Raw genomic sequence first — 144,179 nt, 5'->3', positions numbered from 1 at the left:
GTTTCCAAGGGTGACTCTCATGCGTGGCCTACTAAAATCTCAACACAGTTCATGGCAATACTTCTCTGAGGTCAGTTCCAGAACTCAGTCTCCAAGGGGAATCACACCAGAGTTCACGCCAAGGTGGACCCAGTCATCTCTTCCAACCGCCACACAAAGGACCACAATTCCAACCAAAACACTGCCACATGGCCCTCATCTTCTTCCATATACACACTCATCATAACCTCTGGCTGGAGGTTTCCATCAGGGGCGCAGCCCAAGACAGTGTCCACAATAAGCTCCCTTGCCCCTCATTTGCCTAATATCAGGGTGGCCTGGACAGCCTTCCTGTGCACCAGGAGTGATCAAATAGGCCTGCCTTTAATACTGCTCTGCTTCTCCAATTTGAGGCCTACTGACTGCGGGGTATAGATTCTTTGTGTGAATTGGAGTCAGGAGAAAACCCAAGCACCTATGGGTTAGCTTCTGCAGGGCTTTGAAGAACTCATTTGACCCAAAGCATCCCAATGCTCTCTTGATGGAGGTCAGGAACCTTACAGAGGAAGGCGAGAGACTTCATCCAAAATGACTGCTTTTTTGCCATTTTCGCTTTGGATGCACACATGGGATCTTTCTTCAATCCATCAGGTGTTGACAATCTAAGCCACAGCCTCACACAGGGCCAAGAGGCTGATTCAGACACATCCCTTTGCAAAGCAATGAAGCAAAGAGCCACAGGTGATGCCCATTCATTTCCATTTGAAAACTGTTTTCTTCAGGCTTCACAAAGGGGTGCCCTGAGGCAAAGGCCTTCCTGACATTCAGGGCAACAGAACAATAGGTAAGCAAAAGGCCCAAAGCAGGCTTTCTCCACTGAGACTTTATTGGTCCCACTGATATCTGAGTTTTCTGACATGCTCACCATTCCTTTCAGCTATCGAATACATGGCCATGTCACAGAGCTTGGAGGTGGTACATATCTTGGACACAAAACCATGAGCCTATTCTGGAGAGTGGCCAGAATGCAGGAAGAAAACAGGAACTTAGGAAGATAGTAGGTGTTGCCCATCCATAAGGCAAGCGGCAGTCCATTCATAAATTGGGCAGGATGAGGACTGGGAAGCTTTCTACTAGACAGGACACATCCATTGATGCATTCTCTTTTCTAATGTCTACAACCAGGGACACAGTGAGATACACAAACTTAGAAACACTCGCCTTGTCAAAAGACTTACTGGAAACAGTCCACTCCAAACAAACAAACCGCCTTTCCTACCTATTCTCAGAACATGAGACAAATCCACAAACTCACCCCCACACCCACAAAGGCACCTCCTTCCCCCAAGTAGGTCTGTGACTACCCGGAGTGTCATCTGACTGCTGGGCCATACTATGTTGCTCCGAAATGGCCTGTCCTGTCTCAGATCTGGCCTCCTTGGCCAACTCTGTGAAGTTGTCAGGAGCCAGCGGTGAGCCACTACCTGCTTTCTCAGGCCGGGCCCTCTTCAGTGCTTTCCTGGCATTTGGCCATCCTCAAATCAGTAGGGACCAAGGAAGACTGACTCTGTCCTTGGTAAATCCAAACAAGTGAGCCCACTGGGACTGGGACTGGGACTGCCTCTGGGTGCCTGGCTTCCTGGATCCCAAGTTCAGAGAGTTCCATCACCAAGGAAGTGAGGTGAGGTCACTTCCTTCAGGAACTGAATGATGTCACTGCCTGGCAACCACTGTGTCCTAACAGTTGCTTGCAAGGGTCCCAGGAGATGGAGGCTGCCCCTGCTTCCTGTGACACTTTCACAAGTTAGAATGGAATATCAACCATAGGCACCAAGGAACACTTCTCCACACAGGCCTGGTTTGGTCCATCTTGTCTACATTAAGAAGAGAGAGGCTCATTCAGACACATCCCTTCATCCTGACCAGGTTGATGGCCATGGAAGATGACTTTTGCTCTCTCAGGTCCTTCATAGCTGCCTACATCTTTTCCAGGGTTCATTTCTGCATGGACCTTTGAGGTTCTCAGCAGGTGGAAGATCCCCTCCATTCCTGCATTGTAAGACCAACTCTGTCCCTGCTCTTCTGTAAAGTTAGATTGAGGGAACAGTGTCTGGTTAGGGTTAAGAACATGTTCGATTTGGGTTAGGAATCATTCTGCTGGTTGTAGAATGGTATTGGGAACCTGCGATATTTATAATCATACATAGGTGAAATATACGTATGAAAACAGAAATCTAAGTAAGATTTGAAGGCCAGAAGGGCATTGGGCCCTTGATTGGGATACGTAGCTTTGAATTACATTCTGCACAGATGTCTCAGATAAATTGATATACAATGGCATAGGACCATGTACCTTGGATGATTGAATGTAGAAGAGAACATCCAGTCAAAAAGGGAGAGTAGGTAAGATTAGGAAGCTAGTCGGTAGGTTTAGGAAGAAGAGTGAGTGTAAAATTTGGACCAAAAGTTCTTTAGCAATTGGGTGTCGGTTAGAGAGTGAATGTAAATGTCAGCACATGTGAAGAGTCAGTCACAATGATGAACTGGGGAAAACTAGGTAGGACAGCAGATATCAATAGAGACATTAGGAAATCAGGCAAAGTATAAGGTGAGTGATAGGATTAGACATTTTCAACAGGGTTGAGGTTGAATATGTAATCTTAGGAAGAAACAAGTGTGTAGTCACCAATAGGATTGACATTGGAGAGCATTAGGCAACCTGGAGAAGGAAGTTTTTAGTAATCCATGCTCACTTTCCAATTAGGCTTTGCTACAATCATAAGTGTGACCTTTGCATTTTGTGTCCAGAATATGACAGTGATCAAATGTATATGTAGATCAGGTGACATGAGTATTTCTTCCACCATTGCTGGGAGCAATATGTTGAAGACGTATTAATTAGTATTTGGGGGTACAAATAGGTGTACCCTGGGTCTATGAATATAGAGATAATGCATGAATAGACCATACTGTGAATAAATCATATAACTGCTTCCAATTGAAATAATGGATTGAGTTGATATCTGAAAGTATATAGGAAATCTTATATTGATACACAATCATTCATTCCTACCAGTTATACACCTAATGGCAATATTAGGGTTATGGTTTACCCTGAAGGGTGTGTGAGTTTTGCTTCAAACGTGATTATGGAAATGGAAAATCATGTGTTTGGAAAGATGTCTCATGAAGGAACCAGTCAAGAAACATGGAGGAATACATGTGTTCTGAAGCAGGAGGGGATTGAAAGTGAACCAAATGCCTAGAAATTTTTAAACTTGAGGATGAAATATACATCCTATGATGTGCATCAGCTGAAGAAATAGTAAGGTACCAGTGTTGAATAAAAATGAACGTCAAAATACACATCATGTCCCATAGGAATCTACTTGCATTGATGTTAAACTGGGTCAGTTACTGTAGAAAGATTAGGATTTCTATGCACCATCCACTGAAGTTAGTTTTCAGTACTAGGAAAAAAATATGTATTTCAGGTGGATAAATATTTCTGAGAATAATCTTGTGAAAAGATGATTATAAATCCACATATATGAACATGAATGAATTTAGGGAATGTATCATAAGACACATATATTTCATATTTTGAAAAATCTGGAGAGAGTTTGTGTCTGTGTGTGTATATATATATCTATATATACTCACACACACACAAAACACACACACAGACATTAAAAATTCGAAATATATATGCCATTCGAAATTCATGATGAAATATATATCATCCACAGATCCAAAAATATTTATTTTACTGAACATGGATTTTTGTATCCTGTTGTTCAAGTAGGAAGCTCACCCATAGATTGAATTTTCAGTTCCAACAGCGTTTGGGAGGAGTGATCTCTTCTCACAATTTGTATCTGCCAAGTCAGCCACCTCACAAGAATATACGTGGGATACCAGGTAGGATTCTTTATGTGCATGTAAAAATACATGTGCTGAATAGGCTACAGAGAAAGGGAGACAGGAATTCACATATTTGTTAACTTTAAAAACACATGGAGAACTATTTCTATTCAATTGGACTCGATTTATAACACCTACCCTTTATAATGCAAAAGGCAAGTGCAACTATACACCATGCCTCCTCTGAACTGCTTGTATTTCTATTCTGTTTGGGTTCTTTTTCTCCATCATATTAGGATTCATAGTCAGAGTCTAGTAGGGTATGGGTTAGTGTCAGGGAATCAGTATTTCAAATGGAAAATAGGAAATGAATCCAATGTGTATGCAAATACGTGCTACACAAAAATCTTCCCACTCTCATCCAGAACAATGCCTTGACATGACCTTCGCCCCAAGGAAGAAGCAACTCGAGGGGAAGAGTTAGAAAATCTGTGGATACATATGTGGAATGCAAAATGCTCAGGAGTTCACAACCTTGGAGGTGGTAGAGGAGTTTCCATAAGTAAGGGACAGGGTAAACACTCCACAAACATGGAGCTCTGCTGGCCTAAAGACTTCGTGAGAAACTGCCTCTGAGGTTGGGCACTTGAAATCTATGTTGTTGTCAGGAGCTTTAGCTTCCTTTGGAGTGAGACCATCAAAGCTGGGTCTGCATCTATGTGACCTGGAGGACATGGTTTCTGATTTTCCAATGAACATGAGGCAGAAGTGCTGAATTCTCTCTTTGTATGTCCACAGTGGCCACTGGAGGCTAAGTGTCTCCCCGTGTGGACTGTGAAGCCATTTGGTCCTCCTCTACTTTTCCTGGTGTTTCTTGCTGCTGCACTGGGAGTTTGGTATTTGCTTCATGAAATACAAGGAGTTCAACTGGGACACAGTGCAGGAGGGAGTTCTGTCACGTGTGGTGGGTCAGGGTCCTAGGAGAATGCACCAACCAGTCTTCTATCCCACAGAGCTTGCCCCCTTGACCCTAGCAACCTGATTCTGAACATTGCCCTGAAACCTCTCCATATAACAAGATGCCTTTACCTATAAGTGTCTGCCGGCTGCACCATGTCAGTCACAAGCCATTTGGAAGCCAATGTCAGATCCACATGGCCCTACCACAGATGTTTTATCACACTCCTGCACACCACTTCTCTAGGCCCACTACTCAGCAGGCCCCAACTTACTGGCATCTCTGTTCTACACCATTTTCATGAAACCCAGTCAATCAAGGCACTGTCTGGTACACTCCTGATCAGCAACAGGACATCCAAAGGTTCTCCAGTACCACCTGGTCATGGGAACTTAAAAATTTCATGGTATTTATCGAGCCATTTTTCAAGGATGAAGTTGGAGGCACTGTGGGTTTCCATTCATTCAGGAACCATTAAATGGTGAGGAAGCTCATTTCAATGAAAGCTCTGGAGAAATCTCACAAACAAGGCTTCCCAAAGAGTGGCCAAAAGGTCGCATGAAGCCAGGCCCACTGAGGTCTACCATGTGAGGTCCATGTGTGTTTTGACTCTCAATGATGGCTGCCAGGTGTGTAAGAATAAAATCATGTGATATCCTGGCTGAGATTCCCAGTGCTCTGTGGAAAGCCAACCTGGGCCTAGATCTCAGTTTCCAAGGGTGACTCTCATGCGTGGCCTACTAAAATCTCAACACAGTTCATGGCAATACTTCTCTGAGGTCAGTTCCAGAACTCAGTCTCCAAGGGGAATCACACCAGAGTTCAAGCCAAGGTGGACCCAGTCATCTCTTCCAACCGCCACACAAAGGACCACAATTCCAACCAAAACACTGCCACATGGCCCTCATCTTCTTCCATATACACACTCATCATAACCTCTGGCTGGAGGTTTCCATCAGGGGCGCAGCCCAAGACAGTGTCCACAATAAGCTCCCTTGCCCCTCATTTGCCTAATATCAGGGTGGCCTGGACAGCCTTCCTGTGCACCAGGAGTGATCAAATAGGCCTGCCTTTAATACTGCTCTGCTTCTCCAATTTGAGGCCTACTGACTGCGGGGTATAGATTCTTTGTGTGAATTGGAGTCAGGAGAAAACCCAAGCACCTATGGGTTAGCTTCTGCAGGGCTTTGAAGAACTCATTTGACCCAAAGCATCCCAATGCTCTCTTGATGGAGGTCAGGAACCTTACAGAGGAAGGCGAGAGACTTCATCCAAAATGACTGCTTTTTTGCCATTTTCGCTTTGGATGCACACATGGGATCTTTCTTCAATCCATCAGGTGCTGACAATCTAAGCCACAGCCTCACACAGGGCCAAGAGGCTGATTCAGACACATCCCTTTGCAAAGCAATGAAGCAAAGAGCCACAGGTGATGCCCATTCATTTCCATTTGAAAACTGTTTTCTTCAGGCTTCACAAAGGGGTGCCCTGAGGCAAAGGCCTTCCTGACATTCAGGGCAACAGAACAATAGGTAAGCAAAAGGCCCAAAGCAGGCTTTCTCCACTGAGACTTTATTGGTCCCACTGATATCTGAGTTTTCTGACATGCTCACCATTCCTTTCAGCTATCCAATACATGGCCATGTCACAGAGCTTGGAGGTGGTACATATCTTGGACACAAAACCATGAGCCTATTCTGGAGAGTGGCCAGAATGCAGGAAGAAAACAGGAACTTAGGAAGATAGTAGGTGTTGCCCATCCATAAGGCAAGCCGCAGTCCATTCATAAATTGGGCAGGATGAAGACTGGGAAGCTTTCTACTAGACAGGACACATCCATTGATGCATTCTCTTTTCTAATGTCTACAACCAGGGACACAGTGAGATACACAAACTTAGAAACACTCGCCTTGTCAAAAGACTTACTGGAAACAGTCCACTCCAAACAAACAAACCGCCTTTCCTACCTATTCTCAGAACATGAGACAAATCCACAAACTCACCCCCACACCCACAAAGGCACCTCCTTCCCCCAAGTAGGTCTGTGACTACCCGGAGTGTCGTCTGACTGCTGGGCCATACTATGTTGCCCCGAAATGGCCTGTCCTGTCTCAGATCTGGCCTCCTTGGCCAACTCTGTGAAGTTGTCAGGAGCCAGCGGTGAGCCACTACCTGCTTTCTCAGGCCGGGCCCTCTTCAGTGCTTTCCTGGCATTTGGCCATCCTCAAATCAGTAGGGACCAAGGAAGACTGACTCTGTCCTTGGTAAATCCAAACAAGTGAGCCCACTGGGACTGGGACTGGGACTGCCTCTGGGTGCCTGGCTTCCTGGATCCCAAGTTCAGAGAGTTCCATCACCAAGGAAGTGAGGTGAGGTCACTTCCTTCAGGAACTGAATGAGGTCACTGCCTGGCAACCACTGTGTCCTAACAGTTGCTTGCAAGGGTTCCAGGAGATGGAGGCTGCCCCTGCTTCCTGTGACACTTTCACAAGTTAGAATGGAATATCAACCATAGGCACCAAGGAACACTTCTCCACACAGGCCTGGTTTGGTCCATCTTGTCTACATTAAGAAGAGAGAGGCTCATTCAGACACATCCCTTCATCCTGACCAGGTTGATGGCCATGGAAGATGACTTTTGCTCTCTCAGGTCCTTCATAGCTGCCTACATCTTTTCCAGGGTTCATTTCTGCATGGACCTTTGAGGTTCTCAGCAGGTGGAAGATCCCCTCCATTCCTGTATTGTAAGACCAACTCTGTCCCTGCTCTTCTGTAAAGTTAGATTGAGGGAACAGTGTCTGGTTAGGGTTAAGAACATGTTCGATTTGGGTTAGGAATCATTCTGCTGGTTGTAGAATGGTATTGGGAACCTGCGATATTTATAATCATACATAGGTGAAATATATGTATGAAAACAGAAATCTAAGTAAGATTTGAAGGCCAGAAGGGCATTGGGCCCTTGATTGGGATACGTAGCGTTGAATTACATTCTGCACAGATGTCTCAGATAAATTGATATACAATGGCATAGGACCATGTACCTTGGATGATTGAATGTAGAAGAGAACATCCAGTCAAAAAGGGAGAGTAGGTAAGATTAGGAAGCTAGTCGGTAGGTTTAGGAAGAAGAGTGAGTGTAAAATTTGGACCAAAAGTTCTTTAGCAATTGGGTGTCGGTTAGAGAGTGAATGTAAATGTCAGCACATGTGAAGAGTGAGTCACAATGATGAACTGGGGAAAAATAGGTAGGACAGCAGATATCAATAGAGACATTAGGAAATCAGGCAAAGTATAAGGTGAGTGATTGGATTAGACATTTTCAACAGGGTTGAGGTTGAATATGTAATCTTAGGAAGAAACAAGTGTGTAGTCACCAATAGGATTGACATTGGAGAGCATTAGGCAACCTGGAGAAGGAAGTTTTTAGTAATCCATGCTCACTTTCCAATTAGGCTTTGCTACAATCATAAGTGTGACCTTTGCATTTTGTGTCCAGAATATGACAGTGATCAAATGTATATGTAGATCAGGTGACATGAGTATTTCTTCCACCATTGCTGGGAGCAATATGTTGAAGACGTATTAATTAGTATTTGGGGGTACAAATAGGTGTACCCTGGGTCTATGAATATAGAGATAATGCATGAATAGACCATACTGTGAATAAATCATATAACTGCTTCCAATTGAAATAATGGATTGAGTTGATATCTGAAAGTATATAGGAAATCTTATATTGATACACAATCATTCATTCCTACCAGTTATACACCTAATGGCAATATTAGGGTTATGGTTTACCCTGAAGGGTGTGTGAGTTTTGCTTCAAAAGTGATTATGGAAATGGAAAATCATGTGTTTGGAAAGATGTCTCATGAAGGAACCAGTCAAGAAACATGGAGGAATACATGTGTTCTGAAGCAGGAGGGGATTGAAAGTGAACCAAATGCCTAGAAATTTTTAAACTTGAGGATGAAATATACATCCTATGATGTGCATCAGCTGAAGAAATAGTAAGGTACCAGTGTTGAATAAAAATGAACGTCAAAATACACATCATGTCCCATAGGAATCTACTTGCATTGATGTTAAACTGGGTCAGTTACTGTAGAAAGATTAGGATTTCTATGCACCATCCACTGAAGTTAGTTTTCAGTACTAGGAAAAAAATATGTATTTCAGGTGGATAAATATTTCTGAGAATAATCTTGTGAAAAGATGATTATAAATCCACATATATGAACATGAATGAATTTAGGGAATGTATCATAAGACACATATATTTTATATTTTGAAAAATCTGGAGAGAGTTTGTGTCTGTGTGTGTATATATATATCTATATATACTCACACACACACAAAACACACACACAGACATTAAAAATTCGAAATATATATGCCATTCGAAATTCATGATGAAATATATATCATCCACAGATCCAAAAATATTTATTTTACTGAACATGGATTTTTGTATCCTGTTGTTCAAGTAGGAAGCTCACCCATAGATTGAATTTTCAGTTCCAACAGCGTTTGGGAGGAGTGATCTCTTCTCACAATTTGTATCTGCCAAGTCAGCCACCTCACAAGAATATACGTGGGATACCAGGTAGGATTCTTTATGTGCATGTAAAAATACATGTGCTGAATAGGCTACAGAGAAAGGGAGACAGGAATTCACATATTTGTTAACTTTAAAAACACATGGAGAACTATTTCTATTCAATTGGACTAGATTTATAACACCTACCCTTTATAATGCAAAAGGCAAGTGCAACTATACACCATGCCTCCTCTGAACTGCTTGTATTTCTATTCTGTTTGGGTTCTTTTTCTCCATCATATTAGGATTCATAGTCAGAGTCTAGTAGGGTATGGGTTAGTGTCAGGGAATCAGTATTTCAAATGGAAAATAGGAAATGAATCCAATGTGTATGCAAATACGTGCTACACAAAAATCTTCTCACTCTCATCCAGAACAATGCCTTGACATGACCTTCGCCCCAAGGAAGAAGCAACTCGAGGGGAAGAGTTAGAAAATCTGTGGATACATATGTGGAATGCAAAATGCTCAGGAGTTCACAACCTTGGAGGTGGTAGAGGAGTTTCCATAAGTAAGGGACAGGGTAAACACTCCACAAACATGGAGCTCTGCTGGCCTAAAGACTTCGTGAGAAACTGCCTCTGAGGTTGGGCACTTGAAATCTATGTTGTTGTCAGGAGCTTTAGCTTCCTTTGGAGTGAGACCATCAAAGCTGGGTCTGCATCTATGTGACCTGGAGGACATGGTTTCTGATTTTCCAATGAACATGAGGCAGAAGTGCTGAATTCTCTCTTTGTATGTCCACAGTGGCCACTGGAGGCTAAGTGTCTCCCCGTGTGGACTGTGAAGCCATTTGGTCCTCCTCTACTTTTCCTGGTGTTTCTTGCTGCTGCACTGGGAGTTTGGTATTTGCTTCATGAAATACAAGGAGTTCAACTGGGACACAGTGCAGGAGGGAGTTCTGTCACGTGTGGTGGGTCAGGGTCCTAGGAGAATGCACCAACCAGTCTTCTATCCCACAGAGCTTGCCCCCTTGACCCTAGCAACCTGATTCTGAACATTGCCCTGAAACCTCTCCATATAACAAGATGCCTTTACATATAAGTGTCTGCCGGCTGCACCATGTCAGTCACAAGCCATTTGGAAGCCAATGTCAGATCCACATGGCCCTACCACAGATGTTTTATCACACTCCTGCACAACACTTCTCTAGGCCCACTACTCAGCAGGCCCCAACTTACTGGCATCTCTGTTGTACACCATTTTCATGAAACCCAGTCAATCAAGGCACTGTCTGGTACACTACTGATCAGCAACAGGACATCCAAAGGTTCTCCAGTGCCACCTGGTCATGGGAACTTAAAAATTTCATGGTATTTATCGAGCCATTTTTCAAGGATGAAGTTGGAGGCACTGTGGGTTTCCATTCATTCAGGAACCATTAAATGGTGAGGAAGCTCATTTCAATGAAAGCTCTGGAGAAATCTCACAAACAAGGCTTCCCAAAGAGTGGCCAAAAGGTCGCATGAAGCCAGGCCCACTGAGGTCTACCATGTGAGGTCCATGTGTGTTTTGACTCTCAATGATGGCTGCCAGGTCTGTAAGAATAAAATCATGTGATATCCTGGCTGAGATTCCCAGTGCTCTGAGGAAAGCCAACCTGGGCCTAGATCTCAGTTTCCAAGGGCGACTCTCATGCGTGGCCTACTAAAATCTCAACACAGTTCATCGCAATACTTCTCTGAGGTCAGTTCCAGAACTCAGTCTCCAAGGGGAATCACACCAGAGTTCACGCCAAGGTGGACCCAGTCATCTCTTCCAACCGCCACACAAAGGACCACAATTCCAACCAAAACACTGCCACATGGCCCTCATCTTCTTCCATATACACACTCATCATAACCTCTGGCTGGAGGTTTCCATCAGGGGCGCAGCCCATGACAGTGTCCACAATAAGCTCCCTTGCCCCTCATTTGCCTAATATCAGGGTGGCCTGGACAGCCTTCCTGTGCACCAGGAGTGATCAAATAGGCCTGCCTTTAATACTGCTCTGCTTCTCCAATTTGAGGCCTACTGACTGCGGGGTATAGATTCTTTGTGTGAATTGGAGTCAGGAGAAAACCCAAGCACCTATGGGCTAGCCTCTGCAGGGCTTTGAAGAACTCATTTGACCCAAAGCATCCCAATGCTCTCTTGATGGAGGTCAGGAACCTTACAGAAGAAGGCGAGAGACTTCATCCAAAATGACTGCTTTTTTGCCATTTTCGCTTTGGATGCACACATGGGATCTTTCTTCAATCCATCAGGTGCTGACAATCTAAGCCACAGCCTCACACAGGGCCAAGAGGCTGATTCAGACACATCCCTTTGCAAAGCAATGAAGCAAAGAGCCACAGGTGATGCCCATTCATTTCCATTTGAAAACTGTTTTCTTCAGGCTTCACAAAGGGGTGCCCTGAGGCAAAGGCCTTCCTGACATTCAGGGCAACAGAACAATAGGTAAGCAAAAGGCCCAAAGCAGGCTTTCTCCACTGAGACTTTATTGGTCCCACTGATATCTGAGTTTTCTGACATGCTCACCATTCCTTTCAGCTATCCAATACATGGCCATGTCACAGAGCTTGGAGGTGGTACATATCTTGGACACAAAACCATGAGCCTATTCTGGAGAGTGGCCAGAATGCAGGAAGAAAACAGGAACTTAGGAAGATAGTAGGTGTTGCCCATCCATAAGGCAAGCGGCAGTCCATTCATAAACTGGGCAGGATGAAGACTGGGAAGCTTTCTACTAGACAGGACACATCCATTGATGCATTCTCTTTTCTAATGTCTACAACCAGGGACACAGTGAGATACACAAACTTAGAAACACTCGCCTTGTCAAAAGACTTACTGGAAACAGTCCACTCCAAACAAACAAACCGCCTTTCCTACCTATTCTCAGAACATGAGACAAATCCACAAACTCACCCCCACACCCACAAAGGCACCTCCTTCCCCCAAGTAGGTCTGTGACTACCCGGAGTGTCGTCTGACTGCTGGGCCATACTATGTTGCCCCGAAATGGCCTGTCCTGTCTCAGATCTGGCCTCCTTGGCCAACTCTGTGAAGTTGTCAGGAGCCAGCGGTGAGCCACTACCTGCTTTCTCAGGCCGGGCCCTCTTCAGTGCTTTCCTGGCATTTGGCCATCCTCAAATCAGTAGGGACCAAGGAAGACTGACTCTGTCCTTGGTAAATCCAAACAAGTGAGCCCACTGGGACTGGGACTGGGACTGCCTCTGGGTGCCTGGCTTCCTGGATCCCAAGTTCAGAGAGTTCCATCACCAAGGAAGTGAGGTGAGGTCACTTCCTTCAGGAACTGAATGAGGTCACTGCCTGGCAACCACTGTGTCCTAACAGTTGCTTGCAAGGGTCCCAGGAGATGGAGGCTGCCCCTGCTTCCTGTGACACTTTCACAAGTTAGAATGGAATATCAACCATAGGCACCAAGGAACACTTCTCCACACAGGCCTGGTTTGGTCCATCTTGTCTACATTAAGAAGAGAGAGGCTCATTCAGACACATCCCTTCATCCTGACCAGGTTGATGGCCATGGAAGATGACTTTTGCTCTCTCAGGTCCTTCATAGCTGCCTACATCTTTTCCAGGGTTCATTTCTGCATGGACCTTTGAGGTTCTCAGCAGGTGGAAGATCCCCTCCATTCCTGTATTGTAAGACCAACTCTGTCCCTGCTCTTCTGTAAAGTTAGATTGAGGGAACAGTGTCTGGTTAGGGTTAAGAACATGTTCGATTTGGGTTAGGAATCATTCTGCTGGTTGTAGAATGGTATTGGGAACCTGCGATATTTATAATCATACATAGGTGAAATATATGTATGAAAACAGAAATCTAAGTAAGATTTGAAGGCCAGAAGGGCATTGGGCCCTTGATTGGGATACGTAGCGTTGAATTACATTCTGCACAGATGTCTCAGATAAATTGATATACAATGGCATAGGACCATGTACCTTGGATGATTGAATGTAGAAGAGAACATCCAGTCAAAAAGGGAGAGTAGGTAAGATTAGGAAGCTAGTCGGTAGGTTTAGGCAGAAGAGTGAGTGTAAAATTTGGACCAAAAGTTCTTTAGCAATTGGGTGTCGGTTAGAGAGTGAATGTAAATGTCAGCACATGTGAAGAGTGAGTCACAATGATGAACTGGGGAAAAATAGGTAGGACAGCAGATATCAATAGAGACATTAGGAAATCAGGCAAAGTATAAGGTGAGTGATTGGATTAGACATTTTCAACAGGGTTGAGGTTGAATATGTAATCTTAGGAAGAAACAAGTGTGTAGTCACCAATAGGATTGACATTGGAGAGCATTAGGCAACCTGGAGAAGGAAGTTTTTAGTAATCCATGCTCACTTTCCAATTAGGCTTTGCTACAATCATAAGTGTGACCTTTGCATTTTGTGTCCAGAATATGACAGTGATCAAATGTATATGTAGATCAGGTGACATGAGTATTTCTTCCACCATTGCTGGGAGCAATATGTTGAAGACGTATTAATTAGTATTTGGGGGTACAAATAGGTGTACCCTGGGTCTATGAATATAGAGATAATGCATGAATAGACCATACTGTGAATAAATCATATAACTGCTTCCAATTGAAATAATGGATTGAGTTGATATCTGAAAGTATATAGGAAATCTTATATTGATACACAATCATTCATTCCTACCAGTTATACACCTAATGGCAATATTAGGGTTATGGTTTACCCTGAAGGGTGTGTGAGTTTTGCTTCAAAAGTGATTATGGAAATGGAAAATCATGTGTTTGGAAAGATGTCTCATGAAGGAACCAGTCAAGAAACATGGAGGAATACATGTGTTCTGAAGCAGGAGGGGATTGAAAGTGAACCAAATGCCTAGAAATTTTTAAACTTGAGGATGAAATATACATCCTATGATGTGCATCAGCTGAAGAAATAGTAAGGTACCAGTGTTGAATAAAAATGAACGTCAAAATACACATCATGTCCCATAGGAATCTACTTGCATTGATGTTAAACTGGGTCAGTTACTGTAGAAAGATTAGGATTTCTATGCACCATCCACTGAAGTTAGTTTTCAGTACTAGGAAAAAAATATGTATTTCAGGTGGATAAATATTTCTGAGAATAATCTTGTGAAAAGATGATTATAAATCCACATATATGAACATGAATGAATTTAGGGAATGTATCATAAGACACATATATTTCATATTTTGAAAAATCTGGAGAGAGTTTGTGTCTGTGTGTGTATATATATATCTATATATACTCACACACACACAAAACACACACACAGACATTAAAAATTCGAAATATATATGCCATTCGAAATTCATGATGAAATATATATCATCCACAGATCCAAAAATATTTATTTTACTGAACATGGATTTTTGTATCCTGTTGTTCAAGTAGGAAGCTCACCCATAGATTGAATTTTCAGTTCCAACAGCGTTTGGGAGGAGTGATCTCTTCTCACAATTTGTATCTGCCAAGTCAGCCACCTCACAAGAATATACGTGGGATACCAGGTAGGATTCTTTATGTGCATGTAAAAATACATGTGCTGAATAGGCTACAGAGAAAGGGAGACAGGAATTCACATATTTGTTAACTTTAAAAACACATGGAGAACTATTTCTATTCAATTGGACTAGATTTATAACACCTACCCTTTATAATGCAAAAGGCAAGTGCAACTATACACCATGCCTCCTCTGAACTGCTTGTATTTCTATTCTGTTTGGGTTCTTTTTCTCCATCATATTAGGATTCATAGTCAGAGTCTAGTAGGGTATGGGTTAGTGTCAGGGAATCAGTATTTCAAATGGAAAATAGGAAATGAATCCAATGTGTATGCAAATACGTGCTACACAAAAATCTTCCCACTCTCATCCAGAACAATGCCTTGACATGACCTTCGCCCCAAGGAAGAAGCAACTCGAGGGGAAGAGTTAGAAAATCTGTGGATACATATGTGGAATGCAAAATGCTCAGGAGTTCACAACCTTGGAGGTGGTAGAGGAGTTTCCATAAGTAAGGGACAGGGTAAACACTCCACAAACATGGAGCTCTGCTGGCCTAAAGACTTCGTGAGAAACTGCCTCTGAGGTTGGGCACTTGAAATCTATGTTGTTGTCAGGAGCTTTAGCTTCCTTTGGAGTGAGACCATCAAAGCTGGGTCTGCATCTATGTGACCTGGAGGACATGGTTTCTGATTTTCCAATGAACATGAGGCAGAAGTGCTGAATTCTCTCTTTGTAGGTCCACAGTGGCCACTGGAGGCTAAGTGTCTCCCCGTGTGGACTGTGAAGCCATTTGGTCCTCCTCTACTTTTCCTGGTGTTTCTTGCTGCTGCACTGGGAGTTTGGTATTTGCTTCATGAAATACAAGGAGTTCAACTGGGACACAGTGCAGGAGGGAGTTCTGTCACGTGTGGTGGGTCAGGGTCCTAGGAGAATGCACCAACCAGTCTTCTATCCCACAGAGCTTGCCCCCTTGACCCTAGCAACCTGATTCTGAACATTGCCCTGAAACCTCTCCATATAACAAGATGCCTTTACCTATAAGTGTCTGCCGGCTACACCATGTCAGTCACAAGCCATTTGGAAGCCAATGTCAGATCCACATGGCCCTACCACAGATGTTTTATCACACTCCTGCACACCACTTCTCTAGGCCCACTACTCAGCAGGCCCCAACTTACTGGCATCTCTGTTGTACACCATTTTCATGAAACCCAGTCAATCAAGGCACTGTCTGGTACACTCCTGATCAGCAACAGGACATCCAAAGGTTCTCCAGTGCCACCTGGTCATGGGAACTTCAAAATTTCATGGTATTTATCGAGCCATTTTTCAAGGATGAAGTTGGAGGCACTGTGGGTTTCCATTCATTCAGGAACCATTAAATGGTGAGGAAGCTCATTTCAATGAAAGCTCTGGAGAAATCTCACAAACAAGGCTTCCCAAAGAGTGGCCAAAAGGTCGCATGAAGCCAGGCCCACTGAGGTCTACCATGTGAGGTCCATGTGTGTTTTGACTCTCAATGATGGCTGCCAGGTGTGTAAGAATAAAATCATGTGATATCCTGGCTGAGATTCCCAGTGCTCTGTGGAAAGCCAACCTGGGCCTAGATCTCAGTTTCCAAGGGTGACTCTCATGCGTGGCCTACTAAAATCTCAACACAGTTCATGGCAATACTTCTCTGAGGTCAGTTCCAGAACTCAGTCTCCAAGGGGAATCACACCAGAGTTCAAGCCAAGGTGGACCCAGTCATCTCTTCCAACCGCCACACAAAGGACCACAATTCCAACCAAAACACTGCCACATGGCCCTCATCTTCTTCCATATACACACTCATCATAACCTCTGGCTGGAGGTTTCCATCAGGGGCGCAGCCCATGACATTGTCCACAATAAGCTCCCTTGCCCCTCATTTGCCTAATATCATGGTGGCCTGGACAGCCTTCCTGTGCACCAGGAGTGATCAAATAGGCCTGCCTTTAATACTGCTCTGCTTCTCCAATTTGAGGCCTACTGACTGCGGGGTATAGATTCTTTGTGTGAATTGGAGTCAGGAGAAAACCCAAGCACCTATGGGCTAGCCTCTGCAGGGCTTTGAAGAACTCATTTGACCCAAAGCATCCCAATGCTCTCTTGATGGAGGTCAGGAACCTTACAGAGGAAGGCGAGAGACTTCATCCAAAATGACTGCTTTTTTGCCATTTTGGCTTTGGATGCACACATGGGATCTTTCTTCAATCCATCAGGTGCTGACAATCTAAGCCACAGCCTCACACAGGGCCAAGAGGCTGATTCAGACACATCCCTTTGCAAAGCAATGAAGCAAAGAGCCACAGGTGATGCCCATTCATTTCCATTTGAAAACTGTTTTCTTCAGGCTTCACAAAGGGGTGCCCTGAGGCAAAGGCCTTCCTGACATTCAGGGCAACAGAACAATAGGTAAGCAAAAGGCCCAAAGCAGGCTTTCTCCACTGAGACTTTATTGGTCCCACTGATATCTGAGTTTTCTGACATGCTCACCATTCCTTTCAGCTATCGAATACATGGCCATGTCACAGAGCTTGGAGGTGGTACATATCTTGGACACAAAACCATGAGCCTATTCTGGAGAGTGGCCAGAATGCAGGAAGAAAACAGGAACTTAGGAAGATAGTAGGTGTTGCCCATCCATAAGGCAAGCGGCAGTCCATTCATAAATTGGGCAGGATGAGGACTGGGAAGCTTTCTACTAGACAGGACACATCCATTGATGCATTCTCTTTTCTAATGTCTACAACCAGGGACACAGTGAGATACACAAACTTAGAAACACTCGCCTTGTCAAAAGACTTACTGGAAACAGTCCACTCCAAACAAACAAACTGCCTTTCCTACCTATTCTCAGAACATGAGACAAATCCACAAACTCACCCCCACACCCACAAAGGCACCTCCTTCCCCCAAGTAGGTCTGTGACTACCCGGAGTGTCGTCTGACTGCTGGGCCATACTATGTTGCTCTGAAATGGCCTGTCCTGTCTCAGATCTGGCCTCCTTGGCCAACTCTGTGAAGTTGTCAGGAGCCAGCGGTGAGCCACTACCTGCTTTCTCAGGCCGGGCCCTCTTCAGTGCTTTCCTGGCATTTGGCCATCCTCAAATCAGTAGGGACCAAGGAAGACTGACTCTGTCCTTGGTAAATCCAAACAAGTGAGCCCACTGGGACTGGGACTGGGACTGCCTCTGGGTGCCTGGCTTCCTGGATCCCAAGTTCAGAGAGTTCCATCACCAAGGAAGTGAGGTGAGGTCACTTCCTTCAGGAACTGAATGAGGTCACTGCCTGGCAACCACTGTGTCCTAACAGTTGCTTGCAAGGGTCCCAGGAGATGGAGGCTGCCCCTGCTTCCTGTGACACTTTCACAAGTTAGAATGGAATATCAACCATAGGCACCAAGGAACACTTCTCCACACAGGCCTGGTTTGGTCCATCTTGTCTACATTAAGAAGAGAGAGGCTCATTCAGACACATCCCTTCATCCTGACCAGGTTGATGGCCATGGAAGATGACTTTTGCTCTCTCAGGTCCTTCATAGCTGCCTACATCTTTTCCAGGGTTCATTTCTGCATGGACCTTTGAGGTTCTCAGCAGGTGGAAGATCCCCTACATTCCTGCATTGTAAGACCAACTCTGTCCCTGCTCTTCTGTAAAGTTAGATTGAGGGAACAGTGTCTGGTTAGGGTTAAGAACATGTTCGATTTGGGTTAGGAATCATTCTGCTGGTTGTAGAATGGTATTGGGAACCTGCGATATTTATAATCATACATAGGTGAAATATATGTATGAAAACAGAAATCTAAGTAAGATTTGAAGGCCAGAAGGGCATTGGGCCCTTGATTGGGATACGTAGCTTTGAATTACATTCTGCACAGATGTCTCAGATAAATTGATATACAATGGCATAGGACCATGTACCTTGGATGATTGAATGTAGAAGAGAACATCCAGTCAAAAAGGGAGAGTAGGTAAGATTAGGAAGCTAGTCGGTAGGTTTAGGAAGAAGAGTGAGTGTAAAATTTGGACCAAAAGTTCTTTAGCAATTGGGTGTCGGTTAGAGAGTGAATGTAAATGTCAGCACATGTGAAGAGTGAGTCACAATGATGAACTGGGGAAAAATAGGTAGGACAGCAGATATCAATAGAGACATTAGGAAATCAGGCAAAGTATAAGGTGAGTGATAGGATTAGACATTTTCAACAGGGTTGAGGTTGAATATGTAATCTTAGGAAGAAACAAGTGTGTAGTCACCAATAGGATTGACATTGGAGAGCATTAGGCAACCTGGAGAAGGAAGTTTTTAGTAATCCATGCTCACTTTCCAATTAGGCTTTGCTACAATCATAAGTGTGACCTTTGCATTTTGTGTCCAGAATATGACAGTGATCAAATGTATATGTAGATCAGGTGACATGAGTATTTCTTCCACCATTGCTGGGAGCAATATGTTGAAGACGTATTAATTAGTATTTGGGGGTACAAATAGGTGTACCCTGGGTCTATGAATATAGAGATAATGCATGAATAGACCATACTGTGAATAAATCATATAACTGCTTCCAATTGAAATAATGGATTGAGTTGATATCTGAAAGTATATAGGAAATCTTATATTGATACACAATCATTCATTCCTACCAGTTATACACCTAATGGCAATATTAGGGTTATGGTTTACCCTGAAGGGTGTGTGAGTTTTGCTTCAAAAGTGATTATGGAAATGGAAAATCATGTGTTTGGAAAGATGTCTCATGAAGGAACCAGTCAAGAAACATGGAGGAATACATGTGTTCTGAAGCAGGAGGGGATTGAAAGTGAACCAAATGCCTAGAAATTTTTAAACTTGAGGATGAAATATACATCCTATGATGTGCATCAGCTGAAGAAATAGTAAGGTACCAGTGTTGAATAAAAATGAACGTCAAAATACACATCATGTCCCATAGGAATCTACTTGCATTGATGTTAAACTGGGTCAGTTACTGTAGAAAGATTAGGATTTCTATGCACCATCCACTGAAGTTAGTTTTCAGTACTAGGAAAAAAATATGTATTTCAGGTGGATAAATATTTCTGAGAATAATCTTGTGAAAAGATGATTATAAATCCACATATATGAACATGAATGAATTTAGGGAATGTATCATAAGACACATATATTTCATATTTTGAAAAATCTGGAGAGAGTTTGTGTCTGTGTGTGTATATATATATCTATATATACTCACACACACACAAAACACACACACAGACATTAAAAATTCGAAATATATATGCCATTCGAAATTCATGATGAAATATATATCATCCACAGATCCAAAAATATTTATTTTACTGAACATGGATTTTTGTATCCTGTTGTTCAAGTAGGAAGCTCACCCATAGATTGAATTTTCAGTTCCAACAGCGTTTGGGAGGAGTGATCTCTTCTCACAATTTGTATCTGCCAAGTCAGCCACCTCACAAGAATATACGTGGGATACCAGGTAGGATTCTTTATGTGCATGTAAAAATACATGTGCTGAATAGGCTACAGAGAAAGGGAGACAGGAATTCACATATTTGTTAACTTTAAAAACACATGGAGAACTATTTCTATTCAATTGGACTAGATTTATAACACCTACCCTTTATAATGCAAAAGGCAAGTGCAACTATACACCATGCCTCCTCTGAACTGCTTGTATTTCTATTCTGTTTGGGTTCTTTTTCTCCATCATATTAGGATTCATAGTCAGAGTCTAGTAGGGTATGGGTTAGTGTCAGGGAATCAGTATTTCAAATGGAAAATAGGAAATGAATCCAATGTGTATGCAAATACATGCTACACAAAAATCTTCCCACTCTCATCCAGAACAATGCCTTGACATGACCTTCGCCCCAAGGAAGAAGCAACTCGAGGGGAAGAGTTAGAAAATCTGTGGATACATATGTGGAATGCAAAATGCTCAGGAGTTCACAACCTTGGAGGTGGTAGAGGAGTTTCCATAAGTAAGGGACAGGGTAAACACTCCACAAACATGGAGCTCTGCTGGCCTAAAGACTTCGTGAGAAACTGCCTCTGAGGTTGGGCACTTGAAATCTATGTTGTTGTCAGGAGCTTTAGCTTCCTTTGGAGTGAGACCATCAAAGCTGGGTCTGCATCTATGTGACCTGGAGGACATGGTTTCGATTTTCCAATGAACATGAGGCAGAAGTGCTGAATTCTCTCTTTGTATGTCCACAGTGCCACTGGAGGCTAAGTGTCTCCCCGTGTGGACTGTGAAGCCATTTGGTCCTCCTCTACTTTTCCTGGTGTTTCTTGCTGCTGCACTGGGAGTTTGGTATTTGCTTCATGAAATACAAGGAGTTCAACTGGGACACAGTGCAGGAGGGAGTTCTGTCACGTGTGGTGGGTCAGGGTCCTAGGAGAATGCACCAACCAGTCTTCTATCCCACAGAGCTTGCCCCCTTGACCCTAGCAACCTGATTCTGAACATTGCCCTGAAACCTCTCCATATAACAAGATGCCTTTACCTATAAGTGTCTGCCGGCTGCACCATGTCAGTCACAAGCCATTTGGAAGCCAATGTCAGATCCACATGGCCCTACCACAGATGTTTTATCACACTCCTGCACACCACTTCTCTAGGCCCACTACTCAGCAGGCCCCAACTTACTGGCATCTCTGTTCTACACCATTTTCATGAAACCCAGTCAATCAAGGCACTGTCTGGTACACTCCTGATCAGCAACAGGACATCCAAAGGTTCTCCAGTGCCACCTGGTCATGGGAACTTAAAAATTTCATGGTATTTATCGAGCCATTTTTCAAGGATGAAGTTGGAGGCACTGTGGGTTTCCATTCATTCAGGAACCATTAAGTGGTGAGGAAGCTCATTTCAATGAAAGCTCTGGAGAAATCTCACAAACAAGGCTTCCCCAAAGAGTGGCCAAAAGGTCGCATGAAGCCAGGCCCACTGAGGTCTACCATGTGAGGTCCATGTGTGTTTTGACTCTCAATGATGGCTGCCAGGTGTGTAAGAATAAAATCATGTGATATCCTGGCTGAGATTCCCAGTGCTCTGTGGAAAGCCAACCTGGGCCTAGATCTCAGTTTCCAAGGGCGACTCTCATGCGTGGCCTACTAAAATCTCAACACAGTTCAATGGCAATACTTCTCTGAGGTCAGTTCCAGAACTCAGTCTCCAAGGGGAATCACACCAGAGTTCACGCCAAGGTGGACCCAGTCATCTCTTCCAACCGCCACACAAAGGACCACAATTCCAACCAAAACACTGCCACATGGCCCTCATCTTCTTCCATATACACACTCATCATAACCTCTGGCTGGAGGTTTCCATCAGGGGCGCAGCCCAAGACAGTGTCCACAATAAGCTCCCTTGCCCCTCATTTGCCTAATATCAGGGTGGCCTGGACAGCCTTCCTGTGCACCAGGAGTGATCAAATAGGCCTGCCTTTAATACTGCTCTGCTTCTCCAATTTGAGGCCTACTGACTGCGGGGTATAGATTCTTTGTGTGAATTGGAGTCAGGAGAAAACCCAAGCACCTATGTGGTTAGCCTCTGCAGGGCTTTGAAGAACTCATTTGACCCAAAGCATCCCAATGCTCTCTTGATGGAGGTCAGGAACCTTACAGAGGAAGGCGAGAGACTTCATCCAAAATGACTGCTTTTTTGCCATTTTCGCTTTGGATGCACACATGGGATCTTTCTTCAATCCATCAGGTGCTGACAATCTAAGCCACAGCCTCACACAGGGCCAAGAGGCTGATTCAGACACATCCCTTTGCAAAGCAATGAAGCAAAGAGCCACAGGTGATGCCCATTCATTTCCATTTGAAAACTGTTTTCTTCAGGCTTCACAAAGGGGTGCCCTGAGGCAAAGGCCTTCCTGACATTCAGGGCAACAGAACAATAGGTAAGCAAAAGGCCCAAAGCAGGCTTTCTCCACTGAGACTTTCTTGGTCCCACTGATATCTGAGTTTTCTGACATGCTCACCATTCCTTTCAGCTATCCAATACATGGCCATGTCACAGAGCTTGGAGGTGGTACATATCTTGGACACAAAACCATGAGCCTATTCTGGAGAGTGGCCAGAATGCAGGAAGAAAACAGGAACTTAGGAAGATAGTAGGTGTTGCCCATCCATAAGGCAAGCCGCAGTCCATTCATAAATTGGGCAGGATGAAGACTGGGAAGCTTTCTACTAGACAGGACACATCCATTGATGCATTCTCTTTTCTAATGTCTACAACCAGGGACACAGTGAGATACACAAACTTAGAAACACTCGCCTTGTCAAAAGACTTACTGGAAACAGTCCACTCCAAACAAACAAACCGCCTTTCCTACCTATTCTCAGAACATGAGACAAATCCACAAACTCACCCCCACACCCACAAAGGCACCTCCTTCCCCCAAGTAGGTCTGTGACTACCCGGAGTGTCGTCTGACTGCTGGGCCATACTATGTTGCCCCGAAATGGCCTGTCCTGTCTCAGATCTGGCCTCCTTGGCCAACTCTGTGAAGTTGTCAGGAGCCAGCGGTGAGCCACTACCTGCTTTCTCAGGCCGGGCCCTCTTCAGTGCTTTCCTGGCATTTGGCCATCCTCAAATCAGTAGGGACCAAGGAAGACTGACTCTGTCCTTGGTAAATCCAAACAAGTGAGCCCACTGGGACTGGGACTGGGACTGCCTCTGGGTGCCTGGCTTCCTGGATCCCAAGTTCAGAGAGTTCCATCACCAAGGAAGTGAGGTGAGGTCACTTCCTTCAGGAACTGAATGAGGTCACTGCCTGGCAACCACTGTGTCCTAACAGTTGCTTGCAAGGGTCCCAGGAGATGGAGGCTGCCCCTGCTTCCTGTGACACTTTCACAAGTTAGAATGGAATATCAACCATAGGCACCAAGGAACACTTCTCCACACAGGCCTGGTTTGGTCCATCTTGTCTACATTAAGAAGAGAGAGGCTCATTCAGACACATCCCTTCATCCTGACCAGGTTGATGGCCATGGAAGATGACTTTTGCTCTCTCAGGTCCTTCATAGCTGCCTACATCTTTTCCAGGGTTCATTTCTGCATGGACCTTTGAGGTTCTCAGCAGGTGGAAGATCCCCTCCATTCCTGTATTGTAAGACCAACTCTGTCCCTGCTCTTCTGTAAAGTTCGATTGAGGGAACAGTGTCTGGTTAGGGTTAAGAACATGTTCGATTTGGGTTAGGAATCATTCTGCTGGTTGTAGAATGGTATTGGGAACCTGCGATATTTATAATCATACATAGGTGAAATATATGTATGAAAACAGAAATCTAAGTAAGATTTGAAGGCCAGAAGGGCATTGGGCCCTTGATTGGGATACGTAGCTTTGAATTACATTCTGCACAGATGTCTCAGATAAATTGATATACAATGGCATAGGACCATGTACCTTGGATGATTGAATGTAGAAGAGAACATCCAGTCCAAAAGGGAGAGTAGGTAAGATTAGGAAGCTAGTCGGTAGGTTTAGGAAGAAGAGTGAGTGTAAAATTTGGACCAAAAGTTCTTTAGCAATTGGGTGTCGGTTAGAGAGTGAATGTAAATGTCAGCACATGTGAAGAGTCAGTCACAATGATGAACTGGGGAAAAATAGGTAGGACAGCAGATATCAATAGAGACATTAGGAAATCAGGCAAAGTATAAGGTGAGTGATAGGATTAGACATTTTCAACAGGGTTGAGGTTGAATATGTAATCTTAGGAAGAAACAAGTGTGTAGTCACCAATAGGATTGACATTGGAGAGCATTAGGCAACCTGGAGAAGGAAGTTTTTAGTAATCCATGCTCACTTTCCAATTAGGCTTTGCTACAATCATAAGTGTGACCTTTGCATTTTGTGTCCAGAATATGACAGTGATCAAATGTATATGTAGATCAGGTGACATGAGTATTTCTTCCACCACTGCTGGGAGCAATATGTTGAAGACGTATTAATTAGTATTTGGGGGTACAAATAGGTGTACCCTGGGTCTATGAATATAGAGATAATGCATGAATAGACCATACTGTGAATAAATCATATAACTGCTTCCAATTGAAATAATGGATTGAGTTGATATCTGAAAGTATATAGGAAATCTTATATTGATACACAATCATTCATTCCTACCAGTTATACACCTAATGGCAATATTAGGGTTATGGTTTACCCTGAAGGGTGTGTGAGTTTTGCTTCAAAAGTGATTATGGAAATGGAAAATCATGTGTTTGGAAAGATGTCTCATGAAGGAACCAGTCAAGAAACATGGAGGAATACATGTGTTCTGAAGCAGGAGGGGATTGAAAGTGAACCAAATGCCTAGAAATTTTTAAACTTGAGGATGAAATATACATCCTATGATGTGCATCAGCTGAAGAAATAGTAAGGTACCAGTGTTGAATAAAAATGAACGTCAAAATACACATCATGTCCCATAGGAATCTACTTGCATTGATGTTAAACTGGGTCAGTTACTGTAGAAAGATTAGGATTTCTATGCACCATCCACTGAAGTTAGTTTTCAGTACTAGGAAAAAAATATGTATTTCAGGTGGATAAATATTTCTGAGAATAATCTTGTGAAAAGATGATTATAAATCCACATATATGAACATGAATGAATTTAGGGAATGTATCATAAGACACATATATTTCATATTTTGAAAAATCTGGAGAGAGTTTGTGTGTGTGTGAGTATATATAGATATATAAATACACACACACACACAAAACACACACACAGACATTAAAAATTCGAAATATATATGCCATTCGAAATTCATGATGAAATATATATCATCCACAGATCCAAAAATATTTATTTTACTGAACATGGATTTTTGTATCCTGTTGTTCAAGTAGGAAGCTCACCCATAGATTGAATTTTCAGTTCCAACAGCGTTTGGGAGGAGTGATCTCTTCTCACAATTTGTATCTGCCAAGTCAGCCACCTCACAAGAATATACGTGGGATACCAGGTAGGATTCTTTATGTGCATGTAAAAATATATGTGTTGAATAGGCTATAGAGAAAGGGAGACAGGAATTCACATATTTGTTAACTTTAAAAACACATGGAGAACTATTTCTATTCAATTGGACTAGATTTATAACACCTACCCTTTATAATGCAAAAGGCAAGTGCAACTATACACCATGCCTCCTCTGAACTGCTTGTATTTCTATTCTGTTTGGGTTCTTTTTCTCCATCATATTAGGATTCATAGTCAGAGTCTAGAAGGGTATGGGTTAGTGTCAGGGAATCAGTATTTCAAATGGAAAATAGGAAATGAATCCAATGTGTATGCAAATACGTGCTACACAAAAATCTTCCCACTCTCATCCAGAACAATGCCTTGACATGACCTTCGCCCCAAGGAAGAAGCAACTCGAGGGGAAGAGTTAGAAAATCTGTGGATACATATGTGGAATGCAAAATGCTCAGGAGTTCACAACCTTGGAGGTGGTAGAGGAGTTTCCATAAGTAAGGGACAGGGTAAACACTCCACAAACATGGAGCTCTGCTGGCCTAAAGACTTCGTGAGAAACTGCCTCTGAGGTTGGGCACTTGAAAACTATGTTGTTGTCAGGAGCTTTAGCTTCCTTTGGAGTGAGACCATCAAAGCTGGGTCTGCATCTATGTGACCTGGAGGACATGGTTTCTGATTTTCCAATGAACATGAGGCAGAAGTGCTGAATTCTCTCTTTGTATGTCCACAGTGGCCACTGGAGGCTAAGTGTCTCCCGGTGTGGACTGTGAAGCCATTTGGTCCTCCTCTACTTTTCGTGGTGTTTCTTGCTGCTGCACTGGGAGTTTGGTATTTGCTTCATGAAATACAAGGAGTTCAACTGGGACACAGTGCAGGAGGGAGTTCTGTCACGTGTGGTGGGTCAGGGTCCTAGGAGAATGCACCAACCAGTCTTCTATCCCACAGAGCTTGCCCCCTTGACCCTAGCAACCTGATTCTGAACATTGCCCTGAAACCTCTCCATATAACAAGATGCCTTTACATATAAGTGTCTGCCGGCTGCACCATGTCAGTCACAAGCCATTTGGAAGCCAATGTCAGATCCACATGGCCCTACCACAGATGTTTTATCACACTCCTGCACACCACTTCTCTAGGCCCACTACTCAGCAGGCCCCAACTTACTGGCATCTCTGTTCTACACCATTTTCATGAAACCCAGTCAATCAAGGCACTGTCTGGTACACTCCTGATCAGCAACAGGACATCCAAAGGTTCTCCAGTGCCACCTGGTCATGGGAACTTAAAAATTTCATGGTATTTATCGAGCCATTTTTCAAGGATGAAGTTGGAGGCACTGTGGGTTTCCATTCATTCAGGAACAATTAAGTGGTGAGGAAGCTCATTTCAATGAAAGCTCTGGAGAAATCTCACAAACAAGGCTTCCCAAAGAGTGGCCAAAAGGTCGCATGAAGCCAGGCCCACTGAGGTCTACCATGTGAGGTCCATGTGTGTTTTGACTCTCAATGATGGCTGCCAGGTGTGTAAGAATAAAATCATGTGATATCCTGGCTGAGATTCCCAGTGCTCTGTGGAAAGCCAACCTGGGCCTAGATCTCAGTTTCCAAGGGCGACTCTCATGCGTGGCCTACTAAAATCTCAACACAGTTCATGGCAATACTTCTCTGAGGTCAGTTCCAGAACTCAGTCTCCAAGGGGAATCACACCAGAGTTCACGCCAAGGTGGACCCAGTCATCTCTTCCAACCGCCACACAAAGGACCACAATTCCAACCAAAACACTGCCACATGGCCCTCATCTTCTTCCATATACACACTCATCATAACCTCTGGCTGGAGGTTTCCATCAGGGGCGCAGCCCAAGACAGTGTCCACAATAAGCTCCCTTGCCCCTCATTTGCCTAATATCAGGGTGGCCTGGACAGCCTTCCTGTGCACCAGGAGTGATCAAATAGGCCTGCCTTTAATACTGCTCTGCTTCTCCAATTTGAGGCCTACTGACTGCGGGGTATAGATTCTTTGTGTGAATTGGAGTCAGGAGAAAACCCAAGCACCTATGGGTTAGCCTCTGCAGGGCTTTGAAGAACTCATTTGACCCAAAGCATCCCAATGCTCTCTTGATGGAGGTCAGGAACCTTACAGAGGAAGGCGAGAGACTTCATCCAAAATGACTGCTTTTTTGCCATTTTCGCTTTGGATGCACACATGGGATCTTTCTTCAATCCATCAGGTGCTGACAATCTAAGCCACAGCCTCACACAGGGCCAAGAGGCTGATTCAGACACATCCCTTTGCAAAGCAATGAAGCAAAGAGCCACAGGTGATGCCCATTCATTTCCATTTGAAAACTGTTTTCTCCAGGCTTCACAAAGGGGTGCCCTGAGGCAAAGGCCTTCCTGACATTCAGGGCAACAGAACAATAGGTAAGCAAAAGGCCCAAAGCAGGCTTTCTCCACTGAGACTTTATTGGTCCCACTGATATCTGAGTTTTCTGACATGCTCACCATTCCTTTCAGCTATCCAATACATGGCCATGTCACAGAGCTTGGAGGTGGTACATATCTTGGACACAAAACCATGAGCCTATTCTGGAGAGTGGCCAGAATGCAGGAAGAAAACAGGAACTTAGGAAGATAGTAGGTGTTGCCCATCCATAAGGCAAGCCGCAGTCCATTCATAAATTGGGCAGGATGAAGACTGGGAAGCTTTCTACTAGCCAGGACACATCCATTGATGCATTCTCTTTTCTAATGTCTACAACCAGGGACACAGTGAGATACACAAACTTAGAAACACTCGCCTTGTCAAAAGACTTATGGAAACAGTCCACTCCAAACAAACAAACCGCCTTTCCTACCTATTCTCAGAACATGAGACAAATCCACAAACTCACCCCCACACCCACAAAGGCACCTCCTTCCCCCAAGTAGGTCTGTGACTACCCGGAGTGTCGTCTGACTGCTGGGCCATACTATGTTGCCCCGAAATGGCCTGTCCTGTCTCAGATCTGGCCTCCTTGGCCAACTCTGTGAAGTTGTCAGGAGCCAGCGGTGAGCCACTACCTGCTTTCTCAGGCCGGGCCCTCTTCAGTGCTTTCCTGGCATTTGGCCATCCTCAAATCAGTAGGGACCAAGGAAGACTGACTCTGTCCTTGGTAAATCCAAACAAGTGAGCCCACTGGGACTGGGACTGGGACTGCCTCTGGGTGCCTGGCTTCCTGGATCCCAAGTTCAGAGAGTTCCATCACCAAGGAAGTGAGGTGAGGTCACTTCCTTCAGGAACTGAATGAGGTCACTGCCTGGCAACCACTGTGTCCTAACAGTTGCTTGCAAGGGTCCCAGGAGATGGAGGCTGCCCCTGCTTCCTGTGACACTTTCACAAGTTAGAATGGAATATCAACCATAGGCACCAAGGAACACTTCTCCACACAGGCCTGGTTTGGTCCATCTTGTCTACATTAAGAAGAGAGAGGCTCATTCAGACACATCCCTTCATCCTGACCAGGTGGATGGCCATGGAAGATGACTTTTGCTCTCTCAGGTCCTTCATAGCTGCCTACATCTTTTCCAGGGTTCATTTCTGCATGGACCTTTGAGGTTCTCAGCAGGTGGAAGATCCCCTCCATTCCTGTATTGTAAGACCAACTCTGTCCCTGCTCTTCTGTAAAGTTCGATTGAGGGAACAGTGTCTGGTTAGGGTTAAGAACATGTTCGATTTGGGTTAGGAATCATTCTGCTGGTTGTAGAATGGTATTGGGAACCTGCGATATTTATAATCATACATAGGTGAAATATATGTATGAAAACAGAAATCTAAGTAAGATTTGAAGGCCAGAAGGGCATTGGGCCCTTGATTGGGATACGTAGCTTTGAATTACATTCTGCACAGATGTCTCAGATAAATTGATATACAATGGCATAGGACCATGTACCTTGGATGATTGAATGTAGAAGAGAACATCCAGTCAAAAAGGGAGAGTAGGTAAGATTAGGAAGCTAGTCGGTAGGTTTAGGAAGAAGAGTGAGTGTAAAATTTGGACCAAAAGTTCTTTAGCAATTGGGTGTCGGTTAGAGAGTGAATGTAAATGTCAGCACATGTGAAGAGTGAGTCACAATGATGAACTGGGGAAAAATAGGTAGGACAGCAGATATCAATAGAGACATTAGGAAATCAGGCAAAGTATAATGTGAGTGATAGGATTAGACATTTTCAACAGGGTTGAGGTTGAATATGTAATCTTAGGAAGAAACAAGTGTGTAGTCACCAATAGGATTGACATTGGAGAGCATTAGGCAACCTGGAGAAGGAAGTTTTTAGTAATCCATGCTCACTTTCCAATTAGGCTTTGCTACAATCATAAGTGTGACCTTTGCATTTTGTGTCCAGAATATGACAGTGATCAAATGTATATGTAGATCAGGTGACATGAGTATTTCTTCCACCATTGCTGGGAGCAATATGTTGAAGACGTATTAATTAGTATTTGGGGGTACAAATAGGTGTACCCTGGGTCTATGAATATAGAGATAATGCATGAATAGACCATACTGTGAATAAATCATATAACTGCTTCCAATTGAAATAATGGATTGAGTTGATATCTGAAAGTATATAGGAAATCTTATATTGATACACAATCATTCATTCCTACCAGTTATACACCTAATGGCAATATTAGGGTTATGGTTTACCCTGAAGGGTGTGTGAGTTTTGCTTCAAAAGTGATTATGGAAATGGAAAATCATGTGTTTGGAAAGATGTCTCATGAAGGAACCAGTCAAGAAACATGGAGGAATACATGTGTTCTGAAGCAGGAGGGGATTGAAAGTGAACCAAATGCCTAGAAATTTTTAAACTTGAGGATGAAATATACATCCTATGATGTGCATCAGCTGAAGAAATAGTAAGGTACCAGTGTTGAATAAAAATGAACGTCAAAATACACATCATGTCCCATAGGAATCTACTTGCATTGATGTTAAACTGGGTCAGTTACTGTAGAAAGATTAGGATTTCTATGCACCATCCACTGAAGTTAGTTTTCAGTACTAGGAAAAAAATATGTATTTCAGGTGGATAAATATTTCTGAGAATAATCTTGTGAAAAGATGATTATAAATCCACATATATGAACATGAATGAATTTAGGGAATGTATCATAAGACACATATATTTCATATTTTGAAAAATCTGGAGAGAGTTTGTGTCTGTGTGTGTATATATATATCTATATATACTCACACACACACAAAACACACACACAGACATTAAAAATTCGAAATATATATGCCATTCGAAATTCATGATGAAATATATATCATCCACAGATCCAAAAATATTTATTTTACTGAACATGGATTTTTGTATCCTGTTGTTCAAGTAGGAAGCTCACCCATAGATTGAATTTTCAGTTCCAACAGCGTTTGGGAGGAGTGATCTCTTCTCACAATTTGTATCTGCCAAGTCAGCCACCTCACAAGAATATACGTGGGATACCAGGTAGGATTCTTTATGTGCATGTAAAAATACATGTGCTGAATAGGCTACAGAGAAAGGGAGACAGGAATTCACATATTTGTTAACTTTAAAAACACATGGAGAACTATTTCTATTCAATTGGACTAGATTTATAACACCTACCCTTTATAATGCAAAAGGCAAGTGCAACTATACACCATGCCTCCTCTGAACTGCTTGTATTTCTATTCTGTTTGGGTTCTTTTTCTCCATCATATTAGGATTCATAGTCAGAGTCTAGTAGGGTATGGGTTAGTGTCAGGGAATCAGTATTTCAAATGGAAAATAGGAAATGAATCCAATGTGTATGAAAATACGTGCTACACAAAAATCTTCTCACTCTCATCCAGAACAATGCCTTGACATGACCTTCGCCCCAAGGAAGAAGCAACTCGAGGGGAAGAGTTAGAAAATCTGTGGATACATATGTGGAATGCAAAATGCTCAGGAGTTCACAACCTTGGAGGTGGTAGAGGAGTTTCCATAAGTAAGGGACAGGGTAAACACTCCACAAACATGGAGCTCTGCTGGCCTAAAGACTTCGTGAGAAACTGCCTCTGAGGTTGGGCACTTGAAATCTATGTTGTTGTCAGGAGCTTTAGCTTCCTTTGGAGTGAGACCATCAAAGCTGGGTCTGCATCTATGTGACCTGGAGGACATGGTTTCTGATTTTCCAATGAACATGAGGCAGAAGTGCTGAATTCTCTCTTTGTATGTCCACAGTGGCCACTGGAGGCTAAGTGTCTCCCCGTGTGGACTGTGAAGCCATTTGGTCCTCCTCTACTTTTCCTGGTGTTTCTTGCTGCTGCACTGGGAGTTTGGTATTTGCTTCATGAAATACAAGGAGTTCAACTGGGACACAGTGCAGGAGGGAGTTCTGTCACGTGTGGTGGGTCAGGGTCCTAGGAGAATGCACCAACCAGTCTTCTATCCCACAGAGCTTGCCCCCTTGACCCTAGCAACCTGATTCTGAACATTGCCCTGAAACCTCTCCATATAACAAGATGCCTTTACATATAAGTGTCTGCCGGCTGCACCATGTCAGTCACAAGCCATTTGGAAGCCAATGTCAGATCCACATGGCCCTACCACAGATGTTTTATCACACTCCTGCACAACACTTCTCTAGGCCCACTACTCAGCAGGCCCCAACTTACTGGCATCTCTGTTCTACACCATTTTCATGAAACCCAGTCAATCAAGGCACTGTCTGGTACACTCCTGATCAGCAACAGGACATCCAAAGGTTCTCCAGTGCCACCTGGTCATGGGAACTTAAAAATTTCATGGTATTTATCGAGCCATTTTTCAAGGATGAAGTTGGAGGCACTGTGGGTTTCCATTCATTCAGGAACCATTGAATGGTGAGGAAGCTCATTTCAATGAAAGCTCTGGAGAAATCTCACAAACAAGGCTTCCCAAAGAGTGGCCAAAAGGTCGCATGAAGCCAGGCCCACTGAGGTCTACCATGTGAGGTCCATGTGTGTTTTGACTCTCAATGATGGCTGCCAGGTCTGTAAGAATAAAATCATGTGATATCCTGGCTGAGATTCCCAGTGCTCTGTGGAAAGCCAACCTGGGCCTAGATCTCAGTTTTCAAGGGCGACTCTCATGCGTGGCCTACTAAAATCTCAACACAGTTCATCGCAATACTTCTCTGAGGTCAGTTCCAGAACTCAGTCTCCAAGGGGAATCACACCAGAGTTCACGCCAAGGTGGACCCAGTCATCTCTTCCAACCGCCACACAAAGGACCACAATTCCAACCAAAACACTGCCACATGGCCCTCATCTTCTTCCATATACACACTCATCATAACCTCTGGCTGGAGGTTTCCATCAGGGGCGCAGCCCATGACAGTGTCCACAATAAGCTCCCTTGCCCCTCATTTGCCTAATATCAGGGTGGCCTGGACAGCCTTCCTGTGCACCAGGAGTGATCAAATAGGCCTGCCTTTAATACTGCTCTGCTTCTCCAATTTGAGGCCTACTGACTGCGGGGTATAGATTCTTTGTGTGAATTGGAGTCAGGAGAAAACCCAAGCACCTATGGGCTAGCCTCTGCAGGGCTTTGAAGAACTCATTTGACCCAAAGCATCCCAATGCTCTCTTGATGGAGGTCAGGAACCTTACAGAGGAAGGCGAGAGACTTCATCCAAAATGACTGCTTTTTTGCCATTTTCGCTTTGGATGCACGCATGGGATCTTTCTTCAATCCATCAGGTGCTGACAATCTAAGCCACAGCCTCACACAGGGCCAAGAGGCTGATTCAGACACATCCCTTTGCAAAGCAATGAAGCAAAGAGCCACAGGTGATGCCCATTCATTTCCATTTGAAAACTGTTTTCTTCAGGCTTCACAAAGGGGTGCCCTGAGGCAAAGGCCTTCCTGACATTCAGGGCAACAGAACAATAGGTAAGCAAAAGGCCCAAAGCAGGCTTTCTCCACTGAGACTTTATTGGTCCCACTGATATCTGAGTTTTCTGACATGCTCACCATTCAATTCAGCTATCCAATACATGGCCATGTCACAGAGCTTGGAGGTGGTACATATCTTGGACACAAAACCATGAGCCTATTCTGGAGAGTGGCCAGAATGCAGGAAGAAAACAGGAACTTAGGAAGATAGTAGATGTTGCCCATCCATAAGGCAAGTGGCAGTCCATTCATAAATTGGGCAGGATGAAGACTGGGAAGCTTTCTACTAGACAGGACACATCCATTGATGCATTCTCTTTTCTAATGTCTACAACCAGGGACACAGTGAGATACACAAACTTAGAAACACTCGCCTTGTCAAAAGACTTACTGGAAACAGTCCACTCCAAACAAACAAAACCGCCTTTCCTACCTATTCTCAGAACATGAGACAAATCCACAAACTCACCCCCACACCCACAAAGGCACCTCCTTCCCCCAAGTAGGTCTGTGACTACCCGGAGTGTCATCTGACTGCTGGGCCATACTATGTTGCCCCGAAATGGCCTGTCCTGTCTCAGATCTGGCCTCCTTGGCCAACTCTGTGAAGTTGTCAGGAGCCAGCGGTGAGCCACTACCTGCTTTCTCAGGCCAGGCCCTCTTCAGTGCTTTCCTGGCATTTGGCCATCCTCAAATCAGTAGGGACCAAGGAAGACTGACTCTGTCATTGGTAAATCCAAACAAGTGAGCCCACTGGGACTGGGACTGGGACTGCCTCTGGGTGCCTGGCTTCCTGGATCCCAAGTTCAGAGAGTTCCATCACCAAGGAAGTGAGGTGAGGTCACTTCCTTCAGGAACTGAATGAGGTCACTGCCTGGCAACCACTGTGTCCTAACAGTTGCTTGCAAGGGTCCCAGGAGATGGAGGCTGCCCCTGCTTCCTGTGACACTTTCACAAGTTAGAATGGAATATCAACCATAGGCACCAAGGAACACTTCTCCACACAGGCCTGGTTTGGTCCATCTTGTCTACATTAAGAAGAGAGAGGCTCATTCAGACACATCCCTTCATCCTGACCAGGTGGATGGCCATGGAAGATGACTTTTGCTCTCTCAGGTCCTTCATAGCTGCCTACATCTTTTCCAGGGTTCATTTCTGCATGGACCTTTGAGGTTCTCAGCAGGTGGAAGATCCCCTCCATTCCTGTATTGTAAGACCAACTCTGTCCCTGCTCTTCTGTAAAGTTCGATTGAGGGAACAGTGTCTGGTTAGGGTTAAGAACATGTTCGATTTGGGTTAGGAATCATTCTGCTGGTTGTAGAATGGTATTGGGAACCTGCGATATTTATAATCATACATAGGTGAAATATATGTATGAAAACAGAAATCTAAGTAAGATTTGAAGGCCAGAAGGGCATTGGGCCCTTGATTGGGATACGTAGCTTTGAATTACATTCTGCACAGATGTCTCAGATAAATTGATATACAATGGCATAGGACCATGTACCTTGGATGATTGAATGTAGAAGAGAACATCCAGTCAAAAAGGGAGAGTAGGTAAGATTAGGAAGCTAGTCGGTAGGTTTAGGAAGAAGAGTGAGTGTAAAATTTGGACCAAAAGTTCTTTAGCAATTGGGTGTCGGTTAGAGAGTGAATGTAAATGTCAGCACATGTGAAGAGTCAGTCACAATGATGAACTGGGGAAAAATAGGTAGGACAGCAGATATCAATAGAGACATTAGGAAATCAGGCAAAGTATAAGGTGAGTGATAGGATTAGACATTTTCAACAGGGTTGAGGTTGAATATGTAATCTTAGGAAGAAACAAGTGTGTAGTCACCAATAGGATTGACATTGGAGAGCATTAGGCAACCTGGAGAAGGAAGTTTTTAGTAATCCATGCTCACTTTCCAATTAGGCTTTGCTACAATCATAAGTGTGACCTTTGCATTTTGTGTCCAGAATATGACAGTGATCAAATGTATATGTAGATCAGGTGACATGAGTATTTCTTCCACCATTGCTGGGAGCAATATGTTGAAGACGTATTAATTAGTATTTGGGGGTACAAATAGGTGTACCCTGGGTCTATGAATATAGAGATAATGCATGAATAGACCATACTGTGAATAAATCATATAACTGCTTCCAATTGAAATAATGGATTGAGTTGATATCTGAAAGTATATAGGAAATCTTATATTGATACACAATCATTCATTCCTACCAGTTATACACCTAATGGCAATATTAGGGTTATGGTTTACCCTGAAGGGTGTGTGAGTTTTGCTTCAAAAGTGATTATGGAAATGGAAAATCATGTGTTTGGAAAGATGTCTCATGAAGGAACCAGTCAAGAAACATGGAGGAATACATGTGTTCTGAAGCAGGAGGGGATTGAAAGTGAACCAAATGCCTAGAAATTTTTAAACTTGAGGATGAAATATACATCCTATGATGTGCATCAGCTGAAGAAATAGTAAGGTACCAGTGTTGAATAAAAATGAACGTCAAAATACACATCATGTCCCATAGGAATCTACTTGCATTGATGTTAAACTGGGTCAGTTACTGTAGAAAGATTAGGATTTCTATGCACCATCCACTGAAGTTAGTTTTCAGTACTAGGAAAAAAATATGTATTTCAGGTGGATAAATATTTCTGAGAATAATCTTGTGAAAAGATGATTATAAATCCACATATATGAACATGAATGAATTTAGGGAATGTATCATAAGACACATATACTTCATATTTTGAAAAATCTGGAGAGAGTTTGTGTCTGTGTGTGTATATATATATCTATATATACTCACACACACACAAAACACACACACAGACATTAAAAATTTGAAATATATATGCCATTCGAAATTCATGATGAAATATATATCATCCACAGATCCAAAAATATTTATTTTACTGAACATGGATTTTTGTATCCTGTTGTTCAAGTAGGAAGCTCACCCATAGATTGAATTTTCAGTTCCAACAGCGTTTGGGAGGAGTGATCTCTTCTCACAATTTGTATCTGCCAAGTCAGCCACCTCACAAGAATATACGTGGGATACCAGGTAGGATTCTTTATGTGCATGTAAAAATACATGTGCTGAATAGGCTACAGAGAAAGGGAGACAGGAATTCACATATTTGTTAACTTTAAAAACACATGGAGAACTATTTCTATTCAATTGGACTAGATTTATAACACCTACCCTTTATAATGCAAAAGGCAAGTGCAACTATACACCATGCCTCCTCTGAACTGCTTGTATTTCTATTCTGTTTGGGTTCTTTTTCTCCATCATATTAGGATTCATAGTCAGAGTCTAGTAGGGTATGGGTTAGTGTCAGGGAATCAGTATTTCAAATGGAAAATAGGAAATGAATCCAATGTGTATGCAAATACGTGCTACACAAAAATCTTCCCACTCTCATCCAGAACAATGCCTTGACATGACCTTCGCCCCAAGGAAGAAGCAACTCGAGGGGAAGAGTTAGAAAATCTGTGGATACATATGTGGAATGCAAAATGCTCAGGAGTTCACAACCTTGGAGGTGGTAGAGGAGTTTCCATAAGTAAGGGACAGGGTAAACACTCCACAAACATGGAGCTCTGCTGGCCTAAAGACTTTGTGAGAAACTGCCTCTGAGGTTGGGCACTTGAAATCTATGTTGTTGTCAGGAGCTTTAGCTTCCTTTGGAGTGAGACCATCAAAGCTGGGTCTGCATCTATGTGACCTGGAGGACATGGTTTCTGATTTTCCAATGAACATGAGGCAGAAGTGCTGAATTCTCTCTTTGTATGTCCACAGTGGCCACTGGAGGCTAAGTGTCTCCCCGTGTGGACTGTGAAGCCATTTGGTCCTCCTCTACTTTTCCTGGTGTTTCTTGCTGCTGCACTGGGAGTTTGGTATTTGCTTCATGAAATACAAGGAGTTCAACTGGGACACAGTGCAGGAGGGAGTTCTGTCACGTGTGGTGGGTCAGGGTCCTAGGAGAATGCACCAACCAGTCTTCTATCCCACAGAGCTTGCCCCCTTGACCCTAGCAACCTGATTCTGAACATTGCCCTGAAACCTCTCCATATAACAAGATGCCTTTACATATAAGTGTCTGCCGGCTGCACCATGTCAGTCACAAGCCATTTGGAAGCCAATGTCAGATCCACATGGCCCTACCACAGATGTTTTATCACACTCCTGCACAACACTTCTCTAGGCCCACTACTCAGCAGGCCCCAACTTACTGGCATCTCTGTTGTACACCATTTTCATGAAACCCAGTCAATCAAGGCACTGTCTGGTACACTCCTGATCAGCAACAGGACATCCAAAGGTTCTCCAGTGCCACCTGGTCATGGGAACATAAAAATTTCATGGTATTTATCGAGCCATTTTTCAAGGATGAAGTTGGAGGCACTGTGGGTTTCCATTCATTCAGGAACCATTGAATGGTGAGGAAGCTCATTTCAATGAAAGCTCTGGAGAAATCTCACAAACAAGGCTTCCCAAAGAGTGGCCAAAAGGTCGCATGAAGCCAGGCCCACTGAGGTCTACCATGTGAGGTCCATGTGTGTTTTGACTCTCAATGATGGCTGCCAGGTCTGTAAGAATAAAATCATGTGATATCCTGGCTGAGATTCCCAGTGCTCTGTGGAAAGCCAACCTGGGCCTAGATCTCAGTTTTCAAGGGCGACTCTCATGCATGGCCTACTAAAATCTCAACACAGTTCATGGCAATACTTCTCTGAGGTCAGTTCCAGAACTCAGTCTCCAAGGGGAATCACACCAGAGTTCACGCCAAGGTGGACCCAGTCATCTCTTCCAACCGCCACACAAAGGACCACAATTCCAACCAAAACACTGCCACATGGCCCTCATCTTCTTCCATATACACACTCATCATAACCTCTGGCTGGAGGTTTCCATCAGGGGCGCAGCCCAAGACAGTGTCCACAATAAGCTCCCTTGCCCCTCATTTGCCTAATATCAGGGTGGCCTGGACAGCCTTCCTGTGCACCAGGAGTGATCAAATAGGCCTGCCTTTAATACTGCTCTGCTTCTCCAATTTGAGGCCTACTGACTTCGGGGTATAGATTCTTTGTGTGAATTGGAGTCAGGAGAAAACCCAAGCACCTATGGGTTAGCCTCTGCAGGGCTTTGAAGAACTCATTTGACCCAAAGCATCCCAATGCTCTCTTGATGGAGGTCAGGAACCTTACAGAGGAAGGCGAGAGACTTCATCCAAAATGACTGCTTTTTTGCCATTTTCGCTTTGGATGCACACATGGGATCTTTCTTCAATCCATCAGGTGCTGACAATCTAAGCCACAGCCTCACACAGGGCCAAGAGGCTGATTCAGACACATCCCTTTGCAAAGCAATGAAGCAAAGAGCCACAGGTGATGCCCATTCATTTCCATTTGAAAACTGTTTTCTTCAGGCTTCACAAAGGGGTGCCCTGAGGCAAAGGCCTTCCTGACATTCAGGGCAACAGAACAATAGGTAAGCAAAAGGCCCAAAGCAGGCTTTCTCCACTGAGACTTTATTGGTCCCACTGATATCTGAGTTTTCTGACATGCTCACCATTCCTTTCAGCTATCCAATACATGGCCATGTCACAGAGCTTGGAGGTGGTACATATCTTGGACACAAAACCATGAGCCTATTCTGGAGAGTGGCCAGAATGCAGGAAGAAAACAGGAACTTAGGAAGATAGTAGGTGTTGCCCATCCATAAGGCAAGCCGCAGTCCATTCATAAATTGGGCAGGATGAAGACTGGGAAGCTTTCTACTAGACAGGACACATCCATTGATGCATTCTCTTTTCTAATGTCTACAACCAGGGACACAGTGAGATACACAAACTTAGAAACACTCGCCTTGTCAAAAGACTTACTGGAAACAGTCCACTCCAAACAAACAAACCGCCTTTCCTACCTATTCTCAGAACATGAGACAAATCCACAAACTCACCCCCACACCCACAAAGGCACCTCCTTCCCCCAAGTAGGTCTGTGACTACCCGGAGTGTCGTCTGACTGCTGGGCCATACTATGTTGCCCCGAAATGGCCTGTCCTGTCTCAGATCTGGCCTCCTTGGCCAACTCTGTGAAGTTGTCAGGAGCCAGCGGTGAGCCACTACCTGCTTTCTCAGGCCGGGCCCTCTTCAGTGCTTTCCTGGCATTTGGCCATCCTCAAATCAGTAGGGACCAAGGAAGACTGACTCTGTCCTTGGTAAATCCAAACAAGTGAGCCCACTGGGACTGGGACTGGGACTGCCTCTGGGTGCCTGGCTTCCTGGATCCCAAGTTCAGAGAGTTCCATCACCAAGGAAGTGAGGTGAGGTCACTTCCTTCAGGAACTGAATGAGGTCACTGCCTGGCAACCACTGTGTCCTAACAGTTGCTTGCAAGGGTTCCAGGAGATGGAGGCTGCCCCTGCTTCCTGTGACACTTTCACAAGTTAGAATGGAATATCAACCATAGGCACCAAGGAACACTTCTCCACACAGGCCTGGTTTGGTCCATCTTGTCTACATTAAGAAGAGAGAGGCTCATTCAGACACATCCCTTCATCCTGACCAGGTTGATGGCCATGGAAGATGACTTTTGCTCTCTCAGGTCCTTCATAGCTGCCTACATCTTTTCCAGGGTTCATTTCTGCATGGACCTTTGAGGTTCTCAGCAGGTGGAAGATCCCCTCCATTCCTGTATTGTAAGACCAACTCTGTCCCTGCTCTTCTGTAAAGTTAGATTGAGGGAACAGTGTCTGGTTAGGGTTAAGAACATGTTCGATTTGGGTTAGGAATCATTCTGCTGGTTGTAGAATGGTATTGGGAACCTGCGATATTTATAATCATACATAGGTGAAATATATGTATGAAAACAGAAATCTAAGTAAGATTTGAAGGCCAGAAGGGCATTGGGCCCTTGATTGGGATACGTAGCGTTGAATTACATTCTGCACAGATGTCTCAGATAAATTGATATACAATGGCATAGGACCATGTACCTTGGATGATTGAATGTAGAAGAGAACATCCAGTCAAAAAGGGAGAGTAGGTAAGATTAGGAAGCTAGTCGGTAGGTTTAGGCAGAAGAGTGAGTGTAAAATTTGGACCAAAAGTTCTTTAGCAATTGGGTGTCGGTTAGAGAGTGAATGTAAATGTCAGCACATGTGAAGAGTGAGTCACAATGATGAACTGGGGAAAAATAGGTAGGACAGCAGATATCAATAGAGACATTAGGAAATCAGGCAAAGTATAAGGTGAGTGATTGGATTAGACATTTTCAACAGGGTTGAGGTTGAATATGTAATCTTAGGAAGAAACAAGTGTGTAGTCACCAATAGGATTGACATTGGAGAGCATTAGGCAACCTGGAGAAGGAAGTTTTTAGTAATCCATGCTCACTTTCCAATTAGGCTTTGCTACAATCATAAGTGTGACCTTTGCATTTTGTGTCCAGAATATGACAGTGATCAAATGTATATGTAGATCAGGTGACATGAGTATTTCTTCCACCATTGCTGGGAGCAATATGTTGAAGACGTATTAATTAGTATTTGGGGGTACAAATAGGTGTACCCTGGGTCTATGAATATAGAGATAATGCATGAATAGACCATACTGTGAATAAATCATATAACTGCTTCCAATTGAAATAATGGATTGAGTTGATATCTGAAAGTATATAGGAAATCTTATATTGATACACAATCATTCATTCCTACCAGTTATACACCTAATGGCAATATTAGGGTTATGGTTTACCCTGAAGGGTGTGTGAGTTTTGCTTCAAAAGTGATTATGGAAATGGAAAATCATGTGTTTGGAAAGATGTCTCATGAAGGAACCAGTCAAGAAACATGGAGGAATACATGTGTTCTGAAGCAGGAGGGGATTGAAAGTGAACCAAATGCCTAGAAATTTTTAAACTTGAGGATGAAATATACATCCTATGATGTGCATCAGCTGAAGAAATAGTAAGGTACCAGTGTTGAATAAAAATGAACGTCAAAATACACATCATGTCCCATAGGAATCTACTTGCATTGATGTTAAACTGGGTCAGTTACTGTAGAAAGATTAGGATTTCTATGCACCATCCACTGAAGTTAGTTTTCAGTACTAGGAAAAAAATATGTATTTCAGGTGGATAAATATTTCTGAGAATAATCTTGTGAAAAGATGATTATAAATCCACATATATGAACATGAATGAATTTAGGGAATGTATCATAAGACACATATATTTCATATTTTGAAAAATCTGGAGAGAGTTTGTGTCTGTGTGTGTATATATATATCTATATATACTCACACACACACAAAACACACACACAGACATTAAAAATTCGAAATATATATGCCATTCGAAATTCATGATGAAATATATATCATCCACAGATCCAAAAATATTTATTTTACTGAACATGGATTTTTGTATCCTGTTGTTCAAGTAGGAAGCTCACCCATAGATTGAATTTTCAGTTCCAACAGCGTTTGGGAGGAGTGATCTCTTCTCACAATTTGTATCTGCCAAGTCAGCCACCTCACAAGAATATACGTGGGATACCAGGTAGGATTCTTTATGTGCATGTAAAAATACATGTGCTGAATAGGCTACAGAGAAAGGGAGACAGGAATTCACATATTTGTTAACTTTAAAAACACATGGAGAACTATTTCTATTCAATTGGACTAGATTTATAACACCTACCCTTTATAATGCAAAAGGCAAGTGCAACTATACACCATGCCTCCTCTGAACTGCTTGTATTTCTATTCTGTTTGGGTTCTTTTTCTCCATCATATTAGGATTCATAGTCAGAGTCTAGTAGGGTATGGGTTAGTGTCAGGGAATCAGTATTTCAAATGGAAAATAGGAAATGAATCCAATGTGTATGCAAATACGTGCTACACAAAAATCTTCCCACTCTCATCCAGAACAATGCCTTGACATGACCTTCGCCCCAAGGAAGAAGCAACTCGAGGGGAAGAGTTAGAAAATCTGTGGATACATATGTGGAATGCAAAATGCTCAGGAGTTCACAACCTTGGAGGTGGTAGAGGAGTTTCCATAAGTAAGGGACAGGGTAAACACTCCACAAACATGGAGCTCTGCTGGCCTAAAGACTTTGTGAGAAACTGCCTCTGAGGTTGGGCACTTGAAATCTATGTTGTTGTCAGGAGCTTTAGCTTCCTTTGGAGTGAGACCATCAAAGCTGGGTCTGCATCTATGTGACCTGGAGGACATGGTTTCTGATTTTCCAATGAACATGAGGCAGAAGTGCTGAATTCTCTCTTTGTATGTCCACAGTGGCCACTGGAGGCTAAGTGTCTCCCCGTGTGGACTGTGAAGCCATTTGGTCCTCCTCTACTTTTCCTGGTGTTTCTTGCTGCTGCACTGGGAGTTTGGTATTTGCTTCATGAAATACAAGGAGTTCAACTGGGACACAGTGCAGGAGGGAGTTCTGTCACGTGTGGTGGGTCAGGGTCCTAGGAGAATGCACCAACCAGTCTTCTATCCCACAGAGCTTGCCCCCTTGACCCTAGCAACCTGATTCTGAACATTGCCCTGAAACCTCTCCATATAACAAGATGCCTTTACATATAAGTGTCTGCCGGCTGCACCATGTCAGTCACAAGCCATTTGGAAGCCAATGTCAGATCCACATGGCCCTACCACAGATGTTTTATCACACTCCTGCACAACACTTCTCTAGGCCCACTACTCAGCAGGCCCCAACTTACTGGCATCTCTGTTGTACACCATTTTCATGAAACCCAGTCAATCAAGGCACTGTCTGGTACACTCCTGATCAGCAACAGGACATCCAAAGGTTCTCCAGTGCCACCTGGTCATGGGAACATAAAAATTTCATGGTATTTATCGAGCCATTTTTCAAGGATGAAGTTGGAGGCACTGTGGGTTTCCATTCATTCAGGAACCATTGAATGGTGAGGAAGCTCATTTCAATGAAAGCTCTGGAGAAATCTCACAAACAAGGCTTCCCAAAGAGTGGCCAAAAGGTCGCATGAAGCCAGGCCCACTGAGGTCTACCATGTGAGGTCCATGTGTGTTTTGACTCTCAATGATGGCTGCCAGGTCTGTAAGAATAAAATCATGTGATATCCTGGCTGAGATTCCCAGTGCTCTGTGGAAAGCCAACCTGGGCCTAGATCTCAGTTTTCAAGGGCGACTCTCATGCATGGCCTACTAAAATCTCAACACAGTTCATGGCAATACTTCTCTGAGGTCAGTTCCAGAACTCAGTCTCCAAGGGGAATCACACCAGAGTTCACGCCAAGGTGGACCCAGTCATCTCTTCCAACCGCCACACAAAGGACCACAATTCCAACCAAAACACTGCCACATGGCCCTCATCTTCTTCCATATACACACTCATCATAACCTCTGGCTGGAGGTTTCCATCAGGGGCGCAGCCCAAGACAGTGTCCACAATAAGCTCCCTTGCCCCTCATTTGCCTAATATCAGGGTGGCCTGGACAGCCTTCCTGTGCACCAGGAGTGATCAAATAGGCCTGCCTTTAATACTGCTCTGCTTCTCCAATTTGAGGCCTACTGACTTCGGGGTATAGATTCTTTGTGTGAATTGGAGTCAGGAGAAAACCCAAGCACCTATGGGTTAGCCTCTGCAGGGCTTTGAAGAACTCATTTGACCCAAAGCATCCCAATGCTCTCTTGATGGAGGTCAGGAACCTTACAGAGGAAGGCGAGAGACTTCATCCAAAATGACTGCTTTTTTGCCATTTTCGCTTTGGATGCACACATGGGATCTTTCTTCAATCCATCAGGTGCTGACAATCTAAGCCACAGCCTCACACAGGGCCAAGAGGCTGATTCAGACACATCCCTTTGCAAAGCAATGAAGCAAAGAGCCACAGGTGATGCCCATTCATTTCCATTTGAAAACTGTTTTCTTCAGGCTTCACAAAGGGGTGCCCTGAGGCAAAGGCCTTCCTGACATTCAGGGCAACAGAACAATAGGTAAGCAAAAGGCCCAAAGCAGGCTTTCTCCACTGAGACTTTATTGGTCCCACTGATATCTGAGTTTTCTGACATGCTCACCATTCCTTTCAGCTATCCAATACATGGCCATGTCACAGAGCTTGGAGGTGGTACATATCTTGGACACAAAACCATGAGCCTATTCTGGAGAGTGGCCAGAATGCAGGAAGAAAACAGGAACTTAGGAAGATAGTAGGTGTTGCCCATCCATAAGGCAAGCCGCAGTCCATTCATAAATTGGGCAGGATGAAGACTGGGAAGCTTTCTACTAGACAGGACACATCCATTGATGCATTCTCTTTTCTAATGTCTACAACCAGGGACACAGTGAGATACACAAACTTAGAAACACTCGCCTTGTCAAAAGACTTACTGGAAACAGTCCACTCCAAACAAACAAACCGCCTTTCCTACCTATTCTCAGAACATGAGACAAATCCACAAACTCACCCCCACACCCACAAAGGCACCTCCTTCCCCCAAGTAGGTCTGTGACTACCCGGAGTGTCGTCTGACTGCTGGGCCATACTATGTTGCCCCGAAATGGCCTGTCCTGTCTCAGATCTGGCCTCCTTGGCCAACTCTGTGAAGTTGTCAGGAGCCAGCGGTGAGCCACTACCTGCTTTCTCAGGCCGGGCCCTCTTCAGTGCTTTCCTGGCATTTGGCCATCCTCAAATCAGTAGGGACCAAGGAAGACTGACTCTGTCCTTGGTAAATCCAAACAAGTGAGCCCACTGGGACTGGGACTGGGACTGCCTCTGGGTGCCTGGCTTCCTGGATCCCAAGTTCAGAGAGTTCCATCACCAAGGAAGTGAGGTGAGGTCACTTCCTTCAGGAACTGAATGAGGTCACTGCCTGGCAACCACTGTGTCCTAACAGTTGCTTGCAAGGGTTCCAGGAGATGGAGGCTGCCCCTGCTTCCTGTGACACTTTCACAAGTTAGAATGGAATATCAACCATAGGCACCAAGGAACACTTCTCCACACAGGCCTGGTTTGGTCCATCTTGTCTACATTAAGAAGAGAGAGGCTCATTCAGACACATCCCTTCATCCTGACCAGGTTGATGGCCATGGAAGATGACTTTTGCTCTCTCAGGTCCTTCATAGCTGCCTACATCTTTTCCAGGGTTCATTTCTGCATGGACCTTTGAGGTTCTCAGCAGGTGGAAGATCCCCTCCATTCCTGTATTGTAAGACCAACTCTGTCCCTGCTCTTCTGTAAAGTTAGATTGAGGGAACAGTGTCTGGTTAGGGTTAAGAACATGTTCGATTTGGGTTAGGAATCATTCTGCTGGTTGTAGAATGGTATTGGGAACCTGCGATATTTATAATCATACATAGGTGAAATATATGTATGAAAACAGAAATCTAAGTAAGATTTGAAGGCCAGAAGGGCATTGGGCCCTTGATTGGGATACGTAGCGTTGAATTACATTCTGCACAGATGTCTCAGATAAATTGATATACAATGGCATAGGACCATGTACCTTGGATGATTGAATGTAGAAGAGAACATCCAGTCAAAAAGGGAGAGTAGGTAAGATTAGGAAGCTAGTCGGTAGGTTTAGGCAGAAGAGTGAGTGTAAAATTTGGACCAAAAGTTCTTTAGCAATTGGGTGTCGGTTAGAGAGTGAATGTAAATGTCAGCACATGTGAAGAGTGAGTCACAATGATGAACTGGGGAAAAATAGGTAGGACAGCAGATATCAATAGAGACATTAGGAAATCAGGCAAAGTATAAGGTGAGTGATTGGATTAGACATTTTCAACAGGGTTGAGGTTGAATATGTAATCTTAGGAAGAAACAAGTGTGTAGTCACCAATAGGATTGACATTGGAGAGCATTAGGCAACCTGGAGAAGGAAGTTTTTAGTAATCCATGCTCACTTTCCAATTAGGCTTTGCTACAATCATAAGTGTGACCTTTGCATTTTGTGTCCAGAATATGACAGTGATCAAATGTATATGTAGATCAGGTGACATGAGTATTTCTTCCACCATTGCTGGGAGCAATATGTTGAAGACGTATTAATTAGTATTTGGGGGTACAAATAGGTGTACCCTGGGTCTATGAATATAGAGATAATGCATGAATAGACCATACTGTGAATAAATCATATAACTGCTTCCAATTGAAATAATGGATTGAGTTGATATCTGAAAGTATATAGGAAATCTTATATTGATACACAATCATTCATTCCTACCAGTTATACACCTAATGGCAATATTAGGGTTATGGTTTACCCTGAAGGGTGTGTGAGTTTTGCTTCAAAAGTGATTATGGAAATGGAAAATCATGTGTTTGGAAAGATGTCTCATGAAGGAACCAGTCAAGAAACATGGAGGAATACATGTGTTCTGAAGCAGGAGGGGATTGAAAGTGAACCAAATGCCTAGAAATTTTTAAACTTGAGGATGAAATATACATCCTATGATGTGCATCAGCTGAAGAAATAGTAAGGTACCAGTGTTGAATAAAAATGAACGTCAAAATACACATCATGTCCCATAGGAATCTACTTGCATTGATGTTAAACTGGGTCAGTTACTGTAGAAAGATTAGGATTTCTATGCACCATCCACTGAAGTTAGTTTTCAGTACTAGGAAAAAAATATGTATTTCAGGTGGATAAATATTTCTGAGAATAATCTTGTGAAAAGATGATTATAAATCCACATATATGAACATGAATGAATTTAGGGAATGTATCATAAGACACATATACTTCATATTTTGAAAAATCTGGAGAGAGTTTGTGTCTGTGTGTGTATATATATATCTATATATACTCACACACACACAAAACACACACACAGACATTAAAAATTTGAAATATATATGCCATTCGAAATTCATGATGAAATATATATCATCCACAGATCCAAAAATATTTATTTTACTGAACATGGATTTTTGTATCCTGTTGTTCAAGTAGGAAGCTCACCCATAGATTGAATTTTCAGTTCCAACAGCGTTTGGGAGGAGTGATCTCTTCTCACAATTTGTATCTGCCAAGTCAGCCACCTCACAAGAATATACGTGGGATACCAGGTAGGATTCTTTATGTGCATGTAAAAATACATGTGCTGAATAGGCTACAGAGAAAGGGAGACAGGAATTCACATATTTGTTAACTTTAAAAACACATGGAGAACTATTTCTATTCAATTGGACTCGATTTATAACACCTACCCTTTATAATGCAAAAGGCAAGTGCAACTATACACCATGCCTCCTCTGAACTGCTTGTATTTCTATTCTGTTTGGGTTCTTTTTCTCCATCATATTAGGATTCATAGTCAGAGTCTAGTAGGGTATGGGTTAGTGTCAGGGAATCAGTATTTCAAATGGAAAATAGGAAATGAATCCAATGTGTATGCAAATACGTGCTACACAAAAATCTTCCCACTCTCATCCAGAACAATGCCTTGACATGACCTTCGCCCCAAGGAAGAAGGAACTCGAGGGGAAGAGTTAGAAAATCTGTGGATACATATGTGGAATGCAAAATGCTCAGGAGTTCACAACCTTGGAGGTGGTAGAGGAGTTTCCATAAGTAAGGGACAGGGTAAACACTCCACAAACATGGAGCTCTGCTGGCCTAAAGACTTCCTGAGAAACTGCCTCTGAGGTTGGGCACTTGAAATCTATGTTGTTGTCAGGAGCTTTAGCTTCCTTTGGAGTGAGACCATCAAAGCTGGGTCTGCATCTATGTGACCTGGAGGACATGGTTTCTGATTTTCCAATGAACATGAGGCAGAAGTGCTGAATTCTCTCTTTGTATGTCCACAGTGGCCACTGGAGGCTAAGTGTCTCCCCGTGTGGACTGTGAAGCCATTTGGTCCTCCTCTACTTTTCGTGGTGTTTCTTGCTGCTGCACTGGGAGTTTGGTATTTGCTTCATGAAATACAAGGAGTTCAACTGGGACACAGTGCAGGAGGGAGTTCTGTCACGTGTGGTGGGTCAGGGTCCTAGGAGAATGCACCAACCAGTCTTCTATCCCACAGAGCTTGCCCCCTTGACCCTAGCAACCTGATTGTGAACATTGCCCTGAAACCTCTCCATATAACAAGATGCCTTTACATATAAGTGTCTGCCGGCTGCACCATGTCAGTCACAAGCCATTTGGAAGCCAATGTCAGATCCACATGGCCCTACCACAGATGTTTTATCACACTCCTGCACACCACTTCTCTAGGCCCACTACTCAGCAGGCCCCAACTTACTGGCATCTCTGTTGTACACCATTTTCATGAAACCCAGTCAATCAAGGCACTGTCTGGTACACTCCTGATCAGCAACAGGACATCCAAAGGTTCTCCAGTGCCACCTGGTCATGGGAACTTAAAAATTTCATGGTATTTATCGAGCCATTTTTCAAGGATGAAGTTGGAGGCACTGTGGGTTTCCATTCATTCAGGAACCATTAAGTGGTGAGGAAGCTCATTTCAATGAAAGCTCTGGAGAAATCTCACAAACAAGGCTTCCCAAAGAGTGGCCAAAAGGTCGCATGAAGCCAGGCCCACTGAGGTCTACCATGTGAGGTCCATGTGTGTTTTGACTCTCAATGATGGCTGCCAGGTGTGTAAGAATAAAATCATGTGATATCCTGGCTGAGATTCCCAGTGCTCTGTGGAAAGCCAACCTGGGCCTAGATCTCAGTTTCCAAGGGCGACTCTCATGCGTGGCCTACTAAAATCTCAACACAGTTCATGGCAATACTTCTCTGAGGTCAGTTCCAGAACTCAGTCTCCAAGGGGAATCACACCAGAGTTCACGCCAAGGTGGACCCAGTCATCTCTTCCAACCGCCACACAAAGGACCACAATTCCAACCAAAACACTGCCACATGGCCCTCATCTTCTTCCATATACACACTCATCATAACCTCTGGCTGGAGGTTTCCATCAGGGGCGCAGCCCAAGACAGTGTCCACAATAAGCTCCCTTGCCCCTCATTTGCCTAATATCAGGGTGGCCTGGACAGCCTTCCTGTGCACCAGGAGTGATCAAATAGGCCTGCCTTTAATACTGCTCTGCTTCTCCAATTTGAGGCCTACTGACTGCGGGGTATAGATTCTTTGTGTGAATTGGAGTCAGGAGAAAACCCAAGCACCTATAGGTTAGCCTCTGCAGGGCTTTGAAGAACTCATTTGACCCAAAGCATCCCAATGCTCTCTTGATGGAGGTCAGGAACCTTACAGAGGAAGGCGAGAGACTTCATCCAAAATGACTGCTTTTATGCCATTTTCGCTTTGGATGCACACATGGGATCTTTCTTCAATCCATCAGGTGCTGACAATCTAAGCCACAGCCTCACACAGGGCCAAGAGGCTGATTCAGACACATCCCTTTGCAAAGCAATGAAGCAAAGAGCCACAGGTGATGCCCATTCATTTCCATTTGAAAACTGTTTTCTTCAGGCTTCACAAAGGGGTGCCCTGAGGCAAAGGCCTTCCTGACATTCAGGGCAACAGAACAATAGGTAAGCAAAAGGCCCAAAGCAGGCTTTCTCCACTGAGACTTTATTGGTCCCACTGATATCTGAGTTTTCTGACATGCTCACCATTCCTTTCAGCTATCCAATACATGGCCATGTCACAGAGCTTGGAGGTGGTACATATCTTGGACACAAAACCATGAGCCTATTCTGGAGAGTGGCCAGAATGCAGGAAGAAAACAGGAACTTAGGAAGATAGTAGGTGTTGCCCATCCATAAGGCAAGCCGCAGTCCATTCATAAATTGGGCAGGATGAAGACTGGGAAGCTTTCTACTAGACAGGACACATCCATTGATGCATTCTCTTTTCTAATGTCTACAACCAGGGACACAGTGAGATACACAAACTTAGAAACACTCGCCTTGTCAAAAGACTTACTGGAAACAGTCCACTCCAAACAAACAAACCGCCTTTCCTACCTATTCTCAGAACATGAGACAAATCCACAAACTCACCCCCACACCCACAAAGGCACCTCCTTCCCCCAAGTAGGTCTGTGACTACCCGGAGTGTCGTCTGACTGCTGGGCCATACTATGTTGCCCCGAAATGGCCTGTCCTGTCTCAGATCTGGCCTCCTTGGCCAACTCTGTGAAGTTGTCAGGAGCCAGCGGTGAGCCACTACCTGCTTTCTCAGGCCAGGCCCTCTTCAGTGCTTTCCTGGCATTTGGCCATCCTCAAATCAGTAGGGACCAAGGAAGACTGACTCTGTCCTTGGTAAATCCAAACAAGTGAGCCCACTGGGACTGGGACTGGGACTGCCTCTGGGTGCCTGGCTTCCTGGATCCCAAGTTCAGAGAGTTCCATCACCAAGGAAGTGAGGTGAGGTCACTTCCTTCAGGAACTGAATGAGGTCACTGCCTGGCAACCACTGTGTCCTAACAGTTGCTTGCAAGGGTCCCAGGAGATGGAGGCTGCCCCTGCTTCCTGTGACACTTTCACAAGTTAGAATGGAATATCAACCATAGGCACCAAGGAACACTTCTCCACACAGGCCTGGTTTGGTCCATCTTGTCTACATTAAGAAGAGAGAGGCTCATTCAGACACATCCCTTCATCCTGACCAGGTGGATGGCCATGGAAGATGACTTTTGCTCTCTCAGGTCCTTCATAGCTGCCTACATCTTTTCCAGGGTTCATTTCTGCATGGACCTTTGAGGTTCTCAGCAGGTGGAAGATCCCCTCCATTCCTGTATTGTAAGACCAACTCTGTCCCTGCTCTTCTGTAAAGTTCGATTGAGGGAACAGTGTCTGGTTAGGGTTAAGAACATGTTCGATTTGGGTTAGGAATCATTCTGCTGGTTGTAGAATGGTATTGGGAACCTGCGATATTTATAATCATACATAGGTGAAATATATGTATGAAAACAGAAATCTAAGTAAGATTTGAAGGCCAGAAGGGCATTGGGCCCTTGATTGGGATACGTAGCTTTGAATTACATTCTGCACAGATGTCTCAGATAAATTGATATACAATGGCATAGGACCATGTACCTTGGATGATTGAATGTAGAAGAGAACATCCAGTCAAAAAGGGAGAGTAGGTAAGATTAGGAAGCTAGTCGGTAGGTTTAGGAAGAAGAGTGAGTGTAAAATTTGGACCAAAAGTTCTTTAGCAATTGGGTGTCGGTTAGAGAGTGAATGTAAATGTCAGCACATGTGAAGAGTCAGTCACAATGATGAACTGGGGAAAAATAGGTAGGACAGCAGATATCAATAGAGACATTAGGAAATCAGGCAAAGTATAAGGTGAGTGATAGGATTAGACATTTTCAACAGGGTTGAGGTTGAATATGTAATCTTAGGAAGAAACAAGTGTGTAGTCACCAATAGGATTGACATTGGAGAGCATTAGGCAACCTGGAGAAGGAAGTTTTTAGTAATCCATGCTCACTTTCCAATTAGGCTTTGCTACAATCATAAGTGTGACCTTTGCATTTTGTGTCCAGAATATGACAGTGATCAAATGTATATGTAGATCAGGTGACATGAGTATTTCTTCCACCATTGCTGGGAGCAATATGTTGAAGACGTATTAATTAGTATTTGGGGGTACAAATAGGTGTACCCTGGGTCTATGAATATAGAGATAATGCATGAATAGACCATACTGTGAATAAATCATATAACTGCTTCCAATTGAAATAATGGATTGAGTTGATATCTGAAAGTATATAGGAAATCTTATATTGATACACAATCATTCATTCCTACCAGTTATACACCTAATGGCAATATTAGGGTTATGGTTTACCCTGAAGGGTGTGTGAGTTTTGCTTCAAAAGTGATTATGGAAATGGAAAATCATGTGTTTGGAAAGATGTCTCATGAAGGAACCAGTCAAGAAACATGGAGGAATACATGTGTTCTGAAGCAGGAGGGGATTGAAAGTGAACCAAATGCCTAGAAATTTTTAAACTTGAGGATGAAATATACATCCTATGATGTGCATCAGCTGAAGAAATAGTAAGGTACCAGTGTTGAATAAAAATGAACGTCAAAATACACATCATGTCCCATAGGAATCTACTTGCATTGATGTTAAACTGGGTCAGTTACTGTAGAAAGATTAGGATTTCTATGCACCATCCACTGAAGTTAGTTTTCAGTACTAGGAAAAAAATATGTATTTCAGGTGGATAAATATTTCTGAGAATAATCTTGTGAAAAGATGATTATAAATCCACATATATGAACATGAATGAATTTAGGGAATGTATCATAAGACACATATATTTCATATTTTGAAAAATCTGGAGAGAGTTTGTGTCTGTGTGTGTATATATATATCTATATATACTCACACACACACAAAACACACACACAGACATTAAAAATTCGAAATATATATGCCATTCGAAATTCATGATGAAATATATATCATCCACAGATCCAAAAATATTTATTTTACTGAACATGGATTTTTGTATCCTGTTGTTCAAGTAGGAAGCTCACCCATAGATTGAATTTTCAGTTCCAACAGCGTTTGGGAGGAGTGATCTCTTCTCACAATTTGTATCTGCCAAGTCAGCCACCTCACAAGAATATACGTGGGATACCAGGTAGGATTCTTTATGTGCATGTAAAAATACATGTGCTGAATAGGCTACAGAGAAAGGGAGACAGGAATTCACATATTTGTTAACTTTAAAAACACTTGGAGAACTATTTCTATTCAATTGGACTAGATTTATAACACCTACCCTTTATAATGCAAAAGGCAAGTGCAACTATACACCATGCCTCCTCTGAACTGCTTCTATTTCTATTCTGTTTGGGTTCTTTTTCTCCATCATATTAGGATTCATAGTCAGAGTCTAGTAGGGTATGGGTTAGTGTCAGGGAATCAGTATTTCAAATGGAAAATAGGAAATGAATCCAATGTGTATGCAAATACGTGCTACACAAAAATCTTCCCACTCTCATCCAGAACAATGCCTTGACAAGACCTTCGCCCCAAGGAAGAAGCAACTCGAGGGGAAGAGTTAGAAAATCTGTGGATACATATGTGGAATGCAAAATGCTCAGGAGTTCACAACCTTGGAGGTGGTAGAGGAGTTTCCATAAGTAAGGGACAGGGTAAACACTCCACAAACATGGAGCTCTGCTGGCCTAAAGACTTTGTGAGAAACTGCCTCTGAGGTTGGGCACTTGAAATCTATGTTGTTGTCAGGAGCTTTAGCTTCCTTTGGAGTGAGACCATCAAAGCTGGGTCTGCATCTATGTGACCTGGAGGACATGGTTTCTGATTTTCCAATGAACATGAGGCAGAAGTGCTGAATTCTCTCTTTGTATGTCCACAGTGGCCACTGGAGGCTAAGTGTCTCCCCGTGTGGACTGTGAAGCCATTTGGTCCTCCTCTACTTTTCCTGGTGTTTCTTGCTGCTGCACTGGGAGTTTGGTATTTGCTTCATGAAATACAAGGAGTTCAACTGGGACACAGTGCAGGAGGGAGTTCTGTCACGTGTGGTGGGTCAGGGTCCTAGGAGAATGCACCAACCAGTCTTCTATCCCACAGAGCTTGCCCCCTTGACCCTAGCAACCTGATTCTGAACATTGCCCTGAAACCTCTCCATATAACAAGATGCCTTTACATATAAGTGTCTGCCGGCTGCACCATGTCAGTCACAAGCCATTTGGAAGCCAATGTCAGATCCACATGGCCCTACCACAGATGTTTTATCACACTCCTGCACACCACTTCTCTAGGCCCACTACTCAGCAGGCCCCAACTTACTGGCATCTCTGTTCTACACCATTTTCATGAAACCCAGTCAATCAAGGCACTGTCTGGTACACTCCTGATCAGCAACAGGACATCCAAAGGTTCTCCAGTGCCACCTGGTCATGGGAACTTCAAAATTTCATGGTATTTATCGAGCCATTTTTCAAGGATGAAGTTGGAGGCACTGTGGGTTTCCATTCATTCAGGAACCATTGAATGGTGAGGAAGCTCATTTCAATGAAAGCTCTGGAGAAATCTCACAAACAAGGCTTCCCAAAGAGTGGCCAAAAGGTCGCATGAAGCCAGGCCCACTGAGGTCTACCATGTGAGGTCCATGTGTGTTTTGACTCTCAATGATGGCTGCCAGGTCTGTAAGAATAAAATCATGTGATATCCTGGCTGAGATTCCCAGTGCTCTGTGGAAAGCCAACCTGGGCCTAGATCTCAGTTTTCAAGGGCGACTCTCATGCATGGCCTACTAAAATCTCAACACAGTTCATGGCAATACTTCTCTGAGGTCAGTTCCAGAACTCAGTCTCCAAGGGGAATCACACCAGAGTTCACGCCAAGGTGGACCCAGTCATCTCTTCCAACCGCCACACAAAGGACCACAATTCCAACCAAAACACTGCCACATGGCCCTCATCTTCTTCCATATACACACTCATCATAACCTCTGGCTGGAGGTTTCCATCAGGGGCGCAGCCCAAGACAGTGTCCACAATAAGCTCCCTTGCCCCTCATTTGCCTAATATCAGGGTGGCCTGGACAGCCTTCCTGTGCACCAGGAGTGATCAAATAGGCCTGCCTTTAATACTGCTCTGCTTCTCCAATTTGAGGCCTACTGACTTCGGGGTATAGATTCTTTGTGTGAATTGGAGTCAGGAGAAAACCCAAGCACCTATGGGTTAGCCTCTGCAGGGCTTTGAAGAACTCATTTGACCCAAAGCATCCCAATGCTCTCTTGATGGAGGTCAGGAACCTTACAGAGGAAGGCGAGAGACTTCATCCAAAATGACTGCTTTTTTGCCATTTTCGCTTTGGATGCACACATGGGATCTTTCTTCAATCCATCAGGTGCTGACAATCTAAGCCACAGCCTCACACAGGGCCAAGAGGCTGATTCAGACACATCCCTTTGCAAAGCAATGAAGCAAAGAGCCACAGGTGATGCCCATTCATTTCCATTTGAAAACTGTTTTCTTCAGGCTTCACAAAGGGGTGCCCTGAGGCAAAGGCCTTCCTGACATTCAGGGCAACAGAACAATAGGTAAGCAAAAGGCCCAAAGCAGGCTTTCTCCACTGAGACTTTATTGGTCCCACTGATATCTGAGTTTTCTGACATGCTCACCATTCCTTTCAGCTATCCAATACATGGCCATGTCACAGAGCTTGGAGGTGGTACATATCTTGGACACAAAACCATGAGCCTATTCTGGAGAGTGGCCAGAATGCAGGAAGAAAACAGGAACTTAGGAAGATAGTAGGTGTTGCCCATCCATAAGGCAAGCCGCAGTCCATTCATAAATTGGGCAGGATGAAGACTGGGAAGCTTTCTACTAGACAGGACACATCCATTGATGCATTCTCTTTTCTAATGTCTACAACCAGGGACACAGTGAGATACACAAACTTAGAAACACTCGCCTTGTCAAAAGACTTACTGGAAACAGTCCACTCCAAACAAACAAACCGCCTTTCCTACCTATTCTCAGAACATGAGACAAATCCACAAACTCACCCCCACACCCACAAAGGCACCTCCTTCCCCCAAGTAGGTCTGTGACTACCCGGAGTGTCGTCTGACTGCTGGGCCATACTATGTTGCCCCGAAATGGCCTGTCCTGTCTCAGATCTGGCCTCCTTGGCCAACTCTGTGAAGTTGTCAGGAGCCAGCGGTGAGCCACTACCTGCTTTCTCAGGCCGGGCCCTCTTCAGTGCTTTCCTGGCATTTGGCCATCCTCAAATCAGTAGGGACCAAGGAAGACTGACTCTGTCCTTGGTAAATCCAAACAAGTGAGCCCACTGGGACTGGGACTGGGACTGCCTCTGGGTGCCTGGCTTCCTGGATCCCAAGTTCAGAGAGTTCCATCACCAAGGAAGTGAGGTGAGGTCACTTCCTTCAGGAACTGAATGAGGTCACTGCCTGGCAACCACTGTGTCCTAACAGTTGCTTGCAAGGGTTCCAGGAGATGGAGGCTGCCCCTGCTTCCTGTGACACTTTCACAAGTTAGAATGGAATATCAACCATAGGCACCAAGGAACACTTCTCCACACAGGCCTGGTTTGGTCCATCTTGTCTACATTAAGAAGAGAGAGGCTCATTCAGACACATCCCTTCATCCTGACCAGGTTGATGGCCATGGAAGATGACTTTTGCTCTCTCAGGTCCTTCATAGCTGCCTACATCTTTTCCAGGGTTCATTTCTGCATGGACCTTTGAGGTTCTCAGCAGGTGGAAGATCCCCTCCATTCCTGTATTGTAAGACCAACTCTGTCCCTGCTCTTCTGTAAAGTTAGATTGAGGGAACAGTGTCTGGTTAGGGTTAAGAACATGTTCGATTTGGGTTAGGAATCATTCTGCTGGTTGTAGAATGGTATTGGGAACCTGCGATATTTATAATCATACATAGGTGAAATATATGTATGAAAACAGAAATCTAAGTAAGATTTGAAGGCCAGAAGGGCATTGGGCCCTTGATTGGGATACGTAGCGTTGAATTACATTCTGCACAGATGTCTCAGATAAATTGATATACAATGGCATAGGACCATGTACCTTGGATGATTGAATGTAGAAGAGAACATCCAGTCAAAAAGGGAGAGTAGGTAAGATTAGGAAGCTAGTCGGTAGGTTTAGGCAGAAGAGTGAGTGTAAAATTTGGACCAAAAGTTCTTTAGCAATTGGGTGTCGGTTAGAGAGTGAATGTAAATGTCAGCACATGTGAAGAGTGAGTCACAATGATGAACTGGGGAAAAATAGGTAGGACAGCAGATATCAATAGAGACATTAGGAAATCAGGCAAAGTATAAGGTGAGTGATTGGATTAGACATTTTCAACAGGGTTGAGGTTGAATATGTAATCTTAGGAAGAAACAAGTGTGTAGTCACCAATAGGATTGACATTGGAGAGCATTAGGCAACCTGGAGAAGGAAGTTTTTAGTAATCCATGCTCACTTTCCAATTAGGCTTTGCTACAATCATAAGTGTGACCTTTGCATTTTGTGTCCAGAATATGACAGTGATCAAATGTATATGTAGATCAGGTGACATGAGTATTTCTTCCACCATTGCTGGGAGCAATATGTTGAAGACGTATTAATTAGTATTTGGGGGTACAAATAGGTGTACCCTGGGTCTATGAATATAGAGATAATGCATGAATAGACCATACTGTGAATAAATCATATAACTGCTTCCAATTGAAATAATGGATTGAGTTGATATCTGAAAGTATATAGGAAATCTTATATTGATACACAATCATTCATTCCTACCAGTTATACACCTAATGGCAATATTAGGGTTATGGTTTACCCTGAAGGGTGTGTGAGTTTTGCTTCAAAAGTGATTATGGAAATGGAAAATCATGTGTTTGGAAAGATGTCTCATGAAGGAACCAGTCAAGAAACATGGAGGAATACATGTGTTCTGAAGCAGGAGGGGATTGAAAGTGAACCAAATGCCTAGAAATTTTTAAACTTGAGGATGAAATATACATCCTATGATGTGCATCAGCTGAAGAAATAGTAAGGTACCAGTGTTGAATAAAAATGAACGTCAAAATACACATCATGTCCCATAGGAATCTACTTGCATTGATGTTAAACTGGGTCAGTTACTGTAGAAAGATTAGGATTTCTATGCACCATCCACTGAAGTTAGTTTTCAGTACTAGGAAAAAAATATGTATTTCAGGTGGATAAATATTTCTGAGAATAATCTTGTGAAAAGATGATTATAAATCCACATATATGAACATGAATGAATTTAGGGAATGTATCATAAGACACATATACTTCATATTTTGAAAAATCTGGAGAGAGTTTGTGTCTGTGTGTGTATATATATATCTATATATACTCACACACACACAAAACACACACACAGACATTAAAAATTTGAAATATATATGCCATTCGAAATTCATGATGAAATATATATCATCCACAGATCCAAAAATATTTATTTTACTGAACATGGATTTTTGTATCCTGTTGTTCAAGTAGGAAGCTCACCCATAGATTGAATTTTCAGTTCCAACAGCGTTTGGGAGGAGTGATCTCTTCTCACAATTTGTATCTGCCAAGTCAGCCACCTCACAAGAATATACGTGGGATACCAGGTAGGATTCTTTATGTGCATGTAAAAATACATGTGCTGAATAGGCTACAGAGAAAGGGAGACAGGAATTCACATATTTGTTAACTTTAAAAACACATGGAGAACTATTTCTATTCAATTGGACTCGATTTATAACACCTACCCTTTATAATGCAAAAGGCAAGTGCAACTATACACCATGCCTCCTCTGAACTGCTTGTATTTCTATTCTGTTTGGGTTCTTTTTCTCCATCATATTAGGATTCATAGTCAGAGTCTAGTAGGGTATGGGTTAGTGTCAGGGAATCAGTATTTCAAATGGAAAATAGGAAATGAATCCAATGTGTATGCAAATACGTGCTACACAAAAATCTTCCCACTCTCATCCAGAACAATGCCTTGACATGACCTTCGCCCCAAGGAAGAAGGAACTCGAGGGGAAGAGTTAGAAAATCTGTGGATACATATGTGGAATGCAAAATGCTCAGGAGTTCACAACCTTGGAGGTGGTAGAGGAGTTTCCATAAGTAAGGGACAGGGTAAACACTCCACAAACATGGAGCTCTGCTGGCCTAAAGACTTCCTGAGAAACTGCCTCTGAGGTTGGGCACTTGAAATCTATGTTGTTGTCAGGAGCTTTAGCTTCCTTTGGAGTGAGACCATCAAAGCTGGGTCTGCATCTATGTGACCTGGAGGACATGGTTTCTGATTTTCCAATGAACATGAGGCAGAAGTGCTGAATTCTCTCTTTGTATGTCCACAGTGGCCACTGGAGGCTAAGTGTCTCCCCGTGTGGACTGTGAAGCCATTTGGTCCTCCTCTACTTTTCGTGGTGTTTCTTGCTGCTGCACTGGGAGTTTGGTATTTGCTTCATGAAATACAAGGAGTTCAACTGGGACACAGTGCAGGAGGGAGTTCTGTCACGTGTGGTGGGTCAGGGTCCTAGGAGAATGCACCAACCAGTCTTCTATCCCACAGAGCTTGCCCCCTTGACCCTAGCAACCTGATTGTGAACATTGCCCTGAAACCTCTCCATATAACAAGATGCCTTTACATATAAGTGTCTGCCGGCTGCACCATGTCAGTCACAAGCCATTTGGAAGCCAATGTCAGATCCACATGGCCCTACCACAGATGTTTTATCACACTCCTGCACACCACTTCTCTAGGCCCACTACTCAGCAGGCCCCAACTTACTGGCATCTCTGTTGTACACCATTTTCATGAAACCCAGTCAATCAAGGCACTGTCTGGTACACTCCTGATCAGCAACAGGACATCCAAAGGTTCTCCAGTGCCACCTGGTCATGGGAACTTAAAAATTTCATGGTATTTATCGAGCCATTTTTCAAGGATGAAGTTGGAGGCACTGTGGGTTTCCATTCATTCAGGAACCATTAAGTGGTGAGGAAGCTCATTTCAATGAAAGCTCTGGAGAAATCTCACAAACAAGGCTTCCCAAAGAGTGGCCAAAAGGTCGCATGAAGCCAGGCCCACTGAGGTCTACCATGTGAGGTCCATGTGTGTTTTGACTCTCAATGATGGCTGCCAGGTGTGTAAGAATAAAATCATGTGATATCCTGGCTGAGATTCCCAGTGCTCTGTGGAAAGCCAACCTGGGCCTAGATCTCAGTTTCCAAGGGCGACTCTCATGCGTGGCCTACTAAAATCTCAACACAGTTCATGGCAATACTTCTCTGAGGTCAGTTCCAGAACTCAGTCTCCAAGGGGAATCACACCAGAGTTCACGCCAAGGTGGACCCAGTCATCTCTTCCAACCGCCACACAAAGGACCACAATTCCAACCAAAACACTGCCACATGGCCCTCATCTTCTTCCATATACACACTCATCATAACCTCTGGCTGGAGGTTTCCATCAGGGGCGCAGCCCAAGACAGTGTCCACAATAAGCTCCCTTGCCCCTCATTTGCCTAATATCAGGGTGGCCTGGACAGCCTTCCTGTGCACCAGGAGTGATCAAATAGGCCTGCCTTTAATACTGCTCTGCTTCTCCAATTTGAGGCCTACTGACTGCGGGGTATAGATTCTTTGTGTGAATTGGAGTCAGGAGAAAACCCAAGCACCTATAGGTTAGCCTCTGCAGGGCTTTGAAGAACTCATTTGACCCAAAGCATCCCAATGCTCTCTTGATGGAGGTCAGGAACCTTACAGAGGAAGGCGAGAGACTTCATCCAAAATGACTGCTTTTATGCCATTTTCGCTTTGGATGCACACATGGGATCTTTCTTCAATCCATCAGGTGCTGACAATCTAAGCCACAGCCTCACACAGGGCCAAGAGGCTGATTCAGACACATCCCTTTGCAAAGCAATGAAGCAAAGAGCCACAGGTGATGCCCATTCATTTCCATTTGAAAACTGTTTTCTTCAGGCTTCACAAAGGGGTGCCCTGAGGCAAAGGCCTTCCTGACATTCAGGGCAACAGAACAATAGGTAAGCAAAAGGCCCAAAGCAGGCTTTCTCCACTGAGACTTTATTGGTCCCACTGATATCTGAGTTTTCTGACATGCTCACCATTCCTTTCAGCTATCCAATACATGGCCATGTCACAGAGCTTGGAGGTGGTACATATCTTGGACACAAAACCATGAGCCTATTCTGGAGAGTGGCCAGAATGCAGGAAGAAAACAGGAACTTAGGAAGATAGTAGGTGTTGCCCATCCATAAGGCAAGCCGCAGTCCATTCATAAATTGGGCAGGATGAAGACTGGGAAGCTTTCTACTAGACAGGACACATCCATTGATGCATTCTCTTTTCTAATGTCTACAACCAGGGACACAGTGAGATACACAAACTTAGAAACACTCGCCTTGTCAAAAGACTTACTGGAAACAGTCCACTCCAAACAAACAAACCGCCTTTCCTACCTATTCTCAGAACATGAGACAAATCCACAAACTCACCCCCACACCCACAAAGGCACCTCCTTCCCCCAAGTAGGTCTGTGACTACCCGGAGTGTCGTCTGACTGCTGGGCCATACTATGTTGCCCCGAAATGGCCTGTCCTGTCTCAGATCTGGCCTCCTTGGCCAACTCTGTGAAGTTGTCAGGAGCCAGCGGTGAGCCACTACCTGCTTTCTCAGGCCAGGCCCTCTTCAGTGCTTTCCTGGCATTTGGCCATCCTCAAATCAGTAGGGACCAAGGAAGACTGACTCTGTCCTTGGTAAATCCAAACAAGTGAGCCCACTGGGACTGGGACTGGGACTGCCTCTGGGTGCCTGGCTTCCTGGATCCCAAGTTCAGAGAGTTCCATCACCAAGGAAGTGAGGTGAGGTCACTTCCTTCAGGAACTGAATGAGGTCACTGCCTGGCAACCACTGTGTCCTAACAGTTGCTTGCAAGGGTCCCAGGAGATGGAGGCTGCCCCTGCTTCCTGTGACACTTTCACAAGTTAGAATGGAATATCAACCATAGGCACCAAGGAACACTTCTCCACACAGGCCTGGTTTGGTCCATCTTGTCTACATTAAGAAGAGAGAGGCTCATTCAGACACATCCCTTCATCCTGACCAGGTGGATGGCCATGGAAGATGACTTTTGCTCTCTCAGGTCCTTCATAGCTGCCTACATCTTTTCCAGGGTTCATTTCTGCATGGACCTTTGAGGTTCTCAGCAGGTGGAAGATCCCCTCCATTCCTGTATTGTAAGACCAACTCTGTCCCTGCTCTTCTGTAAAGTTCGATTGAGGGAACAGTGTCTGGTTAGGGTTAAGAACATGTTCGATTTGGGTTAGGAATCATTCTGCTGGTTGTAGAATGGTATTGGGAACCTGCGATATTTATAATCATACATAGGTGAAATATATGTATGAAAACAGAAATCTAAGTAAGATTTGAAGGCCAGAAGGGCATTGGGCCCTTGATTGGGATACGTAGCTTTGAATTACATTCTGCACAGATGTCTCAGATAAATTGATATACAATGGCATAGGACCATGTACCTTGGATGATTGAATGTAGAAGAGAACATCCAGTCAAAAAGGGAGAGTAGGTAAGATTAGGAAGCTAGTCGGTAGGTTTAGGCAGAAGAGTGAGTGTAAAATTTGGACCAAAAGTTCTTTAGCAATTGGGTGTCGGTTAGAGAGTGAATGTAAATGTCAGCACATGTGAAGAGTGAGTCACAATGATGAACTGGGGAAAAATAGGTAGGACAGCAGATATCAATAGAGACATTAGGAAATCAGGCAAAGTATAAGGTGAGTGATAGGATTAGACATTTTCAACAGGGTTGAGGTTGAATATGTAATCTTAGGAAGAAACAAGTGTGTAGTCACCAATAGGATTGACATTGGAGAGCATTAGGCAACCTGGAGAAGGAAGTTTTTAGTAATCCATGCTCACTTTCCAATTAGGCTTTGCTACAATCATAAGTGTGACCTTTGCATTTTGTGTCCAGAATATGACAGTGATCAAATGTATATGTAGATCAGGTGACATGAGTATTTCTTCCACCATTGCTGGGAGCAATATGTTGAAGACGTATTAATTAGTATTTGGGGGTACAAATAGGTGTACCCTGGGTCTATGAATATAGAGATAATGCATGAATAGACCCTACTGTGAATAAATCATATAACTGCTTCCAATTGAAATAATGGATTGAGTTGATATCTGAAAGTATATAGGAAATCTTATATTGATACACAATCATTCATTCCTACCAGTTATACACCTAATGGCAATATTAGGGTTATGGTTTACCCTGAAGGGTGTGTGAGTTTTGCTTCAAAAGTGATTATGGAAATGGAAAATCATGTGTTTGGAAAGATGTCTCATGAAGGAACCAGTCAAGAAACATGGAGGAATACATGTGTTCTGAAGCAGGAGGGGATTGAAAGTGAACCAAATGCCTAGAAATTTTTAAACTTGAGGATGAAATATACATCCTATGATGTGCATCAGCTGAAGAAATAGTAAGGTACCAGTGTTGAATAAAAATGAACGTCAAAATACACATCATGTCCCATAGGAATCTACTTGCATTGATGTTAAACTGGGTCAGTTACTGTAGAAAGATTAGGATTTCTATGCACCATCCACTGAAGTTAGTTTTCAGTACTAGGAAAAAAATATGTATTTCAGGTGGATAAATATTTCTGAGAATAATCTTGTGAAAAGATGATTATAAATCCACATATATGAACATGAATGAATTTAGGGAATGTATCATAAGACACATATATTTCATATTTTGAAAAATCTGGAGAGAGTTTGTGTCTGTGTGTGTATATATATATCTATATATACTCACACACACACAAAACACACACACAGACATTAAAAATTCGAAATATATATGCCATTCGAAATTCATGATGAAATATATATCATCCACAGATCCAAAAATATTTATTTTACTGAACATGGATTTTTGTATCCTGTTGTTCAAGTAGGAAGCTCACCCATAGATTGAATTTTCAGTTCCAACAGCGTTTGGGAGGAGTGATCTCTTCTCACAATTTGTATCTGCCAAGTCAGCCACCTCACAAGAATATACGTGGGATACCAGGTAGGATTCTTTATGTGCATGTAAAAATACATGTGCTGAATAGGCTACAGAGAAAGGGAGACAGGAATTCACATATTTGTTAACTTTAAAAACACTTGGAGAACTATTTCTATTCAATTGGACTAGATTTATAACACCTACCCTTTATAATGCAAAAGGCAAGTGCAACTATACACCATGCCTCCTCTGAACTGCTTCTATTTCTATTCTGTTTGGGTTCTTTTTCTCCATCATATTAGGATTCATAGTCAGAGTCTAGTAGGGTATGGGTTAGTGTCAGGGAATCAGTATTTCAAATGGAAAATAGGAAATGAATCCAATGTGTATGCAAATACGTGCTACACAAAAATCTTCCCACTCTCATCCAGAACAATGCCTTGACAAGACCTTCGCCCCAAGGAAGAAGCAACTCGAGGGGAAGAGTTAGAAAATCTGTGGATACATATGTGGAATGCAAAATGCTCAGGAGTTCACAACCTTGGAGGTGGTAGAGGAGTTTCCATAAGTAAGGGACAGGGTAAACACTCCACAAACATGGAGCTCTGCTGGCCTAAAGACTTTGTGAGAAACTGCCTCTGAGGTTGGGCACTTGAAATCTATGTTGTTGTCAGGAGCTTTAGCTTCCTTTGGAGTGAGACCATCAAAGCTGGGTCTGCATCTATGTGACCTGGAGGACATGGTTTCTGATTTTCCAATGAACATGAGGCAGAAGTGCTGAATTCTCTCTTTGTATGTCCACAGTGGCCACTGGAGGCTAAGTGTCTCCCCGTGTGGACTGTGAAGCCATTTGGTCCTCCTCTACTTTTCCTGGTGTTTCTTGCTGCTGCACTGGGAGTTTGGTATTTGCTTCATGAAATACAAGGAGTTCAACTGGGACACAGTGCAGGAGGGAGTTCTGTCACGTGTGGTGGGTCAGGGTCCTAGGAGAATGCACCAACCAGTCTTCTATCCCACAGAGCTTGCCCCCTTGACCCTAGCAACCTGATTCTGAACATTGCCCTGAAACCTCTCCATATAACAAGATGCCTTTACATATAAGTGTCTGCCGGCTGCACCATGTCAGTCACAAGCCATTTGGAAGCCAATGTCAGATCCACATGGCCCTACCACAGATGTTTTATCACACTCCTGCACACCACTTCTCTAGGCCCACTACTCAGCAGGCCCCAACTTACTGGCATCTCTGTTCTACACCATTTTCATGAAACCCAGTCAATCAAGGCACTGTCTGGTACACTCCTGATCAGCAACAGGACATCCAAAGGTTCTCCAGTGCCACCTGGTCATGGGAACTTCAAAATTTCATGGTATTTATCGAGCCATTTTTCAAGGATGAAGTTGGAGGCACTGTGGGTTTCCATTCATTCAGGAACCATTAAGTGGTGAGGAAGATCATTTCAATGAAAGCTCTGGAGAAATCTCACAAACAAGGCTTCCCAAAGAGTGGCCAAAAGGTCGCATGAAGCCAGGCCCACTGAGGTCTACCATGTGAGGTCCATGTGTGTTTTGACTCTCAATGATGGCTGCCAGGTGTGTAAGAATAAAATCATGTGATATCCTGGCTGAGATTCCCAGTGCTCTGTGGAAAGCCAACCTGGGCCTAGATCTCAGTTTCCAAGGGCGACTCTCATGCGTGGCCTACTAAAATCTCAACACCGTTCATGGCAATACTTCTCTGAGGTCAGTTCCAGAACTCAGTCTCCAAGGGGAATCACACCAGAGTTCACGCCAAGGTGGACCCAGTCATCTCTTCCAACCGCCACACAAAGGACCACAATTCCAACCAAAACACTGCCACATGGCCCTCATCTTCTTCCATATACACACTCATCATAACCTCTGGCTGGAGGTTTCCATCAGGGGCGCAGCCCAAGACAGTGTCCACAATAAGCTCCCTTGCCACTCATTTGCCTAATATCAGGGTGGCCTGGACAGCCTTCCTGTGCACCAGGAGTGATCAAATAGGCCTGCCTTTATACTGCTCTGCTTCTCCAATTTGAGGCCTACTGACTGCGGGGTATAGATTCTTTGTGTGAATTGGAGTCAGGAGAAAACCCAAGCACCTATGGGCTAGCCTCCGCAGGGCTTTGAAGAAATCATTTGACCCAAAGGATCCCTATTATCTCCTGATGGAGGTCAGGAACCTTACAGAGGAAGGCGAGAGACTTCATCCAAAATGACTGCTTTTTTGCCATTTTGGCTTTGGATGCACACATGGGATCTTTCTTCAATCCATCAGGTGCTGACAATCTAAGCCACAGCCTCACACAGGGCCAAGAGGCTGATTCAGACACATCCCTTTGCAAAGCAATGAAGCAAAGAGCCACAGGTGATGCCCATTCATTTCCATTTGAAAACTGTTTTCTTCAGGCTTCACAAAGGGGTGCCCTGAGGCAAAGGCCTTCCTGACATTCAGGGCAACAGAACAATAGGTAAGCAAAAGGCCCAAAGCAGGCTTTCTCCACTGAGACTTTATTGGTCCCACTGATATCTGAGTTTTCTGACATGCTCACCATTCCTTTCAGCTATCCAATACATGGCCATGTCACAGAGCTTGGAGGTGGTACATATCTTGGACACAAAACCATGAGCCTATTCTGGAGAGTGGCCAGAATGCAGGAAGAAAACAGGAACTTAGGGAGATAGTAGGTGTTGCCCATCCATAAGGCAAGCCGCAGTCCATTCATAAACTGGGCAGGATGAAAACTGGGAAGCTTTCTACTAGACAGGACACATCCATTGATGCATTCTCTTTTCTAATGTCTACAACCAGGGACACAGTGAGATACACAAACTTAGAAACACTCGCCTTGTCAAAAGACTTACTGGAAACAGTCCACTCCAAACAAACAAACCGCCTTTCCTACCTATTCTCAGAACATGAGACAAATCCACAAACTCACCCCCACACCCACAAAGGCACCTCCTTCCCCCAAGTAGGTCTGTGACTACCCGGAGTGTCGTCTGACTGCTGGGCCATACTATGTTGCCCCGAAATGGCCTGTCCTGTCTCAGATCTGGCCTCCTTGGCCAACTCTGTGAAGTTGTCAGGAGCCAGCGGTGAGCCACTACCTGCTTTCTCAGGCCAGGCCCTCTTCAGTGCTTTCCTGGCATTTGGCCATCCTCAAATCAGTAGGGACCAAGGAAGACTGACTCTGTCCTTGGTAAATCCAAACAAGTGAGCCCACTGGGACTGGGACTGGGACTGCCTCTGGGTGCCTGGCTTCCTGGATCCCAAGTTCAGAGAGTTCCATCACCAAGGAAGTGAGGTGAGGTCACTTCCTTCAGGAACTGAATGAGGTCACTGCCTGGCAACCACTGTGTCCTAACAGTTGCTTGCAAGGGTCCCAGGAGATGGAGGCTGCCCCTGCTTCCTGTGACACTTTCACAAGTTAGAATGGAATATCAACCATAGGCACCAAGGAACACTTCTCCACACAGGCCTGGTTTGGTCCATCTTGTCTACATTAAGAAGAGAGAGGCTCATTCAGACACATCCCTTCATCCTGACCAGGTTGATGGCCATGGAAGATGACTTTTGCTCTCTCAGGTCCTTCATAGCTGCCTACATCTTTTCCAGGGTTCATTTCTGCATGGACCTTTGAGGTTCTCAGCAGGTGGAAGATCCCCTCCATTCCTGTATTGTAAGACCAACTCTGTCCCTGCTCTTCTGTAAAGTTAGATTGAGGGAACAGTGTCTGGTTAGGGTTAAGAACATGTTCGATTTGGGTTAGGAATCATTCTGCTGGTTGTAGAATGGTATTGGGAACCTGCGATATTTATAATCATACATAGGTGAAATATATGTATGAAAACAGAAATCTAAGTAAGATTTGAAGGCCAGAAGGGCATTGGGCCCTTGATTGGGATACGTAGCTTTGAATTACATTCTGCACAGATGTCTCAGATAAATTGATATACAATGGCATAGGACCATGTACCTTGGATGATTGAATGTAGAAGAGAACATCCAGTCAAAAAGGGAGAGTAGGTAAGATTAGGAAGCTAGTCGGTAGGTTTAGGAAGAAGAGTGAGTGTAAAATTTGGACCAAAAGTTCTTTAGCAATTGGGTGTCGGTTAGAGAGTGAATGTAAATGTCAGCACATGTGAAGAGTGAGTCACAATGATGAACTGGGGAAAAATAGGTAGGACAGCAGATATCAATAGAGACATTAGGAAATCAGGCAAAGTATAAGGTGAGTGATAGGATTAGACATTTTCAACAGGGTTGAGGTTGAATATGTAATCTTAGGAAGAAACAAGTGTGTAGTCACCAATAGGATTGACATTGGAGAGCATTAGGCAACCTGGAGAAGGAAGTTTTTAGTAATCCATGCTCACTTTCCAATTAGGCTTTGCTACAATCATAAGTGTGACCTTTGCATTTTGTGTCCAGAATATGACAGTGATCAAATGTATATGTAGATCAGGTGACATGAGTATTTCTTCCACCATTGCTGGGAGCAATATGTTGAAGACGTATTAATTAGTATTTGGGGGTACAAATAGGTGTACCCTGGGTCTATGAATATAGAGATAATGCATGAATAGACCATACTGTGAATAAATCATATAACTGCTTCCAATTGAAATAATGGATTGAGTTGATATCTGAAAGTATATAGGAAATCTTATATTGATACACAATCATTCATTCCTACCAGTTATACACCTAATGGCAATATTAGGGTTATGGTTTACCCTGAAGGGTGTGTGAGTTTTGCTTCAAAAGTGATTATGGAAATGGAAAATCATGTGTTTGGAAAGATGTCTCATGAAGGAACCAGTCAAGAAACATGGAGGAATACATGTGTTCTGAAGCAGGAGGGGATTGAAAGTGAACCAAATGCCTAGAAATTTTTAAACTTGAGGATGAAATATACATCCTATGATGTGCATCAGCTGAAGAAATAGTAAGGTACCAGTGTTGAATAAAAATGAACGTCAAAATACACATCATGTCCCATAGGAATCTACTTGCATTGATGTTAAACTGGGTCAGTTACTGTAGAAAGATTAGGATTTCTATGCACCATCCACTGAAGTTAGTTTTCAGTACTAGGAAAAAAATATGTATTTCAGGTGGATAAATATTTCTGAGAATAATCTTGTGAAAAGATGATTATAAATCCACATATATGAACATGAATGAATTTAGGGAATGTATCATAAGACACATATATTTCATATTTTGAAAAATCTGGAGAGAGTTTGTGTCTGTGTGTGTATATATATATCTATATATACTCACACACACACAAAACACACACACAGACATTAAAAATTCGAAATATATATGCCATTCGAAATTCATGATGAAATATATATCATCCACAGATCCAAAAATATTTATTTTACTGAACATGGATTTTTGTATCCTGTTGTTCAAGTAGGAAGCTCACCCATAGATTGAATTTTCAGTTCCAACAGCGTTTGGGAGGAGTGATCTCTTCTCACAATTTGTATCTGCCAAGTCAGCCACCTCACAAGAATATACGTGGGATACCAGGTAGGATTCTTTATGTGCATGTAAAAATACATGTGCTGAATAGGCTACAGAGAAAGGGAGACAGGAATTCACATATTTGTTAACTTTAAAAACACATGGAGAACTATTTCTATTCAATTGGACTAGATTTATAACACCTACCCTTTATAATGCAAAAGGCAAGTGCAACTATACACCATGCCTCCTCTGAACTGCTTCTATTTCTATTCTGTTTGGGTTCTTTTTCTCCATCATATTAGGATTCATAGTCAGAGTCTAGTAGGGTATGGGTTAGTGTCAGGGAATCAGTATTTCAAATGGAAAATAGGAAATGAATCCAATGTGTATGCAAATACGTGCTACACAAAAATCTTCTCACTCTCATCCAGAACAATGCCTTGACATGACCTTCGCCCCAAGGAAGAAGCAACTCGAGGGGAAGAGTTAGAAAATCTGTGGATACATATGTGGAATGCAAAATGCTCAGGAGTTCACAACCTTGGAGGTGGTAGAGGAGTTTCCATAAGTAAGGGACAGGGTAAACACTCCACAAACATGGAGCTCTGCTGGCCTAAAGACTTCGTGAGAAACTGCCTCTGAGGTTGGGCACTTGAAATCTATGTTGTTGTCAGGAGCTTTAGCTTCCTTTGGAGTGAGACCATCAAAGCTGGGTCTGCATCTATGTGACCTGGAGGACATGGTTTCTGATTTTCCAATGAACATGAGGCAGAAGTGCTGAATTCTCTCTTTGTAGGTCCACAGTGGCCACTGGAGGCTAAGTGTCTCCCCGCGTGGACTGTGAAGCCATTTGGTCCTCCTCTACTTTTCGTGGTGTTTCTTGCTGCTGCACTGGGAGTTTGGTATTTGCTTCATGAAATACAAGGAGTTCAACTGGGACACAGTGCAGGAGGGAGTTCTGTCACGTGTGGTGGGTCAGGGTCCTAGGAGAATGCACCAACCAGTCTTCTATCCCACAGAGCTTGCCCCCTTGACCCTAGCAACCTGATTCTGAACATTGCCCTGAAACCTCTCCATATAACAAGATGCCTTTACATATAAGTGTCTGCCAGCTGCACCATGTCAGTCACAAGCCATTTGGAAGCCAATGTCAGATCCACATGGCCCTACCACAGATGTTTTATCACACTCCTGCACACCACTTCTCTAGGCCCACTACTCAGCAGGCCCCAACTTACTGGCATCTCTGTTGTACACCATTTTCATGAAACCCAGTCAATCAAGGCACTGTCTGGTACACTCCTGATCAGCAACAGGACATCCAAAGGTTCTCCAGTGCCACCTGGTCATGGGAACTTCAAAATTTCATGGTATTTATCGAGCCATTTTTCAAGGATGAAGTTGGAGGCACTGTGGGTTTCCATTCATTCAGGAACCATTAAATGGTGAGGAAGCTCATTTCAATGAAAGCTCTGGAGAAATCTCACAAACAAGGCTTCCCAAAGAGTGGCCAAAAGGTCGCATGAAGCCAGGCCCACTGAGGTCTACCATGTGAGGTCCATGTGTGTTTTGACTCTCAATGATGGCTGCCAGGTGTGTAAGAATAAAATCATGTGATATCCTGGCTGAGATTCCCAGTGCTCTGTGGAAAGCCAACCTGGGCCTAGATCTCAGTTTCCAAGGGCGACTCTCATGCGTGGCCTACTAAAATCTCAACACAGTTCATCGCAATACTTCTCTGAGGTCAGTTCCAGAACTCAGTCTCCAAGGGGAATCACACCAGAGTTCACGCCAAGGTGGACCCAGTCATCTCTTCCAACCGCCACACAAAGGACCACAATTCCAACCAAAACACTGCCACATGGCCCTCATCTTCTTCCATATACACACTCATCATAACCTCTGGCTGGAGGTTTCCATCAGGGGCGCAGCCCATGACAGTGTCCACAATAAGCTCCCTTGCCCCTCATTTGCCTAATATCAGGGTGGCCTGGACAGCCTTCCTGTGCACCAGGAGTGATCAAATAGGCCTGCCTTTAATACTGCTCTGCTTCTCCAATTTGAGACCTACTGACTGCGGGGTATAGATTCTTTGTGTGAATTGGAGTCAGGAGAAAACCCAAGCACCTATGGGCTAGCCTCTGCAGGGCTTTGAAGAACTCATTTGACCCAAAGCATCCCAATGCTCTCTTGATGGAGGTCAGGAACCTTACAGAGGAAGGCGAGAGACTTCATCCAAAATGACTGCTTTTTTGCCATTTTCGCTTTGGATGCATGCATGGGATCTTTCTTCAATCCATCAGGTGCTGACAATCTAAGCCACAGCCTCACACAGGGCCAAGAGGCTGATTCAGACACATCCCTTTGCAAAGCAATGAAGCAAAGAGCCACAGGTGATGCCCATTCATTTCCATTTGAAAACTGTTTTCTTCAGGCTTCACAAAGGGGTGCCCTGAGGCAAAGGCCTTCCTGACATTCAGGGCAACAGAACAATAGGTAAGCAAAAGGCCCAAAGCAGGCTTTCTCCACTGAGACTTTATTGGTCCCACTGATATCTGAGTTTTCTGACATGCTCACCATTCAATTCAGCTATCCAATACATGGCCATGTCACAGAGCTTGGAGGTGGTACATATCTTGGACACAAAACCATGAGCCTATTCTGGAGAGTGGCCAGAATGCAGGAAGAAAACAGGAACTTAGGAAGATAGTAGATGTTGCCCATCCATAAGGCAAGTGGCAGTCCATTCATAAATTGGGCAGGATGAAGACTGGGAAGCTTTCTACTAGACAGGACACATCCATTGATGCATTCTCTTTTCTAATGTCTACAACCAGGGACACAGTGAGATACACAAACTTAGAAACACTCGCCTTGTCAAAAGACTTACTGGAAACAGTCCACTCCAAACAAACAAACCGCCTTTCCTACCTATTCTCAGAACATGAGACAAATCCACAAACTCACCCCCACACCCACAAAGGCACCTCCTTCCCCCAAGTAGGTCTGTGACTACCCGGAGTGTCGTCTGACTGCTGGGCCATACTATGTTGCCCCGAAATGGCCTGTCCTGTCTCAGATCTGGCCTCCTTGGCCAACTCTGTGAAGTTGTCAGGAGCCAGCGGTGAGCCACTACCTGCTTTCTCAGGCCAGGCCCTCTTCAGTGCTTTCCTGGCATTTGGCCATCCTCAAATCAGTAGGGACCAAGGAAGACTGACTCTGTCCTTGGTAAATCCAAACAAGTGAGCCCACTGGGACTGGGACTGGGACTGCCTCTGGGTGCCTGGCTTCCTGGATCCCAAGTTCAGAGAGTTCCATCACCAAGGAAGTGAGGTGAGGTCACTTCCTTCAGGAACTGAATGAGGTCACTGCCTGGCAACCACTGTGTCCTAAAAGTTGCTTGCAAGGGTCCCAGGAGATGGAGGCTGCCCCTGCTTCCTGTGACACTTTCACAAGTTAGAATGGAATATCAACCATAGGCACCAAGGAACACTTCTCCACACAGGCCTGGTTTGGTCCATCTTGTCTACATTAAGAAGAGAGAGGCTCATTCAGACACATCCCTTCATCCTGACCAGGTTGATGGCCATGGAAGATGACTTTTGCTCTCTCAGGTCCTTCATAGCTGCCTACATCTTTTCCAGGGTTCATTTCTGCATGGACCTTTGAGGTTCTCAGCAGGTGGAAGATCCCCTCCATTCCTGTATTGTAAGACCAACTCTGTCCCTGCTGTTCTGTAAAGTTAGATTGAGGGAACAGTGTCTGGTTAGGGTTAAGAACATGTTCGATTTGGGTTAGGAATCATTCTGCTGGTTGTAGAATGGTATTGGGAACCTGCGATATTTATAATCATACATAGGTGAAATATATGTATGAAAACAGAAATCTAAGTAAGATTTGAAGGCCAGAAGGGCATTGGGCCCTTGATTGGGATACGTAGCTTTGAATTACATTCAGCACAGATGTCTCAGATAAATTGATATACAATGGCATAGGACCATGTACCTTGGATGATTGAATGTAGAAGAGAACATCCAGTCAAAAAGGGAGAGTAGGTAAGATTAGGAAGCTAGTCGGTAGGTTTAGGAAGAAGAGTGAGTGTAAAATTTGGACCAAAAGTTCTTTAGCAATTGAGTGTCGGTTAGAGAGTGAATGTAAATGTCAGCACATGTGAAGAGTGAGTCACAATGATGAACTGGGGAAAAATAGGTAGGACAGCAGATATCAATAGAGACATTAGGAAATCAGGCAAAGTATAAGGTGAGTGATAGGATTAGACATTTTCAACAGGGTTGAGGTTGAATATGTAATCTTAGGAAGAAACAAGTGTGTAGTCACCAATAGGATTGACATTGGAGAGCATTAGGCAACCTGGAGAAGGAAGTTTTTAGTAATCCATGCTCACTTTCCAATTAGGCTTTGCTACAATCATAAGTGTGACCTTTGCATTTTGTGTCCAGAATATGACAGTGATCAAATGTATATGTAGATCAGGTGACATGAGTATTTCTTCCACCATTGCTGGGAGCAATATGTTGAAGACGTATTAATTAGTATTTGGGGGTACAAATAGGTGTACCCTGGGTCTATGAATATAGAGATAATGCATGAATAGACCCTACTGTGAATAAATCATATAACTGCTTCCAATTGAAATAATGGATTGAGTTGATATCTGAAAGTATATAGGAAATCTTATATTGATACACAATCATTCATTCCTACCAGTTATACACCTAATGGCAATATTAGGGTTATGGTTTACCCTGAAGGGTGTGTGAGTTTTGCTTCAAAAGTGATTATGGAAATGGAAAATCATGTGTTTGGAAAGATGTCTCATGAAGGAACCAGTCAAGAAACATGGAGGAATACATGTGTTCTGAAGCAGGAGGGGATTGAAAGTGAACCAAATGCCTAGAAATTTTTAAACTTGAGGATGAAATATACATCCTATGATGTGCATCAGCTGAAGAAATAGTAAGGTACCAGTGTTGAATAAAAATGAACGTCAAAATACACATCATGTCCCATAGGAATCTACTTGCATTGATGTTAAACTGGGTCAGTTACTGTAGAAAGATTAGGATTTCTATGCACCATCCACTGAAGTTAGTTTTCAGTACTAGGAAAAAAATATGTATTTCAGGTGGATAAATATTTCTGAGAATAATCTTGTGAAAAGATGATTATAAATCCACATATATGAACATGAATGAATTTAGGGAATGTATCATAAGACACATATATTTCATATTTTGAAAAATCTGGAGAGAGTTTGTGTCTGTGTGTGTATATATATATCTATATATACTCACACACACACAAAACACACACACAGACATTAAAAATTCGAAATATATATGCCATTCGAAATTCATGATGAAATATATATCATCCACAGATCCAAAAATATTTATTTTACTGAACATGGATTTTTGTATCCTGTTGTTCAAGTAGGAAGCTCACCCATAGATTGAATTTTCAGTTCCAACAGCGTTTGGGAGGAGTGATCTCTTCTCACAATTTGTATCTGCCAAGTCAGCCACCTCACAAGAATATACGTGGGATACCAGGTAGGATTCTTTATGTGCATGTAAAAATACATGTGCTGAATAGGCTACAGAGAAAGGGAGACAGGAATTCACATATTTGTTAACTTTAAAAACACATGGAGAACTATTTCTATTCAATTGGACTAGATTTATAACACCTACCCTTTATAATGCAAAAGGCAAGTGCAACTATACACCATGCCTCCTCTGAACTGCTTCTATTTCTATTCTGTTTGGGTTCTTTTTCTCCATCATATTAGGATTCATAGTCAGAGTCTAGTAGGGTATGGGTTAGTGTCAGGGAATCAGTATTTCAAATGGAAAATAGGAAATGAATCCAATGTGTATGCAAATACGTGCTACACAAAAATCTTCTCACTCTCATCCAGAACAATGCCTTGACATGACCTTCGCCCCAAGGAAGAAGCAACTCGAGGGGAAGAGTTAGAAAATCTGTGGATACATATGTGGAATGCAAAATGCTCAGGAGTTCACAACCTTGGAGGTGGTAGAGGAGTTTCCATAAGTAAGGGACAGGGTAAACACTCCACAAACATGGAGCTCTGCTGGCCTAAAGACTTCGTGAGAAACTGCCTCTGAGGTTGGGCACTTGAAATCTATGTTGTTGTCAGGAGCTTTAGCTTCCTTTGGAGTGAGACCATCAAAGCTGGGTCTGCATCTATGTGACCTGGAGGACATGGTTTCTGATTTTCCAATGAACATGAGGCAGAAGTGCTGAATTCTCTCTTTGTAGGTCCACAGTGGCCACTGGAGGCTAAGTGTCTCCCCGCGTGGACTGTGAAGCCATTTGGTCCTCCTCTACTTTTCGTGGTGTTTCTTGCTGCTGCACTGGGAGTTTGGTATTTGCTTCATGAAATACAAGGAGTTCAACTGGGACACAGTGCAGGAGGGAGTTCTGTCACGTGTGGTGGGTCAGGGTCCTAGGAGAATGCACCAACCAGTCTTCTATCCCACAGAGCTTGCCCCCTTGACCCTAGCAACCTGATTCTGAACATTGCCCTGAAACCTCTCCATATAACAAGATGCCTTTACATATAAGTGTCTGCCAGCTGCACCATGTCAGTCACAAGCCATTTGGAAGCCAATGTCAGATCCACATGGCCCTACCACAGATGTTTTATCACACTCCTGCACACCACTTCTCTAGGCCCACTACTCAGCAGGCCCCAACTTACTGGCATCTCTGTTGTACACCATTTTCATGAAACCCAGTCAATCAAGGCACTGTCTGGTACACTCCTGATCAGCAACAGGACATCCAAAGGTTCTCCAGTGCCACCTGGTCATGGGAACTTAAAAATTTCATGGTATTTATCGAGCCATTTTTCAAGGATGAAGTTGGAGGCACTGTGGGTTTCCATTCATTCAGGAACCATTAAATGGTGAGGAAGCTCATTTCAATGAAAGCTCTGGAGAAATCTCACAAACAAGGCTTCCCAAAGAGTGGCCAAAAGGTCGCATGAAGCCAGGCCCACTGAGGTCTACCATGTGAGGTCCATGTGTGTTTTGACTCTCAATGATGGCTGCCAGGTGTGTAAGAATAAAATCATGTGATATCCTGGCTGAGATTCCCAGTGCTCTGTGGAAAGCCAACCTGGGCCTAGATCTCAGTTTCCAAGGGCGACTCTCATGCGTGGCCTACTAAAATCTCAACACAGTTCATCGCAATACTTCTCTGAGGTCAGTTCCAGAACTCAGTCTCCAAGGGGAATCACACCAGAGTTCACGCCAAGGTGGACCCAGTCATCTCTTCCAACCGCCACACAAAGGACCACAATTCCAACCAAAACACTGCCACATGGCCCTCATCTTCTTCCATATACACACTCATCATAACCTCTGGCTGGAGGTTTCCATCAGGGGCGCAGCCCATGACAGTGTCCACAATAAGCTCCCTTGCCCCTCATTTGCCTAATATCAGGGTGGCCTGGACAGCCTTCCTGTGCACCAGGAGTGATCAAATAGGCCTGCCTTTAATACTGCTCTGCTTCTCCAATTTGAGACCTACTGACTGCGGGGTATAGATTCTTTGTGTGAATTGGAGTCAGGAGAAAACCCAAGCACCTATGGGCTAGCCTCTGCAGGGCTTTGAAGAACTCATTTGACCCAAAGCATCCCAATGCTCTCTTGATGGAGGTCAGGAACCTTACAGAGGAAGGCGAGAGACTTCATCCAAAATGACTGCTTTTTTGCCATTTTCGCTTTGGATGCATGCATGGGATCTTTCTTCAATCCATCAGGTGCTGACAATCTAAGCCACAGCCTCACACAGGGCCAAGAGGCTGATTCAGACACATCCCTTTGCAAAGCAATGAAGCAAAGAGCCACAGGTGATGCCCATTCATTTCCATTTGAAAACTGTTTTCTTCAGGCTTCACAAAGGGGTGCCCTGAGGCAAAGGCCTTCCTGACATTCAGGGCAACAGAACAATAGGTAAGCAAAAGGCCCAAAGCAGGCTTTCTCCACTGAGACTTTATTGGTCCCACTGATATCTGAGTTTTCTGACATGCTCACCATTCAATTCAGCTATCCAATACATGGCCATGTCACAGAGCTTGGAGGTGGTACATATCTTGGACACAAAACCATGAGCCTATTCTGGAGAGTGGCCAGAATGCAGGAAGAAAACAGGAACTTAGGAAGATAGTAGATGTTGCCCATCCATAAGGCAAGTGGCAGTCCATTCATAAATTGGGCAGGATGAAGACTGGGAAGCTTTCTACTAGACAGGACACATCCATTGATGCATTCTCTTTTCTAATGTCTACAACCAGGGACACAGTGAGATACACAAACTTAGAAACACTCGCCTTGTCAAAAGACTTACTGGAAACAGTCCACTCCAAACAAACAAACCGCCTTTCCTACCTATTCTCAGAACATGAGACAAATCCACAAACTCACCCCCACACCCACAAAGGCACCTCCTTCCCCCAAGTAGGTCTGTGACTACCCGGAGTGTCGTCTGACTGCTGGGCCATACTATGTTGCCCCGAAATGGCCTGTCCTGTCTCAGATCTGGCCTCCTTGGCCAACTCTGTGAAGTTGTCAGGAGCCAGCGGTGAGCCACTACCTGCTTTCTCAGGCCAGGCCCTCTTCAGTGCTTTCCTGGCATTTGGCCATCCTCAAATCAGTAGGGACCAAGGAAGACTGACTCTGTCCTTGGTAAATCCAAACAAGTGAGCCCACTGGGACTGGGACTGGGACTGCCTCTGGGTGCCTGGCTTCCTGGATCCCAAGTTCAGAGAGTTCCATCACAAAGGAAGTGAGGTGAGGTCACTTCCTTCAGGAACTGAATGAGGTCACTGCCTGGCAACCACTGTGTCCTAACAGTTGCTTGCAAGGGTCCCAGGAGATGGAGGCTGCCCCTGCTTCCTGTGACACTTTCACAAGTTAGAATGGAATATCAACCATAGGCACCAAGGAACACTTCTCCACACAGGCCTGGTTTGGTCCATCTTGTCTACATTAAGAAGAGAGAGGCTCATTCAGACACATCCCTTCATCCTGACCAGGTTGATGGCCATGGAAGATGACTTTTGCTCTCTCAGGTCCTTCATAGCTGCCTACATCTTTTCCAGGGTTCATTTCTGCATGGACCTTTGAGGTTCTCAGCAGGTGGAAGATCCCCTCCATTCCTGTATTGTAAGACCAACTCTGTCCCTGCTGTTCTGTAAAGTTAGATTGAGGGAACAGTGTCTGGTTAGGGTTAAGAACATGTTCGATTTGGGTTAGGAATCATTCTGCTGGTTGTAGAATGGTATTGGGAACCTGCGATATTTATAATCATACATAGGTGAAATATATGTATGAAAACAGAAATCTAAGTAAGATTTGAAGGCCAGAAGGGCATTGGGCCCTTGATTGGGATACGTAGCTTTGAATTACATTCAGCACAGATGTCTCAGATAAATTGATATACAATGGCATAGGACCATGTACCTTGGATGATTGAATGTAGAAGAGAACATCCAGTCAAAAAGGGAGAGTAGGTAAGATTAGGAAGCTAGTCAGTAGGTTTAGGAAGAAGAGTGAGTGTAAAATTTGGACCAAAAGTTCTTTAGCAATTGGGTGTCGGTTAGAGAGTGAATGTAAATGTCAGCACATGTGAAGAGTGAGTCACAATGATGAACTGGGGAAAAATAGGTAGGACAGCAGATATCAATAGAGACATTAGGAAATCAGGCAAAGTATAAGGTGAGTGATAGGATTAGACATTTTCAACAGGGTTGAGGTTGAATATGTAATCTTAGGAAGAAACAAGTGTGTAGTCACCAATAGGATTGACATTGGAGAGCATTAGGCAACCTGGAGAAGGAAGTTTTTAGTAATCCATGCTCACTTTCCAATTAGGCTTTGCTACAATCATAAGTGTGACCTTTGCATTTTGTGTCCAGAATATGACAGTGATCAAATGTATATGTAGATCAGGTGACATGAGTATTTCTTCCACCACTGCTGGGAGCAATATGTTGAAGACGTATTAATTAGTATTTGGGGGTACAAATAGGTGTACCCTGGGTCTATGAATATAGAGATAATGCATGAATAGACCCTACTGTGAATAAATCATATAACTGCTTCCAATTGAAATAATGGATTGAGTTGATATCTGAAAGTATATAGGAAATCTTATATTGATACACAATCATTCATTCCTACCAGTTATACACCTAATGGCAATATTAGGGTTATGGTTTACCCTGAAGGGTGTGTGAGTTTTGCTTCAAAAGTGATTATGGAAATGGAAAATCATGTGTTTGGAAAGATGTCTCATGAAGGAACCAGTCAAGAAACATGGAGGAATACATGTGTTCTGAAGCAGGAGGGGATTGAAAGTGAACCAAATGCCTAGAAATTTTTAAACTTGAGGATGAAATATACATCCTATGATGTGCATCAGCTGAAGAAATAGTAAGGTACCAGTGTTGAATAAAAATGAACGTCAAAATACACATCATGTCCCATAGGAATCTACTTGCATTGATGTTAAACTGGGTCAGTTACTGTAGAAAGATTAGGATTTCTATACACCATCCACTGAAGTTAGTTTTCAGTACTAGGAAAAAATATGTATTTCAGGTGGATAAATATTTCTGAGAATAATCTTGTGAAAAGATGATTATAAATCCACATATATGAACATGAATGAATTTAGGGAATGTATCATAAGACACATATATTTCATATTTTGAAAAATCTGGAGAGAGTTTGTGTCTGTGTGTGTATATATATATCTATATATACTCACACACACACAAAACACACACACAGACATTAAAAATTCGAAATATATATGCCATTCGAAATTCATGATGAAATATATATCATCCACAGATCCAAAAATATTTATTTTACTGAACATGGATTTTTGTATCCTGTTGTTCAAGTAGGAAGCTCACCCATAGATTGAATTTTCAGTTCCAACAGCGTTTGGGAGGAGTGATCTCTTCTCACAATTTGTATCTGCCAAGTCAGCCACCTCACAAGAATATACGTGGGATACCAGGTAGGATTCTTTATGTGCATGTAAAAATACATGTGCTGAATAGGCTACAGAGAAAGGGAGACAGGAATTCACATATTTGTTAACTTTAAAAACACATGGAGAACTATTTCTATTCAATTGGACTAGATTTATAACACCTACCCTTTATAATGCAAAAGGCAAGTGCAACTATACACCATGCCTCCTCTGAACTGCTTGTATTTCTATTCTGTTTGGGTTCTTTTTCTCCAGCATATTAGGATTCATAGTCAGAGTCTAGTAGGGTATGGGTTAGTGTCAGGGAATCAGTATTTCAAATGGAAAATAGGAAATGAATCCAATGTGTATGCAAATACGTGCTACACAAAAATCTTCCCACTCTCATCCAGAACAATGCCTTGACATGACCTTCGCCCCAAGGAAGAAGCAACTGGAGGGGAAGAGTTAGAAAATCTGTGGATACATATGTGGAATGGAAAATGCTCAGGAGTTCACAACCTTGGAGGTGGTAGAGGAGTTTCCATAAGTAAGGGACAGGGTAAACACTCTACAAACATGGAGCTCTGCTGGCCTAAAGACTTCGTGAGAAACTGCCTCTGAGGTTGGGCACTTGAAATCTACATTGTTGTCAGGAGCTTTAGCTTCCTTTGGAGTGAGACCATCAAAGCTGGGTCTGCATCTATGTGACCTGGAGGACATGGTTTCTGATTTTCCAATGAACATGAGGCAGAAGTGCTGAATTCTCTCTTTGTATGTCCACAGTGGCCACTGGAGGCTAAGTGTCTCCCCGTGTGGACTGTGAAGCCATTTGGTCCTCCTCTACTTTTCGTGGTGTTTCTTGCTGCTGCACTGGGAGTTTGGTATTTGCTTCATGAAATACAAGGAGTTCAACTGGGACACAGTGCAGGAGGGAGTTCTGTCACGTGTGGTGGGTCAGGGTCCTAGGAGAATGCACCAACCAGTCTTCTATCCCACAGAGCTTGCCCCCTTGACCCTAGCAACCTGATTCTGAACATTGCCCTGAAACCTCTCCATATAACAAGATGCCTTTACATATAAGTGTCTGCCGGCTGCACCATGTCAGTCACAAGCCATTTGGAAGCCAATGTCAGATCCACATGGCCCTACCACAGATGTTTTATCACACTCCTGCACACCACTTCTCTAGGCCCACTACTCAGCAGGCCCCAACTTACTGGCATCTCTGTTCTACACCATTTTCATGAAACCCAGTCAATCAAGGCACTGTCTGGTACACTCCTGATCAGCAACAGGACATCCAAAGGTTCTCCAGTGCCACCTGGTCATGGGAACTTCAAAATTTCATGGTATTTATCGAGCCATTTTTCAAGGATGAAGTTGGAGGCACTGTGGGTTTCCATTCATTCAGGAACCATTAAATGGTGAGGAAGCTCATTTCAATGAAAGCTCTGGAGAAATCTCACAAACAAGGCTTCCCAAAGAGTGGCCAAAAGGTCGCATGAAGCCAGGCCCACTGAGGTCTACCATGTGAGGTCCATGTGTGTTTTGACTCTCAATGATGGCTGCCAGGTGTGTAAGAATAAAATCATGTGATATCCTGGCTGAGATTCCCAGTGCTCTGTGGAAAGCCAACCTGGGCCTAGATCTCAGTTTCCAAGGGCGACTCTCATGCGTGGCCTACTAAAATCTCAACACAGTTCATGGCAATACTTCTCTGAGGTCAGTTCCAGAACTCAGTCTCCAAGGGGAATCACACCAGAGTTCACGCCAAGGTGGACCCAGTCATCTCTTCCAACCGCCACACAAAGGACCACAATTCCAACCAAAACACTGCCACATGGCCCTCATCTTCTTCCATATACACACTCATCATAACCTCTGGCTGGAGGTTTCCATCAGGGGCGCAGCCCATGACAGTGTCCACAATAAGCTCCCTTGCCCCTCATTTGCCTAATATCAGGGTGGCCTGGACAGCCTTCCTGTGCACCAGGAGTGATCAAATAGGCCTGCCTTTAATACTGCTCTGCTTCTCCAATTTGAGGCCTACTGACTGCGGGGTATAGATTCTTTGTGTGAATTGGAGTCAGGAGAAAACCCAAGCACCTATGGGCTAGCCTCTGCAGGGCTTTGAAGAACTCATTTGACCCAAAGCATCCCAATGCTCTCTTGATGGAGGTCAGGAACCTTACAGAGGAAGGCGAGAGACTTCATCCAAAATGACTGCTTTTTTGCCATTTTGGCTTTGGATGCACACATGGGATCTTTCTTCAATCCATCAGGTGCTGACAATCTAAGCCACAGCCTCACACAGGGCCAAGAGGCTGATTCAGACACATCCCTTGGCAAAGCAATGAAGCAAAGAGCCACAGGTGATGCCCATTCATTTCCATTTGAAAACTGTTTTCTTCAGGCTTCACAAAGGGGTGCCCTGAGGCAAAGGCCTTCCTGACATTCAGGGCAACAGAACAATAGGTAAGCAAAAGGCCCAAAGCAGGCTTTCTCCACTGAGACTTTATTGGTCCCACTGATATCTGAGTTTTCTGACATGCTCACCATTCCTTTCAGCTATCCAATACATGGCCATGTCACAGAGCTTGGAGGTGGTACATTTCTTGGACACAAAACCATGAGCCTATTCTGGAGAGTGGCCAGAATGCAGGAAGAAAACAGGAACTTAGGAAGATAGTAGGTGTTGCCCATCCATAAGGCAAGCGGCAGTCCATTCATAAATTGGGCAGGATGAAGACTGGGAAGCTTTCTACTAGACAGGACACATCCATTGATGCATTCTCTTTTCTAATGTCTACAACCAGGGACACAGTGAGATACACAAACTTAGAAACACTCGCCTTGTCAAAAGACTTACTGGAAACAGTCCACTCCAAACAAACAAACCGCCTTTCCTACCTATTCTCAGAACATGAGACAAATCCACAAACTCACCCCCACACCCACAAAGGCACCTCCTTCCCCCAAGTAGGTCTGTGACTACCCGGAGTGTCGTCTGACTGCTGGGCCATACTATGTTGCCCCGAAATGGCCTGTCCTGTCTCAGATCTGGCCTCCTTGGCCAACTCTGTGAAGTTGTCAGGAGCCAGCGGTGAGCCACTACCTGCTTTCTCAGGCCGGGCCCTCTTCAGTGCTTTCCTGGCATTTGGCCATCCTCAAATCAGTAGGGACCAAGGAAGACTGACTCTGTCCTTGGTAAATCCAAACAAGTGAGCCCACTGGGACTGGGACTGGGACTGCCTCTGGGTGCCTGGCTTCCTGGATCCCAAGTTCAGAGAGTTCCATCACCAAGGAAGTGAGGTGAGGTCACTTCCTTCAGGAACTGAATGAGGTCACTGCCTGGCAACCACTGTGTCCTAACAGTTGCTTGCAAGGGTCCCAGGAGATGGAGGCTTCCCCTGCTTCCTGTGACACTTTCACAAGTTAGAATGGAATATCAACCATAGGCACCAAGGAACACTTCTCCACACAGGCCTGGTTTGGTCCATCTTGTCTACATTAAGAAGAGAGAGGCTCATTCAGACACATCCCTTCATCCTGACCAGGTGGATGGCCATGGAAGATGACTTTTGCTCTCTCAGGTCCTTCATAGCTGCCTACATCTTTTCCAGGGTTCATTTCTGCATGGACCTTTGAGGTTCTCAGCAGGTGGAAGATCCCCTCCATTCCTGTATTGTAAGACCAACTCTGTCCCTGCTCTTCTGTAAAGTTCGATTGAGGGAACAGTGTCTGGTTAGGGTTAAGAACATGTTCGATTTGGGTTAGGAATCATTCTGCTGGTTGTAGAATGGTATTGGGAACCTGCGATATTTATAATCATACATAGGTGAAATATATGTATGAAAACAGAAATCTAAGTAAGATTTGAAGGCCAGAAGGGCATTGGGCCCTTGATTGGGATACGTAGCTTTGAATTACATTCTGCACAGATGTCTCAGATAAATTGATATACAATGGCATAGGACCATGTACCTTGGATGATTGAATGTAGAAGAGAACATCCAGTCAAAAAGGGAGAGTAGGTAAGATTAGGAAGCTAGTCGGTAGGTTTAGGCAGAAGAGTGAGTGTAAAATTTGGACCAAAAGTTCTTTAGCAATTGGGTGTCGGTTAGAGAGTGAATGTAAATGTCAGCACATGTGAAGAGTCAGTCACAATGATGAACTGGGGAAAAATAGGTAGGACAGCAGATATCAATAGAGACATTAGGAAATCAGGCAAAGTATAAGGTGAGTGATAGGATTAGACATTTTCAACAGGGTTGAGGTTGAATATGTAATCTTAGGAAGAAACAAGTGTGTAGTCACCAATAGGATTGACATTGCAGAGCATTAGGCAACCTGGAGAAGGAAGTTTTTAGTAATCCATGCTCACTTTCCAATTAGGCTTTGCTACAATCATAAGTGTGACCTTTGCATTTTGTGTCCAGAATATGACAGTGATCAAATGTATATGTAGATCAGGTGACATGAGTATTTCTTCCACCATTGCTGGGAGCAATATGTTGAAGACGTATTAATTAGTATTTGGGGGTACAAATAGGTGTACCCTGGGTCTATGAATATAGAGATAATGCATGAATAGACCATACTGTGAATAAATCATATAACTGCTTCCAATTGAAATAATGGATTGAGTTGATATCTGAAAGTATATAGGAAATCTTATATTGATACACAATCATTCATTCCTACCAGTTATACACCTAATGGCAATATTAGGGTTATGGTTTACCCTGAAGGGTGTGTGAGTTTTGCTTCAAAAGTGATTATGGAAATGGAAAATCATGTGTTTGGAAAGATGTCTCATGAAGGAACCAGTCAAGAAACATGGAGGAATACATGTGTTCTGAAGCAGGAGGGGATTGAAAGTGAACCAAATGCCTAGAAATTTTTAAACTTGAGGATGAAATATACATCCTATGATGTGCATCAGCTGAAGAAATAGTAAGGTACCAGTGTTGAATAAAAATGAACGTCAAAATACACATCATGTCCCATAGGAATCTACTTGCATTGATGTTAAACTGGGTCAGTTACTGTAGAAAGATTAGGATTTCTATGCACCATCCACTGAAGTTAGTTTTCAGTACTAGGAAAAAAATATGTATTTCAGGTGGATAAATATTTCTGAGAATAATCTTGTGAAAAGATGATTATAAATCCACATATATGAACATGAATGAATTTAGGGAATGTATCATAAGACACATATATTTCATATTTTGAAAAATCTGGAGAGAGTTTGTGTCTGTGTGTGTATATATATATCTATATATACTCACACACACACAAAACACACACACAGACATTAAAAATTCGAAATATATATGCCATTCGAAATTCATGATGAAATATATATCATCCACAGATCCAAAAATATTTATTTTACTGAACATGGATTTTTGTATCCTGTTGTTCAAGTAGGAAGCTCACCCATAGATTGAATTTTCAGTTCCAACAGCGTTTGGGAGGAGTGATCTCTTCTCACAATTTGTATCTGCCAAGTCAGCCACCTCACAAGAATATACGTGGGATACCAGGTAGGATTCTTTATGTGCATGTAAAAATACATGTGCTGAATAGGCTACAGAGAAAGGGAGACAGGAATTCACATATTTGTTAACTTTAAAAACACATGGAGAACTATTTCTATTCAATTGGACTAGATTTATAACACCTACCCTTTATAATGCAAAAGGCAAGTGCAACTATACACCATGCCTCCTCTGAACTGCTTCTATTTCTATTCTGTTTGGGTTCTTTTTCTCCATCATATTAGGATTCATAGTCAGAGTCTAGTAGGGTATGGGTTAGTGTCAGGGAATCAGTATTTCAAATGGAAAATAGGAAATGAATCCAATGTGTATGCAAATACGTGCTACACAAAAATCTTCCCACTCTCATCCAGAACAATGCCTTGACATGACCTTCGCCCCAAGGAAGAAGCAACTCGAGGGGAAGAGTTAGAAAATCTGTGGATACATATGTGGAATGGAAAATGCTCAGGAGTTCACAACCTTGGAGGTGGTAGAGGAGTTTCCATAAGTAAGGGACAGGGTAAACACTCCACAAACATGGAGCTCTGCTGGCCTAAAGACTTCGTGAGAAACTGCCTCTGAGGTTGGGCACTTGAAATCTATGTTGTTGTCAGGAGCTTTAGCTTCCTTTGGAGTGAGACCATCAAAGCTGGGTCTGCATCTATGTGACCTGGAGGACATGGTTTCTGATTTTCCAATGAACATGAGGCAGAAGTGCTGAATTCTCTCTTTGTATGTCCACAGTGGCCACTGGAGGCTAAGTGTCTCCCCGTGTGGACTGTGAAGCCATTTGGTCCTCCTCTACTTTTCGTGGTGTTTCTTGCTGCTGCACTGGGAGTTTGGTATTTGCTTCATGAAATACAAGGAGTTCAACTGGGACACAGTGCAGGAGGGAGTTCTGTCACGTGTGGTGGGTCAGGGTCCTAGGAGAATGCACCAACCAGTCTTCTATCCCACAGAGCTTGCCCCCTTGACCCTAGCAACCTGATTCTGAACATTGCCCTGAAACCTCTCCATATAACAAGATGCCTTTACATATAAGTGTCTGCCGGCTGCACCATGTCAGTCACAAGCCATTTGGAAGCCAATGTCAGATCCACATGGCCCTACCACAGATGTTTTATCACACTCCTGCACAACACTTCTCTAGGCCCACTACTCAGCAGGCCCCAACTTACTGGCATCTCTGTTGTACACCATTTTCATGAAACCCAGTCAATCAAGGCACTGTCTGGTACACTCCTGATCAGCAACAGGACATCCAAAGGTTCTCCAGTGCCACCTGGTCATGGGAACTTAAAAATTTCATGGTATTTATCGAGCCATTTTTCAAGGATGAAGTTGGAGGCACTGTGGGTTTCCATTCATTCAGGAACCATTAAATGGTGAGGAAGCTCATTTCAATGAAAGCTCTGGAGAAATCTCACAAACAAGGCTTCCCAAAGAGTGGCCAAAAGGTCGCATGAAGCCAGGCCCACTGAGGTCTACCATGTGAGGTCCATGTGTGTTTTGACTCTCAATGATGGCTGCCAGGTGTGTAAGAATAAAATCATGTGATATCCTGGCTGAGATTCCCAGTGCTCTGTGGAAAGCCAACCTGGGCCTAGATCTCAGTTTCCAAGGGCGACTCTCATGCGTGGCCTACTAAAATCTCAACACAGTTCATGGCAATACTTCTCTGAGGTCAGTTCCAGAACTCAGTCTCCAAGGGGAATCACACCAGAGTTCACGCCAAGGTGGACCCAGTCATCTCTTCCAACCGCCACACAAAGGACCACAATTCCAACCAAAACACTGCCACATGGCCCTCATCTTCTTCCATATACACACTCATCATAACCTCTGGCTGGAGGTTTCCATCAGGGGCGCAGCCCATGACAGTGTCCACAATAAGCTCCCTTGCCCCTCATTTGCCTAATATCAGGGTGGCCTGGACAGCCTTCCTGTGCACCAGGAGTGATCAAATAGGCCTGCCTTTAATACTGCTCTGCTTCTCCAATTTGAGGCCTACTGACTGCGGGGTATAGATTCTTTGTGTGAATTGGAGTCAGGAGAAAACCCAAGCACCTATGGGCTAGCCTCTGCAGGGCTTTGAAGAACTCATTTGACCCAAAGCATCCCAATGCTCTCTTGATGGAGGTCAGGAACCTCACAGAGGAAGGCGAGAGACTTCATCCAAAATGACTGCTTTTTTGCCATTTTGGCTTTGGATGCACACATGGGATCTTTCTTCAATCCATCAGGTGCTGACAATCTAAGCCACAGCCTCACACAGGGCCAAGAGGCTGATTCAGACACATCCCTTGGCAAAGCAATGAAGCAAAGAGCCACAGGTGATGCCCATTCATTTCCATTTGAAAACTGTTTTCTTCAGGCTTCACAAAGGGGTGCCCTGAGGCAAAGGCCTTCCTGACATTCAGGGCAACAGAACAATAGGTAAGCAAAAGGCCCAAAGCAGGCATTCTCCACTGAGACTTTATTGGTCCCACTGATATCTGAGTTTTCTGACATGCTCACCATTCCTTTCAGCTATCCAATACATGGCCATGTCACAGAGCTTGGAGGTGGTACATTTCTTGGACACAAAACCATGAGCCTATTCTGGAGAGTGGCCAGAATGCAGGAAGAAAACAGGAACTTAGGAAGATAGTAGGTGTTGCCCATCCATAAGGCAAGCGGCAGTCCATTCATAAATTGGGCAGGATGAAGACTGGGAAGCTTTCTACTAGACAGGACACATCCATTGATGCATTCTCTTTTCTAATGTCTACAACCAGGGACACAGTGAGATACACAAACTTAGAAACACTCGCCTTGTCAAAAGACTTACTGGAAACAGTCCACTCCAAACAAACAAACCGCCTTTCCTACCTATTCTCAGAACATGAGACAAATCCACAAACTCACCCCCACACCCACAAAGGCACCTCCTTCCCCCAAGTAGGTCTGTGACTACCCGGAGTGTCGTCTGACTGCTGGGCCATACTATGTTGCCCCGAAATGGCCTGTCCTGTCTCAGATCTGGCCTCCTTGGCCAACTCTGTGAAGTTGTCAGGAGCCAGCGGTGAGCCACTACCTGCTTTCTCAGGCCGGGCCCTCTTCAGTGCTTTCCTGGCATTTGGCCATCCTCAAATCAGTAGGGACCAAGGAAGACTGACTCTGTCCTTGGTAAATCCAAACAAGTGAGCCCACTGGGACTGGGACTGGGACTGCCTCTGGGTGCCTGGCTTCCTGGATCCCAAGTTCAGAGAGTTCCATCACCAAGGAAGTGAGGTGAGGTCACTTCCTTCAGGAACTGAATGAGGTCACTGCCTGGCAACCACTGTGTCCTAACAGTTGCTTGCAAGGGTCCCAGGAGATGGAGGCTGCCCCTGCTTCCTGTGACACTTTCACAAGTTAGAATGGAATATCAACCATAGGCACCAAGGAACACTTCTCCACACAGGCCTGGTTTGGTCCATCTTGTCTACATTAAGAAGAGAGAGGCTCATTCAGACACATCCCTTCATCCTGACCAGGTGGATGGCCATGGAAGATGACTTTTGCTCTCTCAGGTCCTTCATAGCTGCCTACATCTTTTCCAGGGTTCATTTCTGCATGGACCTTTGAGGTTCTCAGCAGGTGGAAGATCCCCTCCATTCCTGTATTGTAAGACCAACTCTGTCCCTGCTCTTCTGTAAAGTTCGATTGAGGGAACAGTGTCTGGTTAGGGTTAAGAACATGTTCGATTTGGGTTAGGAATCATTCTGCTGGTTGTAGAATGGTATTGGGAACCTGCGATATTTATAATCATACATAGGTGAAATATATGTATGAAAACAGAAATCTAAGTAAGATTTGAAGGCCAGAAGGGCATTGGGCCCTTGATTGGGATACGTAGCTTTGAATTACATTCTGCACAGATGTCTCAGATAAATTGATATACAATGGCATAGGACCATGTACCTTGGATGATTGAATGTAGAAGAGAACATCCAGTCAAAAAGGGAGAGTAGGTAAGATTAGGAAGCTAGTCGGTAGGTTTAGGCAGAAGAGTGAGTGTAAAATTTGGACCAAAAGTTCTTTAGCAATTGGGTGTCGGTTAGAGAGTGAATGTAAATGTCAGCACATGTGAAGAGTCAGTCACAATGATGAACTGGGGAAAAATAGGTAGGACAGCAGATATCAATAGAGACATTAGGAAATCAGGCAAAGTATAAGGTGAGTGATAGGATTAGACATTTTCAACAGGGTTGAGGTTGAATATGTAATCTTAGGAAGAAACAAGTGTGTAGTCACCAATAGGATTGACATTGCAGAGCATTAGGCAACCTGGAGAAGGAAGTTTTTAGTAATCCATGCTCACTTTCCAATTAGGCTTTGCTACAATCATAAGTGTGACCTTTGCATTTTGTGTCCAGAATATGACAGTGATCAAATGTATATGTAGATCAGGTGACATGAGTATTTCTTCCACCATTGCTGGGAGCAATATGTTGAAGACGTATTAATTAGTATTTGGGGGTACAAATAGGTGTACCCTGGGTCTATGAATATAGAGATAATGCATGAATAGACCATACTGTGAATAAATCATATAACTGCTTCCAATTGAAATAATGGATTGAGTTGATATCTGAAAGTATATAGGAAATCTTATATTGATACACAATCATTCATTCCTACCAGTTATACACCTAATGGCAATATTAGGGTTATGGTTTACCCTGAAGGGTGTGTGAGTTTTGCTTCAAAAGTGATTATGGAAATGGAAAATCATGTGTTTGGAAAGATGTCTCATGAAGGAACCAGTCAAGAAACATGGAGGAATACATGTGTTCTGAAGGAGGAGGGGATTGAAAGTGAACCAAATGCCTAGAAATTTTTAAACTTGAGGATGAAATATACATCCTATGATGTGCATCAGCTGAAGAAATAGTAAGGTACCAGTGTTGAATAAAAATGAACGTCAAAATACACATCATGTCCCATAGGAATCTACTTGCATTGATGTTAAACTGGGTCAGTTACTGTAGAAAGATTAGGATTTCTATGCACCATCCACTGAAGTTAGTTTTCAGTACTAGGAAAAAAATATGTATTTCAGGTGGATAAATATTTCTGAGAATAATCTTGTGAAAAGATGATTATAAATCCACATATATGAACATGAATGAATTTAGGGAATGTATCATAAGACACATATATTTCATATTTTGAAAAATCTGGAGAGAGTTTGTGTCTGTGTGTGTATATATATATCTATATATACTCACACACACACAAAACACACACACAGACATTAAAAATTCGAAATATATATGCCATTCGAAATTCATGATGAAATATATATCATCCACAGATCCAAAAATATTTATTTTACTGAACATGGATTTTTGTATCCTGTTGTTCAAGTAGGAAGCTCACCCATAGATTGAATTTTCAGTTCCAACAGCGTTTGGGAGGAGTGATCTCTTCTCACAATTTGTATCTGCCAAGTCAGCCACCTCACAAGAATATACGTGGGATACCAGGTAGGATTCTTTATGTGCATGTAAAAATACATGTGCTGAATAGGCTACAGAGAAAGGGAGACAGGAATTCACATATTTGTTAACTTTAAAAACACATGGAGAACTATTTCTATTCAATTGGACTAGATTTATAACACCTACCCTTTATAATGCAAAAGGCAAGTGCAACTATACACCATGCCTCCTCTGAACTGCTTGTATTTCTATTCTGTTTGGGTTCTTTTTCTCCATCATATTAGGATTCATAGTCAGAGTCTAGTAGGGTATGGGTTAGTGTCAGGGAATCAGTATTTCAAATGGAAAATAGGAAATGAATCCAATGTGTATGCAAATACGTGCTACACAAAAATCTTCCCACTCTCATCCAGAACAATGCCTTGACATGACCTTCGCCCCAAGGAAGAAGCAACTCGAGGGGAAGAGTTAGAAAATCTGTGGATACATATGTGGAATGGAAAATGCTCAGGAGTTCACAACCTTGGAGGTGGTAGAGGAGTTTCCATAAGTAAGGGACAGGGTAAACACTCCACAAACATGGAGCTCTGCTGGCCTAAAGACTTCGTGAGAAACTGCCTCTGAGGTTGGGCACTTGAAATCTATGTTGTTGTCAGGAGCTTTAGCTTCCTTTGGAGTGAGACCATCAAAGCTGGGTCTGCATCTATGTGACCTGGAGGACATGGTTTCTGATTTTCCAATGAACATGAGGCAGAAGTGCTGAATTCTCTCTTTGTAGGTCCACAGTGGCCACTGGAGGCTAAGTGTCTCCCGGTGTGGACTGTGAAGCCATTTGGTCCTCCTCTACTTTTCCTGGTGTTTCTTGCTGCTGCACTGGGAGTTTGGTATTTGCTTCATGAAATACAAGGAGTTCAACTGGGACACAGTGCAGGAGGGAGTTCTGTCACGTGTGGTGGGTCAGGGTCCTAGGAGAATGCACCAACCAGTCTTCTATCCCACAGAGCTTGCCCCCTTGACCCTAGCAACCTGATTCTGAACATTGCCCTGAAACCTCTCCATATAACAAGATGCCTTTACATATAATTGTCTGCCGGCTGCACCATGTCAGTCACAAGCCATTTGGAAGCCAATGTCAGATCCACATGGCCCTACCACAGATGTTTTATCACACTCCTGCACACCACTTCTCTAGGCCCACTACTCAGCAGGCCCCAACTTACTGGCATCTCTGTTCTACACCATTTTCATGAAACCCAGTCAATCAAGGCACTGTCTGGTACACTCCTGATCAGCAACAGGACATCCAAAGGTTCTCCAGTGCCACCTGGTCATGGGAACTTAAAAATTTCATGGTATTTATCGAGCCATTTTTCAAGGATGAAGTTGGAGGCACTGTGGGTTTCCATTCATTCAGGAACCATTAAATGGTGAGGAAGCTCATTTCAATGAAAGCTCTGGAGAAATCTCACAAACAAGGCTTCCCAAAGAGTGGCCAAAAGGTCGCATGAAGCCAGGCCCACTGAGGTCTACCATGTGAGGTCCATGTGTGTTTTGACTCTCAACGATGGCTGCCAGGTCTGTAAGAATAAAATCATGTGATATCCTGGCTGAGATTCCCAGTGCTCTGTGGAAAGCCAACCTGGGCCTAGATCTCAGTTTCCAAGGGCGACTCTCATGCGTGGCCTACTAAAATCTCAACACAGTTCATGGCAATACTTCTCTGAGGTCAGTTCCAGAACTCAGTCTCCAAGGGGAATCACACCAGAGTTCACACCAAGGTGGACCCAGTCATCTCTTCCAACCGCCACACAAAGGACCACAATTCCAACCAAAACACTGCCACATGGCCCTCATCTTCTTCCATATACACACTCATCATAACCTCTGGCTGGAGGTTTCCATCAGGGGCGCAGCCCAAGACAGTGTCCACAATAAGCTCCCTTGCCCCTCATTTGCCTAATATCAGGATGGCCTGGACAGCCTTCCTGTGCACCAGGAGTGATCAAATAGGCCTGCCTTTAATACTGCTCTGCTTCTCCAATTTGAGGCCTACTGACTGCGGGGTATAGATTCTTTGTGTGAATTGGAGTCAGGAGAAAACCCAAGCACCTATGGGCTAGCCTCTGTAGGGCTTTGAAGAACTCATTTGACCCAAAGCATCCCAATGCTCTCTTGATGGAGGTCAGGAGCCTCACAGATGAAGGCGAGAGACTTCATCCAAAATGACTGCTTTTTTGCCATTTTCGCTTTGGATGCACACATGGGATCTTTCTTCAATCCATCAGGTGCTGACAATCTAAGCCACAGCCTCACACAGGGCCAAGAGGCTGATTCAGACACATCCCTTTGCAAAGCAATGAAGCAAAGAGCAACAGGTGATGCCCATTCATTTCCATTTGAAAACTGTTTTCTTCAGGCTTCACAAAGGGGTGCCCTGAGGCAAAGGCCTTCCTGACATTCAGGGCAACAGAACAATAGGTAAGCAAAAGGCCCAAAGCAGGCTTTCTCCACTGAGACTTTATTGGTCCCACTGATATCTGAGTTTTCTGACATGCTCACCATTCCTTTCAGCTATCCAATACATGGCCATGTCACAGAGCTTGGAGGTGGTACATATCTTGGACACAAAACCATGAGCCTATTCTGGAGAGTGGCCAGAATGCAGGAAGAAAACAGGAACTTAGGAAGATAGTAGGTGTTGCCCATCCATAAGGCAAGCGGCAGTCCATTCATAAATTGGGCAGGATGAAGACTGGGAAGCTTTCTACTAGACAGGACACATCCATTGATGCATTCTCTTTTCTAATGTCTACAACCAGGGACACAGTGAGATACACAAACTTAGAAACACTCGCCTTGTCAAAAGACTTACTGGAAACAGTCCACTCCAAACAAACAAACCGCCTTTCCTACCTATTCTCAGAACATGAGACAAATCCACAAACTCACCCCCACACCCACAAAGGCACCTCCTTCCCCCAAGTAGGTCTGTGACTACCCGGAGTGTCGTCTGACTGCTGGGCCATACTATGTTGCCCCGAAATGGCCTGTCCTGTCTCAGATCTGGCCTCCTTGGCCAACTCTGTGAAGTTGTCAGGAGCCAGCGGTGAGCCACTACCTGCTTTCTCAGGCCAGGCCCTCTTCAGTGCTTTCCTGGCATTTGGCCATCCTCAAATCAGTAGGGACCAAGGAAGACTGACTCTGTCATTGGTAAATCCAAACAAGTGAGCCCACTGGGACTGGGACTGGGACTGCCTCTGGGTGCCTGGCTTCCTGGATCCCAAGTTCAGAGAGTTCCATCACCAAGGAAGTGAGGTGAGGTCACTTCCTTCAGGAACTGAATGAGGTCACTGCCTGGCAACCACTGTGTCCTAACAGTTGCTTGCAAGGGTCCCAGGAGATGGAGGCTGCCCCTGCTTCCTGTGACACTTTCACAAGTTAGAATGGAATATCAACCATAGGCACCAAGGAACACTTCTCCACACAGGCCTGGTTTGGTCCATCTTGTCTACATTAAGAAGAGAGAGGCTCATTCAGACACATCCCTTCATCCTGACCAGGTGGATGGCCATGGAAGATGACTTTTGCTCTCTCAGGTCCTTCATAGCTGCCTACATCTTTTCCAGGGTTCATTTCTGCATGGACCTTTGAGGTTCTCAGCAGGTGGAAGATCCCCTCCATTCCTGTATTGTAAGACCAACTCTGTCCCTGCTCTTCTGTAAAGTTAGATTGAGGGAACAGTGTCTGGTTAGGGTTAAGAACATGTTCGATTTGGGTTAGGAATCATTCTGCTGGTTGTAGAATGGTATTGGGAACCTGCGATATTTATAATCATACATAGGTGAAATATATGTATGAAAACAGAAATCTAAGTAAGATTTGAAGGCCAGAAGGGCATTGGGCCCTTGATTGGGATACGTAGCTTTGAATTACATTCTGCACAGATGTCTCAGATAAATTGATATACAATGGCATAGGACCATGTACCTTGGATGATTGAATGTAGAAGAGAACATCCAGTCCAAAAGGGAGAGTAGGTAAGATTAGGAAGCTAGTCGGTAGGTTTAGGAAGAAGAGTGAGTGTAAAATTTGGACCAAAAGTTCTTTAGCAATTGGGTGTCGGTTAGAGAGTGAATGTAAATGTCAGCACATGTGAAGAGTCAGTCACAATGATGAACTGGGGAAAAATAGGTAGGACAGCAGATATCAATAGAGACATTAGGAAATCAGGCAAAGTATAAGGTGAGTGATAGGATTAGACATTTTCAACAGGGTTGAGGTTGAATATGTAATCTTAGGAAGAAACAAGTGTGTAGTCACCAATAGGATTGACATTGGAGAGCATTAGGCAACCTGGAGAAGGAAGTTTTTAGTAATCCATGCTCACTTTCCAATTAGGCTTTGCTACAATCATAAGTGTGACCTTTGCATTTTGTGTCCAGAATATGACAGTGATCAAATGTATATGTAGATCAGGTGACATGAGTATTTCTTCCACCATTGCTGGGAGCAATATGTTGAAGACATATTAATTAGTATTTGGGGGTACAAATAGGTGTACCCTGGGTCTATGAATATAGAGATAATGCATGAATAGACCATACTGTGAATAAATCATATAACTGCTTCCAATTGAAATAATGGATTGAGTTGATATCTGAAAGTATATAGGAAATCTTATATTGATACACAATCATTCATTCCTACCAGTTATACACCTAATGGCAATATTAGGGTTATGGTTTACCCTGAAGGGTGTGTGAGTTTTGCTTCAAAAGTGATTATGGAAATGGAAAATCATGTGTTTGGAAAGATGTCTCATGAAGGAACCAGTCAAGAAACATGGAGGAATACATGTGTTCTGAAGCAGGAGGGGATTGAAAGTGAACCAAATGCCTAGAAATTTTTAAACTTGAGGATGAAATATACATCCTATGATGTGCATCAGCTGAAGAAATAGTAAGGTACCAGTGTTGAATAAAAATGAACGTCAAAATACACATCATGTCCCATAGGAATCTACTTGCATTGATGTTAAACTGGGTCAGTTACTGTAGAAAGATTAGGATTTCTATGCACCATCCACTGAAGTTAGTTTTCAGTACTAGGAAAAAAATATGTATTTCAGGTGGATAAATATTTCTGAGAATAATCTTGTGAAAAGATGATTATAAATCCACATATATGAACATGAATGAATTTAGGGAATGTATCATAAGACACATATATTTCATATTTTGAAAAATCTGGAGAGAGTTTGTGTCTGTGTGTGTATATATATATCTATATATACTCACACACACACAAAACACACACACAGACATTAAAAATTCGAAATATATATGCCATTCGAAATTCATGATGAAATATATATCATCCACAGATCCAAAAATATTTATTTTACTGAACATGGATTTTTGTATCCTGTTGTTCAAGTAGGAAGCTCACCCATAGATTGAATTTTCAGTTCCAACAGCGTTTGGGAGGAGTGATCTCTTCTCACAATTTGTATCTGCCAAGTCAGCCACCTCACAAGAATATACGTGGGATACCAGGTAGGATTCTTTATGTGCATGTAAAAATACATGTGCTGAATAGGCTACAGAGAAAGGGAGACAGGAATTCACATATTTGTTAACTTTAAAAACACATGGAGAACTATTTCTATTCAATTGGACTAGATTTATAACACCTACCCTTTATAATCCAAAAGGCAAGTGCAACTATACACCATGCCTCCTCTGAACTGCTTGTATTTCTATTCTGTTTGGGTTCTTTTTCTCCATCATATTAGGATTCATAGTCAGAGTCTAGTAGGGTATGGGTTAGGGTCAGGGAATCAGTATTTCAAATGGAAAATAGGAAATGAATCCAATGTGTATGCAAATACGTGCTACACAAAAATCTTCCCACTCTCATCCAGAACAATGCCTTGACATGACCTTCGCCCCAAGGAAGAAGCAACTCGAGGGGAAGAGTTAGAAAATCTGTGGATACATATGTGGAATGCAAAATGCTCAGGAGTTCACAACCTTGGAGGTGGTAGAGGAGTTTCCATAAGTAAGGGACAGGGTAAACACTCCACAAACATGGAGCTCTGCTGGCCTAAAGACTTCGTGAGAAACTGCCTCTGAGGTTGGGCACTTGAAATCTATGTTGTTGTCAGGAGCTTTAGCTTCCTTTGGAGTGAGACCATCAAAGCTGGGTCTGCATCTATGTGACCTGGAGGACATGGTTTCTGATTTTCCAATGAACATGAGGCAGAAGTGCTGAATTCTCTCTTTGTAGGTCCACAGTGGCCACTGGAGGCTAAGTGTCTCCCGGTGTGGACTGTGAAGCCATTTGGTCCTCCTCTACTTTTCCTGGTGTTTCTTGCTGCTGCACTGGGAGTTTGGTATTTGCTTCATGAAATACAAGGAGTTCAACTGGGACACAGTGCAGGAGGGAGTTCTGTCACGTGTGGTGGGTCAGGGTCCTAGGAGAATGCACCAACCAGTCTTCTATCCCACAGAGCTTGCCCCCTTGACCCTAGCAACCTGATTCTGAACATTGCCCTGAAACCTCTCCATATAACAAGATGCCTTTACATATAAGTGTCTGCCGGCTGCACCATGTCAGTCACAAGCCATTTGGAAGCCAATGTCAGATCCACATGGCCCTACCACAGATGTTTTATCACACTCCTGCACACCACTTCTCTAGGCCCACTACTCAGCAGGCCCCAACTTACTGGCATCTCTGTTCTACACCATTTTCATGAAACCCAGTCAATCAAGGCACTGTCTGGTACACTCCTGATCAGCAACAGGACATCCAAAGGTTCTCCAGTGCCACCTGGTCATGGGAACTTAAAAATTTCATGGTATTTATCGAGCCATTTTTCAAGGATGAAGTTGGAGGCACTGTGGGTTTCCATTCATTCAGGAACCATTAAATGGTGAGGAAGCTCATTTCAATGAAAGCTCTGGAGAAATCTCACAAACAAGGCTTCCCAAAGAGTGGCCAAAAGGTCGCATGAAGCCAGGCCCACTGAGGTCTACCATGTGAGGTCCATGTGTGTTTTGACTCTCAATGATGGCTGCCAGGTGTGTAAGAATAAAATCATGTGATATCCTGGCTGAGATTCCCAGTGCTCTGTGGAAAGCCAACCTGGGCCTAGATCTCAGTTTCCAAGGGCGACTCTCATGCGTGGCCTACTAAAATCTCAACACAGTTCATGGCAATACTTCTCTGAGGTCAGTTCCAGAACTCAGTCTCCAAGGGGAATCACACCAGAGTTCACGCCAAGGTGGACCCAGTCATCTCTTCCAACCGCCACACAAAGGACCACAATTCCAACCAAAACACTGCCACATGGCCCTCATCTTCTTCCATATACACACTCATCATAACCTCTGGCTGGAGGTTTCCATCAGGGGCGCAGCCCATGACAGTGTCCACAATAAGCTCCCTTGCCCCTCATTTGCCTAATATCAGGGTGGCCTGGACAGCCTTCCTGTGCACCAGGAGTGATCAAATAGGCCTGCCTTTAATACTGCTCTGCTTCTCCAATTTGAGGCCTACTGACTGCGGGGTATAGATTCTTTGTGTGAATTGGAGTCAGGAGAAAACCCAAGCACCTATGGGCTAGCCTCTGCAGGGCTTTGAAGAACTCATTTGACCCAAAGCATCCCAATGCTCTCTTGATGGAGGTCAGGAACCTTACAGAGGAAGTCGAGAGACTTCATCCAAAATGACTGCTTTTTTGCCATTTTCGCTTTGGATGCACACATGGGATCTTTCTTCAATCCATCAGGTGCTGACAATCTAAGCCACAGCCTCACACAGGGCCAAGAGGCTGATTCAGACACATCCCTTTGCAAAGCAATGAAGCAAAGAGCAACAGGTGATGCCCATTCATTTCCATTTGAAAACTGTTTTCTTCAGGCTTCACAAAGGGGTGCCCTGAGGCAAAGGCCTTCCTGACATTCAGGGCAACAGAACAATAGGTAAGCAAAAGGCCCAAAGCAGGCTTTCTCCACTGAGACTTTATTGGTCCCACTGATATCTGAGTTTTCTGACATGCTCACCATTCCTTTCAGCTATCCAATACATGGCCATGTCACAGAGCTTGGAGGTGGTACATATCTTGGACACAAAACCATGAGCCTATTCTGGAGAGTGGCCAGAATGCAGGAAGAAAACAGGAACTTAGGAAGATAGTAGGTGTTGCCCATCCATAAGGCAAGCGGCAGTCCATTCATAAATTGGGCAGGATGAAGACTGGGAAGCTTTCTACTAGACAGGACACATCCATTGATGCATTCTCTTTTCTAATGTCTACAACCAGGGACACAGTGAGATACACAAACTTAGAAACACTCGCCTTGTCCAAAGACTTACTGGAAACAGTCCACTCCAAACAAACAAACCGCCTTTCCTACCTATTCTCAGAACATGAGACAAATCCACAAACTCACCCCCACACCCACAAAGGCACCTCCTTCCCCCAAGTAGGTCTGTGACTACCCGGAGTGTCGTCTGACTGCTGGGCCATACTATGTTGCCCCGAAATGGCCTGTCCTGTCTCAGATCTGGCCTCCTTGGCCAACTCTGTGAAGTTGTCAGGAGCCAGCGGTGAGCCACTACCTGCTTTCTCAGGCCAGGCCCTCTTCAGTGCTTTCCTGGCATTTGGCCATCCTCAAATCAGTAGGGACCAAGGAAGACTGACTCTGTCCTTGGTAAATCCAAACAAGTGAGCCCACTGGGACTGGGACTGGGACTGCCTCTGGGTGCCTGGCTTCCTGGATCCCAAGTTCAGAGAGTTCCATCACCAAGGAAGTGAGGTGAGGTCACTTCCTTCAGGAACTGAATGAGGTCACTGCCTGGCAACCACTGTGTCCTAACAGTTGCTTGCAAGGGTCCCAGGAGATGGAGGCTGCCCCTGCTTCCTGTGACACTTTCACAAGTTAGAATGGAATATCAACCATAGGCACCAAGGAACACTTCTCCACACAGGCCTGGTTTGGTCCATCTTGTCTACATTAAGAAGAGAGAGGCTCATTCAGACACATCCCTTCATCCTGACCAGGTTGATGGCCATGGAAGATGACTTTTGCTCTCTCAGGTCCTTCATAGCTGCCTACATCTTTTCCAGGGTTCATTTCTGCATGGACCTTTGAGGTTCTCAGCAGGTGGAAGATCCCCTCCATTCCTGCATTGTAAGACCAACTCTGTCCCTGCTCTTCTATAAAGTTCGATTGAGGGAACAGTGTCTGGTTAGGGTTAAGAACATGTTCGATTTGGGTTAGGAATCATTCTGCTGGTTGTAGAATGGTATTGGGAACCTGCGATATTTATAATCATACATAGGTGAAATATATGTATGAAAACAGAAATCTAAGTAAGATTTGAAGGCCAGAAGGGCATTGGGCCCTTGATTGGGATACGTAGCTTTGAATTACATTCTGCACAGATGTCTCAGATAAATTGATATACAATGGCATAGGACCATGTACCTTGGATGATTGAATGTAGAAGAGAACATCCAGTCAAAAAGGGAGAGTAGGTAAGATTAGGAAGCTAGTCGGTAGCTTTAGGAAGAAGAGTGAGTGTAAAATTTGGACCAAAAGTTCTTTAGCAATTGGGTGTCGGTTAGAGAGTGAATGTAAATGTCAGCACATGTGAAGAGTGAGTCACAATGATGAACTGGGGAAAAATAGGTAGGACAGCAGATATCAATAGAGACATTAGGAAATCAGGCAAAGTATAAGGTGAGTGATAGGATTAGACATTTTCAACAGGGTTGAGGTTGAATATGTAATCTTAGGAAGAAACAAGTGTGTAGTCACCAATAGGATTGACATTGGAGAGCATTAGGCAACCTGGAGAAGGAAGTTTTTAGTAATCCATGCTCACTTTCCAATTAGGCTTTGCTACAATCATAAGTGTGACCTTTGCATTTTGTGTCCAGAATATGACAGTGATCAAATGTATATGTAGATCAGGTGACATGAGTATTTCTTCCACCATTGCTGGGAGCAATATGTTGAAGACGTATTAATTAGTATTTGGGGGTACAAATAGGTGTACCCTGGGTCTATGAATATAGAGATAATGCATGAATAGACCCTACTGTGAATAAATCATATAACTGCTTCCAATTGAAATAATGGATTGAGTTGATATCTGAAAGTATATAGGAAATCTTATATTGATACACAATCATTCATTCCTACCAGTTATACACCTAATGGCAATATTAGGGTTATGGTTTACCCTGAAGGGTGTGTGAGTTTTGCTTCAAAAGTGATTATGGAAATGGAAAATCATGTGTTTGGAAAGATGTCTCATGAAGGAACCAGTCAAGAAACATGGAGGAATACATGTGTTCTGAAGCAGGAGGGGATTGAAAGTGAACCAAATGCCTAGAAATTTTTAAACTTGAGGATGAAATATACATCCTATGATGTGCATCAGCTGAAGAAATAGTAAGGTACCAGTGTTGAATAAAAATGAACGTCAAAATACACATCATGTCCCATAGGAATCTACTTGCATTGATGTTAAACTGGGTCAGTTACTGTAGAAAGATTAGGATTTCTATGCACCATCCACTGAAGTTAGTTTTCAGTACTAGGAAAAAAATATGTATTTCAGGTGGATAAATATTTCTGAGAATAATCTTGTGAAAAGATGATTATAAATCCACATATATGAACATGAATGAATTTAGGGAATGTATCATAAGACACATATATTTCATATTTTGAAAAATCTGGAGAGAGTTTGTGTCTGTGTGTGTATATATATATCTATATATACTCACACACACACAAAACACACACACAGACATTAAAAATTCGAAATATATATGCCATTCGAAATTCATGATGAAATATATATCATCCACAGATCCAAAAATATTTATTTTACTGAACATGGATTTTTGTATCCTGTTGTTCAAGTAGGAAGCTCACCCATAGATTGAATTTTCAGTTCCAACAGCGTTTGGGAGGAGTGATCTCTTCTCACAATTTGTATCTGCCAAGTCAGCCACCTCACAAGAATATACGTGGGATACCAGGTAGGATTCTTTATGTGCATGTAAAAATACATGTGCTGAATAGGCTACAGAGAAAGGGAGACAGGAATTCACATATTTGTTAACTTTAAAAACACATGGAGAACTATTTCTATTCAATTGGACTAGATTTATAACACCTACCCTTTATAATCCAAAAGGCAAGTGCAACTATACACCATGCCTCCTCTGAACTGCTTGTATTTCTATTCTGTTTGGGTTCTTTTTCTCCATCATATTAGGATTCATAGTCAGAGTCTAGTAGGGTATGGGTTAGGGTCAGGGAATCAGTATTTCAAATGGAAAATAGGAAATGAATCCAATGTGTATGCAAATACGTGCTACACAAAAATCTTCCCACTCTCATCCAGAACAATGCCTTGACATGACCTTCGCCCCAAGGAAGAAGCAACTCGAGGGGAAGAGTTAGAAAATCTGTGGATACATATGTGGAATGCAAAATGCTCAGGAGTTCACAACCTTGGAGGTGGTAGAGGAGTTTCCATAAGTAAGGGACAGGGTAAACACTCCACAAACATGGAGCTCTGCTGGCCTAAAGACTTCGTGAGAAACTGCCTCTGAGGTTGGGCACTTGAAATCTACGTTGTTGTCAGGAGCTTTAGCTTCCTTTGGAGTGAGACCATCAAAGCTGGGTCTGCATCTATGTGACCTGGAGGACATGGTTTCTGATTTTCCAATGAACATGAGGCAGAAGTGCTGAATTCTCTCTTTGTAGGTCCACAGTGGCCACTGGAGGCTAAGTGTCTCCCGGTGTGGACTGTGAAGCCATTTGGTCCTCCTCTACTTTTCCTGGTGTTTCTTGCTGCTGCACTGGGAGTTTGGTATTTGCTTCATGAAATACAAGGAGTTCAACTGGGACACAGTGCAGGAGGGAGTTCTGTCACGTGTGGTGGGTCAGGGTCCTAGGAGAATGCACCAACCAGTCTTCTATCCCACAGAGCTTGCCCCCTTGACCCTAGCAACCTGATTCTGAACATTGCCCTGAAACCTCTCCATATAACAAGATGCCTTTACATATAAGTGTCTGCCGGCTGCACCATGTCAGTCACAAGCCATTTGGAAGCCAATGTCAGATCCACATGGCCCTACCACAGATGTTTTATCACACTCCTGCACACCACTTCTCTAGGCCCACTACTCAGCAGGCCCCAACTTACTGGCATCTCTGTTCTACACCATTTTCATGAAACCCAGTCAATCAAGGCACTGTCTGGTACACTCCTGATCAGCAACAGGACATCCAAAGGTTCTCCAGTGCCACCTGGTCATGGGAACTTAAAAATTTCATGGTATTTATCGAGCCATTTTTCAAGGATGAAGTTGGAGGCACTGTGGGTTTCCATTCATTCAGGAACCATTAAATGGTGAGGAAGCTCATTTCAATGAAAGCTCTGGAGAAATCTCACAAACAAGGCTTCCCAAAGAGTGGCCAAAAGGTCGCATGAAGCCAGGCCCACTGAGGTCTACCATGTGAGGTCCATGTGTGTTTTGACTCTCAATGATGGCTGCCAGGTGTGTAAGAATAAAATCATGTGATATCCTAGCTGAGATTCCCAGTGCTCTGTGGAAAGCCAACCTGGGCCTAGATCTCAGTTTCCAAGGGCGACTCTCATGCGTGGCCTACTAAAATCTCAACACAGTTCATGGCAATACTTCTCTGAGGTCAGTTCCAGAACTCAGTCTCCAAGGGGAATCACACCAGAGTTCACGCCAAGGTGGACCCAGTCATCTCTTCCAACCGCCACACAAAGGACCACAATTCCAACCAAAACACTGCCACATGGCCCTCATCTTCTTCCATATACACACTCATCATAACCTCTGGCTGGAGGTTTCCATCAGGGGCGCAGCCCATGACAGTGTCCACAATAAGCTCCCTTGCCCCTCATTTGCCTAATATCAGGGTGGCCTGGACAGCCTTCCTGTGCACCAGGAGTGATCAAATAGGCCTGCCTTTAATACTGCTCTGCTTCTCCAATTTGAGGCCTACTGACTGCGGGGTATAGATTATTTGTGTGAATTGGAGTCAGGAGAAAACCCAAGCACCTCTGGGCTAGCCTCTGCAGGGCTTTGAAGAACTCATTTGACCCAAAGCATCCTAATGCTCTCTTGATGGAGGTCAGGAACCTTACAGAGGAAGTCGAGAGACTTCATCCAAAATGACTGCTTTTTTGCCATTTTCGCTTTGGATGCACACATGGGATCTTTCTTCAATCCATCAGGTGCTGACAATCTAAGCCACAGCCTCACACAGATCCAAGAGGCTGATTCAGACACATCCCTTTGCAAAGCAATGAAGCAAAGAGCAACAGGTGATGCCCATTCATTTCCATTTGAAAACTGTTTTCTTCAGGCTTCACAAAGGGGTGCCCTGAGGCAAAGGCCTTCCTGACATTCAGGGCAACAGAACAATAGGTAAGCAAAAGGCCCAAAGCAGGCTTTCTCCACTGAGACTTTATTGGTCCCACTGATATCTGAGTTTTCTGACATGCTCACCATTCCTTTCAGCTATCCAATACATGGCCATGTCACAGAGCTTGGAGGTGGTACATATCTTGGACACAAAACCATGAGCCTATTCTGGAGAGTGGCCAGAATGCAGGAAGAAAACAGGAACTTAGGAAGATAGTAGGTGTTGCCCATCCATAAGGCAAGCGGCAGTCCATTCATAAATTGGGCAGGATGAAGACTGGGAAGCTTTCTACTAGACAGGACACATCCATTGATGCATTCTCTTTTCTAATGTCTACAACCAGGGACACAGTGAGATACACAAACTTAGAAACACTCGCCTTGTCCAAAGACTTACTGGAAACAGTCCACTCCAAACAAACAAACCGCCTTTCCTACCTATTCTCAGAACATGAGACAAATCCACAAACTCACCCCCACACCCACAAAGGCATCTCCTTCCCCCAAGTAGGTCTGTGACTACCCGGAGTGTCGTCTGACTGCTGGGCCATACTATGTTGCCCCGAAATGGCCTGTCCTGTCTCAGATCTGGCCTCCTTGGCCAACTCTGTGAAGTTGTCAGGAGCCAGCGGTGAGCCACTACCTGCTTTCTCAGGCCAGGCCCTCTTCAGTGCTTTCCTGGCATTTGGCCATCCTCAAATCAGTAGGGACCAAGGAAGACTGACTCTGTCATTGGTAAATCCAAACAAGTGAGCCCACTGGGACTGGGACTGGGACTGCCTCTGGGTGCCTGGCTTCCTGGATCCCAAGTTCAGAGAGTTCCATCACCAAGGAAGTGAGGTGAGGTCACTTCCTTCAGGAACTGAATGAGGTCACTGCCTGGCAACCACTGTGTCCTAACAGTTGCTTGCAAGGGTCCCAGGAGATGGAGGCTGCCCCTGCTTCCTGTGACACTTTCACAAGTTAGAATGGAATATCAACCATAGGCACCAAGGAACACTTCTCCACACAGGCCTGGTTTGGTCCATCTTGTCTACATTAAGAAGAGAGAGGCTCATTCAGACACATCCCTTCATCCTGACCAGGTTGTTTGCCATGGAAGATGACTTTTGCTCTCTCAGGTCCTTCATAGCTGCCTACATCTTTTCCAGGGTTCATTTCTGCATGGACCTTTGAGGTTCTCAGCAGGTGGAAGATCCCCTCCATTCCTGTATTGTAAGACCAACTCTGTCCCTGCTCTTCTGTAAAGTTCGATTGAGGGAACAGTGTCTGGTTAGGGTTAAGAACATGTTCGATTTGGGTTAGGAATCATTCTGCTGGTTGTAGAATGGTATTGGGAACCTGCGATATTTATAATCATACATAGGTGAAATATATGTATGAAAACAGAAATCTAAGTAAGATTTGAAGGCCAGAAGGGCATTGGGCCCTTGATTGGGATACGTAGCTTTGAATTACATTCTGCACAGATGTCTCAGATAAATTGATATACAATGGCATAGGACCATGTACCTTGGATGATTGAATGTAGAAGAGAACATCCAGTCAAAAAGGGAGAGTAGGTAAGATTAGGAAGCTAGTCGGTAGGTTTAGGAAGAAGAGTGAGTGTAAAATTTGGACCAAAAGTTCTTTAGCAATTGGGTGTCGGTTAGAGAGTGAATGTAAATGTCAGCACATGTGAAGAGTCAGTCACAATGATGAACTGGGGAAAAATAGGTAGGACAGCAGATTATTATCAATAGAGACATTAGGAAATCAGGCAAAGTATAAGGTGAGTGATAGGATTAGACATTTTCAACAGGGTTGAGGTTGAATATGTAATCTTAGGAAGAAACAAGTGTGTAGTCACCAATAGGATTGACATTGGAGAGCATTAGGCAACCTGGAGAAGGAAGTTTTTAGTAATCCATGCTCACTTTCCAATTAGGCTTTGCTACAATCATAAGTGTGACCTTTGCATTTTGTGTCCAGAATATGACAGTGATCAAATGTATATGTAGATCAGGTGACATGAGTATTTCTTCCACCATTGCTGGGAGCAATATGGTGAAGACGTATTAATTAGTATTTGGGGGTACAAATAGGTGTACCCTGGGTCTATGAATATAGAGATAATGCATGAATAGACCATACTGTGAATAAATCATATAACTGCTTCCAATTGAAATAATGGATTGAGTTGATATCTGAAAGTATATAGGAAATCTTATATTGATACACAATCATTCATTCCTACCAGTTATACACCTAATGGCAATATTAGGGTTATGGTTTACCCTGAAGGGTGTGTGAGTTTTGCTTCAAAAGTGATTATGGAAATGGAAAATCATGTGTTTGGAAAGATGTCTCATGAAGGAACCAGTCAAGAAACATGGAGGAATACATGTGTTCTGAAGCAGGAGGGGATTGAAAGTGAACCAAATGCCTAGAAATTTTTAAACTTGAGGATGAAATATACATCCTATGATGTGCATCAGCTGAAGAAATAGTAAGGTACCAGTGTTGAATAAAAATGAACGTCAAAATACACATCATGTCCCATAGGAATCTACTTGCATTGATGTTAAACTGGGTCAGTTACTGTAGAAAGATTAGGATTTCTATGCACCATCCACTGAAGTTAGTTTTCAGTACTAGGAAAAAAATATGTATTTCAGGTGGATAAATATTTCTGAGAATAATCTTGTGAAAAGATGATTATAAATCCACATATATGAACATGAATGAATTTAGGGAATGTATCATAAGACACATATATTTCATATTTTGAAAAATCTGGAGAGAGTTTGTGTCTGTGTGTGTATATATATATCTATATATACTCACACACACACAAAACACACACACAGACATTAAAAATTCGAAATATATATGCCATTCGAAATTCATGATGAAATATATATCATCCACAGATCCAAAAATATTTATTTTACTGAACATGGATTTTTGTATCCTGTTGTTCAAGTAGGAAGCTCACCCATAGATTGAATTTTCAGTTCCAACAGCGTTTGGGAGGAGTGATCTCTTCTCACAATTTGTATCTGCCAAGTCAGCCACCTCACAAGAATATACGTGGGATACCAGGTAGGATTCTTTATGTGCATGTAAAAATACATGTGCTGAATAGGCTACAGAGAAAGGGAGACAGGAATTCACATATTTGTTAACTTTAAAAACACATGGAGAACTATTTCTATTCAATTGGACTAGATTTATAACACCTACCCTTTATAATGCAAAAGGCAAGTGCAACTATACACCATGCCTCCTCTGAACTGCTTGTATTTCTATTCTGTTTGGGTTCTTTTTCTCCATCATATTAGGATTCATAGTCAGAGTCTAGTAGGGTATGGGTTAGGGTCAGGGAATCAGTATTTCAAATGGAAAATAGGAAATGAATCCAATGTGTATGCAAATACGTGCTACACAAAAATCTTCCCACTCTCATCCAGAACAATGCCTTGACATGACCTTCGCCCCAAGGAAGAAGCAACTCGAGGGGAAGAGTTAGAAAATCTGTGGATACATATGTGGAATGCAAAATGCTCAGGAGTTCACAACCTTGGAGGTGGTAGAGGAGTTTCCATAAGTAAGGGACAGGGTAAACACTCCACAAACATGGAGCTCTGCTGGCCTAAAGACTTCGTGAGAAACTGCCTCTGAGGTTGGGCACTTGAAATCTACGTTGTTGTCAGGAGCTTTAGCTTCCTTTGGAGTGAGACCATCAAAGCTGGGTCTGCATCTATGTGACCTGGAGGACATGGTTTCTGATTTTCCAATGAACATGAGGCAGAAGTGCTGAATTCTCTCTTTGTAGGTCCACAGTGGCCACTGGAGGCTAAGTGTCTCCCGGTGTGGACTGTGAAGCCATTTGGTCCTCCTCTACTTTTCCTGGTGTTTCTTGCTGCTGCACTGGGAGTTTGGTATTTGCTTCATGAAATACAAGGAGTTCAACTGGGACACAGTGCAGGAGGGAGTTCTGTCACGTGTGGTGGGTCAGGGTCCTAGGAGAATGCACCAACCAGTCTTCTATCCCACAGAGCTTGCCCCCTTGACCCTAGCAACCTGATTCTGAACATTGCCCTGAAACCTCTCCATATAACAAGATGCCTTTACATATAAGTGTCTGCCGGCTGCACCATGTCAGTCACAAGCCATTTGGAAGCCAATGTCAGATCCACATGGCCCTACCACAGATGTTTTATCACACTCCTGCACACCACTTCTCTAGGCCCACTACTCAGCAGGCCCCAACTTACTGGCATCTCTGTTCTACACCATTTTCATGAAACCCAGTCAATCAAGGCACTGTCTGGTACACTCCTGATCAGCAACAGGACATCCAAAGGTTCTCCAGTGCCACCTGGTCATGGGAACTTAAAAATTTCATGGTATTTATCGAGCCATTTTTCAAGGATGAAGTTGGAGGCACTGTGGGTTTCCATTCATTCAGGAACCATTAAATGGTGAGGAAGCTCATTTCAATGAAAGCTCTGGAGAAATCTCACAAACAAGGCTTCCCAAAGAGTGGCCAAAAGGTCGCATGAAGCCAGGCCCACTGAGGTCTACCATGTGAGGTCCATGTGTGTTTTGACTCTCAATGATGGCTGCCAGGTGTGTAAGAATAAAATCATGTGATATCCTAGCTGAGATTCCCAGTGCTCTGTGGAAAGCCAACCTGGGCCTAGATCTCAGTTTCCAAGGGCGACTCTCATGCGTGGCCTACTAAAATCTCAACACAGTTCATGGCAATACTTCTCTGAGGTCAGTTCCAGAACTCAGTCTCCAAGGGGAATCACACCAGAGTTCACGCCAAGGTGGACCCAGTCATCTCTTCCAACCGCCACACAAAGGACCACAATTCCAACCAAAACACTGCCACATGGCCCTCATCTTCTTCCATATACACACTCATCATAACCTCTGGCTGGAGGTTTCCATCAGGGGCGCAGCCCATGACAGTGTCCACAATAAGCTCCCTTGCCCCTCATTTGCCTAATATCAGGGTGGCCTGGACAGCCTTCCTGTGCACCAGGAGTGATCAAATAGGCCTGCCTTTAATACTGCTCTGCTTCTCCAATTTGAGGCCTACTGACTGCGGGGTATAGATTCTTTGTGTGAATTGGAGTCAGGAGAAAACCCAAGCACCTATGGGCTAGCCTCTGCAGGGCTTTGAAGAACTCATTTGACCCAAAGCATCCCAATGCTCTCTTGATGGAGGTCAGGAACCTTACAGAGGAAGTCGAGAGACTTCATCCAAAATGACTGCTTTTTTGCCATTTTCGCTTTGGATGCACACATGGGATCTTTCTTCAATCCATCAGGTGCTGACAATCTAAGCCACAGCCTCACACAGATCCAAGAGGCTGATTCAGACACATCCCTTTGCAAAGCAATGAAGCAAAGAGCAACAGGTGATGCCCATTCATTTCCATTTGAAAACTGTTTTCTTCAGGCTTCACAAAGGGGTGCCCTGAGGCAAAGGCCTTCCTGACATTCAGGGCAACAGAACAATAGGTAAGCAAAAGGCCCAAAGCAGGCTTTCTCCACTGAGACTTTATTGGTCCCACTGATATCTGAGTTTTCTGACATGCTCACCATTCCTTTCAGCTATCCAATACATGGCCATGTCACAGAGCTTGGAGGTGGTACATATCTTGGACACAAAACCATGAGCCTATTCTGGAGAGTGGCCAGAATGCAGGAAGAAAACAGGAACTTAGGAAGATAGTAGGTGTTGCCCATCCATAAGGCAAGCGGCAGTCCATTCATAAATTGGGCAGGATGAAGACTGGGAAGCTTTCTACTAGACAGGACACATCCATTGATGCATTCTCTTTTCTAATGTCTACAACCAGGGACACAGTGAGATACACAAACTTAGAAACACTCGCCTTGTCCAAAGACTTACTGGAAACAGTCCACTCCAAACAAACAAACCGCCTTTCCTACCTATTCTCAGAACATGAGACAAATCCACAAACTCACCCCCACACCCACAAAGGCACCTCCTTCCCCCAAGTAGGTCTGTGACTACCCGGAGTGTCGTCTGACTGCTGGGCCATACTATGTTGCCCCGAAATGGCCTGTCCTGTCTCAGATCTGGCCTCCTTGGCCAACTCTGTGAAGTTGTCAGGAGCCAGCGGTGAGCCACTACCTGCTTTCTCAGGCCAGGCCCTCTTCAGTGCTTTCCTGGCATTTGGCCATCCTCAAATCAGTAGGGACCAAGGAAGACTGACTCTGTCCTTGGTAAATCCAAACAAGTGAGCCCACTGGGACTGGGACTGGGACTGCCTCTGGGTGCCTGGCTTCCTGGATCCCAAGTTCAGAGAGTTCCATCACCAAGGAAGTGAGGTGAGGTCACTTCCTTCAGGAACTGAATGAGGTCACTGCCTGGCAACCACTGTGTCCTAACAGTTGCTTGCAAGGGTCCCAGGAGATGGAGGCTGCCCCTGCTTCCTGTGACACTTTCACAAGTTAGAATGGAATATCAACCATAGGCACCAAGGAACACTTCTCCACACAGGCCTGGTTTGGTCCATCTTGTCTACATTAAGAAGAGAGAGGCTCATTCAGACACATCCCTTCATCCTGACCAGGTGGATGGCCATGGAAGATGACTTTTGCTCTCTCAGGTCCTTCATAGCTGCCTACATCTTTTCCAGGGTTCATTTCTGCATGGACCTTTGAGGTTCTCAGCAGGTGGAAGATCCCCTCCATTCCTGCATTGTAAGACCAACTCTGTCCCTGCTCTTCTATAAAGTTCGATTGAGGGAACAGTGTCTGGTTAGGGTTAAGAACATGTTCGATTTGGGTTAGGAATCATTCTGCTGGTTGTAGAATGGTATTGGGAACCTGCGATATTTATAATCATACATAGGTGAAATATATGTATGAAAACAGAAATCTAAGTAAGATTTGAAGGCCAGAAGGGCATTGGGCCCTTGATTGGGATACGTAGCTTTGAATTACATTCTGCACAGATGTCTCAGATAAATTGATATACAATGGCATAGGACCATGTACCTTGGATGATTGAATGTAGAAGAGAACATCCAGTCAAAAAGGGAGAGTAGGTAAGATTAGGAAGCTAGTCGGTAGGTTTAGGAAGAAGAGTGAGTGTAAAATTTGGACAAAAAGTTCTTTAGCAATTGGGTGTCGGTTAGAGAGTGAATGTAAATGTCAGCACATGTGAAGAGTGAGTCACAATGATGAACTGGGGAAAAATAGGTAGGACAGCAGATATCAATAGAGACATTAGGAAATCAGGCAAAGTATAAGGTGAGTGATTGGATTAGACATTTTCAACAGGGTTGAGGTTGAATATGTAATCTTAGGAAGAAACAAGTGTGTAGTCACCAATAGGATTGACATTGGAGAGCATTAGGCAACCTGGAGAAGGAAGTTTTTAGTAATCCATGCTCACTTTCCAATTAGGCTTTGCTACAATCATAAGTGTGACCTTTGCATTTTGTGTCCAGAATATGACAGTGATCAAATGTATATGTAGATCAGGTGACATGAGTATTTCTTCCACCATTGCTGGGAGCAATATGTTGAAGACGTATTAATTAGTATTTGGGGGTACAAATAGGTGTACCCTGGGTCTATGAATATAGAGATAATGCATGAATAGACCCTACTGTGAATAAATCATATAACTGCTTCCAATTGAAATAATGGATTGAGTTGATATCTGAAAGTATATAGGAAATCTTATATTGATACACAATCATTCATTCCTACCAGTTATACACCTAATGGCAATATTAGGGTTATGGTTTACCCTGAAGGGTGTGTGAGTTTTGCTTCAAAAGTGATTATGGAAATGGAAAATCATGTGTTTGGAAAGATGTCTCATGAAGGAACCAGTCAAGAAACATGGAGGAATACATGTGTTCTGAAGCAGGAGGGGATTGAAAGTGAACCAAATGCCTAGAAATTTTTAAACTTGAGGATGAAATATACATCCTATGATGTGCATCAGCTGAAGAAATAGTAAGGTACCAGTGTTGAATAAAAATGAACGTCAAAATACACATCATGTCCCATAGGAATCTACTTGCATTGATGTTAAACTGGGTCAGTTACTGTAGAAAGATTAGGATTTCTATGCACCATCCACTGAAGTTAGTTTTCAGTACTAGGAAAAAAATATGTATTTCAGGTGGATAAATATTTCTGAGAATAATCTTGTGAAAAGATGATTATAAATCCACATATATGAACATGAATGAATTTAGGGAATGTATCATAAGACACATATATTTCATATTTTGAAAAATCTGGAGAGAGTTTGTGTCTGTGTGTGTATATATATATCTATATATACTCACACACACACAAAACACACACACAGACATTAAAAATTCGAAATATATATGCCATTCGAAATTCATGATGAAATATATATCATCCACAGATCCAAAAATATTTATTTTACTGAACATGGATTTTTGTATCCTGTTGTTCAAGTAGGAAGCTCACCCATAGATTGAATTTTCAGTTCCAACAGCGTTTGGGAGGAGTGATCTCTTCTCACAATTTGTATCTGCCAAGTCAGCCACCTCACAAGAATATACGTGGGATACCAGGTAGGATTCTTTATGTGCATGTAAAAATACATGTGCTGAATAGGCTACAGAGAAAGGGAGACAGGAATTCACATATTTGTTAACTTTAAAAACACATGGAGAACTATTTCTATTCAATTGGACTAGATTTATAACACCTACCCTTTATAATGCAAAAGGCAAGTGCAACTATACACCATGCCTCCTCTGAACTGCTTGTATTTCTATTCTGTTTGGGTTCTTTTTCTCCATCATATTAGGATTCATAGTCAGAGTCTAGTAGGGTATGGGTTAGTGTCAGGGAATCAGTATTTCAAATGGAAAATAGGAAATGAATCCAATGTGTATGCAAATACGTGCTACACAAAAACCTTCCCACTCTCATCCAGAACAATGCCTTGACATGACCTTCGCCCCAAGGAAGAAGCAACTCGAGGGGAAGAGTTAGAAAATCTGTGGATACATATGTGGAATGGAAAATGCTCAGGAGTTCACAACCTTGGAGGTGGTAGAGGAGTTTCCATAAGTAAGGGACAGGGTAAACACTCCACAAACATGGAGCTCTGCTGGCCTAAAGACTTCGTGAGAAACTGCCTCTGAGGTTGGGCACTTGAAATCTATGTTGTTGTCAGGAGCTTTAGCTTCCTTTGGAGTGAGACCATCAAAGCTGGGTCTGCATCTATGTGACCTGGAGGACATGGTTTCTGATTTTCCAATGAACATGAGGCAGAAGTGCTGAATTCTCTCTTTGTAGGTCCACAGTGGCCACTGGAGGCTAAGTGTCTCCCCGTGTGGACTGTGAAGCCATTTGGTCCTCCTCTACTTTTCCTGGTGTTTCTTGCTGCTGCACTGGGAGTTTGGTATTTGCTTCATGAAATACAAGGAGTTCAACTGGGACACAGTGCAGGAGGGAGTTCTGTCACGTGTGGTGGGTCAGGGTCCTAGGAGAATGCACCAACCAGTCTTCTATCCCACAGAGCTTGCCCCCTTGACCCTAGCAACCTGATTCTGAACATTGCCCTGAAACCTCTCCATATAACAAGATGCCTTTACATATAAGTGTCTGCCGGCTGCACCATGTCAGTCACAAGCCATTTGGAAGCCAATGTCAGATCCACATGGCCCTACCACAGATGTTTTATCACACTCCTGCACACCACTTCTCTAGGCCCACTACTCAGCAGGCCCCAACTTACTGGCATCTCTGTTCTACACCATTTTCATGAAACCCAGTCAATCAAGGCACTGTCTGGTACACTCCTGATCAGCAACAGGACATCCAAAGGTTCTCCAGTGCCACCTGGTCATGGGAACTTAAAAATTTCATGGTATTTATCGAGCCATTTTTCAAGGATGAAGTTGGAGGCACTGTGGGTTTCCATTCATTCAGGAACCATTAAATGGTGAGGAAGCTCATTTCAATGAAAGCTCTGGAGAAATCTCACAAACAAGGCTTCCCAAAGAGTGGCCAAAAGGTCGCATGAAGCCAGGCCCACTGAGGTCTACCATGTGAGGTCCATGTGTGTTTTGACTCTCAATGATGGCTGCCAGGTCTGTAAGAATAAAATCATGTGATATCCTGGCTGAGATTCCCAGTGCTCTGTGGAAAGCCAACCTGGGCCTAGATCTCAGTTTCCAAGGGCGACTCTCATGCGTGGCCTACTAAAATCTCAACACAGTTCATGGCAATACTTCTCTGAGGTCAGTTCCAGAACTCAGTCTCCAAGGGGAATCACACCAGAGTTCACGCCAAGGTGGACCCAGTCATCTCTTCCAACCGCCACACAAAGGACCACAATTCCAACCAAAACACTGCCACATGGCCCTCATCTTCTTCCATATACACACTCATCATAACCTCTGGCTGGAGGTTTCCATCAGGGGCGCAGCCCATGACAGTGTCCACAATAAGCTCCCTTGCCCCTCATTTGCCTAATATCAGGGTGGCCTGGACAGCCTTCCTGTGCACCAGGAGTGATCAAATAGGCCTGCCTTTAATACTGCTCTGCTTCTCCAATTTGAGGCCTACTGACTGCGGGGTATAGATTCTTTGTGTGAATTGGAGTCAGGAGAAAACCCAAGCACCTATGGGCTAGCCTCTGCAGGGCTTTGAAGAACTCATTTGACCCAAAGCATCCCAATGCTCTCTTGATGGAGGTCAGGAACCTTACAGAGGAAGTCGAGAGACTTCATCCAAAATGACTGCTTTTTTGCCATTTTCGCTTTGGATGCACACATGGGATCTTTCTTCAATCCATCAGGTGCTGACAATCTAAGCCACAGCCTCACACAGATCCAAGAGGCTGATTCAGACACATCCCTTTGCAAAGCAATGAAGCAAAGAGCAACAGGTGATGCCCATTCATTTCCATTTGAAAACTGTTTTCTTCAGGCTTCACAAAGGGGTGCCCTGAGGCAAAGGCCTTCCTGACATTCAGGGCAACAGAACAATAGGTAAGCAAAAGGCCCAAAGCAGGCTTTCTCCACTGAGACTTTATTGGTCCCACTGATATCTGAGTTTTCTGACATGCTCACCATTCCTTTCAGCTATCCAATACATGGCCATGTCACAGAGCTTGGAGGTGGTACATATCTTGGACACAAAACCATGAGCCTATTCTGGAGAGTGGCCAGAATGCAGGAAGAAAACAGGAACTTAGGAAGATAGTAGGTGTTGCCCATCCATAAGGCAAGCGGCAGTCCATTCATAAATTGGGCAGGATGAAGACTGGGAAGCTTTCTACTAGACAGGACACATCCATTGATGCATTCTCTTTTCTAATGTCTACAACCAGGGACACAGTGAGATACACAAACTTAGAAACACTCGCCTTGTCCAAAGACTTACTGGAAACAGTCCACTCCAAACAAACAAACCGCCTTTCCTACCTATTCTCAGAACATGAGACAAATCCACAAACTCACCCCCACACCCACAAAGGCACCTCCTTCCCCCAAGTAGGTCTGTGACTACCCGGAGTGTCGTCTGACTGCTGGGCCATACTATGTTGCCCCGAAATGGCCTGTCCTGTCTCAGATCTGGCCTCCTTGGCCAACTCTGTGAAGTTGTCAGGAGCCAGCGGTGAGCCACTACCTGCTTTCTCAGGCCAGGCCCTCTTCAGTGCTTTCCTGGCATTTGGCCATCCTCAAATCAGTAGGGACCAAGGAAGACTGACTCTGTCCTTGGTAAATCCAAACAAGTGAGCCCACTGGGACTGGGACTGGGACTGCCTCTGGGTGCCTGGCTTCCTGGATCCCAAGTTCAGAGAGTTCCATCACCAAGGAAGTGAGGTGAGGTCACTTCCTTCAGGAACTGAATGAGGTCACTGCCTGGCAACCACTGTGTCCTAACAGTTGCTTGCAAGGGTCCCAGGAGATGGAGGCTGCCCCTGCTTCCTGTGACACTTTCACAAGTTAGAATGGAATATCAACCATAGGCACCAAGGAACACTTCTCCACACAGGCCTGGTTTGGTCCATCTTGTCTACATTAAGAAGAGAGAGGCTCATTCAGACACATCCCTTCATCCTGACCAGGTGGATGGCCATGGAAGATGACTTTTGCTCTCTCAGGTCCTTCATAGCTGCCTACATCTTTTCCAGGGTTCATTTCTGCATGGACCTTTGAGGTTCTCAGCAGGTGGAAGATCCCCTCCATTCCTGCATTGTAAGACCAACTCTGTCCCTGCTCTTCTATAAAGTTCGATTGAGGGAACAGTGTCTGGTTAGGGTTAAGAACATGTTCGATTTGGGTTAGGAATCATTCTGCTGGTTGTAGAATGGTATTGGGAACCTGCGATATTTATAATCATACATAGGTGAAATATATGTATGAAAACAGAAATCTAAGTAAGATTTGAAGGCCAGAAGGGCATTGGGCCCTTGATTGGGATACGTAGCTTTGAATTACATTCTGCACAGATGTCTCAGATAAATTGATATACAATGGCATAGGACCATGTACCTTGGATGATTGAATGTAGAAGAGAACATCCAGTCAAAAAGGGAGAGTAGGTAAGATTAGGAAGCTAGTCGGTAGGTTTAGGAAGAAGAGTGAGTGTAAAATTTGGACAAAAAGTTCTTTAGCAATTGGGTGTCGGTTAGAGAGTGAATGTAAATGTCAGCACATGTGAAGAGTGAGTCACAATGATGAACTGGGGAAAAATAGGTAGGACAGCAGATATCAATAGAGACATTAGGAAATCAGGCAAAGTATAAGGTGAGTGATTGGATTAGACATTTTCAACAGGGTTGAGGTTGAATATGTAATCTTAGGAAGAAACAAGTGTGTAGTCACCAATAGGATTGACATTGGAGAGCATTAGGCAACCTGGAGAAGGAAGTTTTTAGTAATCCATGCTCACTTTCCAATTAGGCTTTGCTACAATCATAAGTGTGACCTTTGCATTTTGTGTCCAGAATATGACAGTGATCAAATGTATATGTAGATCAGGTGACATGAGTATTTCTTCCTCCATTGCTGGGAGCAATATGTTGAAGACGTATTAATTAGTATTTGGGGGTACAAATAGGTGTACCCTGGGTCTATGAATATAGAGATAATGCATGAATAGACCCTACTGTGAATAAATCATATAACTGCTTCCAATTGAAATAATGGATTGAGTTGATATCTGAAAGTATATAGGAAATCTTATATTGATACACAATCATTCATTCCTACCAGTTATACACCTAATGGCAATATTAGGGTTATGGTTTACCCTGAAGGGTGTGTGAGTTTTGCTTCAAAAGTGATTATGGAAATGGAAAATCATGTGTTTGGAAAGATGTCTCATGAAGGAACCAGTCAAGAAACATGGAGGAATACATGTGTTCTGAAGCAGGAGGGGATTGAAAGTGAACCAAATGCCTAGAAATTTTTAAACTTGAGGATGAAATATACATCCTATGATGTGCATCAGCTGAAGAAATAGTAAGGTACCAGTGTTGAATAAAAATGAACGTCAAAATACACATCATGTCCCATAGGAATCTACTTGCATTGATGTTAAACTGGGTCAGTTACTGTAGAAAGATTAGGATTTCTATGCACCATCCACTGAAGTTAGTTTTCAGTACTAGGAAAAAAATATGTATTTCAGGTGGATAAATATTTCTGAGAATAATCTTGTGAAAAGATGATTATAAATCCACATATATGAACATGAATGAATTTAGGGAATGTATCATAAGACACATATATTTCATATTTTGAAAAATCTGGAGAGAGTTTGTGTCTGTGTGTGTATATATATATCTATATATACTCACACACACACAAAACACACACACAGACATTAAAAATTCGAAATATATATGCCATTCGAAATTCATGATGAAATATATATCATCCACAGATCCAAAAATATTTATTTTACTGAACATGGATTTTTGTATCCTGTTGTTCAAGTAGGAAGCTCACCCATAGATTGAATTTTCAGTTCCAACAGCGTTTGGGAGGAGTGATCTCTTCTCACAATTTGTATCTGCCAAGTCAGCCACCTCACAAGAATATACGTGGGATACCAGGTAGGATTCTTTATGTGCATGTAAAAATACATGTGCTGAATAGGCTACAGAGAAAGGGAGACAGGAATTCACATATTTGTTAACTTTAAAAACACATGGAGAACTATTTCTATTCAATTGGACTAGATTTATAACACCTACCCTTTATAATGCAAAAGGCAAGTGCAACTATACACCATGCCTCCTCTGAACTGCTTGTATTTCTATTCTGTTTGGGTTCTTTTTCTCCATCATATTAGGATTCATAGTCAGAGTCTAGTAGGGTATGGGTTAGTGTCAGGGAATCAGTATTTCAAATGGAAAATAGGAAATGAATCCAATGTGTATGCAAATACGTGCTACACAAAAACCTTCCCACTCTCATCCAGAACAATGCCTTGACATGACCTTCGCCCCAAGGAAGAAGCAACTCGAGGGGAAGAGTTAGAAAATCTGTGGATACATATGTGGAATGGAAAATGCTCAGGAGTTCACAACCTTGGAGGTGGTAGAGGAGTTTCCATAAGTAAGGGACAGGGTAAACACTCCACAAACATGGAGCTCTGCTGGCCTAAAGACTTCGTGAGAAACTGCCTCTGAGGTTGGGCACTTGAAATCTATGTTGTTGTCAGGAGCTTTAGCTTCCTTTGGAGTGAGACCATCAAAGCTGGGTCTGCATCTATGTGACCTGGAGGACATGGTTTCTGATTTTCCAATGAACATGAGGCAGAAGTGCTGAATTCTCTCTTTGTAGGTCCACAGTGGCCACTGGAGGCTAAGTGTCTCCCCGTGTGGACTGTGAAGCCATTTGGTCCTCCTCTACTTTTCCTGGTGTTTCTTGCTGCTGCACTGGGAGTTTGGTATTTGCTTCATGAAATACAAGGAGTTCAACTGGGACACAGTGCAGGAGGGAGTTCTGTCACGTGTGGTGGGTCAGGGTCCTAGGAGAATGCACCAACCAGTCTTCTATCCCACAGAGCTTGCCCCCTTGACCCTAGCAACCTGATTCTGAACATTGCCCTGAAACCTCTCCATATAACAAGATGCCTTTACATATAAGTGTCTGCCGGCTGCACCATGTCAGTCACAAGCCATTTGGAAGCCAATGTCAGATCCACATGGCCCTACCACAGATGTTTTATCACACTCCTGCACACCACTTCTCTAGGCCCACTACTCAGCAGGCCCCAACTTACTGGCATCTCTGTTGTACACCATTTTCATGAAACCCAGTCAATCAAGGCACTGTCTGGTACACTCCTGATCAGCAACAGGACATCCAAAGGTTCTCCAGTGCCACCTGGTCATGGGAACTTAAAAATTTCATGGTATTTATCGAGCCATTTTTCAAGGATGAAGTTGGAGGCACTGTGGGTTTCCATTCATTCAGGAACCATTAAATGGTGAGGAAGCTCATTTCAATGAAAGCTCTGGAGAAATCTCACAAACAAGGCTTCCCAAAGAGTGGCCAAAAGGTCGCATGAAGCCAGGCCCACTGAGGTCTACCATGTGAGGTCCATGTGTGTTTTGACTCTCAATGATGGCTGCCAGGTGTGTAAGAATAAAATCATGTGATATCCTGGCTGAGATTCCCAGTGCTCTGTGGAAAGCCAACCTGGGCCTAGATCTCAGTTTCCAAGGGCGACTCTCATGCGTGGCCTACTAAAATCTCAACACAGTTCATGGCAATACTTCTCTGAGGTCAGTTCCAGAACTCAGTCTCCAAGGGGAATCACACCAGAGTTCACGCCAAGGTGGACCCAGTCATCTCTTCCAACCGCCACACAAAGGACCACAATTCCAACCAAAACACTGCCACATGGCCCTCATCTTCTTCCATATACACACTCATCATAACCTCTGGCTGGAGGTTTCCATCAGGGGCGCAGCCCATGACAGTGTCCACAATAAGCTCCCTTGCCCCTCATTTGCCTAATATCAGGGTGGCCTGGACAGCCTTCCTGTGCACCAGGAGTGATCAAATAGGCCTGCCTTTAATACTGCTCTGCTTCTCCAATTTGAGGCCTACTGACTGCGGGGTATAGATTCTTTGTGTGAATTGGAGTCAGGAGAAAACCCAAGCACCTATGGGCTAGCCTCTGCAGGGCTTTGAAGAACTCATTTGACCCAAAGCATCCCAATGCTCTCTTGATGGAGGTCAGGAACCTTACAGAGGAAGTCGAGAGACTTCATCCAAAATGACTGCTTTTTTGCCATTTTCGCTTTGGATGCACACATGGGATCTTTCTTCAATCCATCAGGTGCTGACAATCTAAGCCACAGCCTCACACAGATCCAAGAGGCTGATTCAGACACATCCCTTTGCAAAGCAATGAAGCAAAGAGCAACAGGTGATGCCCATTCATTTCCATTTGAAAACTGTTTTCTTCAGGCTTCACAAAGGGGTGCCCTGAGGCAAAGGCCTTCCTGACATTCAGGGCAACAGAACAATAGGTAAGCAAAAGGCCCAAAGCAGGCTTTCTCCACTGAGACTTTATTGGTCCCACTGATATCTGAGTTTTCTGACATGCTCACCATTCCTTTCAGCTATCCAATACATGGCCATGTCACAGAGCTTGGAGGTGGTACATATCTTGGACACAAAACCATGAGCCTATTCTGGAGAGTGGCCAGAATGCAGGAAGAAAACAGGAACTTAGGAAGATAGTAGGTGTTGCCCATCCATAAGGCAAGCGGCAGTCCATTCATAAATTGGGCAGGATGAAGACTGGGAAGCTTTCTACTAGACAGGACACATCCATTGATGCATTCTCTTTTCTAATGTCTACAACCAGGGACACAGTGAGATACACAAACTTAGAAACACTCGCCTTGTCCAAAGACTTACTGGAAACAGTCCACTCCAAACAAACAAACCGCCTTTCCTACCTATTCTCAGAACATGAGACAAATCCACAAACTCACCCCCACACCCACAAAGGCACCTCCTTCCCCCAAGTAGGTCTGTGACTACCCGGAGTGTCGTCTGACTGCTGGGCCATACTATGTTGCCCCGAAATGGCCTGTCCTGTCTCAGATCTGGCCTCCTTGGCCAACTCTGTGAAGTTGTCAGGAGCCAGCGGTGAGCCACTACCTGCTTTCTCAGGCCAGGCCCTCTTCAGTGCTTTCCTGGCATTTGGCCATCCTCAAATCAGTAGGGACCAAGGAAGACTGACTCTGTCCTTGGTAAATCCAAACAAGTGAGCCCACTGGGACTGGGACTGGGACTGCCTCTGGGTGCCTGGCTTCCTGGATCCCAAGTTCAGAGAGTTCCATCACCAAGGAAGTGAGGTGAGGTCACTTCCTTCAGGAACTGAATGAGGTCACTGCCTGGCAACCACTGTGTCCTAACAGTTGCTTGCAAGGGTCCCAGGAGATGGAGGCTGCCCCTGCTTCCTGTGACACTTTCACAAGTTAGAATGGAATATCAACCATAGGCACCAAGGAACACTTCTCCACACAGGCCTGGTTTGGTCCATCTTGTCTACATTAAGAAGAGAGAGGCTCATTCAGACACATCCCTTCATCCTGACCAGGTGGATGGCCATGGAAGATGACTTTTGCTCTCTCAGGTCCTTCATAGCTGCCTACATCTTTTCCAGGGTTCATTTCTGCATGGACCTTTGAGGTTCTCAGCAGGTGGAAGATCCCCTCCATTCCTGCATTGTAAGACCAACTCTGTCCCTGCTCTTCTATAAAGTTCGATTGAGGGAACAGTGTCTGGTTAGGGTTAAGAACATGTTCGATTTGGGTTAGGAATCATTCTGCTGGTTGTAGAATGGTATTGGGAACCTGCGATATTTATAATCATACATAGGTGAAATATATGTATGAAAACAGAAATCTAAGTAAGATTTGAAGGCCAGAAGGGCATTGGGCCCTTGATTGGGATACGTAGCTTTGAATTACATTCTGCACAGATGTCTCAGATAAATTGATATACAATGGCATAGGACCATGTACCTTGGATGATTGAATGTAGAAGAGAACATCCAGTCAAAAAGGGAGAGTAGGTAAGATTAGGAAGCTAGTCGGTAGGTTTAGGAAGAAGAGTGAGTGTAAAATTTGGACAAAAAGTTCTTTAGCAATTGGGTGTCGGTTAGAGAGTGAATGTAAATGTCAGCACATGTGAAGAGTGAGTCACAATGATGAACTGGGGAAAAATAGGTAGGACAGCAGATATCAATAGAGACATTAGGAAATCAGGCAAAGTATAAGGTGAGTGATTGGATTAGACATTTTCAACAGGGTTGAGGTTGAATATGTAATCTTAGGAAGAAACAAGTGTGTAGTCACCAATAGGATTGACATTGGAGAGCATTAGGCAACCTGGAGAAGGAAGTTTTTAGTAATCCATGCTCACTTTCCAATTAGGCTTTGCTACAATCATAAGTGTGACCTTTGCATTTTGTGTCCAGAATATGACAGTGATCAAATGTATATGTAGATCAGGTGACATGAGTATTTCTTCCACCATTGCTGGGAGCAATATGTTGAAGACGTATTAATTAGTATTTGGGGGTACAAATAGGTGTACCCTGGGTCTATGAATATAGAGATAATGCATGAATAGACCCTACTGTGAATAAATCATATAACTGCTTCCAATTGAAATAATGGATTGAGTTGATATCTGAAAGTATATAGGAAATCTTATATTGATACACAATCATTCATTCCTACCAGTTATACACCTAATGGCAATATTAGGGTTATGGTTTACCCTGAAGGGTGTGTGAGTTTTGCTTCAAAAGTGATTATGGAAATGGAAAATCATGTGTTTGAAAGATGTCTCATGAAGGAACCAGTCAAGAAACATGGAGGAATACATGTGTTCTGAAGCAGGAGGGGATTGAAAGTGAACCAAATGCCTAGAAATTTTTAAACTTGAGGATGAAATATACATCCTATGATGTGCATCAGCTGAAGAAATAGTAAGGTACCAGTGTTGAATAAAAATGAACGTCAAAATACACATCATGTCCATAGGAATCTACTTGCATTGATGTTAAACTGGGTCAGTTACTGTAGAAAGATTAGGATTTCTATGCACCATCCACTGAAGTTAGTTTTCAGTACTAGGAAAAAAATATGTATTTCAGGTGGATAAATATTTCTGAGAATAATCTTGTGAAAAGATGATTATAAATCCACATATATGAACATGAATGAATTTAGGGAATGTATCATAAGACACATATATTTCATATTTTGAAAAATCTGGAGAGAGTTTGTGTCTGTGTGTGTATATATATATCTATATATACTCACACACACACAAAACACACACACAGACATTAAAAATTCGAAATATATATGCCATTCGAAATTCATGATGAAATATATATCATCCACAGATCCAAAAATATTTATTTTACTGAACATGGATTTTTGTATCCTGTTGTTCAAGTAGGAAGCTCACCCATAGATTGAATTTTCAGTTCCAACAGCGTTTGGGAGGAGTGATCTCTTCTCACAATTTGTATCTGCCAAGTCAGCCACCTCACAAGAATATACGTGGGATACCAGGTAGGATTCTTTATGTGCATGTAAAAATACATGTGCTGAATAGGCTACAGAGAAAGGGAGACAGGAATTCACATATTTGTTAACTTTAAAAACACATGGAGAACTATTTCTATTCAATTGGACTAGATTTATAACACCTACCCTTTATAATGCAAAAGGCAAGTGCAACTATACACCATGCCCTCCTCTGAACTGCTTGTATTTACTATTCTGTTTGGGTTCTTTTTCTCCATCATATTAGGATTCATAGTCAGAGTCTAGTAGGGTATGGGTTAGTGTCAGGGAATCAGTATTTCAAATGGAAAATAGGAAATGAATCCAATGTGTATGCAAATACGTGCTACACAAAAACCTTCCCACTCTCATCCAGAACAATGCCTTGACATGACCTTCGCCCCAAGGAAGAAGCAACTCGAGGGGAAGAGTTAGAAAATCTGTGGATACATATGTGGAATGGAAAATGCTCAGGAGTTCACAACCTTGGAGGTGGTAGAGGAGTTTCCATAAGTAAGGGACAGGGTAAACACTCCACAAACATGGAGCTCTGCTGGCCTAAAGACTTCGTGAGAAACTGCCTCTGAGGTTGGGCACTTGAAATCTATGTTGTTGTCAGGAGCTTTAGCTTCCTTTGGAGTGAGACCATCAAAGCTGGGTCTGCATCTATGTGACCTGGAGGACATGGTTTCTGATTTTCCAATGAACATGAGGCAGAAGTGCTGAATTCTCTCTTTGTAGGTCCACAGTGGCCACTGGAGGCTAAGTGTCTCCCCGTGTGGACTGTGAAGCCATTTGGTCCTCCTCTACTTTTCCTGGTGTTTCTTGCTGCTGCACTGGGAGTTTGGTATTTGCTTCATGAAATACAAGGAGTTCAACTGGGACACAGTGCAGGAGGGAGTTCTGTCACGTGTGGTGGGTCAGGGTCCTAGGAGAATGCACCAACCAGTCTTCTATCCCACAGAGCTTGCCCCCTTGACCCTAGCAACCTGATTCTGAACATTGCCCTGAAACCTCTCCATATAACAAGATGCCTTTACATATAAGTGTCTGCCGGCTGCACCATGTCAGTCACAAGCCATTTGGAAGCCAATGTCAGATCCACATGGCCCTACCACAGATGTTTTATCACACTCCTGCACACCACTTCTCTAGGCCCACTACTCAGCAGGCCCCAACTTACTGGCATCTCTGTTGTACACCATTTTCATGAAACCCAGTCAATCAAGGCACTGTCTGGTACACTCCTGATCAGCAACAGGACATCCAAAGGTTCTCCAGTGCCACCTGGTCATGGGAACTTAAAAATTTCATGGTATTTATCGAGCCATTTTTCAAGGATGAAGTTGGAGGCACTGTGGGTTTCCATTCATTCAGGAACCATTAAATGGTGAGGAAGCTCATTTCAATGAAAGCTCTGGAGAAATCTCACAAACAAGGCTTCCCAAAGAGTGGCCAAAAGGTCGCATGAAGCCAGGCCCACTGAGGTCTACCATGTGAGGTCCATGTGTGTTTTGACTCTCAATGATGGCTGCCAGGTGTGTAAGAATAAAATCATGTGATATCCTGGCTGAGATTCCCAGTGCTCTGTGGAAAGCCAACCTGGGCCTAGATCTCAGTTTCCAAGGGCGACTCTCATGCGTGGCCTACTAAAATCTCAACACAGTTCATGGCAATACTTCTCTGAGGTCAGTTCCAGAACTCAGTCTCCAAGGGGAATCACACCAGAGTTCACGCCAAGGTGGACCCAGTCATCTCTTCCAACCGCCACACAAAGGACCACAATTCCAACCAAAACACTGCCACATGGCCCTCATCTTCTTCCATATACACACTCATCATAACCTCTGGCTGGAGGTTTCCATCAGGGGCGCAGCCCATGACAGTGTCCACAATAAGCTCCCTTGCCCCTCATTTGCCTAATATCAGGGTGGCCTGGACAGCCTTCCTGTGCACCAGGAGTGATCAAATAGGCCTGCCTTTAATACTGCTCTGCTTCTCCAATTTGAGGCCTACTGACTGCGGGGTATAGATTCTTTGTGTGAATTGGAGTCAGGAGAAAACCCAAGCACCTATGGGCTAGCCTCTGCAGGGCTTTGAAGAACTCATTTGACCCAAAGCATCCCAATGCTCTCTTGATGGAGGTCAGGAACCTTACAGAGGAAGTCGAGAGACTTCATCCAAAATGACTGCTTTTTTGCCATTTTCGCTTTGGATGCACACATGGGATCTTTCTTCAATCCATCAGGTGCTGACAATCTAAGCCACAGCCTCACACAGATGCAAGAGGCTGATTCAGACACATCCCTTTGCAAAGCAATGAAGCAAAGAGCAACAGGTGATGCCCATTCATTTCCATTTGAAAACTGTTTTCTTCAGGCTTCACAAAGGGGTGCCCTGAGGCAAAGGCCTTCCTGACATTCAGGGCAACAGAACAATAGGTAAGCAAAAGGCCCAAAGCAGGCTTTCTCCACTGAGACTTTATTGGTCCCACTGATATCTGAGTTTTCTGACATGCTCACCATTCCTTTCAGCTATCCAATACATGGCCATGTCACAGAGCTTGGAGGTGGTACATATCTTGGACACAAAACCATGAGCCTATTCTGGAGAGTGGCCAGAATGCAGGAAGAAAACAGGAACTTAGGAAGATAGTAGGTGTTGCCCATCCATAAGGCAAGCGGCAGTCCATTCATAAATTGGGCAGGATGAAGACTGGGAAGCTTTCTACTAGACAGGACACATCCATTGATGCATTCTCTTTTCTAATGTCTACAACCAGGGACACAGTGAGATACACAAACTTAGAAACACTCGCCTTGTCCAAAGACTTACTGGAAACAGTCCACTCCAAACAAACAAACCGCCTTTCCTACCTATTCTCAGAACATGAGACAAATCCACAAACTCACCCCCACACCCACAAAGGCACCTCCTTCCCCCAAGTAGGTCTGTGACTACCCGGAGTGTCGTCTGACTGCTGGGCCATACTATGTTGCCCCGAAATGGCCTGTCCTGTCTCAGATCTGGCCTCCTTGGCCAACTCTGTGAAGTTGTCAGGAGCCAGCGGTGAGCCACTACCTGCTTTCTCAGGCCAGGCCCTCTTCAGTGCTTTCCTGGCATTTGGCCATCCTCAAATCAGTAGGGACCAAGGAAGACTGACTCTGTCCTTGGTAAATCCAAACAAGTGAGCCCACTGGGACTGGGACTGGGACTGCCTCTGGGTGCCTGGCTTCCTGGATCCCAAGTTCAGAGAGTTCCATCACCAAGGAAGTGAGGTGAGGTCACTTCCTTCAGGAACTGAATGAGGTCACTGCCTGGCAACCACTGTGTCCTAACAGTTGCTTGCAAGGGTCCCAGGAGATGGAGGCTGCCCCTGCTTCCTGTGACACTTTCACAAGTTAGAATGGAATATCAACCATAGGCACCAAGGAACACTTCTCCACACAGGCCTGGTTTGGTCCATCTTGTCTACATTAAGAAGAGAGAGGCTCATTCAGACACATCCCTTCATCCTGACCAGGTGGATGGCCATGGAAGATGACTTTTGCTCTCTCAGGTCCTTCATAGCTGCCTACATCTTTTCCAGGGTTCATTTCTGCATGGACCTTTGAGGTTCTCAGCAGGTGGAAGATCCCCTCCATTCCTGTATTGTAAGACCAACTCTGTCCCTGCTCTTCTGTAAAGTTCGATTGAGGGAACAGTGTCTGGTTAGGGTTAAGAACATGTTCGATTTGGGTTAGGAATCATTCTGCTGGTTGTAGAATGGTATTGGGAACCTGCGATATTTATAATCATACATAGGTGAAATATATGTATGAAAACAGAAATCTAAGTAAGATTTGAAGGCCAGAAGGGCATTGGGCCCTTGATTGGGATACGTAGCTTTGAATTACATTCTGCACAGATGTCTCAGATAAATTGATATACAATGGCATAGGACCATGTACCTTGGATGATTGAATGTAGAAGAGAACATCCAGTCAAAAAGGGAGAGTAGGTAAGATTAGGAAGCTAGTCGGTAGCTTTAGGAAGAAGAGTGAGTGTAAAATTTGGACCAAAAGTTCTTTAGCAATTGGGTGTCGGTTAGAGAGTGAATGTAAATGTCAGCACATGTGAAGAGTGAGTCACAATGATGAACTGGGGAAAAATAGGTAGGACAGCAGATATCAATAGAGACATTAGGAAATCAGGCAAAGTATAAGGTGAGTGATAGGATTAGACATTTTCAACAGGGTTGAGGTTGAATATGTAATCTTAGGAAGAAACAAGTGTGTAGTCACCAATAGGATTGACATTGGAGAGCATTAGGCAACCTGGAGAAGGAAGTTTTTAGTAATCCATGCTCACTTTCCAATTAGGCTTTGCTACAATCATAAGTGTGACCTTTGCATTTTGTGTCCAGAATATGACAGTGATCAAATGTATATGTAGATCAGGTGACATGAGTATTTCTTCCACCATTGCTGGGAGCAATATGTTGAAGACGTATTAATTAGTATTTGGGGGTACAAATAGGTGTACCCTGGGTCTATGAATATAGAGATAATGCATGAATAGACCCTACTGTGAATAAATCATATAACTGCTTCCAATTGAAATAATGGATTGAGTTGATATCTGAAAGTATATAGGAAATCTTATATTGATACACAATCATTCATTCCTACCAGTTATACACCTAATGGCAATATTAGGGTTATGGTTTACCCTGAAGGGTGTGTGAGTTTTGCTTCAAAAGTGATTATGGAAATGGAAAATCATGTGTTTGGAAAGATGTCTCATGAAGGAACCAGTCAAGAAACATGGAGGAATACATGTGTTCTGAAGCAGGAGGGGATTGAAAGTGAACCAAATGCCTAGAAATTTTTAAACTTGAGGATGAAATATACATCCTATGATGTGCATCAGCTGAAGAAATAGTAAGGTACCAGTGTTGAATAAAAATGAACGTCAAAATACACATCATGTCCCATAGGAATCTACTTGCATTGATGTTAAACTGGGTCAGTTACTGTAGAAAGATTAGGATTTCTATGCACCATCCACTGAAGTTAGTTTTCAGTACTAGGAAAAAAATATGTATTTCAGGTGGATAAATATTTCTGAGAATAATCTTGTGAAAAGATGATTATAAATCCACATATATGAACATGAATGAATTTAGGGAATGTATCATAAGACACATATATTTCATATTTTGAAAAATCTGGAGAGAGTTTGTGTCTGTGTGTGTATATATATATCTATATATACTCACACACACACAAAACACACACACAGACATTAAAAATTCGAAATATATATGCCATTCGAAATTCATGATGAAATATATATCATCCACAGATCCAAAAATATTTATTTTACTGAACATGGATTTTTGTATCCTGTTGTTCAAGTAGGAAGCTCACCCATAGATTGAATTTTCAGTTCCAACAGCGTTTGGGAGGAGTGATCTCTTCTCACAATTTGTATCTGCCAAGTCAGCCACCTCACAAGAATATACGTGGGATACCAGGTAGGATTCTTTATGTGCATGTAAAAATACATGTGCTGAATAGGCTACAGAGAAAGGGAGAGAGGAATTCACATATTTGTTAACTTTAAAAACACATGGAGAACTATTTCTATTCAATTGGACTAGATTTATAACACCTACCCTTTATAATGCAAAAGGCAAGTGCAACTATACACCATGCCTCCTCTGAACTGCTTGTATTTCTATTCTGTTTGGGTTCTTTTTCTCCATCATGTTAGGATTCATAGTCAGAGTCTAGTAGGGTATGGGTTAGTGTCAGGGAATCAGTATTTCAAATGGAAAATAGGAAATGAATCCAATGTGTATGCAAATACGTGCTACACAAAAATCTTCCCACTCTCATCCAGAACAATGCCTTGACATGACCTTCGCCCCAAGGAAGAAGCAACTCGAGGGGAAGAGTTAGAAAATCTGTGGATACATATGTGGAATGGAAAATGCTCAGGAGTTCACAACCTTGGAGGTGGTAGAGGAGTTTCCATAAGTAAGGGACAGGGTAAACACTCCACAAACATGGAGCTCTGCTGGCCTAAAGACTTCGTGAGAAACTGCCTCTGAGGTTGGGCACTTGAAATCTATGTTGTTGTCAGGAGCTTTAGCTTCCTTTGGAGTGAGACCATCAAAGCTGGGTCTGCATCTATGTGACCTGGAGGACATGGTTTCTGATTTTCCAATGAACATGAGGCAGAAGTGCTGAATTCTCTCTTTGTAGGTCCACAGTGGCCACTGGAGGCTAAGTGTCTCCCCGTGTGGACTGTGAAGCCATTTGGTCCTCCTCTACTTTTCCTGGTGTTTCTTGCTGCTGCACTGGGAGTTTGGTATTTGCTTCATGAAATACAAGGAGTTCAACTGGGACACAGTGCAGGAGGGAGTTCTGTCACGTGTGGTGGGTCAGGGTCCTAGGAGAATGCACCAACCAGTCTTCTATCCCACAGAGCTTGCCCCCTTGACCCTAGCAACCTGATTCTGAACATTGCCCTGAAACCTCTCCATATAACAAGATGCCTTTACATATAAGTGTCTGCCGGCTGCACCATGTCAGTCACAAGCCATTTGGAAGCCAATGTCAGATCCACATGGCCCTACCACAGATGTTTTATCACACTCCTGCACACCACTTCTCTAGGCCCACTACTCAGCAGGCCCCAACTTACTGGCATCTCTGTTCTACACCATTTTCATGAAACCCAGTCAATCAAGGCACTGTCTGGTACACTCCTGATCAGCAACAGGACATCCAAAGGTTCTCCAGTGCCACCTGGTCATGGGAACTTAAAAATTTCATGGTATTTATCGAGCCATTTTTCAAGGATGAAGTTGGAGGCACTGTGGGTTTCCATTCATTCAGGAACCATTAAATGGTGAGGAAGCTCATTTCAATGAAAGCTCTGGAGAAATCTCACAAACAAGGCTTCCCAAAGAGTGGCCAAAAGGTCGCATGAAGCCAGGCCCACTGAGGTCTACCATGTGAGGTCCATGTGTGTTTTGACTCTCAATGATGGCTGCCAGGTCTGTAAGAATAAAATCATGTGATATCCTGGCTGAGATTCCCAGTGCTCTGTGGAAAGCCAACCTGGGCCTAGATCTCAGTTTCCAAGGGCGACTCTCATGCGTGGCCTACTAAAATCTCAACACCGTTCATGGCAATACTTCTCTGAGGTCAGTTCCAGAACTCAGTCTCCAAGGGGAATCACACCAGAGTTCACACCAAGGTGGACCCAGTCATCTCTTCCAACCGCCACACAAAGGACCACAATTCCAACCAAAACACTGCCACATGGCCCTCATCTTCTTCCATATACACACTCATCATAACCTCTGGCTGGAGGTTTCCATCAGGGGCGCAGCCCAAGACAGTGTCCACAATAAGCTCCCTTGCCCCTCATTTGCCTAATATCAGGGTGGCCTGGACAGCCTTCCTGTGCACCAGGAGTGATCAAATAGGCCTGCCTTTAATACTGCTCTGCTTCTCCAATTTGAGGCCTACTGACTGCGGGGTATAGATTCTTTGTGTGAATTGGAGTCAGGAGAAAACCCAAGCACCTATGGGCTAGCCTCTGCAGGGCTTTGAAGAACTCATTTGACCCAAAGCATCCCAATGCTCTCTTGATGGAGGTCAGGAACCTCACAGAAGAAGGCGAGAGACTTCATCCAAAATGACTGCTTTTTTGCCATTTTGGCTTTGGATGCACACATGGGATCTTTCTTCAATCCATCAGGTGCTGACAATCTAAGCCACAGCCTCACACAGGGCCAAGAGGCTGATTCAGACACATCCCTTTGCAAAGCAATGAAGCAAAGAGCAACAGGTGATTCCCATTCATTTCCATTTGAAAACTGTTTTCTTCAGGCTTCACAAAGGGGTGCCCTGAGGCAAAGGCCTTCCTGACATTCAGGGCAACAGAACAATAGGTAAGCAAAAGGCCCAAAGCAGGCTTTCTCCACTGAGACTTTATTGGTCCCACTGATATCTGAGTTTTCTGACATGCTCACCATTCCTTTCAGCTATCCAATACATGGCCATGTCACAGAGCTTGGAGGTGGTACATATCTTGGACACAAAACCATGAGCCTATTCTGGAGAGTGGCCAGAATGCAGGAAGAAAACAGGAACTTAGGAAGATAGTAGGTGTTGCCCATCCATAAGGCAAGCGGCAGTCCATTCATAAATTGGGCAGGATGAAGACTGGGAAGCTTTCTACTAGACAGGACACATCCATTGATGCATTCTCTTTTCTAATGTCTACAACCAGGGACACAGTGAGATACACAAACTTAGAAACACTCGCCTTGTCCAAAGACTTACTGGAAACAGTCCACTCCAAACAAACAAAAGGCCTTTCCTAACTATTTTCAGAACATGAGACAAATCCACAAACTCACCACCACACACACAAAGGCACCTCCTTCCCCCAAGTAGGTCTGTGACTACCCGGAGTGTTGTCTGACTGCTGGGCCATACTATGTTGCCCCGAAATGGCCTGTCCTGTCTCAGATCTGGCCTCCTTGGCCAACTCTGTGAAGTTGTCAGGAGCCAGCGGTGAGCCACTACCTGCTTTCTCAGGCCAGGCCCTCTTCAGTGCTTTCCTGGCATTTGGCCATCCTCAAATCAGTAGGGACCAAGGAAGACTGACTCTGTCCTTGGTAAATCCAAACAAGTGAGCCCATTGGGACTGGGACTGGGACTGCCTCTGGGTGCCTGGCTTCCTGGATCCCAAGTTCAGAGAGTTCCATCACCAAGGAAGTGAGGTGAGGTCACTTCCTTCAGGAACTGAATGAGGTCACTGCCTGGCAACCACTGTGTCCTAACAGTTGCTTGCAAGGGTCCCAGGAGATGGAGGCTGCCCCTGCTTCCTGTGACACTTTCACAAGTTAGAATGGAATATCAACCATAGGCACCAAGGAACACTTCTCCACACAGGCCTGGTTTGGTCCATCTTGTCTACATTAAGAAGAGAGAGGCTCATTCAGACACATCCCTTCATCCTGACCAGGTGGATGGCCATGGAAGATGACTTTTGCTCTCTCAGGTCCTTCATAGCTGCCTACATCTTTTCCAGGGTTCATTTCAGCATGGACCTTTGAGGTTCTCAGCAGGTGGAAGATCCCCTCCATTCCTGTATTGTAAGACCAACTCTGTCCCTGCTCTTCTGTAAAGTTCGATTGAGGGAACAGTGTCTGGTTAGGGTTAAGAACATGTTCGATTTGGGTTAGGAATCATTCTGCTGGTTGTAGAATGGTATTGGGAACCTGCGATATTTATAATCATACATAGGTGAAATATATGTATGAAAACAGAAATCTAAGTAAGATTTGAAGGCCAGAAGGGCATTGGGCCCTTGATTGGGATACGTAGCTTTGAATTACATTCTGCACAGATGTCTCAGATAAATTGATATACAATGGCATAGGACCATGTACCTTGGATGATTGAATGTAGAAGAGAACATCCAGTCCAAAAGGGAGAGTAGGTAAGATTAGGAAGCTAGTCGGTAGGTTTAGGAAGAAGAGTGAGTGTAAAATTTGGACCAAAAGTTCTTTAGCAATTGGGTGTCGGTTAGAGAGTGAATGTAAATGTCAGCACATGTGAAGAGTCAGTCACAATGATGAACTGGGGAAAAATAGGTAGGACAGCAGATATCAATAGAGACATTAGGAAATCAGGCAAAGTATAAGGTGAGTGATAGGATTAGACATTTTCAACAGGGTTGAGGTTGAATATGTAATCTTAGGAAGAAACAAGTGTGTAGTCACCAATAGGATTGACATTGGAGAGCATTAGGCAACCTGGAGAAGGAAGTTTTTAGTAATCCATGCTCACTTTCCAATTAGGCTTTGCTACAATCATAAGTGTGACCTTTGCATTTTGTGTCCAGAATATGACAGTGAATATGACAGCCTTCCTGTGCACCAGGAGTGATCAAATAGGCCTGCCTTTAATACTGCTCTGCTTCTCCAATTTGAGGCCTACTGACTGCGGGGTATAGATTCTTTGTGTGAATTGGAGTCAGGAGAAAACCCAAGCACCTATGGGCTAGCCTCTGCAGGGCTTTGAAGAACTCATTTGACCCAAAGCATCCCAATGCTCTCTTGATGGAGGTCAGGAACCTCACAGAAGAAGGCGAGAGACTTCATCCAAAATGACTGCTTTTTTGCCATTTTGGCTTTGGATGCACACATGGGATCTTTCTTCAATCCATCAGGTGCTGACAATCTAAGCCACAGCCTCACACAGGGCCAAGAGGCTGATTCAGACACATCCCTTTGCAAAGCAATGAAGCAAAGAGCAACAGGTGATGCCCATTCATTTCCATTTGAAAACTGTTTTCTTCAGGCTTCACAAAGGGGTGCCCTGAGGCAAAGGCCTTCCTGACATTCAGGGCAACAGAACAATAGGTAAGCAAAAGGCCCAAAGCAGGCTTTCTCCACTGAGACTTTATTGGTCCCACTGATATCTGAGTTTTCTGACATGCTCACCATTCCTTTCAGCTATCCAATACATGGCCATGTCACAGAGCTTGGAGGTGGTACATATCTTGGACACAAAACCATGAGCCTATTCTGGAGAGTGGCCAGAATGCAGGAAGAAAACAGGAACTTAGGAAGATAGTAGGTGTTGCCCATCCATAAGGCAAGCGGCAGTCCATTCATAAATTGGGCAGGATGAAGACTGGGAAGCTTTCTACTAGACAGGACACATCCATTGATGCATTCTCTTTTCTAATGTCTACAACCAGGGACACAGTGAGATACACAAACTTAGAAACACTCGCCTTGTCCAAAGACTTACTGGAAACAGTCCACTCCAAACAAACAAACCGCCTTTCCTACCTATTCTCAGAACATGAGACAAATCCACAAACTCACCCCCACACCCACAAAGGCACCTCCTTCCCCCAAGTAGGTCTGTGACTACCCGGAGTGTCGTCTGACTGCTGGGCCATACTATGTTGCCCCGAAATGGCCTGTCCTGTCTCAGATCTGGCCTCCTTGGCCAACTCTGTGAAGTTGTCAGGAGCCAGCGGTGAGCCACTACCTGCTTTCTCAGGCCAGGCCCTCTTCAGTGCTTTCCTGGCATTTGGCCATCCTCAAATCAGTAGGGACCAAGGAAGACTGACTCTGTCCTTGGTAAATCCAAACAAGTGAGCCCACTGGGACTGGGACTGGGACTGCCTCTGGGTGCCTGGCTTCCTGGATCCCAAGTTCAGAGAGTTCCATCACCAAGGAAGTGAGGTGAGGTCACTTCCTTCAGGAACTGAATGAGGTCACTGCCTGGCAACCACTGTGTCCTAACAGTTGCTTGCAAGGGTCCCAGGAGATGGAGGCTGCCCCTGCTTCCTGTGACACTTTCACAAGTTAGAATGGAATATCAACCATAGGCACCAAGGAACACTTCTCCACACAGGCCTGGTTTGGTCCATCTTGTCTACATTAAGAAGAGAGAGGCTCATTCAGACACATCCCTTCATCCTGACCAGGTGGATGGCCATGGAAGATGACTTTTGCTCTCTCAGGTCCTTCATAGCTGCCTACATCTTTTCCAGGGTTCATTTCTGCATGGACCTTTGAGGTTCTCAGCAGGTGGAAGATCCCCTCCATTCCTGCATTGTAAGACCAACTCTGTCCCTGCTCTTCTATAAAGTTCGATTGAGGGAACAGTGTCTGGTTAGGGTTAAGAACATGTTCGATTTGGGTTAGGAATCATTCTGCTGGTTGTAGAATGGTATTGGGAACCTGCGATATTTATAATCATACATAGGTGAAATATATGTATGAAAACAGAAATCTAAGTAAGATTTGAAGGCCAGAAGGGCATTGGGCCCTTGATTGGGATACGTAGCTTTGAATTACATTCTGCACAGATGTCTCAGATAAATTGATATACAATGGCATAGGACCATGTACCTTGGATGATTGAATGTAGAAGAGAACATCCAGTCAAAAAGGGAGAGTAGGTAAGATTAGGAAGCTAGTCGGTAGGTTTAGGAAGAAGAGTGAGTGTAAAATTTGGACAAAAAGTTCTTTAGCAATTGGGTGTCGGTTAGAGAGTGAATGTAAATGTCAGCACATGTGAAGAGTGAGTCACAATGATGAACTGGGGAAAAATAGGTAGGACAGCAGATATCAATAGAGACATTAGGAAATCAGGCAAAGTATAAGGTGAGTGATTGGATTAGACATTTTCAACAGGGTTGAGGTTGAATATGTAATCTTAGGAAGAAACAAGTGTGTAGTCACCAATAGGATTGACATTGGAGAGCATTAGGCAACCTGGAGAAGGAAGTTTTTAGTAATCCATGCTCACTTTCCAATTAGGCTTTGCTACAATCATAAGTGTGACCTTTGCATTTTGTGTCCAGAATATGACAGTGATCAAATGTATATGTAGATCAGGTGACATGAGTATTTCTTCCACCATTGCTGGGAGCAATATGTTGAAGACGTATTAATTAGTATTTGGGGGTACAAATAGGTGTACCCTGGGTCTATGAATATAGAGATAATGCATGAATAGACCCTACTGTGAATAAATCATATAACTGCTTCCAATTGAAATAATGGATTGAGTTGATATCTGAAAGTATATAGGAAATCTTATATTGATACACAATCATTCATTCCTACCAGTTATACACCTAATGGCAATATTAGGGTTATGGTTTACCCTGAAGGGTGTGTGAGTTTTGCTTCAAAAGTGATTATGGAAATGGAAAATCATGTGTTTGGAAAGATGTCTCATGAAGGAACCAGTCAAGAAACATGGAGGAATACATGTGTTCTGAAGCAGGAGGGGATTGAAAGTGAACCAAATGCCTAGAAATTTTTAAACTTGAGGATGAAATATACATCCTATGATGTGCATCAGCTGAAGAAATAGTAAGGTACCAGTGTTGAATAAAAATGAACGTCAAAATACACATCATGTCCCATAGGAATCTACTTGCATTGATGTTAAACTGGGTCAGTTACTGTAGAAAGATTAGGATTTCTATGCACCATCCACTGAAGTTAGTTTTCAGTACTAGGAAAAAAATATGTATTTCAGGTGGATAAATATTTCTGAGAATAATCTTGTGAAAAGATGATTATAAATCCACATATATGAACATGAATGAATTTAGGGAATGTATCATAAGACACATATATTTCATATTTTGAAAAATCTGGAGAGAGTTTGTGTCTGTGTGTGTATATATATATCTATATATACTCACACACACACAAAACACACACACAGACATTAAAAATTCGAAATATATATGCCATTCGAAATTCATGATGAAATATATATCATCCACAGATCCAAAAATATTTATTTTACTGAACATGGATTTTTGTATCCTGTTGTTCAAGTAGGAAGCTCACCCATAGATTGAATTTTCAGTTCCAACAGCGTTTGGGAGGAGTGATCTCTTCTCACAATTTGTATCTGCCAAGTCAGCCACCTCACAAGAATATACGTGGGATACCAGGTAGGATTCTTTATGTGCATGTAAAAATACATGTGCTGAATAGGCTACAGAGAAAGGGAGACAGGAATTCACATATTTGTTAACTTTAAAAACACATGGAGAACTATTTCTATTCAATTGGACTAGATTTATAACACCTACCCTTTATAATGCAAAAGGCAAGTGCAACTATACACCATGCCTCCTCTGAACTGCTTGTATTTCTATTCTGTTTGGGTTCTTTTTCTCCATCATATTAGGATTCATAGTCAGAGTCTAGTAGGGTATGGGTTAGTGTCAGGGAATCAGTATTTCAAATGGAAAATAGGAAATGAATCCAATGTGTATGCAAATACGTGCTACACAAAAACCTTCCCACTCTCATCCAGAACAATGCCTTGACATGACCTTCGCCCCAAGGAAGAAGCAACTCGAGGGGAAGAGTTAGAAAATCTGTGGATACATATGTGGAATGGAAAATGCTCAGGAGTTCACAACCTTGGAGGTGGTAGAGGAGTTTCCATAAGTAAGGGACAGGGTAAACACTCCACAAACATGGAGCTCTGCTGGCCTAAAGACTTCGTGAGAAACTGCCTCTGAGGTTGGGCACTTGAAATCTATGTTGTTGTCAGGAGCTTTAGCTTCCTTTGGAGTGAGACCATCAAAGCTGGGTCTGCATCTATGTGACCTGGAGGACATGGTTTCTGATTTTCCAATGAACATGAGGCAGAAGTGCTGAATTCTCTCTTTGTAGGTCCACAGTGGCCACTGGAGGCTAAGTGTCTCCCCGTGTGGACTGTGAAGCCATTTGGTCCTCCTCTACTTTTCCTGGTGTTTCTTGCTGCTGCACTGGGAGTTTGGTATTTGCTTCATGAAATACAAGGAGTTCAACTGGGACACAGTGCAGGAGGGAGTTCTGTCACGTGTGGTGGGTCAGGGTCCTAGGAGAATGCACCAACCAGTCTTCTATCCCACAGAGCTTGCCCCCTTGACCCTAGCAACCTGATTCTGAACATTGCCCTGAAACCTCTCCATATAACAAGATGCCTTTACATATAAGTGTCTGCCGGCTGCACCATGTCAGTCACAAGCCATTTGGAAGCCAATGTCAGATCCACATGGCCCTACCACAGATGTTTTATCACACTCCTGCACACCACTTCTCTAGGCCCACTACTCAGCAGGCCCCAACTTACTGGCATCTCTGTTGTACACCATTTTCATGAAACCCAGTCAATCAAGGCACTGTCTGGTACACTCCTGATCAGCAACAGGACATCCAAAGGTTCTCCAGTGCCACCTGGTCATGGGAACTTAAAAATTTCATGGTATTTATCGAGCCATTTTTCAAGGATGAAGTTGGAGGCACTGTGGGTTTCCATTCATTCAGGAACCATTAAATGGTGAGGAAGCTCATTTCAATGAAAGCTCTGGAGAAATCTCACAAACAAGGCTTCCCAAAGAGTGGCCAAAAGGTCGCATGAAGCCAGGCCCACTGAGGTCTACCATGTGAGGTCCATGTGTGTTTTGACTCTCAATGATGGCTGCCAGGTGTGTAAGAATAAAATCATGTGATATCCTGGCTGAGATTCCCAGTGCTCTGTGGAAAGCCAACCTGGGCCTAGATCTCAGTTTCCAAGGGCGACTCTCATGCGTGGCCTACTAAAATCTCAACACAGTTCATGGCAATACTTCTCTGAGGTCAGTTCCAGAACTCAGTCTCCAAGGGGAATCACACCAGAGTTCACGCCAAGGTGGACCCAGTCATCTCTTCCAACCGCCACACAAAGGACCACAATTCCAACCAAAACACTGCCACATGGCCCTCATCTTCTTCCATATACACACTCATCATAACCTCTGGCTGGAGGTTTCCATCAGGGGCGCAGCCCATGACAGTGTCCACAATAAGCTCCCTTGCCCCTCATTTGCCTAATATCAGGGTGGCCTGGACAGCCTTCCTGTGCACCAGGAGTGATCAAATAGGCCTGCCTTTAATACTGCTCTGCTTCTCCAATTTGAGGCCTACTGACTGCGGGGTATAGATTCTTTGTGTGAATTGGAGTCAGGAGAAAACCCAAGCACCTATGGGCTAGCCTCTGCAGGGCTTTGAAGAACTCATTTGACCCAAAGCATCCCAATGCTCTCTTGATGGAGGTCAGGAACCTTACAGAGGAAGTCGAGAGACTTCATCCAAAATGACTGCTTTTTTGCCATTTTCGCTTTGGATGCACACATGGGATCTTTCTTCAATCCATCAGGTGCTGACAATCTAAGCCACAGCCTCACACAGGGCCAAGAGGCTGATTCAGACACATCCCTTTGCAAAGCAATGAAGCAAAGAGCAACAGGTGATGCCCATTCATTTCCATTTGAAAACTGTTTTCTTCAGGCTTCACAAAGGGGTGCCCTGAGGCAAAGGCCTTCCTGACATTCAGGGCAACAGAACAATAGGTAAGCAAAAGGCCCAAAGCAGGCTTTCTCCACTGAGACTTTATTGGTCCCACTGATATCTGAGTTTTCTGACATGCTCACCATTCCTTTCAGCTATCCAATACATGGCCATGTCACAGAGCTTGGAGGTGGTACATATCTTGGACACAAAACCATGAGCCTATTCTGGAGAGTGGCCAGAATGCAGGAAGAAAACAGGAACTTAGGAAGATAGTAGGTGTTGCCCATCCATAAGGCAAGCGGCAGTCCATTCATAAATTGGGCAGGATGAAGACTGGGAAGCTTTCTACTAGACAGGACACATCCATTGATGCATTCTCTTTTCTAATGTCTACAACCAGGGACACAGTGAGATACACAAACTTAGAAACACTCGCCTTGTCCAAAGACTTACTGGAAACAGTCCACTCCAAACAAACAAACCGCCTTTCCTACCTATTCTCAGAACATGAGACAAATCCACAAACTCACCCCCACACCCACAAAGGCACCTCCTTCCCCCAAGTAGGTCTGTGACTACCCGGAGTGTCGTCTGACTGCTGGGCCATACTATGTTGCCCCGAAATGGCCTGTCCTGTCTCAGATCTGGCCTCCTTGGCCAACTCTGTGAAGTTGTCAGGAGCCAGCGGTGAGCCACTACCTGCTTTCTCAGGCCAGGCCCTCTTCAGTGCTTTCCTGGCATTTGGCCATCCTCAAATCAGTAGGGACCAAGGAAGACTGACTCTGTCCTTGGTAAATCCAAACAAGTGAGCCCACTGGGACTGGGACTGGGACTGCCTCTGGGTGCCTGGCTTCCTGGATCCCAAGTTCAGAGAGTTCCATCACCAAGGAAGTGAGGTGAGGTCACTTCCTTCAGGAACTGAATGAGGTCACTGCCTGGCAACCACTGTGTCCTAACAGTTGCTTGCAAGGGTCCCAGGAGATGGAGGCTGCCCCTGCTTCCTGTGACACTTTCACAAGTTAGAATGGAATATCAACCATAGGCACCAAGGAACACTTCTCCACACAGGCCTGGTTTGGTCCATCTTGTCTACATTAAGAAGAGAGAGGCTCATTCAGACACATCCCTTCATCCTGACCAGGTTGATGGCCATGGAAGATGACTTTTGCTCTCTCAGGTCCTTCATAGCTGCCTACATCTTTTCCAGGGTTCATTTCTGCATGGACCTTTGAGGTTCTCAGCAGGTGGAAGATCCCCTCCATTCCTGCATTGTAAGACCAACTCTGTCCCTGCTCTTCTATAAAGTTCGATTGAGGGAACAGTGTCTGGTTAGGGTTAAGAACATGTTCGATTTGGGTTAGGAATCATTCTGCTGGTTGTAGAATGGTATTGGGAACCTGCGATATTTATAATCATACATAGGTGAAATATATGTATGAAAACAGAAATCTAAGTAAGATTTGAAGGCCAGAAGGGCATTGGGCCCTTGATTGGGATACGTAGCTTTGAATTACATTCTGCACAGATGTCTCAGATAAATTGATATACAATGGCATAGGACCATGTACCTTGGATGATTGAATGTAGAAGAGAACATCCAGTCAAAAAGGGAGAGTAGGTAAGATTAGGAAGCTAGTCGGTAGCTTTAGGAAGAAGAGTGAGTGTAAAATTTGGACCAAAAGTTCTTTAGCAATTGGGTGTCGGTTAGAGAGTGAATGTAAATGTCAGCACATGTGAAGAGTGAGTCACAATGATGAACTGGGGAAAAATAGGTAGGACAGCAGATATCAATAGAGACATTAGGAAATCAGGCAAAGTATAAGGTGAGTGATAGGATTAGACATTTTCAACAGGGTTGAGGTTGAATATGTAATCTTAGGAAGAAACAAGTGTGTAGTCACCAATAGGATTGACATTGGAGAGCATTAGGCAACCTGGAGAAGGAAGTTTTTAGTAATCCATGCTCACTTTCCAATTAGGCTTTGCTACAATCATAAGTGTGACCTTTGCATTTTGTGTCCAGAATATGACAGTGATCAAATGTATATGTAGATCAGGTGACATGAGTATTTCTTCCACCATTGCTGGGAGCAATATGTTGAAGACGTATTAATTAGTATTTGGGGGTACAAATAGGTGTACCCTGGGTCTATGAATATAGAGATAATGCATGAATAGACCCTACTGTGAATAAATCATATAACTGCTTCCAATTGAAATAATGGATTGAGTTGATATCTGAAAGTATATAGGAAATCTTATATTGATACACAATCATTCATTCCTACCAGTTATACACCTAATGGCAATATTAGGGTTATGGTTTACCCTGAAGGGTGTGTGAGTTTTGCTTCAAAAGTGATTATGGAAATGGAAAATCATGTGTTTGGAAAGATGTCTCATGAAGGAACCAGTCAAGAAACATGGAGGAATACATGTGTTCTGAAGCAGGAGGGGATTGAAAGTGAACCAAATGCCTAGAAATTTTTAAACTTGAGGATGAAATATACATCCTATGATGTGCATCAGCTGAAGAAATAGTAAGGTACCAGTGTTGAATAAAAATGAACGTCAAAATACACATCATGTCCCATAGGAATCTACTTGCATTGATGTTAAACTGGGTCAGTTACTGTAGAAAGATTAGGATTTCTATGCACCATCCACTGAAGTTAGTTTTCAGTACTAGGAAAAAAATATGTATTTCAGGTGGATAAATATTTCTGAGAATAATCTTGTGAAAAGATGATTATAAATCCACATATATGAACATGAATGAATTTAGGGAATGTATCATAAGACACATATATTTCATATTTTGAAAAATCTGGAGAGAGTTTGTGTCTGTGTGTGTATATATATATCTATATATACTCACACACACACAAAACACACACACAGACATTAAAAATTCGAAATATATATGCCATTCGAAATTCATGATGAAATATATATCATCCACAGATCCAAAAATATTTATTTTACTGAACATGGATTTTTGTATCCTGTTGTTCAAGTAGGAAGCTCACCCATAGATTGAATTTTCAGTTCCAACAGCGTTTGGGAGGAGTGATCTCTTCTCACAATTTGTATCTGCCAAGTCAGCCACCTCACAAGAATATACGTGGGATACCAGGTAGGATTCTTTATGTGCATGTAAAAATACATGTGCTGAATA

The sequence above is a fragment of the Urocitellus parryii genome (genome assembly GCF_045843805.1).
Source record: "Urocitellus parryii isolate mUroPar1 chromosome 13 unlocalized genomic scaffold, mUroPar1.hap1 SUPER_13_unloc_10, whole genome shotgun sequence".
Taxonomy (NCBI): Eukaryota; Metazoa; Chordata; class Mammalia; order Rodentia; family Sciuridae; genus Urocitellus; species Urocitellus parryii.
Note: the sequence above shows the minus strand (reverse complement) of the source record.